The 140,724-nt window shown below is 52.5% G+C and overlaps 2 protein-coding genes, 2 long non-coding RNA genes and 1 pseudogene across 10 annotated transcripts; 1 reads left to right on the top strand and 4 right to left on the bottom strand.

The window, feature by feature from the left end:
• Positions 1-22,375: 22,375 nt before the first annotated feature.
• On the bottom strand, positions 22,376-66,519 carry LOC309860116. Of its 5 annotated transcripts, none has more exons than XR_014309163.1 (6): positions 65,913-66,519; positions 28,770-28,903; positions 28,093-28,310; positions 26,821-26,943; positions 23,506-23,639; positions 22,376-22,736 (listed from the first exon to the last, which is right to left on the bottom strand). It is a non-coding gene; the product is annotated as an uncharacterized lncRNA (long non-coding RNA). The 5 variants fall into 5 exon arrangements; XR_014309164.1 differs by having other exon boundaries at positions 28,175-28,310; XR_014309165.1 differs by lacking the exon at positions 26,821-26,943 and adding an exon at positions 26,697-26,773 and having other exon boundaries at positions 28,175-28,310.
• Positions 66,520-66,862: 343 nt separating this feature from the next.
• On the top strand, positions 66,863-69,586 carry LBX1 (ladybird homeobox 1). Its single transcript, XM_082721648.1, has 2 exons — positions 66,863-67,240; positions 67,948-69,586. Exons 1-2 carry the CDS (start codon positions 66,916-66,918, stop codon positions 68,466-68,468), a joined length of 846 nt encoding a protein of 281 aa, XP_082577774.1. The 5' UTR covers positions 66,863-66,915; the 3' UTR covers positions 68,469-69,586.
• Positions 69,587-94,006: 24,420 nt separating this feature from the next.
• LOC309859124 (DNA primase small subunit pseudogene) lies at positions 94,007-95,596 on the bottom strand (annotated as a pseudogene). Its single transcript has one exon. The product of its transcript is annotated as a DNA primase small subunit pseudogene (transcript).
• A 31,225-nt stretch (positions 95,597-126,821) lies between these two features.
• Positions 126,822-129,146, bottom strand: LOC309860357. The gene is made up of 3 exons (XR_014309325.1): positions 128,734-129,146; positions 127,080-127,170; positions 126,822-126,902 (listed from the first exon to the last, which is right to left on the bottom strand). It is a non-coding gene; the product is annotated as an uncharacterized lncRNA (long non-coding RNA).
• Positions 129,147-133,225: 4,079 nt separating this feature from the next.
• On the bottom strand, positions 133,226-139,575 carry TLX1 (T cell leukemia homeobox 1). Of its 2 annotated transcripts, none has more exons than XM_082719038.1 (3): positions 138,755-139,575; positions 136,499-136,736; positions 133,226-134,303 (listed from the first exon to the last, which is right to left on the bottom strand). In XM_082719038.1, exons 1-3 carry the CDS (start codon positions 139,332-139,334, stop codon positions 134,081-134,083), a joined length of 1,041 nt encoding a protein of 346 aa, XP_082575164.1. In that variant the 5' UTR covers positions 139,335-139,575; the 3' UTR covers positions 133,226-134,080. The 2 variants fall into 2 exon arrangements, with proteins under 2 accessions (XP_082575164.1, XP_082575165.1); XM_082719039.1 differs by having other exon boundaries at positions 136,499-136,700.
• Positions 139,576-140,724: the final 1,149 nt, after the last annotated feature.

Raw genomic sequence — 140,724 nt, 5'->3', positions numbered from 1 at the left:
ATAAACATTCATTAAATGATGGCTATAACCTATCAATACTCACATTCCCTCCAAGGCACCCTTTATTCACTTTGCATCTCTGTTCTAGGCTTCTTTGGAAATCAAAAGACTGTTATCAGGATCCCTACTCAGGAAGTTGCTGCCTGAATGCGGGAATGCCAGCAACAGACCTAATCATAGGATGGGTGCTCTCAGCAGCCTGACCCTACTAGGTCCACGGAGAGTTCTGGAAAGCTATTTACAAGGATGAAGCAGGGACTAAGGACAAGCTCTATCCCCAGCCCCACATCAAGCCCTACACATTCCCAGCTAACTCTCCTAAAAGCTTCAAGAACACATTAGAGTCAGGGCACCTGGGTGGCTCCGTTGGTTAAGCGACTGCCTTCGGCTCAGGTCGTGATCCTGGAGTCCCGGAATCGAGTCCTACACATTGGGCTCCCTGCTTGGTAGAAAGTCTGCTTCTCCCTCTGACGGGTCACGAAGAAGCAGGGTCACGAAGTACTGACAGAGTAGAACTACAACACGCACAGAGACACACTGACCTGTAAAGGTACACAGGGTCACCTGTATATACACCAACATCAGACACCAAAGAAGCAGAGTGTAAGAAAGTATAAGGACACTCACAGAGGAGCTGCCCATCCCCAACTTGCTCTCCTGTCTTCCTCTTGCCCGTCTCCCTCCTCTCCACCTCTTACTCCTCCTCTTCACTCACTCACTGGGACCAGGTCTGCTGCTTGCACTGTCTCATTCCTTCTCCCCTTTCCCTGGTATTGGTACTCTGTAGAGCCCAAAGGATGTGATTAGAAAGGGGGTGGGGAGTGCTCTGCACAGTTGACCCATATGGTAGAGCCAACACACATGCATCTGGGGCCTCTGGAATGCCCCTCCTACTTTTCTTTTTTTTTTAAGATTTTATTTATTTATTTGACAGATTACAAGTAGGCATAGAGGCAGGCAGAGAGAGAGAGAGAGAGGAGGAAGCAGGCTCCCTGCTGAGCAGAGAGCCCGATGCAGGACTCGATTCCAGGACCCTGAGATCATGACCTGAGCTGAAGGCAGTGGCCTAACCCACTGAGCCACCCAGGTGCCCTGCCCCTCCTACTTTTGATCCCCACTACAAGCCTGTACTGGGGCAGGAAACTGTCAAGGAGTTCCACACACTCCTTGGCTTTGATATCAGGAAGTTGAACTCCAATCCTAGTGGTTTAAGGCCACGTTTGTTATGGGCTCCATCAGATGTATGAGGACCCTCTCCCAAGGATCACTCAGGCAGTCCTTAGCCTTCCTGGGGACTGAGCCATGAAACAGAAGAGGCCTTAGGGGCACCTGGGTGGCTCAGTGGGTTAAGCCGCTGCTTTCGGCTCAGGTCATGATCTCAGGGTCCTGGGATCGAGTCCCGCGTGGGGCTCTCTGCTCAGCAGGGAGCCTGCTTCCTCCTCTCTCTCTCTCTGCCTGCCTCTCCAACTACTTGTGATTTCTCTCTGTCAAATAAATAAATAAAAATCTTAAAAAAAAAAAAAAAAAGAAAGAAAGAAGAGGCCTTAGCCACTCAGGCCACTGACACTAGATGGACAGAATGAAAGCAGGTTTGGAGCTTTTCCTTGCTCTTTCTGGTCCATTCTACCTTTGGTCATCAGTGCTAGAACCTAGGTAACCTCCTCTTGGGCTTGCTCCTTTCAGCAAGACAGAAGTAGATTCATCAGTTGCAATAAATAAAACAAATTAAAATCCAGGAGTCTTGTGAAGATTCCTGAGAACTGATTTTAAGAACTGATTTTCAGATAATCTGCTGTTTGGAACTGTGTTCCTGTCCCTTCCTTTTCAGAATTATAAATAACATTTATCACTACAAGAATCTGATCAAAGCTGGGGTGTCCACTCCACACCTTAGGGAACGATTACCCAGATCACACAGGCATCAGGACAGGGTCCCTCAAGTGAGGTTTTGTCATCTTAGAGATGGGGGGGTTAGTCCAAAGAGATGACCTTTGTCCTATCTAGGAGACATGAGTCTTTGAGGATGAAAGTGAGACATCTCCAAGGACAGGAAGCTTGGCAGGCAGCTTTTTATTTGGATTCCTCTGAGCTTCCTATCTTACATCCCTTTGGGCTTGTGTCTGTGCAGCTATGTTAGGGAATTGTGTGTGTGTTTGTGTGTGTGTCCCTGATCCCTAGAAAGACCCAGCAGGAGGAACTGAGGCTTGGGAGAGAACACTCTTCTTATGGTCAAGGGAAAAGAGACAAGGCACTTGCCCCAGAACACCATCCCCCTCCCCTTATCAGGGAAGAGAGAGCAGAAAACTGCCCAGTGCCCCTGGGACAGAGGAAGGGCTCACCTGCTCAAAAGCTGGAAGCTGGACAAAATGACCCCTGCCTGGGATGGATATCGGAAGAATGTCTCAGGAAATATCACTCCCCTCCCCTGGAGGGCCCTGTAGGTAGTTGGTAATCCACTGGTCTCCCCCTGCTCCTGTCCCCTACCAACACACACACACACACACACACACACACACACACACACACACACACACATAAATCTTAATTGTGTCCAGGGCTTTTTACAATGTTAATTAATCTTATTTAGGGCTGTTTCCAGCTGTTGCTGAGGGAAAGAAGGTCCCACACGCCTGTGACTTAGGGTAAATCCAATCAGACAGAGGAATTCTTTGATTCTGGAGAAGCTGAGCATGGGAACGACACCTCTAATCCCAAAGCCTCTCAGATCCCGGCCTGCTGCCTCCCCCATCACTGCCCCTGCAAACTGATCTGGGCTAGTGGTGGGGAGGGGCCAGGCTCCAGAGAGCAGAGGGGAGGGGGAAGGGAGGCAGAGAGGGGCGCGCAGGAGGAGCCCTGCTTGAGATGGTTGTGGGATGAGTGGAACCAGGGCCTAGGCCTGCCATGCTGACTTGGAGCTTCTGCCCTGCACTTGGGTCATTTAGTGGACTCTGAGGAGCCCATGACGCCTGAATAGCCACTGGGCCCCAGAGTTATTATAGGAAGCTGGGCCTGGACGAGTCAGACCAGCGGGTGTGCAGCACTGACCTAATTACAGTTCTATACAACTAGTTTGGTCTGAGAAAGGGCCTCACCCAAGCCTTTCTCTTCCCTGTGACTTTTCCCGCACCCCAAGGACATCTCACCAGCTCCCTGAGGCTCTCCTGTGCCTTTGTTTCCGGGTCTGGGTTTCCCTCTCTTCCTAGGGCTCCGTAACATGATTCTAATTGCTTTCCCTGATGTCTGTGTCTGTCTTTCTCTGCCACTACCTCAGCAAGCCCAGCCTACTACCTTGACTCTTCACAGAGGTGCGCTTCAAGACAGAGAGACGTCTTAAAGGGAGTGGGGCCAGCCGGGCTGGTGCCAATGACCTCTTCTTTGGTCTCTGCTGGTCCTACTCATATGGAGAGAAAAGATGGGGGCAGTGGATGGGGGGAAGGCGAGAGGAGCCTGCTGCGGAGGGTGGGTGGGGGCAGCAAGGGACTGTCCCACCCCTTAGAGACTCCAAGGATGGGAGAAGGAAGCCTCCCCAGGGTGGAAAGTGAGGGTGGGGCATGGGGCTATGTAGAAGCCAAATAGACCAAATGGTGGAGACCCTAGGCTCCCCTCTGTGATGACCCCACCTCAGCCTACCCCCTTGTTGAGGCCTTCGGTGTCCTGGCCTAACTGGGTCTAAATAATTGAGGAGCCTATTACAGCCTGGCTGTTCCCTCACTGTCAAGTGTAAACGCTGCACTGGTCGGGTGGGGAAATGGGGCTAATTTGAATTGATAATAGGAAACTCGGGGAAAAGTCATCTATAGTGAGTGAGGAGCGAGCAATCCCTGAGCAGATGCTAAATCTTGTATAATGAAAGAATCTGCCGATGTCAATTATGTAGGAGCGTCTTTGCAGTGGTTGGAGGCGGTGGGCGGGTGAGGGGAAGGAGGGCCCGGCGCATCCCATAAACCCAAACACCCATCAAAGGCTCATACATATGGAGTGGCGGAGATTACGGCATAAATTTGAATGTTATGAATGTGCATGAGGGACAGGCAGGAAGCCTACCTCATAAGGGGGTAGGAAAGGAACTGTTTTTCTGTGCCTGGGTACAAGGCAGCTTTTGTCCTCTCGGTCCCTCAGCTGTGTCCCCTCTGTCTCAGCTGCGCCCCTTCGGCATCCAGTTGTGTGGCAGGGTGAGAGTGAACAGGGTCTGGAGGTGCTGGGCAAGGTATGATCAGCTGTTTTCCTGGGTCCTGGAGGCGGGGGGCTTTGGGCCTAAGTTGCCCTTGATCCATTCGGAGTGTTTCCAGGATGAGACCTCGAGATGAATATGGTCAGAGATACAGAGGCGTATCTTGAAATATCTGTGATATCCCAGCTTTCCCTCTAGTCTAGTGGAAGAAAGAGGTGAGGCCGATGTGGGTAGTGATGTCTCTGTGGAATGGGCAGAGTGAGCCTGGAAGACAGCCTGGAGGAAGAAATCCCAAACTGGGCTCTCAAGAGGGCTAACAGCTCAGAAGAGCAACAGCAAGGGCGCATCTCCGGTTCCCTGGTACCAGTCCGCACGATGGACGGTCGCGTGTGCAGGGCTCGGACCCCTCCATTGGTTCCCAACCTGCAGCCGCTGCCTGAGCGCACACTGTGATTTGTGGTGCAGGCCACCCAGGGACTTTAATCTTCACCGTGACAAATGCAATAAAAGGAACAATTTGGAGATCAGAGCTAAGGAAGACACATTTACAAACCCTTCCCCAAAGGTTGGATGGGGCTGTCACCATGTGATTTGTGCTGGAGATGAAGCAGGGAGGGGGAGGCTGGGGAGACAGAGAGTTGGAGAAGGCAGGCTGAGAAGAGGAAGCATCACCACCTCTCCTCCCCTCCTCACCCTCTCTGCTGGATCTCAGTGGGGTGGGCTAAGCCAGGGGGAGGAGGACCAGACCCCAAGCCGCCACTGGCTCCCTCCCCCATCACTACTTGGAAGCACAGCTCAATTACCAGGAACAGGTCAGAACCTAGAAGCTTGAGAGATTCATCTCAGCAATTCAGGGGCTCTATCTAGAGGAGGGGTTGGTGGGAGGGCGGGGCCGTTGGAGAAGAGAGAAAGAGGGAGGGGCAGAGTGGGAGAGACCTAAACAGAAAGACAGTGACATCTCAAGTTGCAAAGGGAGCCCCAAAGAAGCCCCAGTCTGGAATAGGAAAGGAAGGGGAGGTTTTCCAACCAGGGCTCTTCAGGCAGGCAGATCTGGAGGGATCTAAACATAGGGCTGCAACAGGGCAGATGGAGGAGGGGGAACTTAATTAGGGAGAGTTCCCTATGATGAGGCTAATGTGGGGTCTGACAACTAGGCTGGTGGATGGCCAAGCGGTAGCACAGCCTGGGACACAGTGCCACCCTCTCCAGCAAGCCTCTCTTTTCCTATCTATGAAATGGGTTCTGGGCTAGATGACCTGGTAAGGAGACTGCTGTCTTACATTGTAGCTGCTCTGAGCCCCAGGCTTCTTGACACCAATAGCAGGAGACAGGGTAGGAGAGACAAGCACCATCCTGCCACTCCCCAACTCTGCCTCTCTCTAGCTGTCCTGGTCATTAACCCGAAGGCTCCTTTGGGTCAAGATCCCAGCTCTGCTTCCCAGGGTTCAGGTCTTCAGTTCTCTGAGCCACCACATCCCAGCAAGGGTTCACAATAACTCCTTGGCCCTCGTCTTCTCGAAGAACCCGTTCACCCTCACTTTCTCTTTGGATAAGATCATCCTTAAATTAAGGCCATTCTGTCCCTAGCTCCCTCTGTCCTGTGCCCAGGTGTTCCCTCAGGCAATGTTCTCTCTGCCCAGGGTTTAACTTTGAAACTTCTGGTTTCCTTCTAGTTTCCTAACTTTGAGCTGCCAGCAACTGAAAGGTTAGTTCTTTGACCAGTACCCTCCCCTCCCCTCTACCATTCACTTTCCCCACCTGCCTATGCTCCCTGCAGTCCCCCCCCCAATTTCCAGCCAGGCTGAAGGACCATGGAGGTGCCACGCTAGCAGGGATGGGGTGTTTCTAGGCTTGGAGGCATTGGTTTTTCATCTCATTCAAGGCCACATCTCAGATCTCCTCCACCTAGTTGCTGCCAGTCTGACCTACAGCATGAGGACTGTCTTCCTGGGCATCCCTGGGTCCAGATCTGGTCCTCATACCCAGGTAAGTGGGTAGGAGAAAAGAGACATCAGGGGTATGGGGGCCTGACCCTGGTTCAAAACTCCCTAGCTGAAAATTGGGAATCAGATGTGAACGTCTGCTTGTCATGGTCATGGCCCAGGAGGTACAGAGCAGCTCTCCCAGACAGAATGGACCTCTTCAGGGTGGTGACTCAGGGCTGGGTCATGGCCCCCATGGGGATGTGGGAGATAGGGAATTGGGGAGGTAGCAGGTGAGGTATGTAAAGAGATGGAGGAATGAACGAAAGTATGTTTTCTAAGCTCCAGACAGGAAGGAGAGGAGCCTCTGCTTAGGAATGAAGGGAAGGGCTTGTGGGGGCCAAGCCAAGAGCAGGTTGACTTGCGCCTTCTCTTTCCAGCAGAGGTAGGGACTGGATGCCGGGGAACCCAAACCAGGTGTGTTCCCTGATATGGGCTCCACGGTGGCCAGCGGGCACAAAGAGAACTGAGCTGCCAAGTGCCAGGTGGGGCAATTCTCATGGTCCTCTGCTGCCTCCCTCTGGGGGAGGGCAAGAGGGCAAGCTCTGTCCTCCCAGCCCTGCGCTGGTCCTCCTAGCTCCTCTCCACTGCACCCCGCCCGCCCCGATCCAGGTCCTCAGACTCCATCCTCTTACCTGACCTGTGACTGCCAGACCGCTCACCCTCATCCTGTAGAAGACACTAGGTTAAAAGTGGAGTAGTAAGTGACTGAAAGGGATTCTCTGGATTCTGGAATCTTCTGCATTTCCTGTCTCCCCTCCTCAGAGAAGGAAAAGACTTTGATTTGGCTCCCTCAGTTGCCTCTCCAACCCTGTGGGCTGGGCTAGGAAAGGGGGAGAGAGGAGTGAACCTGAGAATGGGCCCCTCCCCCTAGGACCTCCTCTTTTCCCTGGAGTAGGACTTTATCCTAATCCCTCTCTGGGGCCAAAACCAAGCCCATGCAGGAGTCTATGTGGATTGATAAGTTAGTGTCCTCTAGTGCTCCTCTCCCCACTACAGAGGACTGGCTCCATCTGGCCAACCCAGATCCCGGCTCTGCCTGTTCCTTACCATGTTTACTCCACTCCCGAGGGGGCTAAGGCCCATGATAGTGATGGGGAGGGGAGGGCCAAGGAGAGCCAGAAGTGGCCACTGGGTCACCCTGGCTCTAAGAGAAACCCTTCCCCTCTGCTAGCCTTTAAGTTTCGTTCAGCAGACTAGAGACTGATGAGAAATAACAAAACAGTCAAGGAGAAGGTCATTCTGGGTTTCTCCTCTCCTTCATGTTCACACCCATTTGGTCTGTGACTTGTGACCCTGTTCAGCTACCCAGCACATTCCTATACATACACACACACACACACACACACACACACACACACACAATTGAGCTATGTCCAGCCTTAGCGCTCATGTGATAAATAATGGGGTGGGGACCAGAGCAGAGGGTTTTGGGGGCAAGTTCACAGCAGGAGACTGGGAGAGTCAGCAGGCACAGTGTGGGGCAGTTTTAGAGGGAGAAATGGGGTGAGAACACATGGGGGCCTGGAAGGCAAGAGGCAATGGAGAGAACCATGAAGCAGAGGGCCAGCCAGAGGCTGAGGATGGGGCCTCAAAAGGGAAGGGTCTGGGCAATGAGCTGCTCTAGCAGAACCCCATGGCGGTTCATGGCCCAGACACTGGGCCACCAGCAAACTCTGTCCTGAGTGAGAAGTGGGCCAGCTCGGGCTTCCAAAAGCATCCCAGAAGACAAGCAGAGGCCAGGAGTGCCCAGGTATGATTCTTTGTTTCCCTTCTGCTAAGTGATCGCAGGTGGGAGCTGGGCTACAGATCCCCTTTCTGGATTTATCCATTATCTTCAAATTCAAACCCTCCCTGAAGAGATCTGCCCTCTCACACTGAGCTTTCCTACCCCAGCCCAAAGGAAATCAAAACAAAACAAATCAGTTCTAATTTGTTCCAAATCCTAAACTGGGCAAGCTCAGGGTAAGAAGAGAGAGTCAGAGATAATCATGGCTTCCCATTCATCTCTTCTTTGCCTGAGCCTGGCCTTATGATCTCTTTCCCTTTAGTGGGACATAAGGTCATTGGGGGAGGGAGGATGGCCATTTTGACCTTGGGAGGCTTGCCCCGGTCTTCATCTGTGCCTTGCCAGTTCTCCGTGCCCTTTGGAGGTTTATAGTCATATAAATCGCAGAGTCCCATGCCAGGATTGGAGCCTGCAACTATAAATAGACACGAGGTAAACAAGGTGGCAGACACAGGGGCTTGGGACAAGACAGAAAATCTGCCCCTCTTTGCCTGGGCAGGGGCCAAGGCACATCCGTGGAAAGGGATATCTTCCCTCCCTTCTCCTCCCCTCTCCTCCCTTGCCCGTTGGCTTCTAGCTGACTGTGCTCTGGGCTTCTAGTCTTTTCCCTCTGAGGTTGATCCTCCAAGGCAGTTTTCTGCTACAAGGCTTCCCTGGTCACCTGCCTTGTTTCTTCAGAGTCAGGATGGGAGGTGGGTGGTGTCTCCATTACCAAGGGTACCCCCCACACAAAGGGCCTCCCCCAGCAGCTTTACACTGTGTCCCCCACTCCTGTATTAAGTCTTGAAGGGGATCTGAGGCAGCCAATCATCCTACCCTGCCGCCAGGGGTGCCCTGATCCCTTCTCCGTCCTCATAGCCAAGGGGATGGCAACATGTATGAACTAGAAAACTTTACTAAAAAAACTCTGGAGACAACAAGCAAAGGCCCTCCCCAAACACCCCTTTGACCAACAGCTTCCTGGTCACTTGGATTTCCTCCTTAGGATCCCTGGGCCATGCGGGCTAGATTCTAAGCGTGAGACAATTCCCAGGGCATCGCCTTCTGGATCTACCCCAGCCTTCTCTCTGTCCCAAGGCTTGCCTGCTTCCCTGCTCTGTACATGTCCTGGGCCCAGCAGGTTCCCCGCCTCCAAGAGTCCTCAGAGGACATGGCAGGCCCCTGCTGGCCCCATAATTACCTTTCTTCATCCTTCTTGGAAGACTCCAGACTTTCAACCCTGAAGCTTCTTCTTTCATCCCAACTTGGGCTCTCTGAGCATTTTCATTCATCACTTTAGAACCACAGAAATTGCCCGTAGAAACGAATGAAATCATGCTATTTGCGACAACATGGATGGAGCCGGAGAGTACAATGCTGAGTGAGCTAAGTCAGTCAGAGAAAGACAAATGTCAGACGATTTCACTGCTACGTGGGGTTTAAGAAAACGAAACAAATGAGCAAAGGGACACACAAAAGAGAGAGAGAGAGAGACAAATCAAGAAAGATTTAGCTCTAGAGAACACACTGGCAGTTACCAGAGGGGAGGGGGGTGGGGGTGGGTGAAACAGCTGAGGGGGATGAAGGAAGGCGCTTGTGGGGCTGAGCACCGGGTGTTGGATGGAGTTGTTGAATCACTATATTGTACACCTGAAACTAATATAACACTGTATATTAACTACACTGCAATTGAAGTAAAACTTAATTAAAACAAGAATCCCAGAAATTAGAGCTGAAAAATAACTGAATCTTTTCATTTTTCAAATGAGGGATCTGAATCTCAGAGAGGTTAGGTGACTTACCACAGTCACACAGCGAATATTGGCTTTGTTGCTAGGGCTGGAAATGCTCTTCTGTGAGGCCTGGCTTCCGCAGCCATGCTTCCAAACCCCGGCTCCTATGGCCTCCTTTGCCTCCCAGAAATAGGCTTTCTATCTTCCTTTTCTTTCTTCTCAAGGTGAGCCCTATGCCAGTGTGGGGCTTGAACTCACGACCGACGGTGAGATCAAGAGTCACACACTCTACTGACGGAGTCAGCCAGGAGCCCCAGGCTTTCTATCTTCTTCTTCTTTTTTTTTTTTTTTTTTTTTTCAGGCTTTCTGTCTTTAAAAGGTCTGTTCTCTTTGGAGCACTACCTCCAGCTGGCTTCTCCTCTAGGGAGAGAAAGAGAGAACAGGCTCGGAATCATAACAATGACTGAGCCTTACTTACATGGCTCTGTTTCTACTACCTTCAACCTCTCCATCCCCCTGGGTCCTCTCTGATGGCTTAGTGGGCACCTGATCTTGGAAGAACCACCTTCTAGAATCCCACCTTGAAGGGAGGGCTGGAAGAGTGAGAGGCATCCTTCCTACTGTGGGAAGTCACTTCTCTGGCTGCTCTATTTTTTTTTTTTTCTGATGTCAGTTTCCTAATTTAAAGGACAGGATGGGACCACGTCCAGCTTCATGAATGGTTTCGCCTGTGCCCCACTCATACAATGCCCCATGAACACAGGTGCACAGACATGCACATAGGTGTGCACACACACTCTCATGTTCTCATTGACAACCTATTCAAGGAGTCCTAGACTGAGAGTGAGACCAGAATCTCAGTGTTCACATGTAAAATGAGTCACAAATAAGGGAAGATAACTCCAGAACAGATTTGGGTGGGTGGGGAGCAGAGAATGAAGACTTAAGTTCCTGTGGGTCTCTTGAGAGCAGAAGTGTGGAGGAAGCAAAGGTAATTAGGGCAAGTAAGAGTGGCCTGGCTTCCTGATGGCTGGGAAGGGTCTCCCTCCCTACTGGGTTGTCTAGAAGAGAAAGGAAAGACGCTGACGGAAGTCAGGCAGGGAGTACTGCTGCTCCTGAACACTCCCATTCTCCAGCTGGAGCGGAGCACCTAGATGCCATCTAGGAGTGCCTGAGATGTGTATGGGGCAGCTGGAGGGACGGCCATGATCTACCCTGCACAGCACCTGTCCTGCTCCTGCAGGCTGATGATGTAACAGTATAACAATGTAGCAGAGGATAAGGGGGCTTTGGAATCTGGGGGAGTACTGGTCTGGCTTTCAGTCATGTGGCTAGAATAAGGCAGTTGTTTTGCTCTGAGCTCAGAAGGAGCCCCTGTCCCTTCAGTGAGCACTCTGAGTGTGGTTACCCACAGTAATACCAGTCCTGCCGTCATGGGATGGCTCATGAGCTCTCTTTCCAAGAAAAAAAAGCTGTCAGCTACATAGACTCTAACCAGATATCAGACCGTGCCCTTGACTAAAATGGAGTCCTTTCTACGAGGATAGGGGCATTCTGACACGGGGGATTCTTTATCCTAGGCTCCCAAGCACCTACTCCCTCCTCCTGACCCCCAAATCTCACCTCCTTGGTCTTCCTGTACTCTCTACTTGCCCATGTGCCTTTCCTTTAGGCCTCCCCCTCATTCAGTCCCTCTACACACCTTGTACCTGGCCTCTCTGGAAGGCCCTACCTTGATCTTGATGATCCATCAACCTAGTCCTCAAAGAGTTTCACCAGGATTCACCGCAACACCTTGGATGTGAACTTGCTTATAGATTCGGAGGGTCTCTGCTAACCAGGCCCAGGAGGGAGAGACTGAAGGTTTGGTGGGACTCTCGTCCCCTCAACCTGACCCACTTCCCTCTGCTGCTTCTTTCAACCTCCCTGGATGATCAGGTCCTAGAGAAATGATCTCAGCCCCCGCTCTCTCACCTTTCCCTCTCCTTGCCCCTAACCTGAAAGCCCAGGTTGTCATTCTCCCAACAGTCCTTGAAAGCAGCAGTCATGTCTAACTTATTCCTTATTTGTGCCCCAGACACAAACCCTCACAAGGTAAGGTTCAATGAATATCTACTGAATCATCCTCGAACTTCTTCTGTATATTTCTTTCTTTTCTCAGTGTGCAGTCCTGCCAACAACCCCCAACAACCACACACATTTTTTTATTCCCAAGGCAGCTTTGGAGGAGCTGTTCACAGGCATTAACCTCTTTTAGTCCCAGATGATGAGGGGGAAATGCGCTGATGTCCGGGTCTGGGACCCAGAGCTGAGCACATGGCCTGGCTGCCTCCCCTGAGCCTCCAGGCCCCAGGCGGGATTGTCTCGCCTCACTCATCCTTGCTGCCAAGGCCTCCTCGCCTGTATTTATATACACTAAAGCCTCTGCCCGAATAAAACATCCATGTAAAATCCAATTTCCTCAGAATCTCTTTTGGAGCCTGGGCCTGAGATGGAGTAGGTAACCCGGGCAGTAACTGCCTGAACCGCTCCTGCTGGCTGCAAAGGTGAGGCCCATTTTTCAATTATCTATCTGCTGTGACAGCAGCGGTCCAGCCACCCAGCCAAGGAAAGGGGAGGGGGGAGGCAGAGCTAGGGAGGAGGGAGCAAGAGGGCAAGGGCACGGTGGGGGAGAAGGAGAGGGAGAAACCTACACAGAGGCACGCAGGAAGGACCCTTGTATGCGGCACCCAGTAGGTGCTCAGGAATTATGTGGAAAATGAGCGACTGGAACAGTAAATAGGGAGGGTGGGGTGAGGCGAGCAGAGGGGGAGAGCTGGAGAGACACAGAGTGGGTGGAGAGAGGGAGAGAGGGCGGGAGGAGGAGAGGGGGAGGGGAGGCGAGCGTGGATGGAGCCAACAAGAGGCTCCTGTGTCAATCCGTGGAAACGGGAGGCAGAGTGATGCGGTCACAGCTCCTGCCATCAATATCCTCTAATATAAATGTCAGTGATGCTATTTTCCGCGCAGTCATTTCGCACACTGCTGATTACATTAACGTATAATGGAGGGGCGCCGGCTCCACTGCTTTCTCCCCTAACCCTCCCCCCGGTGATGTGTCAATAGCCGCCTCCATGAACAAGTCAATTTTCTGCAGGCTTGGCAGCGGAATAAATCTGCCCGGCTATGGGGAGAGCTGGAGATATTTATATACCCGGCTCCTGCCTTGCGTGTGCGCGCGCGCGTGTGCGCGGAGGGCGCGGGCGCGGGCCGGGCGGCGGGGGAGGGAGGGTGGCGCGCCGCCGAGCTGAATGATTTCCAGCCCCGACTCAATAAGAGGAGAATTTAGAGCGGTCCCTGAGCTGGGCTCCCAGAAACAGCCTTACACGTTTATTTTCCTTAGCTGAACAGGAAAGGCGAGAATTATATGTGGATTTATAGGACAGGCGCAGCTCAACCCAAATGCTCCCGCTCCGGCGGAGTGGGGGGGTGCAGGGGTGGGGAGGGAGGTGGCGGCCGAGGGCGGACCGCTGGGACCCCGGCTAGCGCGGGTGCTGGTAGGGGCGCACCCCCCCTCGCCGGGCGCTTTAATTACATTTGTTCTTGTCCTTCGTGAGGGTGAGACTTCCGCGCAGCCCGCGTTGCGGGAGGGGGGGGGGGCGCAGGCCGGGACTGCCTGGAGATGGGGAGAGGGGGGCCCGCCGGGAATGGGGACATGGGGAGACCGGGAAGGGGGGCTGTCAGCTTCGGCTCAGAAGCGGATCAATAGTAAGAGATCTAATGGGCTAACTGCCAAGCGGGCGCACCGAGGCGCTGCCCCGCGGGGGCCGGAGGGGGTGGGCTAAGGACGAGAGGAGGGAAGGGGGGGGTAGGAGAGGGAGTGAGGACAGGAGAGAGGGGAGGGCAGAAAGAGTGGGAGAGCTGCGGGGAGGGGGAAGAGAGAAAAAACGGAGAAAGGGACCGGGGTTAGCGGAAGGGAAAGGACAGGACAGGACAGTCTTCGAGGGGGCCTCTCTTCAACACCCTTCCCTTCCCCCCACTCCCCAGCGCTGGGACGGAGGCACCTGTCCCGGGGCAACTGGACCCCACAGCCGCCCGTCCCTGTGGCCTCAACTCTGCTACTGAGCCGCCAGGGGGCGGCGCGGCCCTGTGCTGTCCCCGCGGATCTACGCTCCTCCAAGCTGGGGCTCAAATGACCTGCCGTCTCCCACACCTGGTCCCCGCGCGGTGTCCTGTGCCCTCTCTCGAGACCTCCCCACGTGACAGGGGTGGGGATGCGGCATCTCGCCCCTGCTCCCGCCCCCAGTAGAGGCAGCTTTCTGGCTTTCATAGTGTGGAGCATGGCACCCTGGGACCCTGGACAGGGAAGTGCCCGAGGGGCGGGATCATCCGGCCTGAGGCTGGCCAATGTCCCCCAAAGGTACCCCAGGCTGCGGCAGACGCAGCTTCGGAGGCATTGTGAGTTTTGGGCCTTTGCATCCTGACCGCGGGGCACAGGCGAGTCCCCGGGGCAGTCCTAGCGTGAGGGGTCCTTCTCCGAGTGCTGTGCTAGCTCTAAGGAGACCAGCCAAGGTCGGGCGGGGTGGAGGGGTGAGGTGGGAATCAATGCCCAGTTTTAACTCTTTCGGTTCCTGGCCCATTGTCTGACCCCTAATCTCTTGCACACAGATCCTCTTCTCAGCTCCTTCCTGTCCTTTCCCAAACTGAATGAGAAAATAAAACACAGTCCATCACCCCTGCCAGCAAATTCTGCCACCAACTAAAGGGGAGATTGGTGGTGTCAGTTCAATGGTTCTCAACCCAGAGCATATCAGAATTACTTGGAGATTTTCAGCATAAACTGTCCTTCCACATGCACTCATATTGCAAGAAGTGTGTAGGCGCTGGCAGGGGTTCCTGGAAATATGCATTTTGTCAAAGCTCCCCAGGGAATTCTGATAGATTCCTACTTGGGCACAGCCTGGAGAAAGGTATTACTCCCGCACAATTTTTTTTATGTTGGGTGTGGTAGCTCTGCCTGGGCTGTTCGCCCTCATGGATGTGTTTGTGCATATATCACTAAGTGTATGTCACTGGGGACCTGTGTTTTTGGGTAAGCGTTGTTTTGTGCATCTCTTTGTGTGTCCTCAGAATACAGATGTCACACGCATTGTCCTGTGTGTCTCTGGTGTTATAAGTGTTTACCAAGAGCACCTATTGTGTGCATGTTGTCATACACGCCTGTCCTGGTGAGAGCGACTGTGGGTCCCCATGGTGTGTCTGTGCCGTGTTGCGCACATCTCTGTGGGCTCCATTGTTGGGAGAGCCATTGTCTCCATGTCACTGAGAGTGTGTGCTGGCGAGAGCTCATGACACAAATGGAACGAAGCTGATCTGCCCCAGAAGCAAAGGCAGCAATGACCTTCTTTTTCCAATTATATCCTGGTCAGAGGTGAGCGACCTCTCCCCACTGAGGCCGCTTCTTGTCATGCAAACTGAGCAGAAGGATGGAGATTAGAGGAATGCCACGGAGTCACGTGTGAAAACAATCAGCTATCAATGGGCTCCGATCAATGCCCCAGATTCCAGATGAGCCCAGGGCAAGCAGTCACTTTGGAGTTTTTCCCAAGGAAGGGAAAACACACAGTCTACACCAGTTCGCAGCCAACTGCCACACACGTGTCCAACACCAGGAGAGACCCACACGTACTTATGCAGCCTAGGGACAAGTAGAAAGTGAGTGGGAAAGCGCTGAGTGAGTGAATGGCCAGCCACCCACTTTGAATTGGTGGGCAACTATTATTAGTTAGTAGGCGACTATTTTGTTTTTGCTAAGGACGCAACCTTATTCAGCTGGGAGCTGGGAGCGGGAAGTGTAAAAGCTTGTGTTGACTGTTTTCTATTTTAAGTCTGAAGAGTTAGGATTCTAAGTGGGTCACAGGAGGCAGTTTGGGGATTTGGAGGAAACTCTCATGTCCTGAACAGAGCAATAGAGGGCTTGTGTTGAAAGGGTGGCCAAGGAAAGTCTTTGGTCAGCTGTGGGCAGGGGGCAGGTGTACAGCCAAGGGGCTCCTGGGTCCAGAGCATCTGTCCTCAACACAACTCCAAACCAGACTGTGAGGTGAGGGAGCCGAGCTTCTGAGAGGCAGGGCCAGCCCTAACCACAGATAAGCTCCAGGTTAACCCACAGAGCGGACAACTGAGCTGGGGAAGCCAGGACCTCTGAAGGGCAGGGTTATGAGGGACCCACTTGAAGGCTGACTGGTCTTTGGAGGGAGGTAGAGGCAGGAATTTGGAGGCCTATTTGGGCGAGCTGAGAAGCCAAAGCTGGGTCGAAAACAACAGGGTCAAGGAAGACCAATGAGAAGATGGCAAAGGTTCTCAAAAGGCCTGAGGACCTTATCAAGTCTGGCTCTCATGTCCGCTGAACTTACCTTGGTCCGGGAGTCAGTAAGGCTGGGTCTAGCACTCTAGGCAGCCAAGGTTGAGGCAAGGACAAGGGTCATGTTGTCTCGTCCTGTCGGTTGTGACAAGCAGTCCTCTGTGGCCTTTAGGTATCTTAGAATTCCTTTGGTGCACATTTATGGATGTCCCACTCTGCCTTATCCTATAGGAATGAAATGACCGGTGAGAATACCCTTATGGAGCCTGTAGTCTGATGCAGAGTAAAGAATTTGAAAGAGTTTGAAGACTTTAATTTCCTTCCTTCCTCCCTCCCTTCCTCCTTTCTTTCCTTCCTTCCTTCGCTCCTTCCTTTCCTTCTGGAAAGTGCAGTGTTGCGTAAGGGCACACTGCCTGGATTCAGATCCCAGCTGTGCCATTTACCAGCTTCAGCTTCTGAGTTCCCAGGTTCTCTCCTCGTGTCTGACTGTAGAACAGCGGTATTTGCCTCTTAGGATTGTTGTGCATATTGTAGGCGAAGACTTTAGAACAATGCTTGGACCCCGGAATGTAAGTGTTGGCTTTTCTAGTCTTTCCTTCCATTTTCTAGTACAGTGCCTTGGAAAAGTCCCACTCTTGTGTCAGCAGAATTAGAGTTAAAAGGACAAGCTAATGCGGAGATTAGAAGACCCTGAGAGGCTGGAGAGTGGGGTAGGAGTGAGTTGGGGTAGGAGCAGAGACAGGGCCTGCTCAGGATATGGGAATCCTGCTGTGGGGCTGATGGGGTAGCAGAGATGTCTTTTGAGGTGGGGCTGAGGAAGCCTAGGGTAGAAGGGGAGGATGGGAGAGAGGTCCTGTGTGCAGAGTCCCTTATGCTTATGTCAGTTCCGTGCTGGTAACTCTGCCCTTTTCTCCAGAAGGGCACCCCCTTCTAGAGCTGCTAGACCAGAGCTGTCTGGAGGGGCTGTGCATGGAGAGACCTGCCCCCGCCACAGGATAATCAACAAACAGCACTGCTTTTCTGGGCTGGGCCCATCACCGGGCTTCCTTCCCTCTCCCACCGCTTGACCTCAGCGACATCAGCCCCCCCTGCTGGCTTCAGAGGGCCTAGAACTAGGCGCTGCCTCTGCCCCATCTCTCTTCTGAGTTCTGAGGGGAGAGGAGAGGTCACAGCAAGCCCATTCTATAGCTTGGGAGACTGAGGGCCAGAAGCTCCTCCAACTGGGCCTGCTTGTTTAATGAGATGCCAGTGACACCAGGAGAGATGGGTGCCGACAGCTCAGCAAGATGGTTAACTGTAGGCTGTGAAAACAGTCGTGGGTGCGTCGAAGCACAATTCTGCAGCCTCCTAGCTGACATGAGTTTAGTCAAGTTCTTTAGCTTGTGTGGCCTCAGTTTCCTCCTCTGAAAAATGCAAACACCAAGAACACCTACTTTGTGGGCTTGTTGTGAGAATCAAATAAGGGAGGGCACTTCAGAATGCGCTTAGCACAGACCATTAAGTGATCAATCAGTTCTCGGGGAATTTGCCCAAGAAGGAACTTCCTGCTGTGATAGCACCGGGTGTCCCCTGTGCGTCTTCACCCTTGACTATGGGCTTTGGGGGACTTTACCATCCCAGGTTTGTTTGTTCAAATCCCAAAGCACCAAATGGTTGAGCATCCACCAAAAGCTGCTGCTTCATTATAGGAGGGGGTGCGAGGGACCGGAACGGGGGAGTCCTGGTGCTGTGCAGGGGATAAAGGGTTAAGGGGGGGGTTGGCGTGAGAGTGGGTCCCCCCTCCCCTTCCATTGATTATTCTCCTCTCCAGGTGTTTTTGTGGCTTTTCCCCCTCCCTTGGGGTGGGAGTTGGGGGCTGCTGGGTCCACTTCGGGCTTAGTTATTGTTTTAATTTTGGTGTTGGCTCCCTGGTGCCCGGAGCAGATAATGAAAGAGGAAGAGAGAGGTCAGGGTGGTGCCCAGGCAGCAGATTTCTGCCCGTCAGACTGGGCCAGGGGGGGTGAGGAAGGGGGGGCTGTTAAGTTAATATCAATAAAGCAACTGGAGTCTCAGAAGTGAGGAGCTGCAGAGCCAAGCACAATGTCTTTGTGCTCTGGGAGCCTAAAGGGGCGTTTTGCGTGTCCACGATGAAACCTCAGAATGGGGCTGGGCATGGGGGTTGGGGGACGGTGAGCACACTGGCCCAGCAACAGCAAGGAGTGACAGAGGGAAAAGCAAAGCGCTGGGCAGAGAACAGGAGTCCGAAATCTATCTCATCCAGCTCTAACCACTCTTCTCTGGCTGTCCTTTCCCCATTGCCCTACTATCTGTCCAATCACATGGGGCTAGATTTTTGGGGGGAGGGGTGTGCCTTGGGGCTTCCGTAGAAGGAGGAAAACAAAGACAGGAGTCAGGAAAGCATAGAGATTAAAGTCAAAAGCTTTGCTGTTAGACCTGAATTCTTGGCCAAGTTCTACTTACTGGCTGTGTGACTTTGAGCAAGTTACTGACCCTCTCTGAGCCTCCGTTTCCTCTTCTGTAAAATGGCACTAATAGTGGTGCTAAACTTATAGGGTCATTGACGTTGTACGTAGAGAACTCAGCAGAGGGCCCGGCAGGCAGTGAGCCCTCAATGCATGCCCACTATTCTTATTAAGCCTGTTTTCCTCAGCTGTAAAATGGGGATATCCGTTGTAACTTCCCCACAGGGGTCTTATGGCGAACAAATTAGATAAAGCCTGTAAAGTGCTTAGCACAATGCCTGGTACATAAATAAGCCTTCAATACATGTTAGCTGTTGTTATTATATTATTTTTATCTTTATTATTCCCTGCTGTCTTGGAACTGGTGATTTAGCTGAGCAGACTGAGGCCAGGCCACTCCCTTAGCCATCCGAGGTATCTGGCTCCTTTCGGAAGGTCTTTCTAAAGCCCAGCCCCACTTGGAGAAGCCTCTGGTTGAAGTCCAGGTGGTTGAACAGAAAGTCCCCAGGAGCTGAGATGATTGCTGGCCTTGCAAGGGACACCTTACGACCAACTCTAACCCTGGGGTTGTGGGGGGATATGTCAGCCACAAGGCTGTCTGGGGGGCGGAGGTCCTAACAGGGCTTCACTTGGATCCCCTCCGGACCTGAGGAGGTGTGCGGGGTAGACGATGGTGCTCACCTGTTATCCCTGGGAAGGCTCAGTGGGAAGGGCAGAGAACATGGGTCTCCCCGCACCCTCACCCTAATCCCATCCACGCCCTTCCAATTCCTTTCCCTCTCTCAAGGCTGGAGGTGGGCATGGGGGCTGAGCAGATTAAAAAAAAAAAAAAAAAAGAGGGTAGTAAATGTTTCCCACTTGACCTTTCTGTAGCCCCCTAGCCCATCCCAGCGGGCTGGCAGGCTGAAGGGGTGAATGGAGTAGAGGGCAGGATTTTCACAGTAATGGCAGCATATGTTGTGTTTATTGACACCGCAGGGCCGGTGCTTGTGGGGTGTGGGGGAGCACTTAGGAGGCTACAGGCAGGAGGGGGCTAGGGGAAGAGGAGGCAGAGGGGAAGGCTGCCGGCGGATGGGGAGGGGGGAGGAGAGAGAGGGGAGCCTGGGGCCTGGGGGGAGGGAGGCAGGAACAATATTGTAGCACGAGCACACCAGGTGCTCGCTGTCAGCCCGAACAAAAAGGAAGAGTCAGCAACTCTGGGGGGGGGGGGGGAGGAGGAGGCGGGAGCCACCGCCTGCTCCAGCCTCACAGCCTCTCCCCGTTAACCCCTGCTCTGCCACTGCGGCTAAAGAGGGGAGGAGCATCTGGGATCCCCCCCACCCCCTGCCCCAGCCCACGCTGCTCCCAGACTCATGTCTTGGGTCATGGGGGGAATGTGGTTACCTCTGGGGTCAGCACTGGCAGGACATCCTTCACCTTCCTCAAAGCCTGAAGGAAAAGAAGCCGCTCACTCTGTTCCACGCTTTGCATAATGGAGGGGCTTCTGTGGTTCTTGGGAAGTTGGCAAAACCGGAGCGTCAGGAGTCAATGACCTTGGGCTTCTGAAAGCAGCTGCAGGTGGTGGGGGTGGGGGATGGGCTGTGCATAGACGCCGCCGTTCAAAGGGGATGATGGGCCCTCTGCTTCGGGTTGCAAAGGTCCCCACAATTCCCCTCTCCCTGCCCGGCCGGCAGATTTCCTGCTTCCTGGAAGTCTTCCCAGGGTTGTCCGGCCTGGGGCAGGGGGAGCAGGAGGAGAAAGGGACTTGATATGTCCTATAGAGATGGCTCTCAGTCAGCTGGGTTTGATGGCTCTTTGGTCCGTAAAGCACTGGGGGCTCATCCGGAATATGGGGGGGTGAGGAAGTGAGGAGGGTAAATAGCAAAGTAGGCTCTCCACCCTGGACCCCCACTCTGGAGACGGCTTCTGGCGTCCTGCCTGAGGAGCAAAACGGCAGGTGTCTTTGGCCAGCACTGTCCTCTCTGCCTCCTTCCCCCTTCCTGCAGAGCACTGAAGAGAAGCCAGGTGCTCCCAGTGAAGTGGACTCAGCTTCCAGCACCTTCGTGGCTTTGGGACCCTTCCCTGGGGTTCAGGATGGGGGTGCAGGGGAGGCAGGGAAGGACAGCCTGTGAGGGGAGGAGGGGGCACTGGGGCTTTTCCTTCCGTGAATGTTGTTTTACTTCCATTTCCTGAATGTTGGTCTCCTCCAGAGTCTGTGACCTGACATTCTGGAGCCTTCTATCTGGACATTAACTTTCCTCCTAGCTCTTCTATTCTAGAGTCCATGTCTTGGTCACTCTGGATGAGAGTCCTAGATTCCCAGGGGCAGGCGAGACGGGACACTAGAGGAGAACGGTGTTCTTCCCATATCCCCACCCTCCCGCCCCACCTCTGTCCAGCCACCGGGCTCTCTGAATTGAGGCGCAGAGGCCTCTGTGGATGTCCCCTCCCAGGGCTGCTTGGAGGGGCACGCCGGCTGGAAACGTCCTCGACACCGTCCTCTGGCAGACAGTCAAAGGCGGCCCTCGCACCTCGTCCTTCCCGCGCGAATGTACGCAGACCCAGCGGCTGCGCACCCCTCGCCGCTCTCAGCCGGGCTCCTCCGTGGGCTGCAGGCCGGGTCCGCACCCCCCTTCCCCGGCCCTCTCGCCGGGCTCCAGCTGCGCGCGGAGCGGTCCCGGCTCGGCTCCAGCTCCTCAATGGCCCTGCTCCCCCATTACCCTGATGTCGGCCCCTCTCCCCCTCGGCTTTATCGGCTCTCAGCCGGCTCCGCCAGGGTAATGAGGGCCCTCCTAATTACCATTGCAGAAACTCCACTTACATTAACAGCTCCATCCGCGGAGCGGCAACATCTGCTGTGCGCAGGCAGGCGCCCCTCCCCCGCCCCTCGCTCCCCTTTCCTCGCAGCCCCCTCTTTCCGGGTCCTCTCCCCCGGCCCTCGTCTCCATCCTCTCTGCCCCCCCCCACCCCGCTTTATCTCTCCTCTCTTTTCGCTCGCTCCCCACCACCCTACCTGCCAAGCCTTTTCAACTTCAGCATCCCAGGACGACAGAGATGCACGTAGATTCCAGGATGACAGAGATACTGAGAGATGGAGACACTCAGAGAGCCCAAGCCAGAGTTCCAAGACACCCAAAACTCTGGATCACAGACAGAGAGCCAGAGAACCTGGGAACAAATCGAAAGTGCAACCAGCAGAGATCATAAAAGAGACCAGGTGTCCGGTGGGCCAGCCCGCCTACATGTGTGGTGGGGCGGGTGTTCTCATGTCCCCCACCCCCATTGGCAAATGTATGTGCATGGTATGTATACGTGTGTATGGAGGTGCAATGTACCACGCATGCTCATTTACTTAAGCATCATACATATGATTATGCTCGTGCTTGTCTTTGCATGTAGGTATGTACCTGTGCGTTCATGAGGACACCAATTCTGCATTTGCCTCCTGGGTGTAATTACATTTGTCTACATGTATATTTGGTGCTTGCGTTTTGCAAGTGTAATTCTGTGTATGTGAGGACACTTGTCCATCATCTATGTAGTGCTGCACGTGTAGCATCTAGTGTCACTTGTGAACATATATGATCTTTGTTCAAAGTCATGTGTATGCCATATGTGGATGTGGGTGAGGATGCATATTGCCTCCGAGTGTATTTGCCTCTCTGCGTGCATGCCTATGCATGTGTGTATCATCTGTGTAATTATTTGATGACAGGGGGAGCATGTGTGTGTTGCTGCTCCGTGGGGGATGACAGGCAGTTGGGAAGACGCTGAGCCCATTTTATCTGAGGTTAACAGGGGTCACACTTCACTCCTGGAAGTCCCCCACCCTCCCCCCCACCCCATACAATTAAGCCTCAGTGTGGTGGAAAGACAGCCAGCAGACATTAAGAAAGGTCAACAATATTATCAGCTTCTAATCCAATTAGTTACTGTTTATTTGGAAATCCAGCTCCAGGTCAGCTTCTGGGAAGGAGGCCTGGGAGAAAGGAGGGCAAGGGATGAGGAGGAGAGGCTGAAAGAAATGGTCGAAGATGGCCAGAGTGGGGGGAATCCCCAAAACACCATCCAGTGATGCACCACTACCCACTGGCTGCTTCAAAGCTGGGTAGCTCTGGGGAAGGTTCTGCTCTTCACAGGAGGGGCTGAGATCTGGGGTTTTATCTCCAGAGGTTTGGATGTAAGAGAAGAGGGGTTTTCTCTCCATCCTGAGAGACTTTCTGCCTCTTTCCAGCCCTGGGATCCCAAAGAGGTGGACTGGGAGCTGGCCACTCTGCCTCCCTGCTGTGGCCAGCTTCCCCCTGGATGGGAGTCAGAGGAGGAGATGTTGGTAAATGGTGCTATTAGCTCCTGAAGCCACTCCATTAATCCCGCCCTCTACTTTATGTCCTCTTTTCTCTCCCACATCCTCTCCTGAGCTATAGCAGGACCTCTTCTTTCTCCCACCCCAGGACATGCAGGGGCACCAGCTTAATCCATAGGGTCCCAAGGCTGCCTTCTTGAGTATAGACAGTGGAAGAGACCCAGAACTTGGCCTGGTCTTGGGCAAAGAGCAAGCCAGTGGGACCAGAGGGAAATGAGGTGGTCTTTACCCTGCTCTTCCCCCTCTAGGACCACTCAGGGATGGATAATTTCCTGGGGTGCCCTGGATATGAGGGGGGGCTAACAGAAAGAAGAGGGTTGGCTGCTGGATTCGCAGGCTAGATCACAGGATCTCCCCAGCTCAGCAGTCAAGGGCAGGCAGGACAGATGCTATGGACTCAGACTCTAGCTGTGGCCAAATCAGGGTAACAGAAACAGCTCTGCTCTTTCAGAAGCCAAGTCTGGGGTCCCTTTTGCTTGTTTCTTGAGGGTCAATGTCCATAGGCCTAAGCTCAGGTATTAGACTGCTTGCTCTTCTGGCCCCAGTCCCTTCCTCTCAATATGCATGATTTGTTTTCTTCTCACTGCCCTTTCCAGGCACTATTCTCTCTCTCTCTCTCTCTTTCTCTCTCTCTCTCTCTCTCTCTCTCACACACACACACACACACACACACACACACACACACACACACACACACGCCTACTCACCAACCTGCCTCTGAGACTCCAAAGATGGCCAGGGCATAGAGATATTGGTGGTGGTCCTTATCTAAGCATTTGCAATGGATCTCCATGCTTTGCAGAAGACTTCTCTGGAAGGTGTTTCCCCATTCCACCCCGTCCTGGAAGATAACAACAATGACGATAAAGCTTCAGTGGTAACGATATTCATACATATTTTTATCCTAGCAGTTCTCACCCTTAACTCCACCTTGGAGTCACCTTAAAAAACTCTTTAAAAAATATACATGCCCAAGGGCGCCTGGCTGGCCCAGCTGGTGGAGCATGTGACTCTTGACGTCCAGCTTGAGTTCAAGCCCTGTAGAGATTACTTAAAAATAAGATCTTGGGGTCCCTGGGTGGTTGGGTTGGTTAAGCGACTGCCTTCAGCTTGGGTCAGGATCCCAGAGTCCTGGGATCAAGCCCCGGATCGGGTTCCCTGCTTTGCAGGCAGCTCTCTTCTCCCTCTCCCTCTGCCTGCTGCTCCCCCTGCTTGTGCTCTCTCTCTCCATCAAAAAATAAACAAAGTCTTTAAAAATAAAGAAATAAACATGAAATCTTAAAAAGAAAAATGTACACGGCCAGGCCTCACCCTGAATCCAGCCAATCTGTATCTTCAGGGCTGAGCTTCTGGAATCCATATATTTTATAAAGCTCCAGAGATGACGGCTATGGTTAAAAAATTCTATCAGTTGAGGGGCACCTGGGGGGCTCAGTCAGTTGGATGGTTGGATGTCTGCCTTCAGCTCAGGGTCATGATCCTGGTGTCCCAGGGTCTGGGTGTCCCAGGGTCCTGGAATCCCACATCTCGGGCTCCTTGCTCAGCAGGGAGCCTGCTTCCTCCTCTGCCTGCTGCTCTGCTTGCTTGTACTCACACTCTCACTCTCTCTCTCTCTGACAAATTAATCAATCTTAAAAAAAAAAATTCTATCAGTTTAAAAAACTGACAATTTACAAATGACAAAGCACTGCCCCTCATCTCTCATTAGCCAAGGCAGTATTACTATCTCCATTCTACAGATGAGGAAACTGAGGTCCAAGTTGATTACAAGTAGTAAGTTAACCTACCTTTGTTCTTTTCCTTTCTTTTCTCCCTCCCTCCCTCCCCAACCTTTCTTCCTTCCCTTCTTCCATCCTTTCTCAAGGAACCAGGTACCCTCAATCTAAGGGCAGCCTGCCAGATTCCAACTAAATCTACTCAGTTATTATCATTTAGAACATCAAGATGGGTCTTCCGGGAGGCAGAAGCCCCTCCTTCATGATGTCTGCGGACTTCAAGCTAAGCTCTTCCTTCGGTACCACATCATGTCTCAAGAGGAGTACGATGAGGGTCTTGCTCTATACCGCGTTTCAAGAGAGAGGCAACATGATGCATTTGGACAAACAGGGCCTTTGGTGTCACCGCTGTGCGTTCACATTCTGGTTCTACTACTTCTCGTCCCTGTCACTTACTCAACTTACAAGCTGCTCAGAGCCTCACTTGTAAAATGGAGATATAATACCTACTTTCTAGAATTGTTCCTAGTGTGGCATCTGATTGACAGATGATAAACATTATTATTTTGAATTTAAAAGAAACAACTGTAATACCTGTGGGAATGGTTAGAATTAAAGGACTGGCGGAACTGGAGTGACTGGAACTCAAGTGTATTTCAGGGAGTGTACGCTGGTAGGAGAACCGCTTAGACTAATGCTTGGAAGTACCCACTAAAGTGAGGGTTCTCCTACAACTCAGCAGATCTACTCCTGGGTATATGCCCGTGAAAAATGAATGATTATGCTTAGCAAAAGTCATGTGTGAGAGTGCTCAGCAGCTGACTTTGTCATAGTCCCAAACAGGGACAACCCACATGTTCATTCACCAACAAACAGGTAAACCTATCCTGGTATAGCCACACAACAGAGTACTACAGAGCAAGGAAAAAGACCAGAATGCTGAACTATGCAAGAATGTATGTAAACCTCACAGATATAATATTGCACGAAATAAGTTGGACAGGAAAGAATAAAGACTATATACTATGTGATTTACTTATTAAGGTTCAAAACCAGCAAAAAGCAATCTGGGATGAAGAGGCTGGAAGTCAGAATAAGAGGTACAGGGGAAAGGGGCACAAAAGATCACTCGGGGGTGCTAGAAATGTGCTCTCTCGATAGAGGTGTGTGTGTGTGTGTGAGAGAGAGAGAGAGAGAGAGAGAGAGAGAGAGAGAGAAATTCATCCAAGTTCACTTAAGATGACCATGCTTGGCTGGGTACATTATACTTCCGTTGAATAATGATGCCCACGGGCAGCCTGAGACCATGCCTTAAGAGCAGAAAGAACTTGGAATGTAAAGGAAGTGATACATTGTTGGTCATTGCGCCTGGGGAGGGTGATCAGGAAGAGGCGTTTTTTGTAAGAAGAGACATTTATCCCAGGATTTGAGAAAAAGCTGGGGTCCTGATAGGTAAAGACGAGAGCTGTTGAAAAGGAGGCCTTTTTCAGTTGGGGTGTTCCTGTGACGGGGACACAGGTGAAAGAGCCCCACAAAGGCAGCTGGAGATTAGATCAGCGAGACCATCCCTGAATAGCAGTTGAGGGGTTTGTACTTAACTGAGTACCATGGGTTCTGAGCAGACCGGGGACATAATGGAATGTGCTGGAATGATTCATCTGGGGGCAAGTGGGCTGGGTGGATGGAGCGGAGAGATGCTGTTTCTGCAGCACCCAGGGCTGTGGGATCCTGGGCCTCAGGTAGGGCCATGTCCCAGAGGAAGCCAGAGCGCTGTGATGGAAAGTGGGCCTTTGGAAGTAGCTCAGCAGGGTTGGGGGGAGGGGGGAGAGTCCTCGAGGAGAGAGGTTCCTCGCCAGCCCCCGCTGGAGGCTTCTGTTGGGGCTTCCCCTGGATCACTGGGCCCAGAACACTGGACTCTGGTTCTAGTCCTGAGGGGCTGCTGGAAGCTGGGCCTGGAAATGCTTGTCTTGATGTGCCTCCTGCCTTCCAGCAGAGCCCAGCAATTTGCTAGGGAGGGGGAAGATGAGTAACAAACATTTGTAAAGTGAAAGCTTGAGGTCTAGCTCAACTAAGACAGTAGTGGCTACAGGGAGCCCGTGGAAAGTCCTCAGAAAGCAGAACAGTGAAAAGACTGGAAGGCAAGTGTAGTTGGCCTGGGAGTGCCTCTTTCCTCTACCGCTTACCAGCTGTGGGTCCTTTCACTGCCTTGGCTCCTTCCAGGTAAGTGGGGACAGTGGTAGGGACTATTTCCTAGAGTTATCTGGAGGATGAAATAAAATAAAGCATCCAAAGCGATAGAAATAATACCTGATATATAGCAGCCTTCGAGAAACATTACCAGTTTGTATAATTGCTTCTCATGGCGGGATCAGAGGTTTCTTTTTCCTGCTTCTTTATGCTTACTTTCTGCAATGAGCATGGCTTACTTGGCTGAGCAGGGAAAAATTAAGTCAAAGAGGGAAGGAAAAAGAAACAGGTTTTAGAAACCTGCCTGAAGGGGGCAGCCAGAGAAATGGACACTGTTATTCAGAAACATTTCTCTAGCCTCAAGCAGGGAAAAGGGGCTGCCCACCCAAGTTTGGCTCAGCTCAGAGGCCTGGGAAGGAAGGGGGCTGGGTTTGAACCTAAAGAGTGGGAGAGGCATAGACTGACTGGCATGTAGATGATGCCACTATATGGACAAATCCAACAACTTTAATACAAAGCCATCCTTCGTCGAGCACTTACAAGGTGTCAAAGTCGTTATGTATTACTGTGATCATTGTCACAGCCTTACAAGGTAATATGATTACCCCAATTATTATACCACTCTGAGAAGTAACTTGCCCTACTGCAAAACCGAGATCGGAACTCAGTGTCAAGATGACTCCAGGTCAGTTTCCACCCAGAAGATGCAGGGAATACCGCTAAACAAGGGGAGGTTGTGCAGCCAGGCTCTCATGCCTGAACCCCTCCTTCCAGCAAGACTGGGATGGTTCAGGCATACCCCTGCCCCTGTCTTCTCTTGCCTCAGGTTATTTCAGGGACTGCCAGTGCCTGGATTTGTCCCCAGACTCCATCTCTGAGGGTGGACACCAGGCATTGGTCCCTGTCCCCAGCCCAGTCAATATTGTCTCCCTCCCCACCCCCATCTCCCACCCTCTCAGATGGCTGACACCCTCCTCCCCTTCCCCATCACCCCCTCCACTCCCTCCTCCATTCTCCTTCATTGCCAGTGGACCCCCCTCCCCTCCCTAGCCTGCCAGCCCTTGAAGCTCTGCTGCAGCCCCTCAAAGTTGCTACAATAAATCCCCTATTTGGTTTAGTTCCACTCCAGCTCCCCCTGCACAGAGGGACCCAATGGGATGCAGGGAAATTATACATGTAATAAAGAGCTGGTTTGCTCTGATAATTCTGACAATGATACACACCTCACACCTACCCACGCACACACGTTGGCATATCCACGTGCACATATCACACCCAGCACCCTCCCAACCCACGCGGCCATCCAAACACAGCCCGATCTGCTGACACGCAGCTCCCATCCTAGAGAGGCTCCCCAGACCAGGGTCTACACTCAGGCATTAAGGTACAGACCCCATTTACTGCAAATTCTCTGGGCACCTCCCTTCTTGCTGGCTCCCACAGCACACTGCACTCCCCAGCAGCTGGAATTTACCAGCTGTGTCCTGAAGGCCCGTCTTCTGTGGAGCCCATTAGATCCTGAGCCGGAATAGTGTCCATGCGGTTCACTGTTAATCACATACAGTGCTGGGGGGACACGGTGGCCCCCCATAACCTTGTTGAGTGAATGCCTAAAGGAATAAAGAAATGAATGAATGCACACACCACATTTGTCCCCTCAGAAATACAGATCACATGTTGAGATATCCCCCATCCCTGCCCCCCTGCGAGTCACGTCTCTGACTTGCCTCTTTTACTTACATCGACACACACTATAGAGCCCCTCACTTCTGCTAGCAGGTGCCCATCACACACACACACCCCCACAGTGATCAGAGGCCGTTGTGAACTGCTGCTTGGGGTTCTCCTGAGTGTGTGTGTTTTGGGGGGGTTGGGGTAGAAGGGGACTGTGCTTGAGTGTGTGTTGGGTACGTATGAGTATGAATGTATGTGAGAGTGTGTGTGAGTGAGTGTGGGTGGGTGTCTGAGTGTGTGTGAGAGTGTGTGTGAGTGAATGTGGGTGGGTGTCTGAGTGTGTGTGTGTGTGTGCGTGTGCATGTGCACACAAATCTTGAGGTCTCTAAACTTACCTTGTTCCCCATCTTCTTAGAAATAATGACAAGAAGCATAGGGTTCTCGTTCAAATTTTCTCTTCTCTTCCTCTCCCCCTGTCTGGCTCCTTTTAGAGAGAATTTTCTCCTCAGTTTCCCTATTTTTCTTCAGCCTAGAAAGGTTTAGAAAGAAAAGGGGGTAAGAGGAGGGTAAGCTGAAGAGGCCTGTTCCCATCATCCTGGTCGATATTCTCCCTGCTTTCACCTCCCCTCTACTACCACTTCCAACCCCCTTTCACAGCTAGGAGAAAGCAAAACCAAAATACTGTGTCGGCCCCGCTGAGGGCCAGAGCCAGAGCTTCCAGAGCCTCCCAGGCTTGCTGGTCACCCAGACTGCCTAGAGCCTCCTCTCTGACCCCACTCATAAATCCTAGTCACTGGGGCTCTGTGTTCTTGCTGGTCCCCTTCTTGCCTCTCACCTGATTTCTCTGCTCAACCATCATCATCTGGCCAGTCCCCAAACACTGTCCCTGGCCCTCTTGCCTCCAGCCATGACATGGCTCCCTGAAACACCCCCCCCAAACCCCCCCCCCTTGGTTTTCTTTTCCCTAGGGACCATCAGAGAGCATCAGAGTCCTCCAGACTTAGCCATTTTCCCAGAGTGGAGCCCTCTCCTGGGCAAACATGGTCACTGCTGCAGTGGGTGACTTCAACCCAGCCTTCTCCAAAGTCCAGCCTTTCTCCTCCTCTGCCTGCAGGATCCACTCACAGGTCCTCTCCATGTCCCCCTCTCCCAATCATGACAGACCCCTTCGGCCCTCCTCCTGGACTTCTCTTCTGTCTGACCCTTAGTCATCCCCCTCCCCTTGCTACTTGACCACCACCCCAGGCCTGCCTCGGGCTCTGGCATAGTCTGGCCTCGGCTGACCTCCGAACCTCATTCCTCGCCCACTGCCCTGCACTCCCCGAGACTCAGCCACGATGACCTTCTTCCCGGTCCTCCTGCGGCTGGAGCTCTCCACGCCTCCTTCTGCAGGCCATGGGGCTTTGGGCGTGTTCTTGCTCTGAATGCTTGTCTCTTTACCTGTTTAACTCCTCATCCTCCTCATAACGGCTCAGACATCGCTTCCTGAGAACAGCCTTGCCTCGACTCCTAAACCAGCTAAGCCTTCCCTGCTGCTAGATGCGCTCAGAGCATCGGGAACACCTGCTTGATTAGACTTATTACACTTATAATTCTACACTCATTTATGTGATTATTTCATTAATGTTTGGCTCACCCATTAGAGCTCTGGACAATGAGGAATAAATAATGTTTCTGTGCATCCCTGAATCTACAGGGCAGTGTCTAGTACATGGCAGGGAGGGGGGGCTTTGAGAAATATTTGAGGAATGAGTGGATGAAGCAGCAGTCTCACCAGGTTGAACAAAAAAGAAAACTTTCACCCAAACCCAGGTGGTGCCTGCTCAAGCTCTGGCTCTCTTCATCAGATCACCCACCTGCTCAAGAATTTTCTATTTTCTATGGCTCCCTATTCCCTCACAAATTAAATCTAAAGTCCTCTCCCTGGGGCGCCTGGGTGGCTCAGTGGGTTAAGCTACTGCCTTCGGCTCGGGTCATGATCTCGGGGTCCTGGGATCGAGTCCCGCATTGGGCTCTCTGCTCAGCAGGGAGCCTGCTTCCTCCTCTCTCTCTGCCTGCCTCTCTGCCTACTTGTGATCTCTCGCTGTCAAATAAATAAATAAAATCTTAAAATAAATAAATAAATAAAGTCCTCTCTCTGGATTCTTCCGGCTTTAACAATTAGCCTCCACTGTCCATCCAGATCTGTTTTCTTTATTTTTTATCACTATATTTTGCTTCCACCAAGCAAACACAGTAGCCCATACACATCCCTCGATTCGTCTCACCTTCATGTCTTTGTTCATGCCATTCTCTCTGCCTGGGACAACTCAATTCCTCTTTTTCACTTAAATCTTACTCATCCTTGAAGGCCAAGATCATGTCCCAGTTCTTACACAAAGCCTTCTCTGACCATTCTAGCACTAATTGAACTCCCATGCCCTGTCCCTTCTATACATCCAGAATAACGGAGACCATTAACCTTGGAAGGGCCTCTGAGGTCACGGGTTCAACCAGAGTCCGTTCGAACTCTGAAGTCATGTTTTCCAAGCTTCAGCACTCAAGCACGGTTTCCCCTTCTATCCCAAAAGAGAGCGATCCTGTGAAACCTTCTATAAGCCAAAATGGCGTAAAACAAAGAAGCAATTGCCATTAATTTATACAGGAAAAATTTTGAGTGTACCCTGACCCTAAGAAAACCTCTCTTAGGCTATTCTGATACCTTAGGACACATCATGCTAATGGAGAAACAAGATAAATCAGGATAAAGCACAGATGTTCCCAGACACAATCTGGAACTAGGCAGGCTTGAGGCCGAGAGATGCTGAGTGTGGTTCCCAGAGAGGGAGCCCGGTGGGGCTCAAAACAAATTCTGAGCGCTATTTTTGCTTTTCCCCTTTCTTCGTGATAGTGAAAATCCTCTCTGGACTTCCTTCAGTTAGTGAAAATAGGTACTGATGTAGGTCTCTTGTAAACAAAGGGGCAGAAGGTGAACTTTCTGAAAAGTGACAGATCCCGATACCAGCTTCACAACCCACGCCATGTCCCAACATCGCCTATAATGTTGTTTACTTCATATTTTTCTTTAAAAGAACTTATTTTTACTTACTATTAAAAAAAACTTTATAACACTATAGTAACCATAAAACCAACGCTCACCTGCCCAAAAAGGGAAGTAATTATATAAATAAGTAAAATTTAGGGGTGCCTGGGTGACTCAGGGGGTTAAAGCCTCCGCCTTCGGCTCAGGTCATGATCCCAGGGTCCTGGGATCAAGCCCCGCATCGGGCTCTCTGCTCAGCGGGGAGCCTGCTTCCCCCTCTCTCTCTGCCTATCTCTCTGCCTACTTGTGATCTCTGTCTGTCAAATAAATAAAATCTTTCTAAAAAATAAGTAAAATTTAAAATTATGATCTTCAGTCCTGGCTGGATACCCCCCACCCTGGCCACCTGCTGACAGAGCTCTTGGGTTTGTGGTCTCCTCTCTCTTCGTCAAGAAGGCAAGGACGAGAAATACTCATTAGAGAGGTGTTAAAGATACGCTAGCACCAACCTGAGACTTCCTCTTTGATAAAGCTAGAAAAATCAAACAACTCAAAAATGTGGGTGCCTGGGTGGCTCAGTTGGTTAAGCGACTGCCTCTGGCTCAGGTCATGATCCCGGAGTCCTAAGATCCAGTCCTGTGTCAGGCTCCCAGCTCCACAGGGAGTCTGCTTCTCCCTCTGACCTTCTCCTCTCTCATGCTCTCTCTCACTCTCTCTCTCTCTCAAATGGATAAATAAAATCTTAAACACACACACACACACACCTCAAAATGCCTGTCAATGGAAAATGCGTGTATCTTTTAATTGCGGAAATATCCGTAACATAAAACGTCACCATTTTAACCATTTTTAAGTGTACGGTTCAGTGGCATGAATTCTATTCACATTGTTTTGCAACCATCACAGTCTTCCATCTCCAGAATGCTTGTCGTCTCCCTGAACTGAAACTCTGTCCCTATTAAACGCTACCTCCCCATTCCCCTCCTGCCCCCGCCATTCAAGTGTCATTCTACTTTCTGTCTCTATGAAGTTACCTGCTCTAGGGACCTCACGTAAATGGAATCACACAGTATTTGTCTTTTTGTGCCTGGCTTATTTTACTCAGCATAATTCCTTCAAGGTTCATCCATGTCATAGCATATGTCAGAACTTCCACTGATTGATTGATTGATTGATTTCAGAGAGAGTGAGGAAGAGTGCCTATGTGAGCAGGGGGAGGAGGTGGTGGGCAGAAGGTGAGAATTTTCAAGCAGACTCCCCTCTGAGACCTGACCAGAAACCAGGAGTCAGATGCCTAACTGACGAGCTACCCAGGTGCCCCTTATTTTTTTTTAAGATTTTTATTTACTTAATTAATTTATTTGACAGAGAGATAGCATGCACAAGAAGGCAGACCAACAGACAGAAAGAGAAGTGGGCTCTCCACTGAGCAAGGAGCCCGATACGGCGCTTGATCCTAGGACCCTGGGATCATGACCCGAGCCAAAGGCAGATGCTTAACCAACTGAGCCACCCAGGTACCCCAAAGCTTTTTATATTTTTAAGTAATCTCCACACCAAACATGGGGCTCAAATCTATAGCCCCAAGATCAAAAGTCATCTGTTTTTCCAACTGAACCAGCAAGCTTCTCCCAGAATGTCCTTCCTTTTAAAGGCTGAATAATATCCCCCATATGTATATCCTACATCGTGTTTATCTGTCAGTGGACACCTGGGTTGCTTCCACCTTTTACACTGTAGTCAAAACAAAGGAATTTAAGTGGCTCAGAACAGTATAGATGACTCAGCAATATAATCTTATGTGAAATAGTGAATCAAAAAAATTTACATACAGCCTGATACCATTTTTTAAAATAAAATTAAAAACAGTTAAAGTTAAAAAAACCTTTTTAGGGGTACCAAAAGGTACAACTATATTAAACTATATTAACTATATTAAAAGGGAAGCAAAGAGATGATGAATATGGGATTCAGGACGTCAGCTGCCTTAGATCAGAGGCTGGGAAGGGGATGGGGGGGACCATTTGCTTCATTGTTAGTTACTGTCAAGGTCTTAGATTTTGTTTTGGATGATAAATTCATGGGGTGCTTATAATACTATTTTAAAACAACCAATAAAAATAAAAACTACATAATAAAGTGGTCATGCAAGGACCAAGATGACATTCTGTCATTTACTGAGAAATACGATTAATCCAGTTCTGTGAACCTAACATTCAGTGGTGGGGGGGAGGGGGTGGGAAGAAACGGACAAGAAAATAACTTTCTCACTATGGGATTCAGGGTGATTTAATGTCTTGTCAATGCACCATCGAAAATCATCTGGCATCCTGCCAGAGGTATGGGTTCTGCACTTGGGTAAACAGCTCTGAAATATCTCTACCACGAGTCTGCCTGTTTCCTCTGCCGTCTTGCTCACCTCCAACGAGAGGGAACTTGGGACTTCTGCAGACACTTACCTGGACAGATCCTTTTGCTGGGAAATTTTCCGTTGCATGGAGACAGTTCAGCCTCCCTGCAACTTTGGCCCACTGTCTTGCTCTCACCTTGGTGACTGGCACAGGCTTGGGCACACAGGAACCTAGAATTTCCATATCAACTGTTTCATGCTTGAGCCTCAAGCCCCAAAGCAGAAGCCAAGCCAGTGTTTCCAACCATCAGACAAAAGGATTCTAAACATGTCTGGGACAGAGACTTTTCTTCTCAGAAATCAGTTTCGCATCTACCTCGCCAGTTGTCAGTGAGGGTGTGATTCATTTTGCCCAGGCTTTATTTCTGTATATCCATCCTAACCACAATTCTAACCACTGCTTTCCTCTAAATGCATCTACCAAAAGCTAATCCTTTCGTTGGTCTCTTATAGATCTCTTCACTTCTAGTGAGGTTGAAATCAAACTTAGACACATGCTCATAAATAAATGTTCTAAAAAGCTCTGTGTGTGTGTTTAACACACCTGAATACTTGAAGGTGGGCTAGAATTTCTTAGCCATATTTTTACTAATCCTTGGGCTGGAATTAACTGAGACTCCTTTGTCCAAAACTCCTAACCAGACCCTATGGGGCCCCCTCCCAGCTCTAACCAGCAACTCTCTTTTCCTGGCAGAGTCCCTGGCCTTGGGAGCTTTAGAACAGGAATGGACAGAAGGAGGGAAAGGGATGAAGATAGGCCTGAATGTATCTCCATAAATCCAGGTCCTCAGTGAATCTCAGAGAACTAGGGTTGAGGCTACCTTCACCCCCTCTCCTCTATCTGAAAGCCAGAAGCAGTTACTGGGGTATGGGCTAGAGACCCTCGGACAGAGGCTAACTCTGAGGCCTCTAACCCTCTTTTTGCAGGACTGGGGTTGAGGAGGAGCTGTGAACATTGGTGACTCAGGTAGCTGCTCAGCAGTCTAGGTTCTTAAAACCTGGCCGCTGTCCAGCTCAGAAATGAGCCCCCTGCCTCCCATTGGACACGGGATTGTCTTCGGGCACAGCTGACTCCCAGCTGCTGAACCTCCGCCCCTCCCCCATGGGCTGCCATAAAGGGGGCCCACCCAGGATCACCACAACAGACCTGGGAAGGAGACAGTGGGCTTGGGGTCTGCAAAAGTTCTTGGTCTGCCTTTGGAATGTCAGCTTGACCCTGGCATGATCTTCTTAATCTTTTTCATCATTTCTGAATTCTGTATGTTGATGGGAGAAATTTGGAAACTATAGGCAAGTATAAAGAAAATTAAATCATACATATTCTTACACTCATAATACATCTCTACATCGCTCTATATCACTGGCTTTATTCTAGTCTTTTTGTTTAATCTATAGATTTATTTTTGTTTCATAAATGGGATCATTTTACACCTAATGCTTTGTCTCCTACTTCTTTTTTTTTTTTTTTTTTAAGATTGTATTTATTTATTTGACAGAGAGAGATCACAAGTAGGCAGAGAGGCAGGCAGAGAGAGAGGAGGAAGCAGGCTCCCCGCCAAGCAGAGAGCCCCATGTGGGGCTCAATCCCAGGACCCCGGGACCATGAGCTGAGCCAAAGGCAGAGGCTTTAACCCACTGAGCCACCCAGGCGCCCCTCCTACTTTTTTCTTGCCATTATATCTCAAAAATGGGTTTTGTGTGATTAAAATTCTTTGAAAATTCGATTTTTAGAGGGCGTAAGTTAGCATAAAGTCCACGAGCTTCCCTCTCTCCCTTCTACCCCCTGGTTTTCCAGAGTTCCTAGTACACAGTCCTATGAAGCTGTAACTGTGGTGACTTTTCCAGCCAGAGGTTGGGGCCTTTCTAGGGGCAAGAGGAGGGCTGGGCCAGGCCCAAGGAACTCTCAAACTCATGCTGGGGGCAGAACCCTTTCCTTCTGGAAGCTGCTCCTCCCCCACCCCCACCCCTCAGGTGCAGAGAGACTGAAGGGGAGTCTTTGCTCTGTGTTTATCCCGCACCCTAGTCACACAGGAAGTCCATGCTCTGTCCTCCCTCACCCCGTATCTTCCTTGGGAAGGGGGTTTCCAGGGTTTCTGTGGTTGCTCAGGCAGCTCCTGGCCACTTCGGCCAGCCTCAACCATCCCGCACCACCTCCTGCTTCTTGGTTCAGGCAGTCCTGGGCCTGAGCTGCTTCTCCCTCTCCAGCCTCCCCATGCTTGTGTTCCCTCGTGCACATGCGCCCTCTCTCTCTGTCATAAATAAATAAAAATCTTAAAAAAAAAAACAAACTGGGGCACCTGGGTGGCTCAGTGGGTTAAAGCCTCTGCTTTAGCTCAGGTCATGGTCCTAAGGTCCTGGGATGGAGCCCCACATCAGGCTCTCTGCTCAGCAGAGAGTTTTCCTCTCTGCCTGCCTCTTTGCCTACTTGTGATCTCTGGCTGTCAAATAAATAAAATCTTTTATTTATTTATTTGACAGCCAGAGATCACAAGTAGGCAGAGAGGAAGGCAGAGAGAGGGAGGAAACAGGCTCCCCGCTGAGCAGAGAACCTGATGCGGGGCTCCATCCCAGGACCCTGAGATCATGACCTGAGCCGAAGGCAGAGGCTCAACCCTCTGAGCCACCCAGGCGCCCCAAATAAATAAAATCTTAAAAACAAAACAAAACAAACAAACTACCCCTCCCTCACCTGGAAAGCTACTGGGAGTCTTTGTCCCCAGGTGAGGGCCTGGGGACAAAGGGGAATGCCTTCAACCTCGGTGCCTGAACCTGATTCAACAGAGATACAAGGGGCTACTGCCCTCCCCTCTGCCCCAGCAACTCCTTTTGTCCCAGGCCTTCTTCCCAGCGCCCCAGGTCCCTGTTCTAACTGTGCCCACCCCCAGCCTATTACCTCGCCCAGGACCACCTCCCCACCGGTAGTCCTTGGCCCACGCAGGCAGCTGATGGCAGCATGAAAACTCCTCTTCTGTGCCATGAGGAAATCTCGAAGCCCAGACTCTAGAGGCAGGCTGGTGAAAGGGGCCAAGCATCCGAACCCCGTTTAACCTGACGCAGCGAACAACGAGGCTTTAACAGTTGTTCCCAGTGCTTCTCTCTGAGCCCCATGCAGTAACAGTCCTATCAACAGCTCATTTTTGAGGCACCTGGCTGGCTCAGTCAGAAGAACATGTGAATTTTGGTCTTGGGGTTGTGAGTTCGAGCCCCACGCTGGGTATAGAGAATGACTTAAAAAAAAAGAACTTTAAAAAATCGCTCATTTTGTACAGTACTTTAAACAGAGCTTCACATGTTTCTTCTCATTTGCTCTGCTAACATTGCTATTTGGCAAGTAGCACGGGTCTTATTTCCCTCATTTACAGGTGACAAAACCGAGGCCTCAAGTGGCCACTGGCGACGTCAGAACTTCAGTCCTCTGATCGGCAAACCCCAACCCAGCCGTCCCCTCTCTCTCCGGGCCCCTCTGGACCCTGAGAAGCCAAGTTCCCTCTGTCTCGGCTTCCCATGCCTGTAAGACCTCAGACGGAGGGGACTCCTGGCTTTTCCAAACCTCAATGGTGCCAGGTGCCGCCTAGAAAAACCCTTCTCCATCCCAGCAGCCTCTTCGTCTGCGTGCACTCCCCTTAGCCGACTGTGCTGCGAGGGGTGGGGAGGAGCTCCTCATTTTGAAATCTGTCCTAATTGATTTCTCTCTGATGAGGTGCCATAATCCTTTCTAGCTGCCCTTACAGCTTCTCCAGTTTCTTCAGACGGCCCCTCCGTACCCTTTCTCCCAGCCTCCCACATATTCCCTGGGCTCGAAATATCTTTCTTGATTTTTTTTCCCCTGGAAGCCATCATCCATGACAGGCTTATGACCCACATGTCCGTCAGGAGACAACTGCCTCCCAGAGCCCTCCACACAGGGGAATGCAGGTACACACACACACACACACACACACGCGCGCGCGCGCGCACGCGCGCACATCCTTGGGCAGGGGTGGGGGTTGTCCACCACATTCTGCTTTGTACACTTTGTCCACTCAGTACAAGTCAGACTGAGGGAAGCAGCAGCTTCGAGGATGAATCGAAAGAATTCTGCCTGAGGTGAGGCCTTTCTTGCCAAATCCATCAGAGGCTTGCTGGGGGTTAAGGGAAGGCACAAGGCCTGCTGCTCATTCTTTGCTCAGCCGTGGGACAGCTGGGGGAGACAGGCTTGCCTGGGTAACCCCGATCCTCTGGCTTGGGAAGACATATTCTCCTAGGCCACTGGCTGCCTTTCCCTTCAGGACCCCTATCTCCTCCACCGACCCCCTTACTGGGAGGAGAGCCACAGAGGCCAGGTGGACTGAAACAGACGCCTCCAGTCCCAGAGCTCCGATTCCGGGCGGGACCAGAACTCAAGCCTCCCAACCTGTCCCTCTTGTGCCCCCTCTCATCCCGCCAGCTCTGGGGGAGGGAGGGAGGGAGACTGGCTGGGTGCAATGCAGTGTTTCTGGGGACTGGGGGGGCAGGGGAGTCCATTCAAATTGACAAAAATAGAACATCAGCCTCATATCATTTTTCTCAAAACAAGATTTATTGAAGTTCTGTCGGTGAAAATCGCTGCTGTGTGGAACGCTTAACTTATAGATTAGATTACTCAGTCGTGCCTTACTACATTTTTCATTAGAAAAATATTGGCTGGGAGAGTTTGACCTCATAATCTCTGCATTTTAAACAATAACCAGAGGAAAACCAAATAGAAGGCACAAGTTAACGGGTTTTTCCCCCCCAGCATTTCCCCCTGGGAGAGATCCGAGCGAGGCCGGGAAGGGAACAGGAGCGGAATCTGCTGCGTGAGCAATTCCCCATCTCCCGACCCGCTCCCCAGAGGCTGCAGGAGGCAGCTTGGGGGGGGTTTGGGGGGGAAGGAAGTGGTGGGGCGGAGGGGGGAGCAGAAGTAAGCCAGGGCTGAGCTGAGTCCTTTGGGCCTAAGCCCTGGCAGGTTGCTGCTCGGGTGGCCCAAGTTCAGGGTGGAGACAGAGGTTCATATACATTCACCCCATGGAGGAGGGGCAGGAGTACCAGGAAAGAAAGGCTTTTTCTCTGCCCCAGGCAGTGCCCAGTCTAGCTGGTGGACACAGAACAATAGACAAGACCCTGAAAAGCTCAGAATCCCAGGGCAACGGTAGGGCTCCATCCAGGCTGTGAAAGTGAAGGGGAGAGGGCACAACTGACCCCTTCATTCTCCCACCCCAGAGGAGCAGTCCCTTTGGGAGGACTTAATGGTGGAGGGAGCTTCTCCAAGGCATGGCCAGCAGGGACAGTCTAGGATGGCCTCAGGCTTTCTCACTGTTCTTCTTGACCCAGGAACAAAGTCTCCTGGGGGGACCTAGGCCTGAAGGTCCTAGGCCGGGAGTGGCGGCTGGCTCCAGGGAAGGGCAGGGGACAGCCCAGGTACAACTAGACCCCTGGCCACTTCAGACTGCTGATCCTGTTCCTCAGAGAGCAGCACCCCCAACCCGTCCGTCTGTGTCTCGATTTCTACTTTCTGAGGCTTTGGTGATTTCCAAGTTCTGACACAGTCATTAGTTACAAAGAGCAATTATTTTTTTTTGTCATTAAGTCATTTTTTAAATGGCTCCAGGCGACATCACAGAACAAAGAAACAAAATATCCATGAAAAGACTTAATCACAAATTACTAATTATTTCACCCCCTCCTCCCTCCCAAATCGTGAAATCTGAGCCCCATGAAAAGGGAGAAGGTCTCCCCAGCCATGAGCTCTCCATGGCTCTTAGGCACCTAATCCATCATGGGGGTGCATTTCCTGCCCTTCTCTGAGCCCCAGGGTGGGGGGTGGGGGGGCAGGGAGTCCCCCATTTCTGACCTTTTAAGTCACCTTCTGCCCACAGACACAACCCCTTAGCCAACGAGGGGGTGGATTTGAAAGTGAGTAGGGGGACCCCATCCAGAGCCCCACACCTTGGGCCCCTCCTCCCAGGCCGGCATTCTCCCCAGCTGGCATTCCACTCTGGGCCCTTTGAAGCCTCAAGGGCCAGAGCAGAGGAGCCGCCCCCCTGCCGTGGGGCTCTTGCAGTCTCCAGCTGGAAAACAAGCCGGAGGAGGAAGTAATCCTGGAGGGGAAGCCCCCGAGCCCCCAAACGTGAGGAAATAAAATGTGTTTGACACCAAGATGTATGGGAGGAGGGGGAAGTCCAGGGTGTGGGCCCCTCCATCCGGCCAGGCTTTCTCATAGAGCTGATTGTGGTTTCCTTATCTGACCCTTGTTGAGTGAGAAAGGGGCTGCGCGGAGGAGGAGGCAGTCAGGGAAGCCCTGTCTCAGTTTGAGAACAAAGGTGGGTCTGCCAGGAGGGTGGGTTCTGAGACAGGGCACCTTGTAGGAACTGCCCCCACTTGCTCTGTCTCTCTGCTCAACACGTCCAGGCCCCCATAAGGGTCAGCTTAGCAGTCATGGAAGGAAGATCTTGCGAAGGATGGCATTGCAGGTCCAGAGATGGGGCCCCTGAGAAGGAGGGGTATGTGTCCAGGGTGGGAGACCTGCTGTGGGGCCCCCAGCGTCGAAACCCAAGAAACCTCTGCAGGCTCTCCTCATACATCAACTCCGAACCGACTCCAGAGTGGACCCGATCCCAGCACTCATGCAATCAGCAAATGTTTATCAGAGGCCTACTATGGACCAGGCTGCAGGAATGCGTAAGGACAATGAGAGACCTAGACCCTACTTTCATGGACACCTAGTGTACTTTTCTTGAGTTTCTTTTTTTTGAGATGACCTCGATCAAAGAGAAGTCAAAGCCATGCCCAGTGTCCCGTCCAGACTGTGCTTACTCCTTGGCTGTTTGGATAGTCGTCCCTGGTCATTTTCTGACTCCCCACTCAGACCGTTCCCTTAAGTACGGGTCTCCTGGATCTCTGAGGCCCACCTCCTTGCCAGCCCTGGGTACCTGATTGAGATGGCAGTGGTCACACGTGGCAAGAAAGAAGGCAGGCAAGCAGGCTTTTAATAAACAGAGCCTGCTTAGGGGTTTGAAGCCATTGTTCCCACCTCACATGACCAGGGATGACCTTAAGTATAAATGTCTAAAATATTAGACTCATAGTCACTGTCCCAAGCAAAAGATCCCAACCTTTCTGACCGAGGAACACCTGGGAATATGCTGAGATTTGGGCTGCCTTTATTAAAGGCCTTTCTTTCAAAGGAACGGGCTTTTCTTGGAGGTTATCTGCTCTAGTCTCCTGCTGCACAAGGCTCTATGCTCAGATCTGTAGGATGTGTGTGCCTGGATGACTTCACTCTGAGTGTAGCAGAGACGGCTGATTCTCCCCCAATATCCATTCTGCCCTGCTTTTAAAAATAACAAACCTCCAAAGTGTTAGGTGGAATCTGGCACCGAGTTTAAGACTACATTCCCCAAACTCCCTTGCAGCTAGGTGAGTCCAGGTATCTAGATTCTAGCCAATGAGATGCAAGCAGAAGTCACGTTATACCTTTTGGCCTCAGCCCTTAAAACGAAGGAGTTGACCCTCCACCTCCTCTACTCCCCCTTTCACTGGGTGTAAAATGGACATGGGAACTAGAGGATGCATCTTAGAGCTCAAGATAAAACCATGTATTGAAGAAAATACAGCAGGAACAAAGGAGGAGATAGTGACCTTGACACTGTGGAGTACAGCTGCCATCTTTGCTCTGGATTGCTTCTGCTTGGACTTAATGGGAGAGAGAAACATACTGGTTATGTGTTTAACACACTGTCACTTTGTAATTTGCCTGGCTTCTTTCCTTTTGCTTCCCCAAACAAAGGAAAAGAAAATGACCTAAGGCAGCACTGTACAGTACAATCTGAACCACAGGTGTTTTCAAAGTGTTCTAATAGACATATTTTAAAAAATTAAACAGGTGGCGTGAATTTTAATAACCTATTTTATCTCATCCAATATGTCCAAAATATTCTTTCAGCATGTGATCAATATAAACAATTATTAAAAAGATAGTTTCCATTCTTTTCATCATGCTAAGCTTCCAAATCCTGGTGTGTGTCTTACACTCCTGTCTCAACTGGACTAGCTGCATTTCAAGTGCTCAGTAGCCACATTTGGCTCATGGGGACAGGACTGGCCAGCACAGGTCTAAGGGACCTGCCAGAGGTTGAGCCAGTGGGGGACGGAGGACTAGCCCTGAGCTGAACAGGGCAGCTATGGTGACCAGTGCTCCTACTGCTAAAAGAGGGCCTTTTGGCAGTTAGCCCAATTGTGGCCAGATGTCTGCTATACTCATATGCTCTGGCTCCAACCCACAAGGAAAAAATACTCTCTACCTCAGTTTCTTGTATTGGACCCTGGAGAAGGGCTATTTTAGGAAACAAGCAGACCCCTAGGGAGACGGAGAAAGGGAAAGGTAAGTGGAGTGTGGGTTCCCTCCAATCATCACTTGGCCTGTAATCAGGTATGATCACAAAGGCAGTAGAAGAAGGGGTCCTCCCTCCTAGCTCAGAGAAGCCCGGGGCCATGACACGTTCCTCTAGAGCTCACCTGAAGGATTAGGTTCATCCCACATACTTGTTGGGATTAAGAAAAGAACAATAATACTAAAACAAAGGGAGTCCATATTAACCAATGCAAACCTTGTCACCCAGTCCTGCATCTGGACAATTGGACATCTCTGCCATAGTCACAGCCACCTCACGTGTGACCATAATTATTATTACCACCACCCAGTAATACTCCCATCACCCCTAAAATTATTGCTTCTGCACAGCTAGTTTCAATATTACCATGTTTCACTGTGACGGCAACCATCTCCACTTACTCCCTTTATCCCCAGAGCAGCAATCACCATCACCACCATCAGGACTGCCCAGCTCCCCGTCCCTGCTGTCACCAGGATTGTCCCATCCCTATCATGATCAGCCTCACAGCCACAACCACTTCTACCATCACCATTATAAGTATTAAGACCTCCAATATCTCCTTCTCCTCATTTTCTAAGGTCACCCTTAGCTTGCCCCTGTCCTGGAAGACCTTGGAGTGTCCCCCCAATTTCTGCCTGTTCAAAATAACCTCGTGTTATTTTAAGACCAGACCCCTTCTCAGTGCTGTGGGGGATACTGTGCCTCGGTATCCCCCTCACTCAATTATCGTAGCCCCAGAATCAAGTTTTCATTGCCCTATTTGAACTTTTGGATTCCGGACTCTTGCCTACCCTGACTTGTCCCTTGAAATCTACAATCTCTTTCTACCTGCTTGGATGCTCTGGATTTTGGACCCTTGGTTGGTCTTGAACTCAGAGCCTTGGGCATTCTGCCATTAGTTACAGAGGTCTGCCTGGCTAGACCTGGCGAGCTTAGCATTGCTGTGCACTCTCAGGGGACGAACACCCTGCCAACACCTTTTCTTGGATTTTTGCCAAGTAAAAACAGGCTGCTTTTGTATAGCTGGTTCCTAGAGGGTGATTTGGTGACTCCCAAGAGAAAGGCTGATCTGATGACTCCCAGAGAAAGCTGGGAAAGGGTATGCTTTGGCAGGACTTACCACAGACAAACCTAGGGCATAGAAGCGTGAGAGGAAGGAGAAAATGTTGAGGGGAGGGGACAAGCTCTTCACTCTTCCTGGTTTGTGCAGTGGAGATTACAATGAGAGAATGGCCCTCACATATTTCCCTGTTGACCCCAGAAAGAATGGGAATGCTACTCTTTTATGGAAATCTTGCAGTAGAGAGAGACCCTGGACATCTCCTCTCTCTTCCATGGACAGTGAGATTTGGGGGAGCAGAAGATCCTCTGGTGTTAGTGATGGCTGCGGCCATGTCAGGGGCAGCAAGAGCTCTCATCTCTTCCCATCCCGGTGCTCCAGCTGGGGTCACTAGTCACTGTCTTGCCCTCCCAGGGATCTACAGGTAGCCAGGTTTTCTGTGTAAGTACTCAGCCTATCCAGTTCCACAGGTTCACAGGGAAGGAAAGGATGTGCATCTGGATTGAGTTTAGATCTCAGGGTGCATCTCTTGATCTGATCATGTTACCCTCCAGGAATGGGTCTCTAATAGCTAGATCTGAATCCCATTTATCACCCGGTTGGTGGTGAGGTAGGAAAGAGGGGACTGGATCCTTGTTTTCCATATATTTTAAGACCAGACCCCTTCTCAATGCCCAGTGGGAGGTTCTGCCCAATCCAAAAGGGATTGATCTCCTGCCTATCTGCACAGAGAAAGGGGTTGGGGGCTCCATGACATGTGAGCGAATCTGCCTACACATTGGGGACAGCCAAATGCTCCTTCATAGCAACCCTCCTCCCAAATCCTGGGCCAAAGGACTGCCAAGTGACTCAGCGAAATGGTCAGGTAGAAAGGAAAAAGGCAGCCACCTCCTGTCACTACAAGAGGATCCTCTGGTCATGGACATATCAGTTAATAAAAGCAACCTCTGGGGCACCCGGGTGGCTCAGTTGGATGGTGACTTGGTTTCAGGTCAGGTCATGATCTTAGGGTCGTGAGATGGAGCTCCAATTCCGGCTTCGTGCTCATCAGAGGGGATTTTCCCCCTCTGCCCCTCTCCCCAATGCATGCCCTAAATAAATAAATGAAATCTAAAATAACACACCTAAGATCAGAGATAAAGTCCTTCCTGCTCCCCTCTCTCATGCTTTCATTTGTTCTGTGTGTTCACTGAGCAACTACTACATGCTGAGCACCGACTGAACTGGACTTTGGAGACAGAATGTAGAAGACTCGGCTTTTGCCCCAGAGGAGTCCCCAGCTGTCACTGAGAAGAGAAGAAGGAAAAGGCACCGTTGGCCTCCCCAGCTTGTCAAGGGTCAACCAAATGCCGGAGTCTGTCTCCCGGAGGGCTGCGGGCAGCATTTCAGCAGGTAATGGATGAGTGCTGCTGTGCCCTGACGGGGACATCGCCTGCGATTGGTTCCAGTCATCTGTGGAGCCGAGCAGCTTTGAAAATTGTGGGAAGATGGTGACAGAGGAGAGCTGGCCCCACACCTCCATCCCTAATCTATCGAGATCCCTCTCTTGAAAGAAGCAGGGGATGGTCTCCCATGGCCAGAAGCAGAAAAAAATCCCTTCTGCCTCTTCTCCCTGCTAGGCCGATCTCTGCACAGGCTAGAAACCACCGCCAGGGAGGGAGCATCGAGGGCCCTGGGGGAGAGGGCAGAGGCCAGAGGCAGGGGAAAGCCAACTCATGAGGTCAGATTCCAGAGCAAACAGCAAGCTGTCTGCCTTCCCTGGCTCTGGGAGGATGAGAGCGAGGGTAGGAAAGGAGGGGATATGTCAGGGTCCCCATGGGCTGGGGGACCCACCAGGGCCTGCTTAAGCACCCTCAGGACATTGCGTCTGGGCCTCAGACGGGTAAAGGGAGGCCGGAGGCAGCCACTGAGTGAGCGCTGCCCTCCGATTTTGCTATGTAGTCAGAGTCCCATCAGCTCAGTCTGAGCTGGAGGAAACCTGGCAGAGCGTCTGGACCTCCCCCATGATCTGGAAGGGAAACTGAGGCCTAGGTCAGGCAAGAACAACCATAGCTCCTGTCTCTTCTGTTGGACCGGCCTGTGGTCTCCCTACTCTGATACGTGACATGTCTCCCTCAGGGACTCTCTGAGCACATTCCCCCAGATGGGCAAGTTCCCACCTTGGTCCCCAAGTCCCAATGTGAGCAGATCTCAGGGGACAGTTTCAGATATTAGGGGCAGCGGTGACACTAGCTGTGCTAGTGGCCGCCTGGGACTCTGGTGAACTCGAGATTCCTCCCACCCTCTAACTCTCACCCCTGTCAGAGCGTAGCCAGGGCCCTGTCCTGAGCCATTTGCCTCCTGCTCCCGCCCAACATGTTCAGCCCCGCAGCAGGTTCACTATTCTGTCACCTCGTGCCTTCGGAGCTTACTTTCTCTCCGCTCTCCTGCCAAATCCACCGCCCCCTTGACCCTCCTTGTCTCTCTAACCCTCTGCATGCCCCCCTCCAAATACCAGGCCACTCCCCATTTCAGGAACTCTGTGGTCTTCTGGGAGGCAAAGGAATCCCAAGTCTGCATCCCAAGAAGCCCAATCCGCCGTTCCCTCCACCCCTGCCCAAGCACAGCACAGAGGTGGAGCTGGCCTTCTCCTCAAAGGTCTTCCCGTCTCCAGGTCTCTCCTGTCTTTGGCCTAGTTGGGCACGAGGGCTTAGGAAGTAGGAGAGAAGAACCTTCCGGGGAATGCCAGCGACACTCACTTACAGGCACACAACTCGCAGACACACACAAACTCCTAGCTCAGGTCCACACGTCCACGTGCGCGCATGTTCACAGACGAACACCTGCTTCTGTCCTATTCATTCATTTGTTCATCCTGGAAGTGTGTGCAGAGCTAGTCCTGTGCCCTACACACCAGGCTGGGAGCTAGTGTTACAGCCGTGATGAAGACAGATGTAGACAAGTTGTCCTAGCCTCCACAGGGCTCACAGCCTAGCAGGGGACAGAGACAGTCCACAAATACTTCCACAAAATGGTTAAAGACATCAAAATTGTAGTAAGTGCCATGATGGAGAAAATTCCTCTGGACTTCAAGGCAGTAAGGAACTCACCCAGTGCCTTCATCCAGTTAGGGGATGGCACTCTGCACAAGTGGGGCTGCGTCTTTGTGGAGGAAGGGGTACCTTTTTCTAATCCTCACAAAGGCACCTGATGGGCTGGCAGAGGCCTGAGAGCTAGCCTAGTCATGGTGGGTGGGGGGGGGGGTCACTGTCACATCTAATACCCCTTACCTAATCTCCTGATGTCTCAAGGCCAATTTCAGGGTGATTCTCACTGTCACATGTACAATATTATGCAATGCCCTAGCATGCCCTTACTCAATCCCACACACTTCTTCAGCATCACCCCCAGGCTCCCATAGGCTCCAAGCCCCTCTTACAGACATGTCCCTAAAGGGTCCTCACAATCACATGCAGATTCTCACCCGTGAACTTGTCCCATGTGCAGACCCCACTCCACCACAATCCCACATAATCCTTCACATCCTGTTACACACACGACTGCTCTCACACCATGTCACCCCTATGCCCACTGCTTCACTAGAGGTACCCACAGTCCCTCACACCCCATCACACACACACACACACACACACACACACACACACACACACACAGTCTCTCTCACACACAGGCGGCCACGCTCCTGTTAGGCTTCTGGAGACAGGCGTGTGCAGCCCCTGATCACAGCTAAATGTCAGCGAGTCCCTCTCCTCCCAGTTAGAGATGAATTGTTGCTCGGGAGATATTTCATCCTTAATGCCTCCTGCTTGAACTGGAGCATGCGTCTCGAGGAGGTTACGTTTTTCCCAATCCGTCTGCTGCCCCCCGACTGGCCCAGGGAGCTGTCCTCCTGCCTCTCAGCTTTCATGGGGGGAGAGGAGGGCTCCCTCTCCCCTTACAGCCTTTCCTCGTCCTTTCCCTCCCCGACAGCTCAGCTCCTGGCAAAAGAACAAAGCCTAGGCAGTCTCTCAGGCCCCCTCCCCAGCTCCCAGCACAGGAGGTCTCCCCAGAGCCCAGGGGCCATAGCCTGGCCACACCCCACCCCTGCCCCAGCTGCTAGCTGCATTCAGGGCCCAATGGACAAGACCCACTGCCTAGAAGAGTTGAGTGTAGAGAGAGGGATCTGGAAATGAAAGACAGCTCCTCCTAAGGTCTTCTGCACCCACAACCCTCCCCTTTGTAGACTTAAAAAAAAAAAAAAAAGTAAAGCCCAAATGCTGCTGCTGTGAGAGTAGGCTGGTACAACCTTGCAGGAGACAGAAGTATCCACAGCTTCTACAAGGGGGATCCCTTTTGCCCTGGCATTGCCATATTCAGGAATGTACGGTAGAAAATAAGCAAGGATAGTCCAGATGATTTACCTTCAAGGGGCTCATGCCAGTTTATAAGACTGAAAAATTGGAAACGACATCAACACCCCATGGTAGGGACTGGGAGTGGCACAGGCACCAGCGGAAAAGCACGCAGATATTAAAATGAAGGCATGGAAGAATGTTTAGCATCATCGGAAGGTGTTTACACAAAATATTAAGTAAAACAAACAGGTGGCAAAAAAGTATGTGCACCAAATGCGATGTGGGGACTGGTGAGTCCTGAAGTCAGAAAAAGACATTCGGGGGAAAACCAGTGAAAGCCAAATCAAGTCTGGTGCTCAGTGACTCCTAATGTACCAGCACTGGCTTCCTAGCTTGGACAAATGTCCCCGATAATGTAGGATGTTACCACTGGGGGAAGCTGGCTAAGGGGAGTACAGAAATACACTGTGCTACCTTCATTAAGTCTTTTTTTTTTTAAGATTCTATTTATTGGGCACGTGGGTGGCTCAGTGAGTTAAGCCGCTGCCTTCAGCTCAGGTCATGATCTCGGGGTCCTGGGATCGAGTCCCGCATCGGCCTCTCTGCTCAGCAGGGAGCCTGCTTCTCTCTCTCTGCCTGCCTCTCCGTCTACTTGTGATCTCTGTCTGTTAAATAAATAAAATCTTTAAAAAAAAAAAAAAAGAAACCATTATGTGATTCCCCCACTTTGTTTTTTAAAAAAGTACGTATTAATCAAGTTCTGAAAGACTGCTCACCAATATGTTAACTTTTGTAGTAGTGGAAGGGTGGGATTAGAGGCAATTTTAATTTAGTTTAATTTTGATCAGTTGATCATTTTGATCAATACATTTGGTCATTTTGATCATGTTCTTTTTTCAGATTTATTGATATATACATGAAATATTACATTGTGTAAGCTTACAGTGTACAATGTGTTGGGTACACATATTGCAACATGATTACCACTAGAGCATACTGTATCTTTTTTGTGGTGAGAACATTAAAGATCTACTCTCTTTGCAATTTTCAGGTATATGATATGCTGCCAGTAACTATAACCACAATGTGTGTGCCTCAGATCCCCAGATTTTTTTTTTTAATAAAGGAACATGAACTATTGTGTAATTAAAACAAAAATCAAACTGGAGGAAATCCGGTGGGGATGCTGAAAGCAGCTTAATTCTAAGCCACCCCACCCAGCCTCGTCAGTCCCTCAATGGTATTAAGCCCAGCCATTCTGGACAGTTTCTTTTACTTCTCTCCAGCCACTAATTGGCATGACCACCCTTCACCCCTGAAAACTCCAGAATTTCAGAATCTGCAGCTCTCTTCTTTGATCCCAATCTCCTATCCTTCGCCTCACTCTTGTCCTCCTTTCTACGAACTCATTCTCTAGTCTCTTAAATCCTCCATGTTCCCCCAGTCTTTACTTCCTCTCTCTCTTTACCCTGGCTTCTTACCAGCCATTTCAACAATGTGCTTCCTGCCATCCTGCCTACAATTTCCAGCCTTAAGCAACACTGCCATCCACTTTCTGGCTCCTACACCTGGGGTGCTGGAACGGGTGAAAAAACTGGCCCATTTATGCTGCCTCAACTCAAGCTTCACCAGTAGGCATTAAAAAAACAAAAAACAAAAATAAAAACTCATTTCCTCATCTATAATGGAGTCATGATTATGATTTCACAACCACTTCACAATTTCTCTAGAAGTCTTCAAGTCTAAATTGACCAAGAATATGGAGTCCAATCTTCAAATAATGTTTCCCTTTCTGCCTGGCCCCAAACTCATCAGTTCATCCCAGACTTTCCCTATTACTCATCCATTTTCTTCCCTCCTGTCCCCAAGAAGAATTCTTCCTCCTTATGAAGGGCCCAATCTCTCCAGCATTTTCCAGAACTTCCTCCATTGAGCATCTTCTCCTACATCTTGTCCATCTTACCTTCCCTCCCTTTTTCTCCTGAAAAATTTTTTTTTATGATTTTATTTATTTGCCAGAGAGAGAGAGAGAGAGACACGCACAAGCAAAGGGAGCCACAGACAAAGCAAGAAGCAGGGTCCCTGCTGAGCAAGGAGCCTGATGCAGAACTCGATAGCAGGACCCTGAGATCATGACCTGTGCCAAAGGTGGACACTTAACCAACTGAGCCACCCAGATTTCCCTTTCCCCAACTTTTTGAATGAGAAATCACCCTAATTGCCTCTAGTTCTTTGCCATTCACTCTTTATGCAACATCCCTACCACCCTGTGGCCTCTTAAAATTGCCTGTAACCTTGGCATTGCCAAACCTGCTGGCCATTGACTCTGTCTTCCTCACTGATCACTCTGCAGGATTTAATACCAATTTCCTCTCTAAAAACCTCCATCATCTCTAGGTCACTAGCTTCCCTTGTTTTCCTCCTAACCTTCCAACTATTCCTTTTTAGGCTCCTCTGACTCCACTCTTCCCTCCAACCTCCCAAATACAGAGATCTTCCAGGATTCAGCTTTCAGTCTTGTCTTCCTCTGCCCTTTTTCTGTCTCTGCCAAGCTCACCACTCTCCTGGTTTCCATGAGCCATCTCTTTGGAAGAATCGTTAACCGACAGCTTCCGAGTTCCTGTCTGTAATGTCCAACTTCCTGCTGAGCATCTCTGAGCGGATGTCCCTGGACACCTCAGACTCATCATAACCACCATCATCTCACGGCCTTGCCCCAACAAGCCATGCCTTTAGACGTCCACCATTCTTCCCAACAATCAAGATAAATACCTAGGAGTCACTTGGACTACCTCCCTCTCCCTCACCCCACCAAATCCACTCACCTGCCAGGGCCGACCACTTCTGCATTAGCCCTGTCTCTTGCCATACTCCTTTGTGTTCTACCTTCTGTACCCCCATCTGGTTCTGGCCTTCCTTACCCGGACTAAGGCAATATCCTTATCTATGATCAGTCTACGATCACACTGCCTCTCAGCCTGCCCCACCCTCATCCATCCTAGCTGAGTAACAGCCCACAGACTCTAAAGCTGGAGTGACCAGGTACTTTACAATTCAAATCTGGATGTTTCTGAGAGTAAAAAGGGGTTCTGTAAAGTAATAATAAACTTTAAGAATAAAAATAATAGGAGTACCTGGGTGGCTAAGTCAGTTAGGCGTCTGACTCTCGACTTTGGCTCAGGTCATGATCTCGGGATCCTGAGATTGAAACTGGCATCAGGGTCCACTGCTTCTCTATCTCTTTCTAAAATAAATGAATAAAATCTTTACAATTAAAAAAAAATTTTTTTAAAGATTTAACTTATTTATTTAACAGACAGAGATCACAAGTAGGCAGAGAGGCAGATGGGGGTGGGGGGCGGGGGGGAGGGAAGCAGGCTCCCTGCTGAGCAGAGAGCCCAATGCAGGGCTGGATCCCAGGACCCTGAAATCAAGACCTGAGCCAAAGATAGAGGCTTAACCCACTGAGCCACCCAGGCATCCCGAATAAAATCTTAAAGGAAAAAAAAAAAGAATAAAAAATAATTACAATAATGGGGTAAAAGGCATAAATTGGAACTGCCCTGGTCATAGGGTCATCCTACCAAAAGTTCACATCCCTTTACTGCTCAGAGACCTTCCATGACTCCTACTGAATTAAGCTGACATTCCCATTGGCATTCAAGACCTGCCTTTTGGCTTCTACCCCAGGCAGCCCACTCTCTTAATAAGCAGAACTCCTCAGTGGTCCTTGAATGTGACTTGTGCCCCAGTCCAACACCTGTGTTCACACTCTTCCTTTCTTCAGGAAATCCTTATTACTAAGTCTGTTCCCCAAATCCTGTCTTATTTCAAGACCCAAACCATACATTGCCCTCCATGAAGTCTCCCCTCATCCTTATACCTCTGTTGTAGCACTCTGCACTTTACCCTTTGTATGATCCTCTCTCTACCCCTGAATGTATCAACAACACTGATCTGTGATTGCACGCGGCCCGCTCCCCACCAGCTCTCTGGCTGGGCAGCTGCTTGCAATGTGGCCTGGCATTAAAAGATGAGCCGGGCCAATCCGATTTCTTCTCCTGGGAATTCGAACTATGAAATATGGAGAGACTAGAGCAGTTAGCCGAGGTGATGCAGAGAGAGACACAGAGAGGCCGGCTGGTCAAGTGCAAGTCATGGTTATGAGAAATTATGAGGGAATCCAAGAAGCTCTCGATGTTGCACAGAGGTCAGAAGCAGTTATGAGCTGGGGCGCCAGAGGCCGTCCTGAGTGAGGGTCCTGACTCCTCCACTTCCTGAATTGACCCTGGGGCAGGATACCAACCTCCTGGAGCCTCAGTGTTCTCATATGTAAAATGGGGTAACGATTTTCACCAACTCCTGGAATTCTTAAGAGGTTTACTGAGGGGGCGCCTGGGTGGCTCAGTGGGTTAAAGCCTCTGCCTTCGGCTTGGGTCATGATCCCAGGGTCCTGGGATCGAGCCCCGCATCGGGCTGTCTGCTCTGCGGAGAGCCTGCTTCCTCCTCTCTCTCTCTCTCTCTCTGCCTACTTGTGATCTCTGTCAAATAAATAAATAAAATCTTAAAAAAAAAAAAGAGGTTTACTGAGATAAGCATGGAAACCAATGTGATGGGCATTTGGTATGTGTTCAGAACTTGTGAGCTATCATTCTTCCTCCTATAATAATAATAATTGTTTTGCTGTTAATGAGAAGAGACACACACAAAGGAAAGAGAGACATTATGGAGTGCCTTTCGACCTTATCATGAAAGGAAAGTTAGTCCCCAGAGCTGCCCTGGTCCCAGAGTGCTTTCTGAGCCCAGTTGCAATTCCAAGCCCCGTGCTTCAATACTAAGGTCCTCCTTTTTCTTGGAATTACTCAAGTATACCTCTGTTTCTTGCAAACAGAAGGACCCCTGTCCAGACTCCTGTCTTCCTCTTGTGTCTGGACTTGAGCTCCTCACAGCTCAGTATAATGAATGCTCTGCCTACCTCAATACCCTGCCTGGGCCTCGAACACAGCTGATACTTATTTCTTGATGAATGCATGAATGAATGAATGAATGAATGAATGTGTAAGATTTTAAGTTTTCTCTAGGGAACCTACAGAAAGGCTATTTTTAGAAGACCAAAATCAATGGGGTAGGACGTGAGGGAGAGTCAGCCTTGATCATGGCTTCAGCCCTCAGAACAAGAAAGGAGGGAAGCCAGGATGAGGGTAGCTTCCTTGAGTTCTGGCCTTACCCACATGCTGCCAGGCCTTGCCTCCTCCTTTCCTCACTCCCTCCCATCCTGAGCATGAGGGGTAGCAGGGTCACAGGAGGGAAAACTGAGGAGAGAGATCTGGCAGGCCAGGTTGCCAGCCTGCTGAGACAGAGTGGGGTATCACTTACCAGGCCTGGCCCCTCCCCTGTCCAGTCTCATCCACTCCACCTCTCCACCCATATCGCAACCCCCAGCCACACTCATATGTTCCCACACCCTTACCTTCACCACGCACTTTCCTATTAGTCTGTATGTGCTATTCCTCCCCGCTCAAATGCGCTTCCCTGCCCTCACCTCCAGTGAAAACTCTTGCTGGTCTTTTAACACCCAGCTCAGAACCAGCCCCTGTTGGAATCGTCCCTGGATCTCCCAGGCATGGTTAAATGGCCCTGCTCTGTGCTTCCTGTCCTTGTGGAGATGCTTGTGAGCCTTTTACCAATTACCTATGTATTTGTCTGTCTTTCCCTGAGAGGGTCTCGACGACAGGAATTGTGTCCTATTCATCATCGTGCCCCCCCACCCGTGCACAAATGCAGCAAAGGACGTGGCACATAGTTCGCTTTCACTAAGTGTTCGTTGACTGATTATGAATATACAAATCGATGAATCCAGTTTCTCCCAGCTCTGGGAGCCCTGGATCCTGCTGTCTCCTCTTCTCTAGCTGTCTGGGGGCACTTCTTGACGACTTCTACAGTCTCCTGATGATGCCTCCCAAAGGCACCACTACTCATCCTCAGTCCTAAGTAGCATCCAGGGTCCCCCAGGCAGGATACTCCAGGGTTATGGTTCTGGGGCATTGCAAGGCCAGAAATTTGGGGTTTAGGTACTGAGCAGGGACCAGGGGAGAACAAGGACAAAGTGGGGCAGGTTGGGGACTTGAAGGTCTTCATGCCATTTGGGTCCCGGCGGGCAGGTCCAGGCTCTCCCTCCCAGGCAGGCCTCTGACTGGGCTGCTGGGCATGGCTGCCACTTGCCTGCCCTCCTATCTCCCCGGGCCCGTGGCTGAGCGGCTGGCAGAGGCAGCACTGGGCCAGCCCGAGCAGACAGCCTTGCGCGATTGCTGGCTCCAGGCCTCCCAGCCCAGCTTGTAGCTCCCCCCAGAGTGGCGGGATTGATTGGCTGCAGCCGGAATGGGCACCAGTCTCCCTGGCTTGGACAGAAACGGGGCCATCTGTTACACCTCTAGTTAAAAGTACATAAAGTTGAGCATTTGTGCGCCGACAATACCACCCCTGACACCCTCCACGCGGCACAGCGCTCCGGCTCCTTGGCAGGCTCGCGCTCCGCGACAGGCCGGCAGAGCAACGCCTACACGCTGGCTGGGTTGGCACCACCGCAGGCACCGCGGCTCCACCCTCTGGCGGCCCGGCCCAGCTGGGTTCAGCGGAGGAGCCGAGATCCCCACCTGTACTGGGAGGGAAAGGCAAGGCGTGGGGGCAGGGTGCAGAGCAGTGGGTGACTTCTGCCCCAGTTCAGGGTGCCCAGGCTGCAGGTGATGCCAGACCTCACATTCTGATTTGGAAAGACCCAGTCTGGAGAGCACAGGCTTCAGGTGGGACCGGGCTAGCTCTGGGCTTAGGCCGGATCTTGGGTTTCCTGGCCCAACCGGATCAGAAGAGTCAACCTTGTTACCCAGTGAGCTCACGTGACCAGACTTTGGGGCCCCATGGTGACGTCTTACACCTACCGTGAGGACAACCTTGGACGAGGCTAGGTTCTGGACTTTGGTCTTCAGCGGTGAGTTCTACATCCTGATTTCTGAATCCCAGTTTCTGGTTTCTGGCTTTGGGCCTGGATATTCAAGGCATTCCACAAATGTCTTTTCCCTCTTATCTTCCTCGGGCACTCTATCTGGCTAGGCCAACTTCCCTACTCTGAGACGGTTGCCCTGCTCTGCCCTTTCGCTCGGGTTGTGTGCTCACTCCAACCTGGAACGCTCTATTTCTTCCTGCCAAACTCTCCATTCTTCCTACCCTTCAAAGCCCAACTCTAGTCCCAGCTCTGCCAGACAGACTTCTCCCAGCTTTGATTCACCCTGAGACCTCCTCCCCAACCTGAACGGTTTCTCCTGAGGCTTGCCCAGGGTGAGCCTTGAGCTATTCCTGCACAGGCAGAGTTGGGCTGGCCCTTGCTTCACCCACAGACTAGAATAGGGCTGGGCACACGACATGCAGGAAGGTCAATCAGGGCTTGCCTGAACTCGGCTCAGCTGTCGGGAGAAGGGGGTCAAGGACTGTGGAGTCCCACAGGCTCTCCCAATAGCCACCCTCATGGTCTTGCTCGTTAGAGTCCAGTGAGCATCTGGTCATGTACACAGACAGCTCCAATGCTCCTTTACTCCTGTGTCTATTCATTAAACACGTGCTATGTGCCTCATTCTGTGCGGGACATGGAAGAGGAGAGGGAATGGTTAAAAAAAAAAAAAAAGATTAGACACTGTCCTTACCCTTCAAGAGTTTACCTATTAGTACAGGTCACGAGAAAAGTCCAAGTAATCACTATAATGTAATGAACCAATCTGTATCAACAGAAGGGCCCTTCGTCTTCTGCATCAGGAGACTCTCGAAGCTGGCAAGGACCCAGAAGGTCAGAGGCTCTGCTACCCCATCCCTGGCCCAAACACATGTATATGCGTTACATGACATGACATGGTAAAGCTCTTACTGGTACAGAGAGATAGTAAGATGATGAAGATGAGGATGACGACGACAATAAAAAGGAGACCATTAGCCTTCTTGGCTGGCGCTAAGCCATACTTGTATACTCCACTTGTTGGGGAAGCTCACTCCCACATAGGGCAGCTCATTCCATTATTTCCACTTCTACCCTTCAGGAAGCCATTCACAAGGATAAGCTGAAGTCATCCTATCTCTGCTCAGCAATTCGTGTTGGCAATTCCACCCCTGGGACCACACAGCAGAGCAGGGACTAGGGTGAGGCAAATGAGCCGCCTGAGCACAGAACTGAGGTCCACAACACCAAGAGCCAGTCCGTCTTCCATCCGGTGCCCCAGCCACCTCCCTTGTCTCCCCCAAGTCCCATCCTGGCCACCCTCCTTCCCCAGCCAGCCCCGGGTGGAAATGGTCAGACTCTTCAAGTATCCTTAGCCTCCATTCAAGCTTCATGAGCAGCCTACAGTATCATGTGGTGACCTGGTACAGCCCCAAAGATGAGGTGATGGGGACAGAGGAGGACTGAGAGTCATAGGAGGAGATTAGCCCTAACAGGGGGACTTACCTGCCCACTCCAATCCTTTCCTGCACAACACCTCCTTCTGGCCTGGTCTCATTGTACAACCCTTCCCCCACAGCACTGGTACAAGGGCCTAAGTAAGGCTGGTGTTCCCAAATCTGGGCCCTAAAAGAACCCAGGCAGTGGGTTCTAAGGGTCACTGGCAGTAAGCCTGGATATGGAAGTTCATGTGACTATTTCTCCTTCTCGTGTGCATCCCCAGGGAGGTTTGTGCATAGTTAGAAAGCAGGAATATAAAGCTTATAGGCCATGGAAAGCTCTGGAGGATGGGGAAGGGAAAGAAGGGGAAGGTAGGGAGTGGGAGGGCAGGGTTGGAGAGGAAGGGAAGGAAGCAGAGTCTGAGGACAGTGGGATCCACAGTCCTACATTCCAGCTGGGGCACCTTCAACAAACCACTTGCCCTTTCAGAGTCTCATCGCACCAGCTGTAAACTGGACTACTGAGATTGCTTGCCCACCTGCAGGGAGGCCCATGGAGAGGGTCCGAGAGCTCTGCCTCATCCACCTGCCTTCACCAGTGCTGCAGGTGGAGCCCAGAAACACGGAAACCTTCTGGGCTCTGCTCAAGCTGGAGTTGCACTCTACTCCCCAGCCTGGGCTGGGGTTCAGCTTGAGGGTCTATGTTGCCTAGACCCACTTTTGTTGTGGCCCCCCTGTTTCTCTATGGTCCTCTTGGGCTGCATCTGGACAAATCCTTGCTTTTTTCCCTTTCTGTTTAAAAAGCCCTGTCCCAGGGCGCCTGGGTGGCTCAGTAGGTTAAAGCCTCTGCATTCGGCTCAGGTCATGATCCCAGGGTCCTGGGATCGAGCCCCGCATCGGTCTCTCTGCTCAGCGGGGAGCCTGCTTTCCTTCCTCTCTCTCTGCCTGCCTCTCTGCCTACTAGTGATTGTCAAATAAATTAAATAAATAAATAAATAAATAAAAAGCCCTGTCCCTCCCTCCCCCAGAGCCTCTTCAGCCTCCCAAAAAAGAGCCCTGAGAGGAAAGCCATTACAGAATTTTCCTCCTCCCCACCCCTAACCAACCCCCCAGGCACAAAACAAGGCCCACAGTCAGTTAGAAAGGCGGAGGGGGGCTGGGGTGGACTCAGACTCAGCTCTTTCGAGGCCCTCCTCCCAGGCTGGGGCCCAAGGATTCCCAGAGCCATCATTAGGAGGAGCGCTCAATCGAGAAGGGCTGGGGGTGCTCAGGGTGGGTGCGGGGTGCACGTGGCCGGGGTCCTTGCTTCCCCCAGGCCACCAGCAGCAGGCGCTGTGGTGGAGGCGCCCTCAGTACCCAAGCATTAACTTAAGAATAGCTCACACTAATATCCCTGGCTGTGTGGAAACAGCGTTTTATTAAATGCTTCACACAGATTTGGTATAATAAAGATGAATATATTATATCCTTTGCCTCCCCCAGAGTGAGACAATAATAAGAGAGGAAAAAACCAATAAAGTGAAACATAAATACAATATAATGGGACTTGTGCCGAGGGACACATGGCCTGTCGGGGCTGCCACAGGGCGACCTTGCAGCAGGAGCCCCGGGGACGGACCGCAGGGGAGCCGGATTCCAGCCCCTCCCTGCCCAGCCAGGGTCCCCAGGCGCCAGCATCCAGCCTGCCCACTTTTGATCCCTCACAGCCAGTCCCACTTCTGCAGCTGGGAGGACCCTACCTCCAGGCAGGTGCCCCGGGAGAGGGTGAAAGAGCGGGGTGGAGGGTGGGATCATCTGGCCATACTTCTGCCATGAGCCCTGTGCCTTCTCCCTGGTGCTCCTTCTGTCCTTGGGCCCAGGACTTCTGGGGACGTAGCCCCCTCCCCCACCCACAGGACAGACAGATTCATGAGCGGATGGAAGACTCGAGGGAGGAAAACTCAGGGAGCAATAGCTTCTACCTTGCCCTTGCCATCGCTACCTCCCCGGGGTCGGCTTGGGAGAAACGCAGTCCTCCCTGTCCTGTCCCAGAGGCTGTCCCATAACCTGCCTGAAGTCCCTCACTGGGTCCTATTTCCATTCTTCTCTGGCAGCCACGGAACTCGTTACCTAAAAACAATAATTTCAAAGCTTTCCCAGCACGGAAAAAAGAATGTAGATGCAGCCCAACCCCTCCACGCTTAGGTCCCAGCCAGCCCTGGAAGGGCTCCTTTCACCTGTCCAAGGTAGACTGTGACGCTTAAACTCAAGAGTGACTAGAACTGGATGTGGGTTGGAATCCCACCTGTGGCACTGACCAGCAAGGAGATGATTTTAACCTCAGGTTCCTCCTTGGTAAAACCAAGCCCTGGAGAGGATTGGAGAGAAGGTTTCTAATGCCTAGCAGCACCCTATCAGCTGTGAAAGATAAAAATAAAAAGCAGCTATCAGCTGCTCCTAAAATGTCGTTAAAATAAAGGGCAATTGCAGACCTAGAATTCTCCCAAACCTCACTTCCTCCTTAGGCGCCAAAGCAGGCAACCCCTTTCCCCAAATGAATTAAAAGGTTTATTCTCCCATTTCTCTCTCTAAATCTCCTGACTTTTGCCTCATAAAGTTCAGAGAGGTTAAGAGACTTACCCAAGATCACACAGCGGGCCTGGAGTGGAATTGTCTGAAGCACGGGGCCATCAGCCCCTCTCACCCGCCTCTGCAGGTGAGACGCTCAGGGGGGCCCTGCTGCAGAAGGCGTCGGGAATTTGGCCGTGAACACAGCGTTTCAGCTGAAGGCTGGAGAGAGGCAGAGTAAGCCCAGGCCTCCCCAGGGGCCAGAGGTTGGGGCTGAACGCACCTCACCTAACGAAAAAAACGAATGAGAAAGAAATACCCAGCGACCCAGGGAAGAGAAGGAGGCAGCCTCTGCGGCCGGCGGCGGAAGAAGATCGGTGGGTGGGCCAGGGGGAACCGGGATTCCTTCTTCCGCCCCCACCACGGCTTCTAGTCTGGCTGCCTCTGCACCAGCGAAGACCAGGCTGGGGGCCTTGCCCGCGCTACCCCGGGATTCCAGGCGGGCCGGCGGGGCCAGTGTGCGGCTCTAGGTCCGAGGTTCAGCGTGGAGGGGTAGGGTGGCTCCTGCAGAGAGCTTGTGGGGGACCTAATGGAAGTGAAGGGGCGTGGGAAAGAGCTGGAGGAATTAAGCGTCGGTGCACGTTTGATGCGCCGTGATCCCGCAAGAGCAGGAGCCCAGAGACAAGTGGAAGTCAAGGGGAACTGGTTTCGCTCAAACGAAATAAGGCTGCGGGCGCTGCGCACTTAGCGTCTCTCTCAGGCCCGGTAGCCTGGGGCTCTCTCCCCTCCGCCCCCCCCCCACTTGTCCCGAGAGCGCTGCCCCCCCCCCGCCCCCCGGCCACAGCGCGGCTGACGCAGCAGGAACTGGATCCCGGGATCCAAGAAAGGCGGGGACAGAGGCCTGGGAACCCGGGCTCCACAGCGAATGGGTCCTGTGGCTTCCCTCGGATCGAAAGGCAAACCCTGGCCCGTTGAAGCAGCCTCGGGCCACCCAGGCTGGGAGCACAGGACCGAGCCAGCCTTCTTCGCCAGCTCCGGGCCAGGCTGCCCACGTGCTTCCGTGCCGCTGGGCACAGCAGCAGCTCGGCTCTCCGCAGGCTGCCCCCCGCCCCCGCGCCCCCTGTTCTGGCCTTGGTTCTGCCGCGGGGGTTCTCTTGCCCAGAGTCTTGAGAGCGGCTTAGCTGAAATGGCGCTGCCCCGCAGGCAGCCTTCTGACCTTCGGAGGAAGGAGGAGATCGGGGACCCGAGAGTCTTCTGGGACTTGGCCCCGGCAGAATCCAGGATGCGAGCAGGCAGGGGATCTTTACCTGGCTCCCTGCGTCCAGCGCGTTAGTGACCCCCCCCCATCCCTCCCACCCCCGCGGGAAGGCGAAGGACTGAGCTGGCGGCGGCACTAATGCAATGAGCCCCCGCACAGCTGCTGAATTATTCACGTGCAGTTTATTACGAGAAGCCTGACTCAGGCCTTTCGTGGGCCGCCTAGCAGCCGCGGCCCACTCCTGGGCCTCCCTGCCTTTCGTGGCTTCCGTTTCTTCCCCTAGTCCTCTTGCCCTCGCCCAGGCCCCGCTGCCGGCCCGCAGCCCGGTGGGCCGCAGGCAGTGAGACTTCCGTGCAAAGATCGCCACTGACCAGCATTAGCCGCTTTGCTCAGACCCAGGAGTTGCTGGGCCACCTAGGTTAGTAAGAGAGAGGGTCAACTGTAGGAGCTTCTGTGGCTAGCAAGGAGAATGGAAGCCCCAGGGTAGGTCCGGTAGCAGCAAGGGTAGGGGTTTCAGCCTCTCTCCAACTGCCCCCAACCCCCTGCAGCCTCCAACAGCCATCCCAGGAGCCCCTGCCCCAGGCTGCAGACCTAATGGGGGTGCACAAGGGAGCAAGGACTTCACTCCTACCCTAGCAGCTTGCTGCTCAGGCCACAGAGGGAGGAAATAATAGGGGGCACTCTGGCTCCCCTGCTGGACTGCCACTTCTGGCCTCCAGCTTGGCTGTTACTCTTGCCTGGAAAGTGGTCCTGGCTTCCGCACCTACCCAAAGCCTCCTGGTTTTTTAAGGCTAGATTGAAATGCCACCTCCACTGGGACGGAAACAGACTCCTCCCAGTTATCCTTTCCCCTCTTCCCAGTCCCCTGGGCTGCTAGGGGGAAGGTGTCTGTGTCCTACCACTCCTGCCTGCCCGACACCCTCCTTCTTCTGTCTGTTCTTCCTCTCTGCTTCTGGGCCCAAAACATGATGGGGGCTCAATCCTGTAGAAAGAGACAGAGAGAGAGAGAACGAACAAACTCCATTCCTGAATCAGTCCACACCACAGCTGGGCCCAGAACCCAGGACCTCCCTCCTCCCTCTATAACCAGAAAGCATTAAAGAATGAGGTCTCTGTGCCTCTCTGTGCATGTTGGAGGTATGAACAGCAGGGGTGCCTCACACATCTGCAAACAGCTGGCAAAGCAATGCACCTACGTTTCCCTCACAACCCTAGTCCTCTCTCTGGGGCCCTGGCTGAATGAAGTCCCTTCCTGGCTCTCTTTTGTCTCCTATTATTCGTTTAGTCTGTTTATTCAACAAATGCACGAAGAGCCCTTGGTATACGCAGGGCTGGCATAGAGCATGGAGAGGAGATCCACAGCCAGTAGGGAGAGGGCCAGAAGAACAGATAGACAAACCAGCAAGTCCCTGAGGACCTGACAGATTGCAAGGGGGTGTGCTGAGGAGCACAGAGGAACTGGAAAGGCCAGGGAAGTTTCCCCAAGACAGCTGAGCACTAAAAACAGAGAAAAGGTACAAGAAAGAGAAGTGATAGAGACCCTTCTGACACCGGTTGAGGGAGCAAAGGCTTGAGACCAAAAAAGAGGGACATTTTGGAGGCTGCAGAGTATGGGGCCATGGGTCAAGAGGACCTCCCAGAAGTGCCTCTTTCAGTCTCTACCTGTCTTTATCACTAAGCGGTCTGTCTATGCCCCGCCCATTCCCAAAGGGCACCCCTCCTCCCCGCATCCCCCCACCCTTGCAGGGCTGAAGGGCCTGGAAGAAGGTGGCAGGCAAGGTGGGGCCACCCTCTCAGCAGGCTCTGGAGTTCAGTTCAAAAGAAGTGAGGGGGGGGGGAGAAGCAGAAGGGGGTGCTCTCCGAAGGGCTCTAGCCACAGTCCCTGCCCCCACCTCTCTTTGCCTGAGGAGATCCTGAGAGCCAGTGGCCCCAGACGGCAGGGCAGGTCCAGAAGCAGGCTTGGAGCCTGGCCCGACTTTTGGAGCAGCTGGCTCCCTGTTCCCCAGGCCTTAGGCAGCTTCCCTCCCCCTTCCCCTATTGGCCTGCTTCTGCTCTTAACCTTTTCTGGATCTCCAACCCCTTTAGAGAATTCAAGGTGTTATGCAATATGGCCCCTGGAAAAATGTGCCTGCTTGGGCTCACTCACATAATTTTACACACAATTTCTGGGATCCCCAGAGCCCCGGAAGCCCATTCAGAGAGCCCTGGAGGGGACCTCTGGTTAAAATCCCCATGGTTCTGGGAGTATACTTAGAGTCAGAAAAACCAGTTTTCAAATCCTAATTATTCCAAAACAGGCTGTGTGACTTTGGCTGAGTTACTTAACTTCTCTGGGACTCATTTTCCTTATACATAAAACTGGGGTAATAGCAGTAGCCACTATTACTCACAGGGTTGTGAGTAATAAATGAAATGAATAAAACTCTTAGCCTGAAGCCAGGTACACAGTAAGGGCTTACGGTGTTATTGTCATGGTTATTGTTGTTGTTACTGCTGACAGTGGCCCAGGGCAGAATATAAAAACCAAGTGGGCAGTCCTGGTTCAGCCAGGGAGGCAGGAGGCCATCTATCCTATCAGAGTCTACTTCTAAAGCAGAAGAAACACACTGAATCCCACATGGAGTGTCAGAGTAGCAGGTCGGGGTGGGGGGCAAAAGTGATCCCAATTGGTGGTCAAGTTAATTCCTTTCAAGCAGTGTCAGAACCTTTCTTTCTAAGGGGAGCTCTGGCCTGAGGGCCATTGCTGGTGCTTACACAAATAATCTGGAAACAAATGGGGCTACCCAAACAATCTGGATTAAAGCTGATGGAACATTTGGGGGTTTACTTGAATTAGCTCTTGTGCTAAGGAATAACACATTTTGTTTGGGTCTATAGGGTCCACTTATCTTGGCAGTTCATGCAATGCTGTTTCCCTCTTTGTCTGAAATATTCACTAAATGGGGGGGGCAGATTTTTGCCAGACTAATCCCTTCCCCTTTCACTGAAGACAAAATAAGGCTGGACCCTGGGGGTAGAGACAGCAAGCAGGAATTCAAGAGTAAGGAGAGAGTACAGACTAGGCTCTGAAGACAGGCATTCCCATGCGGCAGACTCCAGGGACCAACTGCTTCCAGCTTCATGGGCGATCACACTGGCTCAGCTGACTGGGGGTGGGAGACCCCAGAGTGTCTTCCCAACCCAGCACTGGATCCCAGGAAGGGGCTTGGGCAGGATTAGAACCCTGAGAGCAATGGCAAACTTCCTTGGCCCCCACTTTCCCCCCTACACTGTCCCTGAATTACTCCCCTAATTTTCCTCATCTCCAGAACTCCTCTGAGGGGGAACAGTCAGGGCCCAAGCCTCCCCCCCTCCATAATACACAATCATTTATACTCCATTTGATCAAAAAAACCTATTCAACCTATCCAGGGAGGGCCCAGGTACCTGCCTGTCCGCATGGGTCTGGGGTAGATGGAACCCCCAGATCAAGATCCCTGCCCTCCTCTAGGAGGAGAGGGAGTGAGTCTGACTGCAAACCCAAGATACAACCCCTGCTCTGCCAGAGGGGAAGCCAGAAGATTTGGGTTTCTAGGAGTTCAGAAGACCATAGCGGCCCACACACTGGAGTCTGGGGGGGAGGAAACTGCAGGGTTGGGAAAAGCTCAGTGGACAGTCTGGTTTTTGACCTAGGTTGGATGAGGCAATAGAGAAGTAAGGGACCCTAAACAACAAAATGGGTGGGTGGTACCTTATGTGCCCTGAGCCCCCATCAGTGCCTACTGGAGCTGTTTGGCAGGGAGTCCAACCAATTAGGCTAAAAACAAAGCCTTCCGATTGGGCTGCAGGAAAAAGAGGTTTGGCCACGGTGCGTATAAGAGGTAATATAGCAAATGATTGTGGAATGTCCTGTCTACTTTGACTCATTGTGGCCGAAGACTAAAGATCCCTGGAAACAGGGCCCCATTGAAGGAATTTTACCCTCCTGCCCCTCTGCTCCCGGATTCACATTCCTCACCTTCCTGGCAGCTTCACTGTAACACTGAACTCCACTGTTCCGGAGGGACTGGGGAAGGGACAACAGCAAGGTTGTCCTTAAGATCCTGTCCTGCAGACCAATATTAGGAGCAGGCAGGAAGAACAGCGGTGTGGGGGTGGGGGGTTATGGGATAGAGCTCTTGCAGGACAGGGACTCAAGAGTTGTTGTTCCCTGATGTGGAGAGACCTTCTCTCTAGTGGGGGGGGGGTCGGGGTCAGGGGAATGGGGGGGAAGTGTACTTGCTTGAGGCTCTGGATCAGGGTTTTTGGGATTATGGTGGGAAAGGGCTGGGAGGCAGAGGCTGAAGCACATCATGAGAGCAGGAAGTGAGATGAGAGGGAAGACCCTTCCCAGTCCCCAAGCTTCCAAAACAGCAGAGTGTGCACCAGGCTCCCGGGCTCCTTCTCCCTCAGGTCCCTCTCCACCTCTCTCAACTCTGACTCTGCCATTGCCAGGCCCAGCATCGTCTCATGGCTTCAGAGCAATGCTGATGCACTAGAGACAGGCCTGCTTTGAGGACAATTTTGCCGCTCCGGGGGAATTAAGAATCCCATTCTCACCATTCCTGCCTCTGAGCACCTGTCCTCACAAATGCAGGAAAAAGACAGGAAAGAAGGTAAATAACTCTTCCTGATACTGCCAACCAGGGTGAGGGCAGGCACTGGGTTCCCAAACAGGCATCTTTTCTCCCTACGCTGCCCCTTTTCCTCTGGGGAACTGTAAGCCCTGCTTCAAACAAACAAGGAAACAGGAGATAAAGAAACCGGTCTCTGCTGCTCAGAGGCCCCTGAGCAGGAGGGAAGGCAAGGGGGGGGGGGTCGGGGGTGGGGGGGGGACACCTGCCCCCTGCCCCGCAGCCCAGCTTGGCTTCCTAACTCTCTGGGGCAGTATGAGGGGGTCCAAGAAGCCCAGAATGTCCTATTCTCCCCATCCTAACCTCTAGGCTGGGCCCCAGTGCTCTCCACTGGCCTCTCTGGGCCCTTCTCTTGACTTAGCAGGGCTGCGAGACCACACTGGCTGGCCAGGAGTTTACAAACAAAGCCAGGAAAAGGACTGAGACTGTATGTGGGGAGGGAAACAGCACCCTTGGCTCCAGCCCCCTCTTGTTCCCCTCCTTTCTTCAGGGGCAGACCTGGAAAATCAGGTGGTGGGGCCAATGCCCCTTCAAACCAAGGGAGGGAACCGAATAAAAAGAGCCTGGGGGTACAGCCTCTTTGGGTGCCTCTGGGGGAATGAAAGACATAGGTAGGATCCAAACACGCCCAAATACCCACAGGTTACATATGTTTACACAAATATACGCATTGAGAACCCCACACAAATGTACATATTTAAAAATGTAAACACATTCAAATACCGATGCGCACAAACGCTTGCCTGATGTACAGGAGTCAGGCCCATAGGGTTCCCAGCCCCCAGTCTGACTCGAACCCGGCTTCCCTGCGGGTTCCTGGGAGCGCAGCCCCAGCCGTGGCCCGGCCCCCTCCGGGCCCCCGCCCCGCATCCGGAACAGCTGGAGTCGGGCGGTGTACTGGAGCCCGGCGCTGGGCTGGGCGGGGCCGGCAGCGGGGGGCCCCGGCCGGGGCCTGGGCAGAGCTCAGCGGGGAGGCCCCGAGCCGACCCCGTTAGCCCAGGCAACGGGCCCGGTTGCCCGGTCGGGCGCCGGTCGGTCACCAGGCTGGCCCGTGGCCCCAGCCGGCCGGGAGAACCGTGGCCCGAGGAGTGTGCAAGACTGCCGGAAGAGGTAAGGTTGTCGCATCGGGCTCAGGCCGGGGAAGAGGTGCCTGGAGCCACCAATAACTCCTCCGTCTCTCGGCTAGGGAAGACTGAGTCCTCTGGCTGACCCCCTCCCCCAACCCCTGGGGTCCTCCACCCCGGTCCGGTGTCGCCTCACCCAGGGCTGCAGCACCCGCGCGGACCTCCCGCGGGCCAGCCTGGAAGCTGCAGATTCCCTCTTCCCAGGCGCATGGACCAAGGCCGGGGGTGACCGACAGTGGTAGGGACGCTGGGTCCTTGATCTCAGCTCAGCAAAGTCTGCACTGGTCAGCGACGCGGCCCACCCAGACTCCTGGTCTTACCTGGCCCGCGCGGCGGCCGCGTCCCTCTCCGGCTGGGCTCACACCGCCCTTCTCGGGCGCCAAATCCCGGGTCGGAGAGCCTGAGACCTCCGGGCCAGCGCTACCAGCGCAGCCAGGCCGGCGGGAGGCGGGTGCGCCGGGAGCGAGGCTCGCAGTTTGGGGTGGGGGCGGCGGCTTTTGAGTCGCCCGAGGTTCGGGTACAATAAAGGCGCCGCTAATGTAATTTACAAACAGCTCGGGCCGAGCGCGGCGCAGCGCCCGGACTGACAGGCGCATTAGGCAGGCTAATTCCAGCCGGCTCCTCCTACCCCCGGCCCGCTAATTAATGAGCTTCCCAACTTAGAGCCGCCTGCATTGGACAGACAGAGAGTGAAAGAGAGGGCGAGAGAGAGGGAGAGAAGGAGAGAGACGGGGGGAGCAGAGAAGAGAAGAGAGAGGGAGGGAAAGAGAGAACAGGAGGAGAGAGAACAGAGAGAAAGAAGAGAGGAGAAAGGGAGAAAAGAGAAATAGAGAAGTGCCGTTGCAGATAATTGATTACTCCTCGATCAGGGCTAACTTGTTAGCAATAGTCAATTGCCCCATCTCTCCGCCTCCCCTCGCAGTACGGGATCGGCGCCCTCGCCTCGGCTTTTCCAACTGTCGCCGCCAGGACCCGGGGCCAGGAGCCGCCGCGGAGCCACCTGACACCTTTAAATAGCACCGGGGCTGGCGAAACTGGAGCCCCGCGCGGCGCGCCCCGGCTCCGGCTCCGGCCCCGGATTGCTGGAAGCCCCGGCGGCGGCCGCGGCGCCCGCGTCAGCGCCCTCCTCCCGGGGCCCCGTGCGGCTCTGCTCGCCTCTGCCGCTGCGCTAACCGGCCCCACGCCCGGCCCCGCGCCTGGCCCGGCGCGGCCTCCTTCCCACCCGCCGCTGCCGCCCACCCGCGCCGCCCGGCGCCCGAGCTGCCCGCGGGCTGGGTCCCCGCGGCCCGAGCCGCCCCGGCCGGGCCCCCAAACGAGGCCGAGATGACTTCCAAGGAGGATGGCAAGGCGGCGCCGGGGGAAGAGCGGCGGCGCAGCCCGCTGGATCACCTGCCGCCTCCTGCCAACTCCAACAAGCCGCTGACTCCGTTCAGCATTGAGGACATCCTCAACAAGCCGTCTGTGCGGAGAAGTTACTCGCTGTGCGGGGCGGCGCACCTGCTGGCTGCCGCGGACAAGCACGCGCCGGGCGGCTTGCCCCTGGCGGGCCGCGCGCTGCTCTCGCAGACCTCGCCGCTGTGCGCACTGGAGGAGCTCGCCAGCAAGACCTTTAAGGGGCTGGAGGTCAGCGTCCTGCAGGCAGCCGAAGGTAGGCGCCGCCGCTGGGTTCCCCTGCGCCCAGCACCCCACGCCCAGCTCCCTGTGCCCCACTCTTTGTGCCCTGTGCCTCTTGCCGCCTCCTCCCGCGCCTGCCGTCAGGGCCCTCCAGCCCAAGCCGCTGCCGCTGGGAGTGGAAATGAGTGGGACAGGACCCAAAACCTATTTTCTAGGGACCTCTGGATAGGCCAGAGTCCAGTGACCCAGGAGGGGTGGTGGGAACCCAAGACCTTTCCGCAATTTGCCTGCTCTGCTTGGCTCCCTCCGGTTCCCAGTAGCCTGGGCGCTCCTCGCCCTGTTGCTGGGTTGGAGAACGGAGAGCCTTTCAGCTAGGAGGACTTTTTGGGTACGGGGAGAGTGGGGGTGATTGGGAAGAAGCGTAGAACCAACATTTACCCGGCAGTCAGGGCGTCCCTGTCTGGCTCCGTTGTGCTCTAGCGACCTCCGGTCTTTCAAATCAACTCTTAGGTGGGGAGCAGAGACTAAAACAATTTCTCCTAGAGACTTCCCGTAGACAGTGTCTGGGGAAAGGAGGTTTGCCTTAAGCGAGTCTTGCCCTAGTCCGGGAGGGAGGCCGAATCAGATCCGAGAAGGGAACTGCAGCAGACCTCAGGCAGGACGGGCCTGGGTGGGGTGAACTAGAGCCGGGGTGTGGTCTTCTCTCCCCTGGCGCAAGCCTATCCTATGGTTTCCTCGCAGGCCGAGACGGGATGACCATCTTCGGGCAGCGGCAGACCCCCAAGAAGCGGCGAAAGTCGCGAACAGCCTTCACCAACCACCAGATCTATGAGTTGGAGAAGCGCTTCCTCTACCAGAAGTACCTGTCACCAGCCGATCGCGATCAAATCGCGCAGCAGCTGGGCCTCACCAACGCTCAGGTCATCACCTGGTTTCAGAATCGACGCGCCAAGCTCAAGCGGGACCTAGAGGAGATGAAGGCCGACGTGGAGTCCGCCAAGAAACTGGGCCCCAGCGGGCAGATGGACATCGTGACGCTGGCGGAACTCGAGCAGAACTCGGAGGCCGCGGGCGGCGGTGGCGGTGGCTGCGGCAGGGCCAAGTCGAGGCCTGGCTCTCCGGCGCTCCCTCCAGGCGCCCCGCAGGCCCCGGGCGCCGGGCCCCTGCAGCTCTCTCCTGCCTCCCCGCTCACGGACCAGCCGGCCAGCAGCCAGGACTGCTCAGAGGACGAGGAAGACGAAGAGATCGACGTGGACGATTGAGCGGCGCCCGGGATCTTCCGCCGGGCCGGGCCCCTAAGCGCCAGTACGCCCGCCGCCTCCCGGACAGCCGGACAGCCGAGGGGAGCTGGGACCTCCTCTGCAACTCCCGCCTTCTCCCCCCAGTCCCCGGCCCGGACTCAGCTCCCGGCAGCCGCCTCCTCCCTCTCGAAGCAATAAACCCGGGCTGGCCGGCGGGGCCGGCCGCCGCGTGCGGCCTCCGCCGCCCCGGGAGCCCTCGCCGTGCAATTCTGTATGGCTCCTGTATAAATATTTAAACTTATATAGCGGATTCTTCCGACCTCGGCCTGACTTTTTTCTTTCTTTTATTTTTTTAAATCTCGGAGATTTCCATGTTTTCCAAGCTCTCGGGCTGCTGGGTTTGCTGAGGGCGAGGCACTATCGAGGGTAACGAACCCTGAATCCCACGGTCTGGAGGAGGGGCCCACCCCGACTGTTTTGATTTTTCTCTGCATGTGGCGAATGCACTGGCCCTCTTCCTCCTCGCCTCCCTAGGCCTACTGCAGTTGACTTCTTTTATTTCCTTCGGCCCTTTTCCCCCCCGGCGTGGGAAGGGGCTGAGGAGGACAGCCGGGGCCTGACTTGCAAGTTTCAAATCGATCTTTTCTCCCCCTTACCCTCCAGTCCGCAGAAGTCTGTTTTCGATGCCATTTCTGCCTCCCGATCCCCACTAACGCTATTTTTAAGATTCCTCCTGACCCTCTCTCGGTTTCCTTGGATTGACTGCTGGGGTCCGGGTCTTCAGGACAAAGCAGGGAGAAATCCAACCAATCAACCAACTAAAACGGAACCCAAAGCCCTAGAATTATTTTTTACTCTTTTTAGAATTTTTTTGCATGTGACAGAGACTGAGAGGAGGCCACCCGAAGCCCTCGCCCCACCTCCTCCACAGCTCTGGGTCTGACTGCAGTCTCCAACGCCCTGCTCCTGGCTCCACTTGCCCAGACAAGGGGTGACTCGATGAGGGTGGGTCCCACGTGCCCCTTCCCTGCTCCTGCCCTGCCCTCTCCGCCCAGGACTGTACCCAAGGCCTCTTTCTCCGATAAATAAAGTCTTTGCCATTTTACTAGAACGGGCGGTGACCGTGTCTGAATGAGTGGGCTCTATTCAGGGAAGCCGTGGCAGGCTGGGTGTCTCGCTGCTGCTCGCTTCCGGCTGCCCTGGCCTTGGGAGATTTGGAGGAGTTTCGGGGCAGGGGCGAGGATAAGGGGTACGGGGGAAAGCGGGAGGAGAGAGCGCTTCCGGCTCGGAAACTCGGCAGCTACCAAATTGGGGATGGGGGCGAGAGCAGCGGTCTTCGCCAGGTCGGGGTAAAAAGTGCGGCGTGTGCATTGCTGGGAGAAAGAGTGCATACATTGGGGGCGTCGTGGATGGGAAGTTAATTTGGGGGAAAACGGTGGGTAGGTGGGAGGACTAGCCCTGCTTTCCGTGCATCCCACGCCCACTCCAGGGCATTCTTCCCGCGTTCTGCGGGCCGCGGGCTAAGCGTCCTGTGTATCTCAGGTATAGCTCAGTGGGCAACAGGGTGCAGCCCGAGGGCTCCCAAGTTTTGGTTCCGCCGGAGGGCCTTGCCCTTGGCGGGGGTGTGGGGGAAATGAGGCCGGCGGCACCAAGTGCAAGCTGAATAGCGCACACTCGCACAGGGAGGTGGTGAGCCCGAAGCTCTGACAGTTGGGGTGAATTTCTGGCAACCTTCAAAAATTCTGGGCCCTGCAAACTCAGCTGGGGGCACAGACGTCAATCCCCCAGGACTCTCTGGGATCCCAGCGCCCCCAGGGCGGCTGGGGCAAGGACGCAGGCAGCTTTCACTTTTCCGGACAGAGCGGGTTTCTCTCTGGGCTTTTGTTGTCGCTGGGCTGGCGAGTGGCCGCTGTCACCAAAGAAGGGTCCCGCCTCCGGGCCGCTAGGCTCTCTTTCTCCGCAAAATTGATGTGAGAAATGCGCATCTGGTCTCGGGCAGGCGATGGGGCCCCGGGGCCTGAGTCGGGAGCGTGCGTGTCCAGGAGGAAACTAAGAGACAGAAACAGAAAAAGGAGCACAGAAAGACACTCCAAAAGCAGAGCAAGAAAGCAGGAGCCTCGGAGGCAGGGGCAGCGGCGGGGGGCCGGGTCGGGAGGAGAAAGAGAAAAAGCTTCGCAAGGGCAGAGACTGAGAGATTGAGACGGAGAAGAAGGGAATGGGAAGGGAATGGGAAAGGGGGAGAAGAGAGAGGAGAGAACGAAAGGAGGAGAGGCGGCGGGGCAGCCAGGCGGGCGTGCGGCCGGTTCCTCCCGGGCGACATAAATCGCCCTCTCTCAGGATGGATGGGTCTGTAATTCGGAGCGCGGACCATGAAGGCCGGGACGAATGGACCCGGGCGGCCGCTGACAGGCGACAATAGCCGGGCCCAGCCCCCCGCGGCTCCGGGTGCGGGCGCGGCCGCGGCCCTCCGCAGCCCAGAGCGCGCCGGCGCTGGCGACCATATGGTTTTTGAATTTTCTTCACAATTTGTAGACAATTTGATGGATTAGGTCCCCGCGCGCGCCTCCCCGGCACAAAGGCGGCGCGGGGACCGCGGCGCGGCGGTCACCCGGGCATCTGCGCCCGCCGTGCGCACCCCCGCCCCCGCCCGGCCCCCGCCCGGCCCCCGCCCTGCGCCCGGAGCCCGGGGCCGCCCGCCCAACACGCCCATGAATCCCAATGAAGCGGCCCTGGCACCTTCGGCCGCTCGCTGCTTCGCGGCCCCGGGCCGGGCCCTGCTGGGTCCCTCCGGGCTGGGGGCGGCGGCCCCGGGGCTGAGCCCACCCGAGCTGCGGCGCCCGCGGGGCGCGCAGCTAAGCAGGCGCATCGGGGCTGAGGAGAAACGGGGCCATTTATCCGCCCGTCTAGTTAAAGCGGGTTATTTGTTTGCTTCTCCGGCCTCCCCTCCCCTCCCCTCCCCCTTTCCTCCTCCCCCTCCTTCCCCTTCTGCCTTTTATTCTTTTGTCTCTAAATGGATTTAATGAGCCTGAAAAACATGACAATTGAATATAACCAAGAAATAAAAAATAACGAGGGAGGAAGGAAGGAGGAAAAGAAAGAAGGAAAGAAGGAAGGGGAAGGATTAATAAAATAAAGGGAAAAATCCATTCGGTTCAGCAAATGTTTATTGTGCGTCTTTTCTGCGCCAGGCCGCGCTGGGGGCTGGGGAAATGGAAACGAATCCGACCCAGTTCCTGCCCACAAGGAGCTCCCAGTCTAGCTGAGGAGCCCCATCGCACCCCCCTGGCGCTATCAGGAGGCCTGGGCGGTGGGGCAGGGAGATGCCCTTTGCAGAACTCCGAGAGCCGGCTCTGGGCTGGGGCCGGTGGGGGCTTCGCGGAGGAGGTGGCACTAGACCCAGGCCTTTAAAGATGAGAAGGAATTCGTTGTTTCTAGAGGTCAGAAAGAAGGGCGGGCAAAGGAAGGACCAGACGGTCGTCGGTGGGAAGCGGAGAGAGGCGCACGCCCAAGCCCTGGGCTGAGCCGAGCGGAGGACGCCTGGGGAAAGCGCGGCGCCCGTTGGGTCCCGCACAGTTTGGGGAGCGAATTCCGATCCCCCATTAGTCTCCTGGGCTCTGCTGGTTGGAAAGCCTCCGCCAGGCTGCCTGTGGGCTTCCGGAGCCCGGCTGCCAGCACGCCAGCACGCGTGGCCGTTTGGGCCAGTTCTCCGTCCGACCGAGCACCGCCGCGTGGGGTAGTGTCCCGGCCCCTTAGCGCCTGGAGGCGGCAGCGCAGTGGGCAGGGCTACTGTAGGCGGCAGCGAGGGGCTAGGAGTCAGGAGGCCTGGATTCCGACCCTCTCTCCTCAGCTCTCCTGGCTCTGACAGGAGCGCTCGGATGGCCTTGGCCGCGCTTCGGGCGCTACCACCGGGACCTGCGGTGTGAGAGGGCCTGGAATCCCAGCGCTGCCCTGGGCCTCTTAGCGGCCGCCAACCCGCCTGCGTTGGGGGCGGCCGCCGAGCCTTGTGCACCGCCTGCGTGCGCTCCGAGGGCGCGGGCCGCGCGCCTTCCGTGGTGTTCCCCGCTTATGAGTGTACGTGTGAGTGTGGCGTGGATGGCGCGAGGGACTGGGGGCCCTGCGCCCATTCTCGGGGCGAGACTCGTTAAAGCTCGGGACCCTCTGGGCCACCCGCCCTTTGGCCGGAGTTCCTTCCGCGCCCGGGGCGGTGGCAGGGAGGTTCCCTGCGGACTCTGGCCTCTCTGACGACCCACTTTCGATTCCTGGCCGCGCGGGGGAAACGGCCTGGCTTTGCCTCTTCCTTCCCTGTTTGGTGCGGGGCATCCGCCCGGCTTGCCCAGCTCCAGGACGCGGGCGGTCTCTGCTCTCCCTGCCTAGGACCCCGCGGCGCGCGGCCTGGCTGGGCCGGGCCCCACGGCGCAGGCCGGCGTCTCGGCTTTCCCTGCTCTGCCTTTCCCGGCCCGGCCCGGTCCGGCCCGGCCCGGTCCGGCCCGGCGCGGCCGGGTGGTCGGCGCCGGGTGAGGCCGGGAGGCGCAGTTCCTTATTTTACGAGGTGTCGGGCCGGTGTCAGACGCAGCTCCGATAAGTAATACTCCAGTCTGAGGGACCAGAACGTGGTAATTAATCCCAAAGACTTAAGTGTATTTTAGTTCAGGAGAAAAAAAATCACTAATTCAATCGTCCGGAAAATTGAAGTTTGATGCATGAGTCCCCCCTGAAAGGGACGGGCTGGGGCCGCGCGCCTCCCCTCCGCCCCTGCCGGTTGTCGCGGGGACCCCCTCCTCCCCACCCTTCTGAGCCTCGGGGTCCAGGGAAGTCCACTCACCCCGTCCTGCATGTCCTCAGCCACGTGAACCCAGAGGCGCCTTGGCTTTGCTCCCTACCCCCACAACCAAGCCCTCTTTCTTGGGGCCCAGAAAGTGGTTTGTGCTGAGACTGCAGATACTCCTCCAAACAGTCACACCAGGGACGGGGTATAAGGGAGCCCAGGAGGAGTGTCTGGGTAAGGGGCCCAGAATGGAGAAGGTGAAGAGATGGGGGTGGGGGAGGAGTGGGGTCAGGAGGGCCAGCAGATAGGAGGCTGCTGATGTCAGGTGGAGAGTGGGGCTGGCATCGAGATGATGCGAGCAGCCGCTAGAATTGCTGGGTGCTGGGTGCTGGGTGCAGGGCTGGAATGTAGAACTGTGCTTGCTCATGTGCAGGACTCCTTGGCCAGAAGTCAGCAGGCCTCAGGGAGCTGCAGCCTGACCCTTAGTGGGTCCACCGGCCACTTCTCCCAAAGGAGTGGCTCCTGGGACTGGAAGTGAAGAAAGGTGGGGGCTCCCAGGACGGATGCAGACTCACGAGTGGGGAGCAATATGCTGGAGGGAGCATTACCGCCCTGAGTTTCCCCGGGGTGGGGGGCACCTCTGCACTCACAATCCATGGCCGCTATCAGCAAGTCACCTTTCCACCTCCTAACAGTGTTCGGTCCCAGGAGAGACCCCAGGCTGAGAGGGAGGTGTGCCCTGCGAGCTTCACAGGCATCCATGGGGTGTGCCAACGAGTGTGTCAGAGAATGTGTGCAACCAAGAGACTGGGCATGTGCGGCTGATTGATGGAAACAGAGCATGTGCAGCTGGGGGTGACGGGTGTGTGTGTGTGTGTGTGTGTGTGTGCTGCTGTGATTCTGTAACCAATTGTTGCCAACTAGTGTGTGCAACTAGGTGTGACTAAGTTTGTGCAATGGGGGGGGGGGTGCGGAGTAGTTCTGTCCCGGGGTGGGTGTGACCAGCAGGTGAGTGACTCCCTGGGGTACGTGATGTGTGCAGGGAGCTGGTGGGAGCAGATAACCGGGAGAACCAACATTGATGTGAAACTGAAGCTACAGACAGACAACCAGAGTCCTAGCTCCGAACAGCTTTGATTTGGCAGGCTACTCAATTTTTCACTTACAACCAGGGGTGGAGAGAGGAGCACATGGCCTGAAGGGAGGAGGAGAGCTCATGAAAGGAGTGAGCAGAAGGTGGGATGAAGGGCCTTAGCCTGGGCATGAGTCTACTCTGAAGGCAGCTGAGGTCAGTGAATAACACTACGCAGGCAGGGACTCTGCTTGTTTGATAACAGCTTGGGTTGGGGGCTGTCCTTTGCTGTGCCGTTGGGGAAAGGCCAGTCCATCCTGCCTACTTCTTCCTTCTCAAGTTGGGCCCCAGGCTGAACTCCTGTCTCTAGAGTAATCTGCAGACCCACCTTTGGCCCTACCAGTTCTAGAACTGCCTTGAATGGCCAGGTTCCCCCAGCTCGTTCAAAGGAAGCTCCTCCTCCCCCGTGGAGGCTCCCGTAAACAGGCAGGGTACACATGGTACCCGCACAAGTGGACTTGGTGGGTTGGCAATGCCACCAGCAGGGCTGCAGGATGACTGAGTCCTGCCGGCTTTGGAATTCGGTTGTGTTATGTTTGAGTGTGTGTGCCGGGACTGCTGTGCGTCATGTGTGCATGTGGGCAAGGGTGGCCTTCCCCAAGAAGAGCTGGATGCAGCTCGCTGTGTGTAAGGAGGGGTGGACCCGGTGGGGAAGGAGGATTAGTTACCTGTGAATATTAGGAGACCTGCCTAGATTGGGTTATCAGCGTGTGTATATAGAGGTTTGAGAGAAGTTGTCATCACATGTGGAAGTGGCATCTGACGATATGGGACAGAGGAGTTCCTAACTGGATGTCCGTACCCCTACCTCTACCATATTCTGGGGCCTAAGTCAGAAGCAGTGGGTTGGGGGCTCTGTGGAAAGGGATCTGCAGAGGGTCTGGGAGTCCTCGCCACCAAGAACCCGAGACCTCCATTTGCCCTTCCTTAACCCCACCTCATCTCCACCCCGCAGGGAGGCTGGGATGGGGGCTAGGGTGGGGAAGAGGTGACCCCTCCTACCTCTCAGAGACCACTCAAAGTCAAGTGCAAGGTCTCCAGAGGGGCTGTCTCCCCTCCCCTGCCTTCTGTGATGGGGCCTACTGACCTGGATGCCTGAAGCCCCCCTCTGGGACCACATGCCCACGTGCAGATAAAGGACAAGCTCGGGTAGGCTCATGGTACACCAGGCATGGCCAGTCCACAGCACACACAACAAGCACACTGTCACACAGACGTCTCAGACACAATGCAAGCAAGCCTGCGTAAGTCAGGCACCGAATCACGCAGAAACCCTGTGCACACACACAACGACACAGAAATACAGGACCCCCAGAAGCAGTGTTGTCACACACAACACAGCACACGCACCAAAAGAGAGGTGGCCGGCAGCACCCACGCCCACCACAGTGAAACACCATCCCCACCGTTGTACACACAATGCCGACACTGTGACAGAGGCACAGGCCACAGTTACCACCGGCACACAGTGCACGCGCTTCCAGACAGTCTAGGCAACCACAGGCTTGGGTGGGGAGTTAGCCGGTGGAGGCGACTTTGGGGGAAATGTGGCGAATGTTCTCATGTTCTGAGAGGAGTCCAACAGCAGCAGAGGGCAACAAACAGCAGACAAGGGTGGTGGGGCAGGGCGGCGCCGGCTGTCTGGGGGAGCTCCCAGCCCTTGGCCTGGGAAAAAACCAAGTCCCCAACCACCTCAGAAATGCAATCAGAGCTGCCTGCCACCTACCCGCCCTGCACAATGGCTCTGGCTGGAGTCGTTATCATTTTTGTTAACTTTTTATCGACTGTTTGCTAGATGGCGTGTCAGTAAAGTGTATGATTTGAGATGAAAAATTAGGCAGATTAACCTGAGGGGAGAGCCTGATTGATTACTAAATAGGATCAATTTGAAAGTTTTAGTCCTGGCGTTTCTGCAGAGCCTCTTAATACTTCAAACTTCAATTTTACGGGCGATTGAACTAAGCATGTTTCTGACAAAATTGATATATGTATTAATTTGCTTTAACTGGTGATTAATTACTCTCCACTGAAAGAATTATATGGAGCTGTTTGCCTGCGATTTGCATATTAATCAAATTCTAGTTGATAATTCCACTGGTGGGGGGCCCGGGGGCGGGGCGTGGGGCGTAAGGGTGTGAAGGGGTGTTTGCTTGTGGGCCGGTGTGTGCGCCTGTGTATGTGGGGGGGCTTCCCCCCCCTTTGCTCGCTCCCTGCTTAGCTGCCAGTTTAGTGCATTAAAACCAAAGATGCAGAACGAGTTTGCCCGGCTATTTGGCGGGAGCAGAAATTGCCTGTCCGGTTTTATGATCTGCTCAGCCTGAGCAGCCGGGTCCTTAATGTCCCCTGTCAAAGTGTCCGCGATTTAAAGGGAAAACGGCCCCCGCTTTAGCGACGCGCCGGCCTGACAAGGGGCGAGGCAGGGACGAACACCCCCTTAAATAACTCCCCTTCCAGAAGGACCATGGTTCCCGGATGCACCCCAGCTCGGCCAACCCTCAGAAACTGAGCCATGTCCTTGCAGAGGTCCCAGTTCTTGTGATGTTCTAGCCACGCAGCGCCCCCCACCAACACTGATAGACACGTGGGGGGGGGGCACATGCAGGCACAGCAGAGACCTAGAGATGTGGTCACACACTTCAGACACTGCCACTTGAGCTGACAGGCAGGAAGCCACCCTCTTAGACACGTGCAAACACAGCTACCCAGTCACACTCCTGTTCACTTAGAACCCTGCTCTTGGGTCTGTCTGTAGACACACTCAGCTACCCACATGTACACCCAGACACACAGAACCGCACACAGCCGGGGAGCACACATAGGCACCCAAGTCACGTCCGCAAGGCCTTTCAGCCACATGTGGTCATGCACACTCAGACACACGCACATTTTCGGATCCACACGCAGACCTCGTCCACACACACCCAGGGCAGGGAGGCCCTCTCGCTTGGGGAATGGCACCTGGACACACGTCAATGCTGGCTCACACCCTGCCTGGCACACACAGTCCCCAGAGCCCCCTCCAGGTCCCCTTGCCTGGCCCCACTCTTTAAGCTAAAGGGGGCGGTGCCACTGAATCAACTTTTCCCATCTCTGGATTCAAAGGGTAGGAGTGTAATTAAAACCAGATAATTAATGAGACAATATTCCTCCAGCTACATCTTTAATGAACAAACCCCTTCAGGGCAGCCTCTTCTTCTAGGCTCATTAAAGAGAAGAAAGTTGGGCGGCTCACGGACTTCCCAGCACGTTAATAACGAATCGGGAGTGGGTGCCTGGGCCGGGAGCGCGGGAGCCACAGCCGGGCGCCCTGGCTCTGGTCCTCCCACCACCACTTTGTCCCTCTGCCTGCCCCCGCTCCCACCCCTGATTCCCCACCGCGCCTGGTCCCACCCTCTCTGGCTACCCTCCAGCAGTCCCAAAAGCCGCTGTTCAGTGAACTCCCTGCTCTGTCTGGCTTCTCCCTAGCGGGCTCTCCAGCACTAGGCAACCTGCGCTCAGACGCCGCAGAGGGTCGGGCCACCCAGCTTCCCTCCCGCGGGGCTCTGCGCGCTCCAGGCTCTCTGGCTGGGTAGGGACGGCTCTGTTCAAGGGAAACCGAGGCAAGGTAGGGGCCAGAGTCTCCCTCTGAACTTCAGGGCCCTGGCGGATTGGCCTAGGACTGGCATTGGAGCTGCGGTCCCAGGAAGGAGGGGGTTGGGAGGGGGGCGGCGGAACTGGCGGTGAGGAGTGGGGGGTTGGGATAGAGATCACTTCATTTTCCACGTTCGCCCTCGCTCACTCTCAGGAACGCGCACTAGCAATCACATGCATGTGCACAGAGCGTGCATACACAGACACGCCCTCTTGCTCGTGCCTCCAGGTATGGGATCGCGAGGACTCGGGTCCAGACGGCGCGGCCCGGGCAGCCGGGAGAACCTGGCTTGGGCCTTCCCCCCGCCGCGTGAGGTCGCCCTTGCTCCACTCGTGTCCAGGGTGGGAATCTTCGCTCCGCACGCATCCTCCGGGGCCTGGAGCCGACAGCTCAGCCGGAAAAACTAGGAGCGAGCAGCGTAATGGGGGCCCAGGGCCCCGGGAGCCCTAGTCAGACCCAGGCGGGGGCGGTAGTTCTGGCAGCGGCTTTGGCGGAGGCGCTAGTGTTCGCCTGAGCTGGCTTTTAGGGATGAGTTATGTGGCAATGAGCGAAGTAAATCTGCATGCGCAAAAGATGCTAATTACTCTTAATAGCCTACCCAGACGCCCCGAGACTGGAAACCCAGAAACGTAAATCTGCTCCCGATAAATATTTTTAATTGTGAGATTTCCTGGAAAGAAGGCTTTGGGTGTGCGGGCCGAGGCATTTGGCTTTGGAGGGAGGGAAATAGCCCCCACTCGGCAAGCGGGGTCCGGAGTCAGGGCCCGGCGCAGGGGCGCCAGGCGCGCGGGCCGAGCGACCTGAGCCCGGCTGGCCGGCGCTGGGTAAAGTTAGTGATGTATCGCATTAATTACCAGTGTGAGCTGCAAATGGTTCGAGGCCCAGGGAAAATTAATGGGAATCCAAATTCTAATTATGTAGCTGTTGTTAAAGAGTTTAACTAGATAGTCACGGAGAAAATTGGATTATGCATAGAAATATGCAGCCAGCGCCCGTGGTCCGGGGGATGGGTCCGGGGGATGGGTCCGGGGACTTTCAGCCAGGCCACCCCCTGCCCTGGAGGACACTCCTCCACTCAGAGGAAGGAAAAGACCCACCCCCGCCCCAGCGTATAAATAAAAATCCCCCGTGTTCCAATGACAGTGGCAGGGCGGGTCTCAGGATGGGAGGAGAGGCCGAAGCTTGCTGATGCGCGTGCTTGGATTGCGGGGTCGGTGTGGAGGTCCGGGGTTCCTTGGTCTCTCGGTCTGGGTAAGCGTTTGTGCCCATTTCTCAGGTCGTCTCCGGGTCTCAGCGAAATCTTCCTGCACCTCTTTCTGATAATCATATAATTACATCTGGGCGCTTTGGACTTGTATTTTTCCCACTGTCCGTGTAAGGAAATAGCCACCAGCCGGAAGCCCAATTACACCCGATGTCTCGTCATTCACTTTATTAAGGACCCAGGATATGTTTCCATTTTCGCAGGAAATGAGGTCCGATCAAGCAGCACTAATACCTCGGCCTCGGGGAGGGGGGCGGGGACTCTCAGGGGCGGGTTCCAATCCCCCAGAGGCCCCACTGAGGGCGGGGGCGCCTAAGCTTCGAAAAGGGTGGGGCACTTTGGGGCGGCAGACACCCAGTTCTCCACTTCTCCCAATTTCCCCCAGAATCCTAGATTCATTCTGTCCCGGGACACTCACTCCAACAGGCCCACACTCTCAGGCATCCCAGCGTGGGGGGCCTGGAGCTTCCGCCACGCTGGCCCTTTTGGGGGCGGGATCCGAGGGTCTGGGGAGTTGAGGGGACATTGCAGCCCCCAAAGGTTAAGTTAGCGTCCTTTCAAGCCCTCCTACCCCCCTCCCACGAGCTTGGCAACCTCTGAAGACGCTACTAAAGCCTATGGAGCTGGGCGGGTAGATCCGGATGGGGGGGAGGGGGGAGCAACACCTCTCTGTCCCAGTCGTCTCCCCTTTCAGTCTCTGATTCCGGATTTCTATCTCCCTTTCAACAAGAACGCAACGTCTCCCCGCCATCCCCCTACTTTGGAAAGGAAGCGGGCGGGTCCAGATCTTGCCCCGAGCTTCAGTCCGCCAAGCCAGACGGTGCTCCGTGCGTCCCGGCCGCGGGCGGATTCTAGCGCCCCTCCTTGGACCTCGATTTCCTAGAGCACCGGATGGGATTAACGCTTGCGCTGCCGGCAGGGCGACCCTCGGTCTCTCCAAGCCTTCCCTTCCCTCCACACAGGCTCCCATTTGAACTCGGAAAGGGAGGAGATGGGGAGGGGTAGGAAGGACCTCCGGGATGGTCTGGAGGGAAGACCTCAAGATCGGGGCATCAGAGTCTCAATACTTTGCAGGTGGTGGCTAGAAGCCAAACTGGGACAGGAGGGATCAGTTCAGGGAAGGCCAAGCAGAGAAGGACGCATGGCCCCCGGCCGTCCCTGAGAGACTTACTCTGATCTGGGAACTGGGTCTGGGTCAGATGCGTTTAGAGAGCGTCCCCCTTTCCTCCTGGGCTCTGAGGGGGTAGGGGGCCGTTTCTCAAAGCTTGGGGCCAACTCCCCAGTGTCAGCAGACGGTGTCCGAAGGAAAAGCAAAGGAAGGGAAGCCAAAGATTCAGAGATTACAGCCCATTCCATCTGGGTCGCCCGGGGTCTGGAAAGACCCACAGATCTGGTGGAAACAATCACGTGCACGAGCTTGGATTGTTTATTCCGGGGTTGAATTCAGATTCTGAATTCTCCCAGTGACCTCAAAACAGAACTCAGATCCAGACAGACAGGTGGGCCAACAACAGACTAAAAGACCGAGGATCCTCCATTCTTTTCCAGCTCCTGGAGAGGGTCTGGGCGATCCTTCCTCCGTTTTCGCCTACGTGAGCAGTGCCTTTTGCTCCTTCTCCTCTCCCCCTTCCAGCCCTCCTAGGAACCAAGGCTGCTTCTTAGCCCCTCAAGTACAGAGCTGTCCCCTGTTTCAGTGAGGACGGTCCTTGGACCGCAGCCGGCTCCTTCCTGCAGCCCTCGAGGGGTCTCCCAGCTAGCCCCCTCCACCTGATCCACGCTTCAAAAAGCCAGCGCCTCTCTATGAAGCGGACTTCGAGCGCCACCTAGCGGCATTTGTGGAGACGCGCAGCAGCAGCGTGCGCCGTCCTGCCACCGCTCCTTCTCCTACCCCTTCTGGAACCCCAAGTGCGACGCAATCCCCCCCACACAGCACAAGCTCTTACGTGAGCACGCATCACCTCCACTTCCTGGCCCCAAGCCATTAGGAGAAGGCCGCGGCAAGGCAAGGAAGAGCAGGCGTATGGCTGAGGGGGCGGGGAGTGAGGGCTTCCCTGGAAACTCGCAGATGCTGGGGAGGACGCCCTTTCAAGAAATTGGGTATGGGATGGAGCTAAGAAATGGGCCACCTCACGTCTGCTGCTGGGGAGGAAAAAGGGTCCTCCTGGGGGCATCGCAAGAGGACACTCCTCCTTTTAGGTGAGCTCCTAAAGGGAAGATTATGAGCCCGTAGTCATCCCTATTCCTACCCAAGCCCAGCCCTCCTCTGCAGGCACCTGGACAAGGATCAGAACCCTCCCGGGCTCTCACAAGTTGAGGTTCTTGCAACCGCCTCTGTGCTGGAAAGGTTAGGCAAGAGCTCCCTCTGCTGTCCATAATTGGGTCCTGCTGCAGGCTGCCGTGCGGAGCGGCTTCAAAATTCAGACCAGTACAGCAGGATGTGCTTCTCTGATCTAGATTTGATGTACTAGCAGTCATCTTAGCCATCCCTCTGCCTTCTGGAGGGGAGCCTGGATCCTAACTTTTCCAAGTTCGGATGTTTCCAAAACATTATTTTCCAAGATGGGCAGAAGAGGTTTCTCTGGTCTTCATGGGTTTGCACAGGGAAGAAAGGACTCAGTCCTGCTGAGTTCCACTCCCCCCCCCCCCCATTAGTTCTATGCCAATCTTAGTTCTTCCCATTCTGCCTCTGGGCCAGCTGTCCGCCTGCTGATATGGTGCCTGGAAAGTTAGAAATTTCTTTCTCTACAGTAAGACTGTTAAGCTTGACAGCAGGGGCTGTATCTGCTCATTAACACTCTACAGATGGAAAGGTCAGGTGAGGAGAGTGCCAACCGTTTCTGGGTGGTAACCATCCACTCCCTGGCAGAAAACCCACATGAGGGCACTCACAATGCCTGAAACACCCTGATTCCCTGATACACCAAATAGTCCCTCCCGCTGACCCAGGTTGCTGCCATCCATTGACACTGACCCCCCTGACCACAGCCATTCTGGCCCAGAGACCCTCTCTTGAGATCTCCCATGGCACATTTCCCTTCCCTGCATTACTAGGAGAAGCAAGGATCAGCGTGGGCAGGAATGCTAGGCCGACGTGAGAGAAGGCCGTCTGTGAAGGTCACTCTTGAGTCTTTAACCCTGATTTTGTGACTGTCCATAGAGAAGACGGCAAGAGGGCAACGTGTGCCTGTGTATGTAACAGAAGGACAGATACGCTTTGAAGGTTCTCCTGTGACACGAGATCTGGTGACAACCTTTCATTTGAGGCGATGCTCTATGATTGTGGATAGGTATCCCAGAGTTCGGATCCAGCGCACCCCCCCCCCCCCGCCCACCTGCCATGTCCAAAACACAGGGCTCCCATCTAGACGCTGATCAGAGTGAGCCACGGTGCTGGGAATTTCCATGTACTTTAATCAGCCCAAGAAAATGAGAGTCCTTAAACCCAAGCAGTAGAAGGGGGGAGAGGTGAAAGAGAGTCTTCTGACCTTTCCCATTCTTTCCTGTCCTCTCTCCAGATCTTCAGTAGTCTCCCATAAGGGGATAGTGCCTCCAACCTCTTTGGAGTGTGGACATTTTGAGGTCCTTGGAGTCATTGCACTTACATGGGGGGGGGGGGGAGACTCTGAGTCCCCTTCTCCTCCACGCAGGTCAAGGAGGAGGAGGAGGCAGCTGGGGAGGGGCTGCTGGGGGGCCTGGTCCTAGGCTAAGCTGAGCTTGAGAAAATGCCCATTTCAGGGCCCTACCCCAGAGCCATGGGAATTCCTGGGAGTGGGACCTGCAAGTCTTCCCTGGGATGTAGCAGCCCACTCTCTCTTCACCTCTATTCCAGATTCTTGGGGAGGTTTTAAGTTTTTTTTATTTGAGAGAGAGAGCAAGCTTGTGCACCCCGGGGGTGGGGATGAGCAGTGGGAGAGGGAGAGGGAGTCTCAAACTGACTTCCTGCTGAGCGACCCTGAGCTCATGACCTGAGCCCAGATCAAGAGTGGGATGATTATCCAACTGAGTCCCCCAGGTGCCCCTCTTTCCCAGATTCTTAAGGTCACCAGTCTGTAAGCAGTGCAAAAGCTCTCCTCTTCCTATCCATTCCTCCTGGAACCAGTCAGCCCAGGTTGGAGCCTGTAACCTTCTAGCTGTGGGACCTGGGCAAGTCACTCCATCCCACTAAGCTTCCTCATCTGTGAGCTGGGGACAGTGATGTCTACCTCAGCATTTGCACTGAGGACCAGATGAGTCTGTCTCCAAAAGGAGCTTTGTAAAAGGCACATTTCTTTTTTCTTTTCTTTTCTTTCTTTCTTTTTTTTTTTTAAGATTTTATCCATGTATTGGACAGAGAGAGAACAGGAGAGCACAGGCAGGGGGAGCAGCGGAGGAAGAGGGAGAAGCAGGCTTCCCGCGGAGCAAGGAGCCCAACGCAGGACCCTGGGATCATGACCTGAGCAGAAGGCAGTCGTTTAACCAACTGAGCCACCCAGGTGCCCCTAAAAGACACGTTTCAGTACAAATGCTGATTATTATTCAGGAATTTCAGTGCCAGGGATAAGGTGTTAATTAGTCCAGGAAAGTCTCCTAGGTGGGGGAGACAAGCCCCTCCTTTGGGATTTCTCTGAAACTCCTTCCACTGTTTCCTCCCAGCTCCCCTTTCCCACCAAAGAAATGTAACTGATCTCTTTGGACAGCCACACCCTTACCCTTCCCATAAAGGAATTGGGTTTATCTAGTGGCTTTAATATTAATAAAGGGCTGTGCACCTGTCTGGGTGTAGGGGGATCTTGATAAAACAACCACAATCATCACCACCACCACCACCACATTGCACAGGTTGAGCCCAGATTTAGGAGTTCTAAGGGGAAGGGCCCTGAGCCGTACCTTTCCATCACGGCCTCCAGGCAATTGGAATTCCCTTGTCCCCGAGACCCACTGCCCTAGACTATCTGGTGTTATTAATGAGAAGCAGGCAGTGAAGCCCTACCAGAAAATCTTCCCCAGAGACTTTCTTTCTCGGGTTTCTTCTAAGGCAGAGGCTGAGGTTGGAGTAGGGAGTAGTGAGCTGGGCAGACCAGGGGGACAACAACCATTGGCTTTAGTATGACAGGAGGCAGGTCTCGTGGAAAGAGCTGGGCTTTGAGGTGTGGGGATGGAGAGCTTTGTAAGGGTCTCACTCATGCTAGCCTGAAAGTCTGGGCCAACTTCCTGGACCTCCTGGCACCCCAGTTCCTTCATCTGCAAAAGGGGAGAGACCCCTAGCCTGGCTCGGCTCCAGAGTGGCCCCAAGTGGCCTCTGTGTCCAGAGAGGGGCGCACATCTTCACAGAGACGTGCACATGTGCGTGGGAATAAACGCAGAACGTGCATCTCGTTCTGAAATTTATTCTTTTCACTGAACGACAGATCTTGAATCTATTTCCATGCCGATATTCTGTGGTAGTACCTTGTAAATTTTAAACTGCAAAACTGTTAAAATGTTACTTGATTTTTTTTTTTTTAAGTGTTATCATTTCGGAAACAGAGAGAACATGTGCCAGAGGCGGGCTTGATCCCAGGACCCCAACATCCTGACCTGAGCCAAAACCAAGAGCTGGATACTCAATGGATGGAGCCACCCAGGTGCCCCAAAATGTTATTTGATTTAAATAGCAGACACAGGGGCCCCTGGGTGGCTCAGTCATTAAGTATCTGCTTTCGGCTCAGGTCATGATCCCAGGATGCTGGGATCAAGCCCTGTGTTGGGCTCCCTGTTCAGCAGGTAGTCTGTTTCTCCTTCTCCTCCCTGCTTATGCTCTCTCCTGCTATCTGTCCCTGTTCCTCTCAAATAAATAAATAAAATCTAAAAAAAAAATAACAAAAATAAACAATACAGACAACACTACCCTTTGGAGAAGGCTGAGGGGCTATGTCCTTCTTGGGGTATAGTGTGTGTGGGCATGATGGAGGCTGGTGAGCATGCATGGATGCCTCAGGAGCTGGTGATGGGGGCTTTTAATTACACACAGCCTAGCGTGAAAAGGAGGCACTCAATTAGGAGCCTTTGGCCTTTAGGGAGCCACTCCCAGGAGTCTGCCTCCTTGGCTACTGGCCTTCGAGGGACTCATATTTGGGACTTAGGCAAGGGGAGACCCATGGTCACCTCTTAATGACACATTAAAGGATAGCTGAGCTGCTGTAACAACGGGGCCCGCAAATACAGAGGCTAAATGGGATGGATGTCTATTGTTCACCTCATGACAATGTAGTGTATAGATCTCTCTTCTGTATACTGTTGTAACTAAGAGCAGACTCTGGAACCAGGTTGCCTGGGCTCAAACCCAGCCCTTTGTGACCTTACAGAAGTTACTCAACCTCTCTGTGTCTCTGGTTCCTCATCTGTAAAGCTAGAATGGTAATAGACATGACATAGTAACCCTACCTCAGAGGATTGTCGTGAAGGTTAAATGAGTTAAGTCCAAAAACTTATTTATCGAGTGCCTGCTCTTTGAGCCCATGGTGGCTCCCATCAGTGGGGTCAAACTGGCTGCTCTGGCTCCTTCCATCACATCTGCCTCCCAGTCAGGGGGAAGCAAGAAAGGGCAGTGAGGCTCCTGGGTGGCTCAGTTGGTTAAGTGTCTGCTTTTGGCTCAGGTTATGATCTTGGGGTCCTGAGATCAAGTCCTACCTGCCCTGGGCTCCAGGATCAGCAGGCAGTCTGCTTCTCCTTCTCCCTCTGCCCTCCAGCCACCTCTGCCTCCGCTTGTGCTCTCACTCTCTCTCAAATAAATAAATAAAATCTTTTTAAAAATTAAAAAAGGCAGAAGGAAAGGGCAAAAGGAGCAATTACCCATATTATCCATTCCTTCTAAGGTCATGACCTAGAAGTGGCATACCTCTGACCCCTTTGTGAGGCTGGGAAGTAGTCTTCGGCTGTGTGATCCTGTGCCAGCTAAAAACTCACGCACACTAAAGAAAAGAAGGAGACAGCAGATCTTGGTAGACAACAAACAGTTCCTTCTCTCCTTCTAGGGACAGTCGCATCTTACCCACATACAGCCCTGAGGAAGACAGGAACGGAAGGGAGAGAGGGGGAGCCTGAGGGGAAAAAAGCTAAGAGGGATCACTCAAGAAGGGAAGTTGCTGAAACAGGGACGAGTTGATGGGAAAGGAGACACCAAGACTGGGGCTGCTAGCTTGTGGCCAGCATCTGGGGCCAAGGAGATGTCATGGGTATGTGGATACCCATGCGCATAAAAATGTTTATGCGTCTGGGTCTTGTCTATATTCTGCCACTCCCTCTGGGTTCGGAGTAAAGGTCAGTGGCCATTCTCTACTGGGAGAAAGGGCAGGTTATTTTGTGTGCTAGCCTAAGCCCAAGAGGAGGAAGACTAAGAGTATGCTGGGGAGTGCTGGGAGAGTCCTGGCCAGTGAGAGGCCAGAAAGAAGTGGGCCCAGGTTTTATGTCACCGAGGGCAATGCGCTGAGATTCCTGAGGATTCCAGGGGAAGCAGCTGACGGGGCTGCTCCAGCTGGGCGAGTCTGCCCTCTGACCTGGGGGACGGGGCCAAGGGCAGCTACAGGTGGCCACCGATGAGTGGAGAACTTGAAGGCAGAGGGACAGTGTGATGACACTGAAAATTACGAACCTTCGTCCTCTCCATCATCTCAACCTGTTGTCCGGCTCTGTGTGGCCAGTGTCCGTAAGGTGACAGGAACCTCCAGTCCCAGGATTCCTACCCAGTGCCCAGTATCCCCGGCAAGTGGGGACACAATTGTGTGGGTGTGTGCTTACGTGTTTTCCTGAGTGATGATGATATAGAGTGCTTTTATCTGATTCCTAAAGGGTGTGTGACCCAACAGAAGTTAATAGCAACAATTTCCTTTGCTTGGGGTGCCTGGGTGGCTCAGTCGGTTAAGCATCTACCTTCGGCTCAGGTCATGGTCCCAGGGTCCTGGGATGGAGTTCCGCGTCAGGCTCCCTGCTCAGCGAGGAGCCTGCTTCCCCCTCTTCCTCTGCCACTTGCCCTGCTCACTGTCTGTCTCTCTAATAAGTAAACAACACCTTTTAAAATTTCCTTCTCGGGACACCTGGGTGGCTCAGTTGGTTGGATGACTGCCTGCGGCTCAGGTCATGATCCTGGAGTCCTGGGATCGAGTCCCGCATCGGGCTCCCAGCTCCAAGGGGAGTCTGCTTCTCTCTCTGACCTTCTCCTCGCTCATGCTCTCTCTCACTGTCTCTCTCTCAAATAAATAAAAATTAAAAATCTTAAAAAAAATTATAAAAAAAAAAAAAGGGGGGGCGCCTGGGTGGCTCAGTGGGTTGGGCCGCTGCCTTCGGCTCGGGTCATGATCTCAGGGTCCTGGGATCGAGTCCCACATTGGGCTCTCTGCTCAGCGGGAAGCCTGCTTCCCCCCCCTCCCTCTCTGCCTGCCTCTCCATCTACTTGTGATCTCTCTCTGTCAAATGAATAAATAAAATCTTTAAAAAAAATAAAATAAAATAAAATAAAATTTCCTTCTCTTTTCCTCGAATCTGCTGGGAGGAAACCACCTTGATTGGATTCCGAAGCTCCTGACTGCATATAAATGTTTGTGCAAGTTAAGTTTGAAGAGGAGCAGGAATTCTGGAGCCCTTGCACCTTGGAGGACAGCCGGTCAGCAAAAGGCTGAGGCCTGGGCCAGAGAAAGGGGAGAACAGGGATCGGGTGGGGGAAGCCATGCCTTTCCCAGCAGGAGGCTCTCTGGAGGAAGGGGTTGCTCACTGTTTTGTGGACCCCAGCCAGAGAGGGAGGTCAGAGTGAGGGAAGCCCAGAGGACCCAGAGGACCGAGAAAGACACAGCAGGACTTGGGCCTTAGCAGTGGCCGTAAGATCTTGCTGGCTTCTTCGTTCTCTTCAGCTCCAGCCGTTTGCAAGTCTGGATTCCAGGAGGCAAGAGACTTCAGACAACCCATTCTTTGGAAGCCCGTGATGGGTTGACTGAATGTATATCTGTTGACTGAATGATTGAATAAATAAAGCAAAATGGCTTCACGAGGGTTCGGCCGTATTAATAAAAAACAGAGAGATGCCAGGCGCCGTAAGTCGTTCGAAGCTCGTTTGGCAGGGTCCTGTGTCACTTCCACGAGTGGCTGTGCTGTGCTTGTCCAGAGCCTCACACGTGACTACCTCATTCAGTCCCTGGGGTGACCTCAGGCCATAGGCATCAGAGCCAGGATGCTCCTGGTATGGATGGTGGATGGTGACATGAGGCTGGGGGGCTGGGACACTTGCCTGGTGTGACGACGGTGCGCAGGTGATCAGACTCAAACCTGCTTCCTGAGGCTGCAGAGCTCACACTTGGCTCTTCCTACAGGGTCACGGTGGCCAGCTCGCCCTTCTCCTCGGGCTGACCAGGTTGCAGACTATGTGGACAGGGTCACAGCTTCCCTTTCACCATCTCTTCCCCTCCTCCCAGGTGAGGTGGCATTGACTGCAGCTTCTTGCAACTCCGAGTGTGGTCCTGGGAGCCGCAGCCTCCACATCACCCTCGAGCCAGTTAGAAAGGCAGAAACTCGGGCTCCAGCCTGCCCAAACTGATGAATCAGAATCTGCATTTTGACAAGATTCATGTGCACATCCGGATCCCGGGAAGTTCAGCTTTGGATCTGCCTGCTGGCTGCAGGTAAGGGAAAACCCTGGCTAACCTGATTTGTAGGAAGCCACTTCCCTAGGGATGCTGGGGCAGAGAGGCAGCTTCTCTGGTTCTCTGTTCCATTTGCCAGGACTTCTCCTTTCCAAACCCTCCCTCCTCTTTCCACTGGAAAGCCAGTCCTCCTGTCCTCCCCTACGTCCCTGTGTTAACTTTTTTTTTTTTAAGTAAACTTTTAATTTCAGAACAATTGCAAAGGTAGCACAGAGAGTTCGCATAGACTCCTCCCAGTGGTGCTCCCTCTTGTTACTCTCTCCCAGTGCGTGTGTCCCAGCTCAGGAAGCACACTGCTGTATTGCTACCCACCAAACTCCACTCAATTTCACTTGAGTTTCCACGAACCAGGATTTTCTCCCGGGTCCCACACTGCATTTAGTCACCATGTCTCAGTGTCGTCTGTGCTGTGACAGTTGCTCAGACTTTGCTGTGTTTTGTTTGTTCGTTTTATGCCCTTTCCCCTTTGGAGAAATACTGGGCCAGGTATTTTGTAGAAGGTCTCTCCATTTGGCTTGTCTGGTGGTTTTCTCACCGTTAGGCTGGGGGTGTGGGTTTGGGGAAGAAGACCGCAGAGGCAAAGTGCCCTTCTCATCACATCACACAGGGGGACATGTCACCAAGAGGACTCCTCACTGATGATGTCATGCTTGATCACGGGGCTAAGGGCCTGCCCCACCTAACTTTCCCTTTCTTCTTTCCCTGAGTCTCTATAGCTCCCCCTCCTGGTGATTCGCCACTGTTTCAGTAATTAATAATAGGTTTGGGCACAACATCTCCGAGAGCCACTCTGGGCGGGGAAGGGGGGGGGCTTCATTCTTATTCCATTTAGGTTGCTGCTCGATGCTTTCGCTACTGGAGAGGTGTCTTGTTGAGACATATCTTCTGGGGCGCCTGGGAGGTTCAGTCGTTAAGCATCTGCCTTTGGCTCAGATCACGATCCCAGGATCTTGGGATCGAGCCCCGTGTCAGACTCCCTACTCAGCGGGGCACCTGCTTCTCCCTCTCCCACTCCCCCTGCGTGTGTTCCCTCTCTCACTGTCTCTCTCTGTCTGTCAAATAAATAAAATCTTAAAAAAACAAAACAAAAACAAAAACACAACACATTTTCTGCCAACAAGTGCCCTGACTAAATGCAGTTGGTGATATTTTCCATGTAGAAGAGTAAGAGCAAATAGAAACATTTTGCTGTCCTCCCTGCTGTGAGCTTGTAGTCCACCTGTGCTCTGCCAGCAGCCTCCATCCCCACCTGAGGGAGACGTTGCCGAGTGATCAAGTGATCGTGGAAGAAAGAGAAGTTAAAGTCATACAACAGGGGCTCCTCTGGGAGACTGGGAATGCAGGAAAGGAGACTCTGCCCTCTGGGTGGAACGGATGTCGTCAGAGTCCTAAGTACAGGGTGGGAAGAGGTGCCCAAGACTCACCCTGACCTGCCTCAGGCCCTGAAACCCTACTCTCTGCCTCCCCTAGTGTCAAGAATCATCTTCAACTTCCAGAATTTTCCATTTCAGAGCTAAGTCTATATGGTTGGTTCCCGGTTTATTCAGAGATACTGAAATATTGGCATTTGTCCTTACTGAAAGGGCAAATTATGATGTACATGCCAGGCTGGAGTCTGCCCATGGAATACTCTGTATGTTTCTTTGCCACCCTGCACAGGATGCATGATGGTTCAGGGTACTATAGCACCAGTTCTCCCTCAGGAGTGGTAGAGGGCGGTGGGGGGAAGGAAGGGGCAGTCGGCTGCCACCACCACAAAATCTGGTTGTTCACAGGAGAACCACTGTGGAAGAATGTTCTGTGCTCTCATTTGGGAAAAACCTGCCCATTGATCCAGCTGGACACACCCTGGAGCCACACACCTTCCAACAAGGAGAGGTGAGGAGCAAACAGATGTCCCAAGGCTATCGGCAGTGGTTTTCATCAGTTCTATTTAATGGCGGTGGCTGGAAACCCACCCAAAGCAGCCTCTGACCCTTCCCCTGAGGTGGGCGGCAGAAGCCGGAGTATGATCAGGCCTGGCTGGCTGGAACAGGGGTGAGCACTGACCCTGACTGGGCCCTGAGCTATGATTTGGAAAGGGCTAGAGAGTGAGTAGAACATGTCTGTGGCCACACAGCAACCACGTTCAGCCTCGTGTGTGGAGAACTGAAGGAAGCTGGTCTTAAGTAAGATGCTTGAGACTGTGGGGCCCAGAGAGAAAAGGGCTGCCTGGCTTCTCGGTCTTCCTGGGGCCTGGGTGTGTCACTTGTCCCAGCATTCCAGCGGACACCTGTCCTTATAATAACTACCCTTTTTGTCTCAGCCTGAGTGGGTTTCTGTCACTTATACCCCCCAAAAGCCTAAGATGGGGGGTATGGGAGGGATTCAGGGAATATCACAGAAAGCAAGGGTGGGAAAACACTGGGGCTTAGGAACTAGAAAAATCACATCTCTCTTTCTCTCTCAGTCTGCCCATCTGGTGCTTTTCTTGCCCCCATTTATCTGAACAGACCAGTTTTCTTTTTTGTTGCCATGAATAAATTCCCAACCAGGGCGCCTGGGTGGCTCAGTCAGTTAAGGTTAAGGGTCTGCCTTTGGCTCATATCATGATCCCAGGGTCCTGGGACCAGGTACCACATCGGGCTCCTTGCTCAGCAGGGACCTGCTTCTCTCTCTGCCTGCCACTCCCCCTGCTTGTGCTCTCTCTCCTTCTGACAAATAAATAAAATCTTAAAAAAAAAAAAAAAAAAAGTAGCCCCAAAGGAAAAGCAGGATGGATTAGCTCACATCACTAATTTGATCAGAATGAAAAGGGCTTCAGGAACAACTGGATCCAGAAACAGCAACAATGTCACTGGAGATTTACTCCTATTTGTGTTTGCCTCATTCCCCCATACTGGGCCTTTATGTGGGCTATAGGGAAGGCTGACAATGCTAGGCTTGTATCACCTCAACTGGTGACCCCAGAGTAAAGAAGAGGCTCTGTCTCCTGTTACCTGTACATAAGTTAAGGACCCAATCTGAGTCAAGTTCCCCTTCCTTGGGCTGGTCACGGTAGCCAAAGATAGTGTGATGGCAGCCCCATTGTCCACATGGAAGGGAAAGGGGTTCCTTAAAGAATAGGGCTGGTTGGGAGGATCCACTGTGCATGGTCTGCAGTATGATCCCTTTCAGTGGCTAAGAGGGGGGCAGATGGAATAGCAAAGCTGAGTGAGAAAGATGGAAACAGTGGCTCCAGATCCTCTCTTCTGTCTTCCAGATCAGCTCCCCCTCAGAGCTCTGTCTCTGCAGATCCGAATCCTTCTGCCAACAGCTCTTTTGCTTCTTTGTGTTCTTGTGCTCCCTCCAACTTCAGTCTCCTGCTGTGACTCATTCTGCGGGGTGCAGCCCACAGCTCCAGGGCCCTCCCTTACCTCTGGAGGAAGATTCTGAGCGAGAGCCTGTAAGTCTCCCTGTGGGTTGGTATTGTCCACTGGGGCCAGAGGAGGTCAGTTTAGGGCGGACATGGTCTGTGCCTGGTATAGCATCACTGGCCCAGTGATCCTGGCCTGAAGGATCCCAAGCCGAGATGATTTCTGTACCGGGGAGAATCTTCAGAGTAGCCCTTCCAGCAGCAGTTATAAGTTCCTCTCTATGTTGACTTCTGTCATCCCCAAGTCTTAAGTAAAGTTCTGTCAAATGCTAACAATAACAGAAAGACATTAGAGGTCAGGGGCCTGCAGGCAAACTCTGCCTTCAAAACCGAGACACGGGGAGACATCCGGATTACTTCACAACTCCAGTTGTCTCTCAAACAAGTCTGTTCAGACATCTTCAAATATGCATTTTAGCACTTCTCTCCGCCAGAGTGTTGACACTCGGGCTGGCTTCCCCAGGGCTGAGTGATGCCTCGGCGGGTCTGTGTAGCACTTTCCTGGTGCTCGGAGGCGCAGGCATCGCCAAGAGGCAGGAGAATGAGCCAGAAGAGCATTCCTGCTTCTCAATCAGTACCTTTTCTGTTTGCAAATCCCTCAGCACAAACCACTTAACACACGTGGACTAATCTGTCCAGACTTTCCAAAGATACAATGCTTGGGGGTGAGGGATAAAGGACAGTCCTCCCCACACCTTGGCTGTGACTTCCTATTCCCCTCCCTCTCAGCTCTGTCTGGGAAGATTCTGGGAGTAGACAAGAAAGCAGAAGCTCGGGGACCTCAGGGAAGCCAGAGGATGGGTCTCATGGACAGCCCGGGACTGTGGCGGCCTGTGGGATCCACTGTCCTACAAAGGTGTGGAACAGCAACACTCGGAATCTAATTTAGTCCCAGGCTGTGTTAATTCAGTAATTTTAGCAGGCTTCTTATTTTGAAAATATTAAACCTACAGAAAAGTTAAAAGAATAGTATAATAAACTCCCAAATGCCCTTTACCAAGATTCACGAATATTTTACTACATGGGCTATGTATATATATTTTTAAAGATTTTATTTATTTATTTATTTATTTGACAGACAGAGATCACAAGTAGGCAGAGAGGTAGACAGAGAGAGAGGAGGAGGAAGCAGGGTCCCTGAGGAGCAGAGAGCCCGATGCGGGGCTCGATCCCAGCACCCTGGGATCACAACCTGAGCTGAAGGCAGAGGCTTTAACCCACTGAGCCACCCAGGCATCCCTACATGGGCTATATTATGTCTCTCTTAGACACACACAGACACACACATGTAAATCATTTTGGTATCGAACTATTTGAAGATAAGTTTCAGACACTCTAACACTACATCCCTAAACACTCAAGCACATATCTCTTAAGAAGAAGGACATTTCCTTACCTGTCCTTAGGACAACTCCCAAGTTAAGGACCTGTCACTGATACACTATAATCTTTTTTTTTTTTTTTTGGTTTTTAAAAGATTTTATTTTTATTTATTTATTAGAGAGAGAGAGAGCATGAGTTGGGGGGAGGGGCAGAGGGAGAGGGAGATGCAGACTCCCCACTGAGCAGGGAGCCTGACCTGGGACTTGATCTCAGGACCCTGGGATCATGACCCTAGCCGAACGCAGACACTCAGCCGACTAAGCGACCCAGGCGCCTGAAGTATTTGATTCTTTTTTTTTTTTTTTTTTAAAGATTTTATTTATTCATTTGACAGAGAGAGAACACAAGTAGGCAGAGAGGCAGGCAGAGAGAGAGGAGGAAGCAGGCTCCCCACTGAGCAGGGAGCCTGACCTGGGACTTGATCTCAGGACCCTGGGATCATGACCCTAGCCGAACGCAGACACTCAGCCGACTAAGCGACCCAGGCGCCTGAAGTATTTGATTCTTGAAGCTAGAAGATATCTACATTGGTTTGAGGAGAGCTGTTATCTTCGGAAGTCTTTCTGTAAATCACTCTTCTTGAGAAGTTCTCCTTTTCGGGATTTATCCAGGTTTGTAAGAAATTGTTCAAAAACTTTTATATAAGGAGCTAGACTGGTCTTCTTATAATCTCTGGTTCTACGTTTTATATCAGAATCGGCTTCATTTCCTTCTTTTCCCTCATCATTAATGGAAATGGCATCCAATTCATGGCAGAGAGAGCTTATGGTTGGAACAGTAAATGGATCAAACTGTTTCACTTTCTGTAAATCAATAGGCACAGAAATACGACCTGTTTTAAGATGAAACACCAAAGGGGCTCTTCAGTAAATGATTGATTCCTTTGCTAATATTGATGTCCAGCCGTGGGAAACAGTACTGGAGCATGATCTCCCATTCCAGCCAGGGTCCACATTTGTCATTTTTGGTACTATCCTCCAAGCTGATGGCTTTCATCAAATATTCCCAACGCTGAAGTAAATTGTGATACTTCGGGAAGTTTTGCTGAAGTGGCTCATGAATTGTTTCAGGAACAAGGGCTAAAATCTTATCCCACCTTTCTTTATTTTCAAGAATATCTTGATCAACTAAGGCATATTCTTGGAAGTATTTTTTTTTATTATGTTTATAGATTTGCTGACAAAAGGGTGAATTTTTTCACTTAGATGGACTTTCTGTTTAACATCTTGACCACCCTCTACAAGACTCAAATACTCAACTATCCCAGAACGTATTGCAGAGGACAGTTTTCTAACTGATTCATCACAAACCCAACAATGAACACCTCTCCTTCCAGAATATACCCAGAGACGATGCTTAAATCCAAAGTCCTCCTTCAGTGCTTGGTCGATTATGCATATGGCCATCGTCACGAGGGTCCAGCACTGAGAACATATGTCTGCAGAACTACAACATCTTCTCACATCGTCATAGTCTGTCATATCAATGTCAAACACCAGTTCTTTTTCTTGAGCCTGGAAAGCTCACAGCTTCACTGTATTGTGCTGATTGGGTCTGTGGGAATATAGCACACCTATATCAATCTTGTATGGATTCATTTTCTGCATCTCCTTTTCCAGCTCACTCTGGTTGTTGAAGGATTGGTAGCGAATGTACATATCTTTCAATGTGAATGAAAATTCACAGTGTTGAAAGTAATTCTTTATTACTCCGCCATAGTTGAGCCAACAGTAGTACTGGGCGTAGGGAAAAAGCCTCCGGTAATAAAGCTTAAGCAGTTCGGGCAGCTCGGCAGGGTCAAACGTCTTCATGGAAAGCTCGACTCACTGTCGTAGTACCGCAAAAATTGGTGGGGGCTGTCACTGATACACTATAATCTAATATACGGTCCTTATTCTAACTTTGCCCCTCCTCCCCTACTGTCTTCTGTAGCAGTTCCCCCCCACCCCAGGTTCAGTACTGATCCAGAATTATCTGTTGTGGTTTTTCTCTTTTTTTGTTTTTTGTTTTTTAAAGATTTTATTTATTTATTTATTTGAGAGAGAGAGAACACAGGCACGGTCTGTGCAGAGGGAGAGGGAGAAGCAGGCTCTTGGTGGAGCAGGGACTCCATTCCAGGATCTTAGGATCATGACCCAAGCCGGAGGCAGATGCTTAACTGACTGAGCCACCCAGGCGCCCCTCTGTTGTGGTTTTTCATCTGGAAAAGTTATTCTCAGTTTCTTTTGCCTTTCATAATATTGACTTTTTGGAAGAGTTGGAATGTCTGACAGGTTTCCTAGGATCCGATTCCCTTTCTGCCATTGGGAAGCAGAGGCCACAAAAATGATGCTGAGTCCTCCTCAGCCTGTCAGGGGTTAAGCACGGCTGTGGAGTCGGACTGCTGGTGTTGGGACATTGGTCCGGCAGGCTACCAACCTGTGTAACCTTAGGTAAATCCCTGAAGCTCTCTGGGTGGGCTTTGCTTTTGTCACTTGGGAAATGGACAGGATAATACCCGTCCCATGAGACTGTTGTGAGGATGAGACAGGCTAATGCACGGAAAGTGCTTATTGTTCAACGGAGGGACACTGTAGGCCACGGTGAGCCCCAGAGCTTCACTTACAGGCCCCCAGCCCCAGGGTCGAGTCTACCTGAAGCCAGAACCAGTGACTGCTTACTTGAGAGGCTGGTGGGTGAGAGGAACAGGAAGGATCTTCCCACCCTGTGGGGCTGGGAGGGCCAGGATGACTCACTCACTTGTTTACACTGTATTCTCTCACCTGCTTTCAGAAAGACTTTGAAGTGGCTCATAATTAAGGCCTCAGGTGCCTCAGCCTGCTGGGACGGGAAAGACCGTGTTCTGGCTGGAGCAGGCCTGGGCGAGTCTGGCACAGCTAGGCGGGTCCTGGGAGGAGGGCCTGACTTCCACTCCACTCCAGGGGTGGGGAGTGGGTTGGGGGCAGGGGATGGCAGGGGTGAGAGGCAGGGGGAAGGAAGCTGGGTGAGCCCTGACTGACCACCAGGTGCAGAAGGACAGAGGTGACTGGAGGCTTGAAGTGTCCAGATGGAACAAAGGAATGGGGAGGAGGAGCCCTGAAAAGGGCTCCACAAAGACTCTGCAGTCTGGCTGGGCCCACTTTTGATATTTGCTGAGTTGCCGTCTTTGGGCTTAGACCATCCTGTAGGATATTCATGTTGGCCAGCCCTGGGCAATCCTGCTGCCCCAAGGCTAATGCCCTTGGGGCCCACTGAGAAGCACCAGCTTCTCCTGGGGGGGGGGGGGGCTCTCCCCTGGGTTCCAGGGGCCTCTGGCCTCGGGCTGAAACGTGTATTAAAGGAAATCCTGTCTTCCTCCTACCCCCTCACCATTCCCCCCCCCAGCCTCCCTCCCTCGGGGCCCTTCTCCAGCAAGAGCTGGGCCCTACCCACCCCCATCTTAATGCTGTCAGGAAGTCCCTGCCCCCATCCTCCATTCTCTGCCACTCAGGGCCCGAGATTTGTCTGCCCCTCCCCCACACCATTTCCTGCCTCTCACCTTGAACGTCCTGACTTGCCCCGCCTCAGCTCTGCTCAGGTTTCCTGAGAAGGCACGGGGATGGCTTCCCGCGCTACACCAAGTTTTGGCAAGTCCTGCCCAACTGACAGACTTTCTGTCACACTTCCCTACAGCTACTTAAACCATACTTTACCTTGTAATGGAATAGCTTCCATTTCCGGAAGTGGAGGGGGCTCACCCAGGCGGGATTAAACATGATGACAGTTCCCAAAGTAGGAGCTGGAATTCAGGCTAAAAAGATGGCAAGATTTTGGGGGAGAGAGAATCAGAGTTATAGAACCAGCAGCTGCTGGGTTGTGGTGCTTCCCGAGGGGCAGAGGTGGTCATTGGGCTCAGAGGATCTCCTCCTCCACCCCTGCCCTGCAGAAGGAAACCCTATCCCTGAGATCAAACTTGGGGCAGAAGGAAAACAAAGTGAGAGGGAGCTCAGAGAGTAGAGGAGAGAGTATAAGAGCTAGAGCTGCACCGGTCTAATACCTTGAAGACCAGAGGACAGGCTGGTAGCTAGATTTATTGTGGGGATCATTCTTCATTATTGTATACCTGAAACAGGTACGATATTGTGGGTCAACCACACATTGATAATAAAAACTTTAAAAAAAGACTGTTATACAGTATGCAGGATTTTATATGGAACATAGATTTTTCAACACATTTGGGTAAATACCAAGGACCACACTTGCTGGATCATATGGTAAGAGCATGTTAGTTTTGGAAGAAACTGCCAAATTGTCTTCTGAAGTGGCTGTACCATTTTGCATTCTCACCAGGAATGGATGAGAATTCCTGTTGCTCCACATCCTTGCCAGCATTTGGTGTTGTCAGTGTCCTGGATTTTGGTCATTCTGGTAGGTGTGCAGGGGAATCTCATGGTTTTAATTTCCAATTCCCTAATGACAGTGGGTGTAGAGCATCTTTTCATGTGTTCATTTTCCATCTGCATATCTTCTTTGGTGAAATCTTTTCAGGTCTTTTGTCCATTTTTAAAATTGGATTGTTGGTTTTCTTATTTCTTTTTTTTTTTTTTAAAGATTTTATTTATTTATTTGACAGAGAGAAATCACAAGTAGACTGAGAGGCAGGCAGAGAGAGAGAGAGGGAAGCAGACTTCCTGCTGAGCAGAGAGCCCGATGCGGGACTCGATCCCAGGACCCTGAGATCATGACCTGAGCCGAAGGCAGCGGCTTAACCCACTGAGCCACCCAGGCGCCCCGGTTTTCTTATTTCTGATTGAAGAGGTCTTTGTATATTTTAGCTAGCAAGACTTGATCAAATGTATTTTTTGCAAATATTTTCTCCTAATCTGTGGTTTGTCTTTGCTCATTCACTTGGCAGTGTCTTTTGCACAGCAGAAGTTTTTCTTTGTTTGTTTGTTTTATTTTAAGATTTATTTATCCATTAGAGAGAGAGAGAGCACATGGGGGGGGCAGTGTGCAGAGGGAGAGGGAGAATCCCAAGTAGACTCTGAGCTGAGTGAGCCCAACTCTGGGCTCCATTCACTGATGCAAGAGATCATGACCTGCGCTGAAACAAAGAATCAGACACTTAACCTACTCAGCCACCCAGGTGAAACAGTGCACCAGGAGTTTTTAGTTATGATGAAGTCTAGCTTATCAATTATTTCTTTCATGGATAGTACCTTTGGCATTATATCTAAAGCCATACCCTAGGTCACCTTGGGTTTCTCCTAACCTATCTTTTCATGATGGCTCTTCGGGGAAGCATACAGCTGTGTCTTTACAGAGAAACCACCACCTCATCACAGGGATACCTAGTGAGTACGGCACCCAGATGTTTGGTCAGTTGTCACAACAGCTAGAACACACAATCTCAAACAACAAGCTCGGTTCTTAACCATTCATCAGTGAAAACTAGAAGCTGAACTTCTTCACATAGAGGAGCAACACTGGGAAAAGAAGTTGTTCCTGGAAAGCACAGATTCATTTAACAATGAACTTGAAAGGTTGTGTGGTTCACAGGTAAAAGTGGATATAGAGAAAATTGCAGTTGAAATTGCCCAGGCAGAGGAACCCACATGCAGAAGGCAGAAAGTGGCTGCAGAGCAAGTCAAATGGGGTCAGAGCAGTGCTGTTCCTGAGGAAGAGGCAGCAGCTAACCAAACCGAACCGAAGAAAGGAGGTAAGAGAAAGCATTCCCCTGGAGACAGAGGAGACACTCTGAAGACATTACAGAAAGCCAAGAGAATGGTGAAGAAGGCACGTCTGCTCCCGGGGACAAGGGGAGGGGGCAGGAGGGGGGGGGGGACCCATGCTAGTGACGCCAGCTAGAGGAGCCACAGCCCCATCCAGTATCAGAAGGTGGGAAAAAAAGAAATGTTGCCTTGTTTGATGCATTCTAAATAATTTTATAAATGAAAAAGTATTCTTTGAGTTAAGAAGAGAACAACAACAGAGGGATGGAGCCTCTAGAGGCTGCTTTTAGGCCACAGGCTTGAGCAATGGAAACTCGATCAAGGAAAAGAGCCCAAAGCAACCCTGGGGCTGAATGCAGATTAGCTCATTAAAGGACCCATTTCGAAAGAACCATAGGCCCTAACTGACCAATTATAACCAGGCACAGTTCCCCAGACTGCCCAAAAAGGGAAAATTGCATGCATTCCCATATTCCCCACTCCGCCCTAGACCTGTGGTCTCACCACCGCCTGGTGGCAGAAGGTCTCTGCTCTGCGGTCCTGCCCTCTGCTCCCTTGCGATGCATTCAATAAACTTCTGTCTCCTTTGTTCTGCCTTGGGTGAATTCTTTCACCTCCTGCAATGCTGGCCCCCACCCAATTGGGATGCCCCCCAGTTGGTGATCCCCATCCGATCAGAGCACCCCACAGAGCCCTCCTCTCACCATCACTGCGCGGCTGATCGGATGCTCCCACCCAAGACTCTGAGTCCTAATGGAGAGACAGGAAGGAGGAAATGGACAGTCGTCCCTTGTCCATGTCCGTGTCTCCCATCGTCCCCGTCCTACCTTTCCCGTCCCTTCCTCCTCCGGGCAGGGGGCACTGGCCAGATTGCTCTGGTGTGAAGCTATTCCTGTTGTTCCTCCTGCCTGGCTTTTGGGTTTTCTGGCTTTCCCAGACTCCTTCCAAAACGTCGCATCTTGTTGAGCTCAGTTAGCTTTTTAAGTTGGTTTCTGTTGCTTGCCATCAGGGACTCTAACTGACACGTGTCAGGGCATGGCTTTCCCAGCCATGGCTCTGCATTTCCTCCTAGTCCCATACTGGCAAACTAGAGCTCTGGACCCCAGCTTTAAGTGGCCAATCAGATTGGCCACCTGAAGTTAGGTTGGCCCAATCAGCCTGGCTCCAGAAGAGGAGAGAGCAACATGACACTGGCAAGGCGAACAGAGAGGCGGACAGGACACAGACCCACAAGTGATTAGGCTGACAGTGCAAGCCTAATTCCCAGGGTCCCAGGGTCCCAGGGGTCCCCATCACTACAGACATTGTAAATATGCATACTCATCAGGAAACTACTTTGGCAGCTGGCAATAAAGCATATTGAGAAAGGGGCACTTTTTTCCCAGTTCTTAGTAAAGTGCCATGGGCTACTGGCAACCCAGTGTGGCCCACTCCCCAGCACAAAGGGGCTTGGTAGGCAGCTCTTAGAGAAGATAACAAGGGCCAGGTCCACCCCATCAGCGGTTCCACATATCACACATAGCTGGGAGCGGGGAAAATCCAGTGGCCTTGATATCTGACATACACATACCATTCCCTCTTCATGGGCAAAAACTGGTTGTGAAGCCCCTCATATTTCGAGACTAGTTCAAGACTTGGGAATGGATGGCTTTGGAGAGGACGATGGTGAGAAGGTCTGGGCAGCAAAGTCTGACGAGCCAGGTTCCACCCACAGGGTTCAGAGCTGCTGCCCACACCTAGCAAAAGACACCAAGAGGGGTGCCTGTGTGGCTCAGTGGGTTAAAGCCTCTGCCTTCAATTCAGGTCATGATCCCAGGGTCCTGGGATCAAGCTCCCTGCTGAGCAGGGGGCCTGCTCCCTGTGCCCCTGCCACTCTGCCTACTTGTGATCTCTGTCTGTCAAATAAATAAATAAAATCTTTAAAAAAAGAAAAAAGGCACCAAGAGATTTCTCCTCTCTGTAGCTCCCCTGGAGAGCCTTCATTCATTTGGTCACTGGCTGTGTGTCAGCTCTGCATTATGGGCTGGGTGGGGGACACAGCAGGAACAAGAGAGACGAAGTCCAGTCTAATGTGGTAGACAGACAGGCCACGAATATTTCCTAGGTTATGCATGTGCTAGGAAAGGGGTATGAAGACAGTGCCCTTACAATGAGGGGATCCAACTTAAGGGTCAGGAAAATGTAGGATGAGTAGGATTCAACCAGGTGAAAAGTGGGGTAGCACAGAGAGGGCGGGTTTATTTAAGCTACAGGCTAAGCTCCTGTTAGAAACAAGCTGAAAACATGCAGTGGGTCAAATAAAATACAAGCGCTTTCTCTCTTGTAAAGTTCTAGCAGCAGGCAGGGTCCAAAATGAGTGGGTGTCTCAGTTCCATGAAGTCAGACCAAAGTGACAATGGTTTAAAGGCACCTGGCAGGCTCAGTGGGTAGAGCGTGTGCCTGGTGATGCCAGGGTTGTGATTTCTAGCCCCAAGCCCCATAATGGGGGTAGAGATTACTTAAAATCTTTAAAAAGCAACAACAGGGGCACCAGTGAGTCTCAGTGGGTTAAGCCTCTGCCTTTGGTTCCGGTCATGATCTCAGGGCCCTGGGATTGAGCCCCGCATGGGGCTCTCTGCTCAGCAGGGAGCCTGCTTCCCTTCCTCTCTCTCTCTCTGCCTGCCTCTCTGCCTACTTGTGATCTCTGTCAAATAAATAAATAAATAAAATCTTTTTATAAATAAATAAATAAACAGCAACAGCAATGACAAAATAACTGTGGTTTAAACACGAGAGAAATGTACTTCTCCCTCTCAGGGCAAGCTCCAGAGCTAGAGAGACCAGGATTGGTGGGAAAATTCTGCTCCGTTAAGTCTGCAGGGAAGTTATTTTCTAGGTCAGCTGGGGAAGCAGAAGCACTGTATCACAGAAGCAGTGACTTATCAGAGGAACCAGACTTCGCACAGTTGTCAAGGGAGCTAGAGAACTAAAGGTCATGAAGAGGAGTTGGAGGGTCCCAGAAAGCCACAACTTAGCTTTCCAGAAGCTCTGCGCCCATAAGAAATGTGCAAAATGCCAAACTTTGAACAAGAAGAAACAAAATAAGCCAACAACCAGGAAAATAATTGAAATGGTAATTGAAGTCATCTCCTTTAAAATTTTTTTCTCAGCTCTGTTGGCTTTAGAGCAAAGTTCTACCAAACCCACTATGTAACACGTGTCTTTTTATTCTGATTCTTTATATCTGGGACCCTGCTAATCCTGGGGAGACAGACCTCTAAGGCCCAGTCGATTCCTAGAGACAGCAAAGGATTCACCTGCGAGCGCGACTTTCACATATAAGCTAATGGGGCCAGGGCCCACACCTCTCTACCTCTTCTAACCAGTCCTTCCCGCCCCAGGCTGCCAGCATTTCTTTGCCCCCATCACCCCTGGGGCCAGGGACCGGGCTACTAGGCACAGCCCCTACACCCAAGAGTCCGTTGAAATTATTTAAACCAGCCAAGCTGGGGCACCTGGGTGGCTCAGTGGGTTAAAGCCTCTGCTTTCGGCTCAGGTCATGATCCCAGGATCCTGGGATTGAGCCCCACATCGGGCTCTCTGCTCATCGGGGAGCCTGCTTCCTCCTCTCTCTCTGCCTACTTGTGATCTCTGTCTGTCAAATAAATAAATAAAATCTTAAAAAAAAAAAAAAACAGCCAAGCCTAAGCTTGCTTACCTTGCCTTATATCATTGCCGCCTGGCCACATGCCTCTGAGCAATTCAGTCTGGACTCCACGAGGGGACAGATGAGTGTTGTTGGCTGTGAGACAGGAATCCGCAGCATCCTAAGTATCCATCATTAGGACAAGTAAAGGGGGCAGACAGATGCATTCTGTGGAGAGAAGAGGCAGCAGTTAGAAGCAGAGGGTTTGAGAAATACAGAGGAACACGACAAAAGTAAGGACCAGAAAGAGATCTAAAATGGATATGTATACAAAACACAATATATTTTCCAAAGACAAGTATATACCCAAAGACAGAAGCCAAATACAATATATTAAGTGTCTTTGAGGGAAAGAGGAAACCGGAGCAACACTAGAGATTAAGAGAAGAAAAACAAGCACATCAGAGAGAGCTGAGAGACGGCCCTCTCTGAGCCCATGACCCTGATGCATGGTCTGGGGCGTGTGGTGAATTGCTCTCTGCATCAGAGGCCCACCCCAGCCAAACGCTCCCCTCGCCCTGCCGCACACACCTGCGTAAAAGCTACATCCTGGGCCAGATTGTTGGCTCCCTTAAATCAAGTCTGGGGCCTCTAAGGTGGGGAGCAGAAGGACATTCGGGTGGCTCCTGGGCTTCTGGCAACGTTCTATTTGTTAACCTGCATGATGGGGTATTTGTTAAACTCACAAATAAGGTATGTGGATTTTTTATTGTTCTTTACATCTCATTTAAAAAAATATGACCTCGGGAGCCTGAGTGGCTCGGTCAGTTAGGCATCTGCCTTCTGCTCAGGTCATGACCCCAGGGCCTGGGGATCGAGCCCTGCATCGGGCTCCCCGCTCGTCCAGGAGTGTGCTTCTCTCTCTACCACTGTCCGCCTGGCTTGTGTTCTCCCTCTCTCTCAATCTCACAAAAATAAATAAATAAAAATTTTCATAAATAAATAAATAAATAAATAGAAACATGATCTCTTGGGGTACCTGGGTGGCTCAGTCCGTCCATCAAGTGTCTGACTCTTGATTTCAGCTCAGGTTATGATCTCAGGGTCGTGAGATCTAGTCCTGTGTCAGACTCTGAGCTGAGCTTGGAGCCTACTTGGTAGTCTCTCTTCTTCTCCTTCTGCCCCTCCCCTTCCTGCCCCTGCACATGCGCTTGCGCTCTCTCTCTCTCTTTCTCCCTCTCAAAAAAGCAAACACACACACACACACAACATGACCTTTTTTGGAGCTTCTCTAGTGAAATGGGGATGGGGGCTTTGAACCTTCCTTGCTCACCTTGCCACATACCTCTCCCTGCCTCCTTGACTCTGAGGGCTACTGAAAGCCACAGTTTCAAAAGCTTCAGTATAGTCCAACCCTGTTTCACTGAGAAGCAAACTGCAGTTTGTGTGGGGCGCCTCTGGGATGGCCTCTTGTCGGCTTTCAAAGAGGGCTTAATCATCAGTGGTTGTAACGAGTCGTGATAAAACTAAGGCCGAGGGATGGAGGCTCTGCTCCCTCTTGACCCCAGAGTCAGGCTGCCCTCTAAGTGCCAGGCACTGAGCTGGGCACAGATGGTGGAGGTCTTAGTCCTGCCTGCTGGACAAGCCAGACCGTAGCCCTGTAACTGACCCATGAAGTTCATCCATGAGCTTCCTCTGCCTGGAAATCCTTCTGCTGTCCTTTTTCTGACCTTGTCAGGTCCTGTGCTTGTCAGTCCTCAACCCCAGCCAGAGTCCTCTTGGGAGAGAGTTAAAAAGGGAGCATACTAATCAGTACGCCAGCCCCCACCCGAACCCAGGTTCACCTCTTTGGCTTGAAGCCGTCTGTCAAGATGCAGCCTTTTCCTCCTTTTTAGAAGTTACCTGCGTGTCAGTTTCAGTGTGTGTTTAAAGATGTTCCATGGGTGAGGGAAAAGAGGATTAAAGTGGCTTGTGAATATTCCCTTTTCCTGGGACAACTTAACATCCCATAAAGTAAAGTGAAGTAAAGTGAAGTGAAGTGAAGTAAAGTGTTAGATCTCTTCTTTTCATCTCTATTTCACAGAAGATGACTGTGGAGGTGATGGAGCTTGCCCAAGGTCACCAGCTGAGTCAAGACTGGACAACAGATCTGTCTCACTCCAGAGCACCTAGCCACCTAACCCTCTCCAGAAGCCATCTGGGTGGGTGTGGGGGTGGGAGGAGAGGGTTCAAAACCAAGTACATTTCTAACTCTGGAGGGGGACTTGTGGGAAAATACCTTCTCATCCCCTCTGGAGCGAGACTGGGGTCTGTGCAGAGAAATGAAGCTCTGCTGCTTAGATGGTCCGGGGGTGCCGGGGCTCAGTGTCTCCTCTCATCCCCGCTGCCCTAGGGGTGGGCCCTGTGGATTCTTTGCGTGGGTGGGAAGGACCAGGAAGGGAGAGCTGCCTGGGTGGCTCAGTTGGTAAAGCATCTGCCTTTCCCTCAAATCATGGTCCTGGGGGGCCTGGCATTCAGCCCCACAAGGGGCTCCTTGCACAGCGGGTGCCTGCTTCTCCCTCTGCCTGACGTTCCCCCCTGCTCATGCTCTAACAAATAAATAAAATCTTAAACAAAACAAAACAAAAAACCGGGGAGGGTGAAAAGGACATAAACTGGTGGCTATTTGGGAGGAATCAGAGCTACTGTGAAGTGACAGAATCCGAAGCAACCAATCCTGGGCTTTAAAGGGAAACACAAGGACAGGGCCACACAGAACACTTCGCAGGGGCTGCCAGTGTCCGGGGAGGGGGCGCTTTGTAACAGCTTTGTAAGGTAGGAAAAAAACAGCCCCCCCCCGGGGAGGGGGGGCAGACGGGCCACACTGCCAGCGAAGGGACAGGAGCGGGAACCCACCAGAACAGCTGATGAGCTCCACCTTGTGGCATGTAGGGGGATGGCAGCCCCGAGCTCAAGGCAGCAGCGTCTGGGGAAATTCCTTCCTGTCCACAACCCCCCACTCCTTGCTGGAAAAGCTGGAGCGCCCACGTTGTGTTGGGTCTTGCACGAGCCATTTACATCCACCGGCTCACCTTCACAACAGCGGACCCCAAACCTCTTCTCTTCATACCACCTGTCCTTCCCTCCATCTTCAGGCATGAGCTGAAGCCTTGCTTCCTCCCAGAGGGGTCTTCTGTCCCCCACCCCGGCTCCTGTACCTCTGCTTGCTACTTCTGGAAGGTCTGCCTGGCTGGTTCTCTGATGCTTGGTGCACTTTACTACTAATAGTTTCCCTAATGGTGTACCTTCACCAATGGGCCATAACTTCCTCAGGCAGCTTACTCTCCTTTACCATTCGTGGCGGAGAACTGAATTAATTTTTTTCAGATGAATAAATGATGAATGAGAGAGTATGCCTGGCATGTATAGGGTGGACGCCAGCATGACACTGCAGCCTGCAGTGATGCAGTGCCCCAAGTTGGCACTCACTTTAGGGAGAGTGTCTCTAAAGGGCATTGATCTTGGGACACCTGGGTGGCTCAGTCAGTTAAGCATCTGCCTTCAGCTCTGGTCATGATCCCAGAGTCCTGGGATCAATTCCCACATCAGGCTCTTTGCTCAGTGGGGAGCCTGCTTCTCCCTCTGCCTTCTGCTCTCCCTGATTGTGCGTGCTCTCTTTCCCTGACAAATGAAAATTTTTTAAAAAGACCATTAATCTTGAAATTCAAGCACGTCCCCTTGCACAACCCCAGATGACTACATATTATATTCCTTTGTATTTGCTCCATTCTTTCACTGATGAGATCCAGGGAGAGAGGAAGCAAGGGAAGGATTTTATGACATAATTGTCTGGTGTTGAAACAGGGTCCTAGAGGAGGTTGGTCCTGGCCATGGTTGCTGAAATGGGTGTAGAGAATCCATTAGGTAATGACCCCTGGCAGGTGAGCCCTAAGAGGACATTTACTTTTTTATTTTAAAGATTTGTTGATTTATTTTAGGGGGAGGGAGGGGCAGAGGGAGAGAAAATTCCAAGCAGACTCCACACTGAGCATGAAGCCCAATGCGAGGCTCGATCTCATGATCCTGACATCATGACCTGAGTGGAAACAGAGTTGGATGCCTAATGGACTGCAACATGCATGCACCCCCTAAAGAGGACACTTAAATTGGTCTCTGATCCCAGGGCTCAGATCAGTGGGGTCATAGATCACACCACCGATCTCTCACTGTATTGCCTTTTGTGAGCTTTTCATACATGACTGTGGCCTCTTCTGGTTAGAGGTTTGTCCTCATTCATCATCAGTGTGTAGCAGCAGAAATGGTAGCAGCATCAGCATAATCTTGGGCTCCCCAAGTGTGCTACAGAAACACCTTTAGCAATTCTCAGAGCATTGGGCAGACGTCTAACAGTCTATTTTTACAGACGAAGAAACTGATACTGAAAGACTAATATAACTTGCTCACAATCACACAGCTGATAATTGGCAGAACTAGGATGGCGATCCAAGTCCGTGGCTCCAAATGTGTGCTATTGAAATTTGTTTTGAATCAACAGTACACTCACACAACACAAAATCCAAACAGTTCCCGACAGGAACGAGTCAGCCTTCCATCCACCCACTAGCCTAGGTGTTCTGTTCCCCTCCCCAGAGAGCCAGAACTGGAATTTTCTTGGGTATCTTTCCCGAGCTTTTCTATGCCTATTCAGACATATATGTTCTCTCCCCACACGTTGGGGGCAGCCTAGCACATGCCCTATTCCGCTTCCTGTCCTTCACACCCCACCCTAGACCTAGAATTTGCTCTACATCCTTGGATTTAGAGCTGTCTTACTCCTCTCGTGGCCATATACTATTACACTGATAGAAAATTTATTGTCCTGGTCCTCTACCGATGGACACTGAATTTTCCAGTCTTTGAGATTGCAAATAATGCTCCAGGGACTATGTTTGTACACATGCCATTTGATACGTGTGTGCATATGATGGAATCAAAGCCTCTTAAGGCTTTGACTGTTTGCTCATTTGTTCGTTTGGCCATTCATTCATCTAGGCCCTGAGGACACCGAGATGAGTAGTACCTGGGTTCCCTCCCGGAGGAATGTGCACCTTGGCAGAGATGGTGAGCAGGGCATGGAAGAAGTAAGTACTGGCCATTCTGCTTCTGGAAACCTGCTGACAACTGGTCTGAGGACTGACCTTCTCCAAGCTCCTCCAAGGATGCTGGGACTAAACTGTAGACCACACTCTTCTTCATGCTGCCCTGTGCCCTTCCCAGGCTGTCCTGTGTATGGCAGTTTTCTGCCCCATTTGTCAGTCTTCATTTGAGTAGTTCTGGGAGGCTGGTTGGAGACGGTAAGCAACAGGTGGAGAATGGAGAGCGCCCTCTTGTGGATCTCTGTAGAGGCAGTGTGGAAAGACCCCGAATAGCCTGCCTCTCCTGGTCTTCTGATGCTCAGTTGGGTACCCTCAAGACCCCTCCTTTGCCTCAGGTGGTAAAGGCATAGGGGAAAAGTCCCCCCAAATCCTGGTACCTCCTACTGGAGAGTAGAGGCTCAATTTTAGGGGTATCCTGTGTCCTGAGCTTTAGGATGTGAAATCGAGAGAAGAAAAGGAGTCAGAGAAAAGGAAATTGGGAAAACAAAAACAAAAATGAAGGAAGGATCAGAGATGGAAAAAATAGGTGCACCAAACAGGGGATCACACCAAGGGGAAATTACAAAGACGTAGTTCCTTCAGTCTCCAGGTTCATAGACCTCTGTTAGTCCCCAGACACCCCTCTCATTGCTCAAACCAGCACCTAATAAGTGGGGCCCAAATCTAGCCAACTTGAGCAGGGCTGGCCCTTAAGAAGAGCTATCCCTGCAGCCCTCCCCATTTGGGAAAGACTCTGTGTTGGATTTATGGCCTGGTGTAGCCCTTTTTTTTTTCTTTTTTAAGATATTATTTATTTATCTATCAGAGAAAGAGGGGAAGAGCACACAAGCAGGGGGAGCAGGAGAGGGATAAGCAGGGTCCCCACTGAGCAGGGAGCCCGACATGAGACTCCATCCCGGGACCCTGGGACCATGACCTGAGCCGAACGCAGACGCTTAACCAACTGAGCCACCCAGGCGTCCTGGCCTGGTGTAGCCTTATGCATTTGACCAGCCCCAGGAAAGACAGTGCCTCCAGGCCCCAGACCGGCCCCTGGTTCTACTCCACACCCAGCCTGTCTGCTAACCACTGGCGATGGGGCAGCTGAGTTCTGAGTCCCCGTTTTCTGAGACCAAAATCCCTCTGAGGCTGGCCTGGATCCTCACTTGGGACAGGCAGCCAGGGCTGTGGGGATGCTTGTCTTGTATGGCCATGGTCACAGGGAGAGAGAGTGGGATACAGATGGGAGGAGAAAGGAGAGAGTCCTGATACTGGAAGATTTTACAAGTGTGGTAGTCTCTCTGATTGTCCTCAGTGATCCCTGCTTCCTTTGTAATCTCTCTCCCCTTGTAGAATCACCTTCTCTTGAGTGTGGGCTATACCTTGAGACTTACTTCTCATGAAAAGAATACGGCAAAAAGTGAGGGAATATCACTGCTGAGATTAGGTTATGAAAAGACTGTGCATTCCATCTTTCTTGCTTTCTCAGGCTCTCTTGCTCACTTGCTCTGATGAAGCCAGCTGCCATCTTGTGAGCCACCCTATGGAGAAACTCACATGGCAAGGAACTGAGGGAAGCTACTAGCAAACAGCCAGTGAGAAACTGAGGTCTTCTGTCCTCAGTCCAATAACCCCTAAGGAACTGAATTCTGCCAACAACCTTGCAAATGAACTTGGAAGTAGATCCTTCCCCAGTCAAGCCTTCAAATGAGATTGCAGACCCAGATGATACCTTGATTGCGACCTTGTGAAAGGAATGCACACTAGAAGGTTGGATGAATGTATAGTGGTCGAATTCGTAGTATCTACCACACCTTCCACTGAAAGTGGAACTCCATCGCCCCCTCCCAGAAATTCATGGACTGAATCCAGCTATCCCATATCCATAATCCCCTTCCACCTTTGTCCCAGCCTAATTAGCTCAGGGAAGAAGGACCCTCCCTATCCCACCAACTGTAAGGATGTCTTGTTTGTTTTAGTGATACGTGGCCTTATTCTCTGGGTACAACCAATGTTCAGTAATTCTCACTCTGCCTGTCCTTGAAATGCCAAGGTCAGCCTGGTGGGCTTGGGGTCATTGTTACCCAAGTCCCCAACTATTCTTTTTTTTTTTTTTAAAGATTTTATTTATTTATTTGACACAGAGAGAGAGATCACAAGTAGGCAGAGAGGCAGGCAGACAGAGAGGGAGGAGGAAGTGGGCTCCCTGCTGAGCAGAGAGCCCAATGTGGGCTTGATCCCAGGACCCTGAGAGCATGACCTGAGCCAAAGGCAGAGGCTTAACCCACTGAGCCACCCAGGCGCCTGTCCCCAACTATTCTTACCAAAATTTCTGCCTTCACACAGGAGGCCCTAATTAGGAGAGCCCCCCAAAAGAGGAATCTTGGCTTATTGTCACTCAAAGGATTCCCCTCTATGTCAGCCAGCTTTGGAGAATCTCAATCCTCGGTCCTCACCAGGTCCTATCTCCTAGTATCCTGCTGATGGAACGATGTGGGAGGGGTAGTGGCCCTGCATTTCTATTCCCCTAAGATGTTCTTGATCTCCATGGATGGGAGAAGCAGCCCGGAAACAACTATTATTAAGCACCATTTCTGACTCAGCCCTGAGACTGGCACCGGGACAGAGTCAGTTATAACTCAGAGGATGGCCTCTGGAGCTTATGGTCTCCTGGAAGCAAAAGACAAGTAAATAAGCACTCACAAAACCTCATGATGAGTGTGATGAGTGAAGAACCCCAAGGGCATCTTGGGAACTGGGAAGAAAGCCTATTTCTTTCCCAGGGGCAGGGGAGGCTTTGCAGAGGGTAAGAGTTTACTGGGCCCCAAGAAAGAGAAGACATTCCAGAAGAGGAAATGGCATGTACATGGCCACAATGGTTAGGAGAGGGTGTGGGGCACTGAGCGAACTGCACGCTATTTGAAAAGCTGGCACTCCAGTGAGACAGGGAGACAGAAACCACTGAAACACCTTTTAAAAAAAAATTTTTGCTGACGTGGAAAGATGTCCAAGATAGGTTATCAAATGAATAAAGCAAGTCACATGAGAGTGTGTGTGGTGTGATCCCTTTGCATTCTGTGTTAAGGATATACGTGTATATGCATCTGCTTCCTTGTGAACGTCTGGAAACTTACTGACAGGACACACAAGAAATCAACCCTTGAGGAGCTAGATTGGACCAAAAAGGAGAGGAGAGAAGAGAAAGGAGAGGAGGAGGAGGGGCACTCTTTCTTTTTACCCCATCCACTCTGTACTGTTCGCATTTGCATTATTTTACAATACTGGTGTGTTCAAAGAATTTAATGGAGGAAGTGATGTAACCATATTTTCCTTACAGAAAGATCACCTTCCCAAGATTTGGGGAACAGTTTGAATGTGGGATGGATATTAGATGCTATTAAAGAATTATTGTTAATCTGAGCTACATATGAAAAGAATCTTATTTTTCAGAGGTAAACAGTATGATATCTAACATGAGAGGATTTCTAAGCCCTGGGGAGATTCAGCAAAAGCTGGACCCCATGAATTTACCTGTGTGAGTTTCTGCAGCAGGGCTCTGTGGCCTGGTGAAAGAGAAAACATGTGGTCGGGATGTGGCTCTGGGCCTGGGGTTTGTCAGTGACATGGGTTAAATGCAAGGACAGGATACATTTGGGGGAGGGGGTGGTTCTTGGCCATATGGAGGAGAAGGAGAGCCAGGAAGTCTGCAGCTACAGTGAACAGCTGTGCGTATATGTGTGCTTGGCTAGTCCACATCTGGACACATTCCAATTCGGGAGGAATCCCCCTTTGTGTGTGACTTGGAAGAAGGCAGAAGCTCTTCTGCCACTAGAGAAGCAAGGGACCAGAGATTTCTCTCTCCATCCCACTATCTGCTGCCTTTGGGCACACGACCTGAGTCAAGCTGATTAATGCTCCTCCCTGGGATGACTCAAAGATATAGGGACAGGTGAAAAGTTATTCAAAGTAGGAGCATGGGGCTGGGAACACAACGCCAGCCGCATTGGAGACATCAGTGTTCAGGGAGGACTCCAGCCAGAATATTCTGGTGGTTTGACCTTGGCTGTATTTCTTGCCTTCCTAGTTCTTGAACACTGGTTGCTCGGCATTTATATGGATTCTTTGAGTTACCCAACTCTTTTTTTTTTTTTTTAAGATTTCATTGATTTATTTGTCAGAGAGAGAGACATCGAGAGACACACGCAGGCTGGGGAGAGCGGCAGGCAGAGCAGGCAAAGGGAGAAGCAGGCTCCCTGCTGAGCCAGAAGCCCTACCCAGGACTTGATCCCAGACCCTGGGATCATGACCTGAGCCAAAGGTCCCCCAGGCATCCCTGAACTACCCAATTCTTTTTTTTTTTTTTAAGATTTTATTTATTTATTTATTTATTTGACAGAGAGATCACAAGTAAGCAAAGAGGCAGGCAGAGAGAGAGGGGGAAACAGGCTCTCTGCTGAGCAGAGAGTCCATCTCGGGGCTTGGTCCCAGGGCCGCAAGACCACAACATGAGCCGAAGGCAGGTGAGCACTGAGCCACCCAGGTGCCCTGAGCAACCCAATTCTTTCCAAAAAGCTCTCTTTACTCTTTCATATTTAAGGTAGCCAAAGTTAATTTTTGTGCTTGCTGCCAAGAACCATAAATAGTATACAAACTGGTACCAGACAAATGATGGCAGGTGAAAGATTATAAGGAGAATGGGAGAAATGGGGATCAGTTATTTGGCTTAGTTAGTGCTATAGGTCTACTGGAATTCAGGAATGGGAATTTGGTGGCCTATGCCATACAGTACACAGCATCTAATTAAATTACTGCTGTGATCACCTAGAATGAAGTATCCACAGAGGACAGGCTTTAGGAGACCATAGGGAAAGGAGTACCTGCTTTTAAAACCTCAAAACAGCTTCTAGAAGTTGGATAACAGCTCAAAATATTAACTTAAACCCACGGACTTTCTATCATTCCTGGAAAATATACCTTATTTTTTTTTATCAACAGGATTGACATAAATGAAAACCAATCTGAGAATTTGATCCTATTGATTCTTGAACTATAATGTTAGATAAATCATAGTCTTATAAAATTAGGACATTTGATTAAGAAAAAACAGGAACCCTAAGAATCAGAATAGGGCTATGTAAGGGACATTTGGAGGAAATCCTCAACGATCACTGAGCGTCCCTCACCAGCTGAAGCAGCTCCTCCCCACTGTCTGGCAATGCCTTTCCCTTGGCTGATGATGTGACCTCTTCTGGAGTTACCTTGCAAGAGGACATCATTTATTCTCAAGCTCTACCAGTCCTACCCAACATTTTCTTTCTTTTTTTTTTTTAAGATTTTATTTATTTATGTGACAGACAGAGATCACAAGTAGGCAAAGAGGCAGGCAGAGAGAGAGGAAAGGAAGCAGGCTCCCTGCTGAGCAGAGAGCCCCATGTGGGGCTCGATCTCAGGACCCCAAGATCACGACCTGAGCCAAAGGCAGAGGCTCTAACCCACTGAGCCATCCAGGCACCCCCATCATTTTCTTTAGATATGTCAGCTTACCAATTTTGGGGGATGGTTCTGTTTGAAGGAGCATATCATTGACAAACCTGGACTCCCAGCTGCCCAAACTAGAACACCAAATTCAGGATCTTGGATAAGTATGCATACATCAACAAATTCTTATTGAATTTACATTACAGTGTCTCAAGCAGTGGAGCCTCATAGGAATCTGAAGATATATAAAGATAGGCACATTGGAGAAGATTAATCCTGTGCAACTTGACCACCCAAACATTATGTCCTTGGAAAGGGTCCCTGATATTTCATTCTCAGAAAACTTGGAAAATGCTTTGGTGAAGGAAATAACAGAAACACTGTAGTAAGCTGTTCTCTGTAGGTTAGAGATGCTACTGAGAGATGGTAAGTGGCTCTCTGTTTCAAAGAAAATGAATTGTGTACTTTATTTATTTTTACTTTTCAGAGGGGGAGAAGGGGAGAGGGAAAGAGAGGATCTCAAGCAGGCTCCATGCCCAGCACAGAGCTCAACATGGGGCTCAATCTCATGACCTTGAGATTTTGACCTGAGCCAGCATCAAGTGTCAGAGTCTTAACCAGCGGAGTCACCCAGGCAACCAAAACTCTATATGCTTTATAGCAAGTAGCAGCACTTAAGTAGCAGAGACAAATGTAAAGAGCACATTAGGCAGCAGAGGTCCTTGAACATTGTAATTATTTTTGTTTCTTCTAATTAAGTTCCTGAAATTAAAATAGCCCATTAAGGTGCCACTTGATCAGGATTTTTTCAATGGTAAAAAATGGTGAGTAGAAGTTTGGTTGAGTAACTATGTCAAAAATACAAATTGTTTCCCCAAATCTATTTTCCCCTTCTCTCTTTTAGAAATAAGACCTCTGGAGGGCACCTGGGTGGCTCAGTGGGTTAAAGCCTCTGCCTTTGGCTCAGGGTCCTGGGATAGAGCCTCACCTTGGGCTCTCTGCTCAACAGGGAGCCTGCTCCTCCCCCCTCTCTCTCTGCCTGCCTCTCTGCCTACTTGTAATCTCTGTCTGTCAAATAAATAAATAAAACTCTTTAAAATAAATAGGACCTCTGGGACGCCGGGGTGGCTCAGTTGGTTAAGCGGCTACCTTCAGCTCAGGTTATGATCCCAGCATCCTGGAATCGAGTCCCACATCCGGCTCCTTGCTCAGCAGGGAGCCTGCTTCTCCCTCTGCCTCTGCATGCCACTCCTTCTGCCTGTGCTCACTCTCTCTGACAAAAAAAGAAAAAGAAAGAAAGAAAGAAAGAAAGAAAGAAAGAAAGAAAGAAAGAAAGAAAGAAAGAAAGAAAGAAAGGAAGAGAGAAAGAAAGAGAGAAAGAAAGAAAGAAAGAGGACCTCTGATTTTCAGCGGAAGGAAGGACTACCAAGAACAAAGACTGCATTTCCCAGCATCCCTTGCAGCTAGGTATGGCCATGTGACTAAGCTCCAACCAATAGGATGTGAGTGACAGCAACAAGTATAATTTCCAGGTTGTATCTTCAAAGGTAGGGGTTGTATCCTTCTTCCTCCTCTTTGTCCAGCTTGCTGCTCAGAATACAGAAGGGGTTATGAGGCATTTTGGTATGTGGGCCAGGGCAATATTCTAGTGATGGTGAGAAAACAAACTAAAAAGGAGCCTAGATCCCTGGATGACCTTGTGAAATAGAGACATCCTATCAGCCCCTGGACAGCCTACATTTTGGTTGTCACATAAGGGAGAAATAAACTCCTATCTTGTTTAAGTCTCTGTTACTTAAAGAGTAAGTGAGTAAGGAATGACAATAGAGAGTAAGCCCCCAGTGATACAGAATGTGTGCATCTCTTTCAATTCCCAGACCAGATTCATTTTACAGACCCAAAGTTCCTTCAGTAAAAAGGAAATTAAGCATTTGTAATGAGGAATTCTATAATAACAGCACAATAACGTTCTTTAATAATTACAGCTACCAAGACACCTGCATGGCTCAGTTGTTAAGCGTCTACCTTTGGCTCAGGCATGATCCCAGCATCCCAGGACGGAGCCCCACATCAGGCTCCCTGCTCAGTGAGGAGCCTACTTCTCCCTCTCAAGCTCCCCTGTGCTTGTGTTCCCTCTCTCGCTATCTCTCTGTGTCACAAATAAATAAAATCTTTAAAAAATATATAGCTACTACTAATTATGAACCAAGCACCATTGCAAGTGCTTTACATGTATTAGTTCATTTAATCCTTGAAACTTACCTGTAATTCATATACCAAGAAAAGGTAATGAATACCTTGCAACAGATACAAAAATTAACTCAAAATGGATTATCGATCTAAATGTAGAATTTAAAACTATAAATACTTAGAAAAAGCAGAAGAAAATCTTTATAAATTTGGGTTAGCCAAAGTTTTCTTAGTTATGACTACAAAAGCACTATCCATAAAAGAAAAAACTGGTAGACGTCATAAAAAATTTTTAAATTTCTGCTCTTCAATAAACACTGCTCAGAAAATTAAAAAATAAACCACAGACTCGAGGTAAATATTTGCAAAACATATATCTGATCAAGGATTTGTATCCAGAATATATAAAGACCTTTCAAAACTCAATAAAAAGAAAGTAAGCAATCCAATTTTTTAAATCAGCAAATGATTTGAAGAGACACTTTACCAAACAAACATTAGGAAAGATGATTAACATAATTAATCATTAGAGTAATAAAAGTTAAAACTACAATAAGATATCATTACTCTAAAATGGTTAAGGGGTGGGCACCTGGGTGGCTCAGTGGGTTAGGTCTCTGCCTTCAGCTCAGGTCATGATCTCAGGATCCTGGAATCAAGCCCTGCATCGGGCTCTCTGCTCAGCAGTGAGCCTGCTTCCCCCCTCTCTCTCTGCCTGCCTCTTTGACTACTTGTGATCTCTCTCTCTGTTAAATAAATAAAATAAAATCTTTTTTAAAAAATGGTTAAGGGGCACCTGGGTGGCTCAGTTGGTTAAGTGTCTGCCTTTGGCTCAGGTCATGATCTCTGGGTCCTGGGATCAAGCCCCATAGTCTGCTTCTCCCTTTCCCTCTGTCCCTCCTTCCTGTCCGTGCTCAATCTCTCTCTCTTAAATTAAATACAAAAATCTTTACAAATAAATAAAGGTTAAAAATTTTAAAACTAGGGTGGCTGGGTGACTCAGTGGGTTAAGCCGCTGCCTTCTGCTCAGGTCATGATCTCAGGTCCTAGGATCGAGTCCCACATCGGGCTCTCTGCTTGGCAGGGAGCGTGCTTCCCTCTCTCTCTCTGCCTGCCTCTCTGTCTACTTGTGATCTCTCTCTGTCAAATAAATAAATAAAATCTTTCAAAAAAAATTTTTAAACTGAACATATCAAGTGTAGACCAGAATATTGAGTAACCAGAACTCTCATTCACTGCTCACAGAATTGCAAAATGGCACAGGCATTTTGGAAAACAGCGTGGCAGTTTCTTATAAAGCTATACAAACATACATACGTACATACATGCATAATTACTCTACGACCCAGCAATCCCCCCTTCTGAGTTCTGAGTACTTACCCAAGAAAAAGAAAACTGATATTCATATGAACCCTAAATATGAATGTTTATATTGACTTTATTCATAACTGCCAAAAGCTGGAAATAACTCTAATGTCCTTCGACTGGCGAATAGATACACAAACCGTGGTACATCCACACAACATAATACTACATAGCAACGAAAGGTAATGAACTACTGATACATGCAACAATATGGATGAACCTTCACTGCATCATGTTAAGTGAAAAAAGCTAGACTCAAAAGGCTACATACAGTATGATTCCATTTACATGACATTCTGGAAAAGGCAAACAATAGGAACAGAAGGCAGATGGTACAGGATAACCAGGAGCTAGGGATGAGGGAGGGACTGCCTACAAAAGGGTATGAGGGAATTTGGTTGGGGGGGGGAGGGTGATGAAAATGTTCTGTATCTTGGTTGTACGAACTCCTCCTCAGCCATGAGCACCCAGCTGAAAGATCACCTCCTATAGGAAGTCTTCCCTGGTTGCCCCTCCCAGGCTAGTTTGGGAACACCGCCTACTGGTTTCGCCAACAGGGGCATTCACCACACTATACTATTATAATTTGTGAGCCTCTGCAGTGGTTACACAAATGGGTACATTTGTCAAAACTCATAGAGCTCATAAAAAGGGCAAACTTTATTATGTATAAATTATATCTCAAACCTGACGATAGGGGGGGAAAACTACCAATAAAGTAGGGCACCCATTCCACAGTTTAAGAAACTAAGACAGAGAAATTTCAAAACGAGGCCCCTCCAGATCTGTGCTCTTGACCACAGAACTCTACTGAATTCTCCTATCAACCTTCCTTCAAGGAAGCCTCAACTATTCTCAGGGAAATTAAGACCTAGAGAAAGAAACATTTACCCTTTGAGAGGTTATTAGTCACTGGCTTTCAGCTAACACAAGTGTCCCTGTGATCCATCAGCCAGAGTGGAGGTTTATGGGGGTCATGAGATAATTTTTTGACTCAACCTGCCTTGCCGTGGGCTGGTGGGATTGCAAACCCATTCCTCTTTTTTTACGCTCAGGAACTAGCAAAAAATACACTTTGGGAATCCAGTAGCTGGGAAGGCAAAACAGAAGCCCCTGGAACTCTTACTTGCTGCCAAAATAGTAGGGTCACTGGGGTGGCTCAGTCTGAGCACCAGATTCTTGATTTCGGCTCAGGTTATGACCTCAGGGTCGTGAGATTGAACCCCATGCCAGGCTCCATGCTCAGTGGGGAGCCTGTTTGAGATTCTCTCTCTCCCTTTGGCCCCCCACAAATAAGTAAAGAAATCATTAGGGATGTCTGGGTGCCTCAGTCAGTTGAGTGTCTGCCTTCAGCTCAGGTCATGATATCAGGGTCCTGGGATTGAGTCTCGAGTTGGGCTCCCTGCTCATTGGGGAGCCTGCTTCTCCCTCTGTCTGCTGTTCCCTCTCTGCTTATGCTCTCTCTCTCTCTCTCTGACAAATAAATAAATAAAATCTTTTAAAAAAATCTTTTTAAAAAAAAAAAAAACTACACCTGGGGCACCTGGGTGGCTCAGTGGGTTAAGCCTCTGCCTTTGGCTCAGGTCATGATCTCCGTGTCCTGGAATCAAGCCCCGCATCAGACTCTCTGCTCAGCAGGGAGCCTGCTTCCCTTCCTATCTCTCTGTCTGCCTCTCTGCCTACTTGTGACCTCTCTCTGTCAAATAAATAAATAAAATCTTTAAAAAAAAAACTTTAAAAAATAAATAAAAAATAAAAAAGCTACATCCTGAGGGAATTCTAAAAATTACACCACAAAAGACATTAAAAGTGAAGGCTGATGATTCCTATCACATCTCCATTTAATTATCAAGAGATGGTAGAACATAGGTGAGGCTTGGGGAAAGTTCCTATTTTCTACAGCACATCAGGGCGCTATATGGAGCCTGTGCCATGTCACAGTGGAGGCACTTCTCATGGCCCAATAAAGAACCAAGAGCCTTTTTATTCCCCTCAAGAGAAAATAGTTAGAGTACCTGGCTGGCCCAATCAGTAGCACAAGCAACTCCTGATCTCCAGGTCATGAGCTTAAGCCCCACATTGGGCATGGAGCCTATGTTTTAAAAAAAAGGTAAAAAAAAAAAAAAAGAATATAGCTATTCATAGAAGGAGGCCTGGGTTTGCTATAAATCACTTTGTGTACATGAAACACCAAGATGGACTGAGTTGGCAGCTATCTGGTCTACCTAGCCATGTGCTAGCTGGCGGCTATCTGGTCTACCTAGCCATGTGCTAGCTGTATCCTTTAGAGTCAATCAAATAGAAAGGGAATCCATGGGAACAAGGCCAAGTAGGTCCTGAAGGCATAAGCAAGCATCCTGTGCAGGCCACTCAACAGGGCCTGGACTAGGGAGAGGTGGACAACAGGCCTAGGGTATAAATTTATGGAGGCACTCACTCAGGCGCTGACCCAGTGTTTGCATGACTCTGACAGTGGGGGCCTCCCTACATTTTTTACCACAGGCAGCTAACTTGCCGCTGCCCCCACACCATGATGTGCCATCCCCCACTCTACATCTCTGAGCCCATGGGGAATCCCTAACACTGGATGACAGAGAAAGAAAAATTTCAAGTTTAGTTTGTAGTGAAGTAGGTCACCCATGGCCAGAAATGGCCCGTTGCTATACAGAAGAGAAGAGAACCTTCCTCGCGGGCAGAATGCTGAACAGTCTCTTTTGTGACCCACTCTGTCTGTAGGGAGAGGTGGCCTGAAGTAAGGATTTGTACTGTGTGTATGGGCAGTGGCGAATGCTTGAGGCAGATGGCAACGACTTGAATGAGATTAAAGATTTGGGGCAAGGTAAAGGAAGGAAAAAGCATAAAAAAGAATCTTAGGGGATGAATCTTTAAAAAAAAATGGGGTGCCTGGGTGGCTCAGTGGGTTAAGCCGCTGCCTTCGGCTCAGGTCATGATCTCAGGGTCCTGGGATCGAGTCCCGCATTGGGCTCTCTGCTCAGCAGGGAGCCTGCTTCCTCCTCTCTCTCTCTCTCTGCCTGCCTCTCTGCCTACTTGTGATCTCTGTCTGTCAAATAAATAAATAAAATCTTAAAAAAAAAAAGAATCTTTGGGGATGGATATAGAGTGTGAAAATATTTGTGTTTTATGGACTTGGTCACTGCAGAAAGGGTTCTTTTATTTTTTTTAAAAAGATTTTGTTTATTTATTTGACAGAAAGAGATCACAAGTAGATGAAGAGGCAGGCAGAGAGAGAGAGAGAGGGAAGCAGGCTCCCTGCTGAGCAGAGAGCCCGACGCGGGACTCGATCCCAGGACCCTGAGATCATGATCTGACCCCAAGGCAGTGGCTTAACCCACTGAGCCACCCAGGTGCCCCACTACAGAAAGGGTTCTTAATCGTCAGCTGGGGAGTACCTGGGTGGCTCAGTGGGTTAAGCCTCCGCCTTCCACTCAGGTCATGATCTCAGGGTCCTGGGATTGAGCCCTGCACAGGGCTCTCTGCTCAACAGGGAGTCTGCTTCCCTTCCTGTCTCTCTGTCTGCCTCTCTGCCCACTTGTGATCTCTGTCTGTCAAATAAATAAATACAATCTTTAAAAAAAAAAATCATCAAGTGGAGATAACCCCCACCCTCCCCGGATCTCAGTCTCCTTTCCCAGGGAACCCCGGGGACTGCTTTGGAACAGATGGCCCCAAGGTTGAGATGAAAGCTCTGTATGAGCTCAACATCTCACCAAAGCAAACCTGGCTACCCTCACTGCAAAATGCCCGATTCGCCAGCAGCAGCCATCAACCCCAAGTCCCCCACACTCTTCTAAAAACCCCAGGGAGACCAGGGTGTATCTAGTGGAGGGTTTTGATATACAGTCACTGAGCATCAAGCTTCTGCCAATACTTTCATCCACAGATTTACTCTATGCCTTATAACTATCTGGTTTCCCACACATCATTGCTTCTTAACAAGAATTTGTTTTGCACTTAAGAACAACAACAAAACAACAAGCTAATGTCCGTGAGATTCCCTGACCTTACTTCTGTATCCCATCAGCCACAAGCAGCTGATTTTGTAGATCCATGGAATGGTGTAGTAAAGCCTACAGCTTGTCCCCTTGAACCTTCTCCCTTTCTCCTGAGCATATGGGTGTCCACCCAAGGACTACATGTCCCAGCCTCCCCCATCATTGATTCTCCTCCATGGAATGTGGATGGAATTGAGAGGTACAGCTTTCAAGTCATCTTCTTAAAGAGCTTGTCTTGGAGTTGCCGTATCCTTTCCTTCCTGCTGGCCAGGATGGACAACTTTGGAAGGCACTTGTTGAGGCTGGCAGAGTTTTCTCATTAGCCTGAGTCTCTAGATGTGCTTACAGAACAGAGCTCTCTTTCTTCCCTCGTTGTAAGACAAAAATAAACTTTTATCTTGTTTGAGCCAGTGTGTTTTTGGAGTCTTTTTAGAACTTAGAATTTTGTGGTGGGGGGTGGTAGTACTTCAAGGAGGGATTTATGCTTTGAACTAGTGATTGATACCAAGATGTTATTTCTCCCAGAGCCCAATCATATGGGTCCAGAAAGAGGGGTGGCACTATCTACAAGTATCCAATACCCTCTCATTTCCTGTGACTCTTGTTTCTGCTGGATTAAGGTTAGAGAGTCCTGGAAGGAAGAAAGTTCCCACCAGGAGAAACAACATTTTTACTGCCTAAGGAGAAATTGCTGCCTGGTCACTTCTGGTTGCTCTTGTCAACGGATGGACGGGTTAAAGGGGGATAGTGAGATTAGCCAAGGTGACTAATTCTGAATATCAAGATCTAGTAGGATTTTTACTGTACAAAATAGGCAACAAGAAACATTGATGGAATCAAGGGGGCTCCCTTGGGGTGCCTCCCAGTGCTATTATGTCCAGTGGTAAAAGTTAATGGAAGGCTACCAGAGCCTTCATAAGTAGAATCATCAAGGACTCAGATCCTCAGGAACAAAGGATTGCTTCTTCCCTGAGTAGAGAACACAAACCTGCTCACATGCTAGCTGAAGGCAAAAGAAACATGGTATAGAAAAGGGAGCAGGGATGTCATAAATATAGAACAGAATCTCATATTGCAGAAAGAAAGATAGGGGCTTTCACCTCATAACCTTTATCATGGTAGATGCTTGTATATTTCCACTTATTTGAATTTTTCCAGTTTTTATTCCCTTGCTGTTGTATTATTATGTACAGTGGTGATTAACCTTATAATTTGGTCTGGTCCACAGGTTGCAGAAGACTGAGACAGGATTCCAACAAAACTAGAAAGAAAATAAACAAAGATCCTGGCCTGAGCCTAGAGCTAATAAGGTCTGGATTTTCTCCTTGGGGCTCAAGTTGAATACCGTCTGTGTGAGTGATAACAGCATATGCTGGATGGGGGCATTTTTGGGGGGTGAGGAAGGACTGTAAATTCAGAAAGAAAAGCACGTGTGGATGTTAAGCCACAGAGGGTGGACTGTAGTGACATCATTTTCTTTTTTTAAAGATTATTTATTTATTTGAGAGAGAGAGCACAGAGTGAGCAGGAGAGAACATGAGTGCAGGGAGGGGCAGAGGGAGAAGAAGATTCTTTACTGAGCAGGGAGACCCACTCCGGGTTTGGACTCCATCCCAGGACCCCGAGATCATGACCTGAGCTGAAGGTAGATGCTTAGCTGACTGAGCCACCCAGGTGCCCTGTGACATTATAATTTTCTTCTTTTTAAACCTAGTATCTGAACACTCTCCCTGATTTTGGGAGATAGTTCAGAAATGAGGTAAATATTTGCTTTTCTTTTCTTTTTTTTTAAGATTTTCTTTATTTGCTTGACAGAGGGAGAGAGCGAGAACGAACATGTGCACAAGCAGGGGGAGCAGCAGGCAGAGGGAGAAGCAGACACTCCCCCCTGAGCAAGGAGCCCGATGAGGGACTCGATCCCAGGACCCTGGGATCATCACCTGAGCTGAAGGCAGATGCTTAACCAACTGAGCCACCCAGGTGTCCCTCAGTTTTTTGCTTTTCATATAGAAACCTAAGGGACTACATTCTCTCCCCATCTCTGTCAGCTGGTGCCGGGACATGTGTCCTAGATTTAGCCAATCAAATGATCCCACACAACGCTTTGAGTCTTGAGGGAGTAAAGGTCGCAATGATGGAAGGAGACAAGAAATGACACACAGGGATGCCCATGCTGAGAGTCTAGTGACTGGGTGCCCGCAGCAGTGCTCTAACCAGGGTTTCCTGCCCTTTGACCCTGTGGTGTTTCCTAAAATGGATTTTCCTTAATATTTCAGCCTTCTTGCCTATCCTAGCATCCCTGCAATAAGGGAATTTTTCTCTTGAGTTAGCTGAACCCAGACTTCAACTGATGGGCATGGAGAAAATCAAGGGTTCAAGGAAGGGGAGTAATCTCTGCAGGCTAGGGTTGACAAGTCTTCTCTGAACCTTATGTGGGTGAGACAGGCTTCTGTCCTGTACTGGCTGGAGAGATGGTGTTTCCTACAGGTCTCTTTTGTGGACTCTGGTCGCTAAGAAGGACGATTTATCAGGGCAACTGGTGTGGCTACTGATAGCTGCCAAGCCTGCAGCCCAGAGATCCGGGGACTGAGCACTCCTACCCCGCTACTCCTACATCCAAGGGCCATAAAGGCAGAGATGCAGGCAGAGTTCAGCTCTCTGGAGAGAAGCAGTCGGGGCTGGGGTTGGCTCTTCCTTTCCCCCCAGGATTCCTGCCCTTCCCAGGACTGTGACAGCAGCACTCACGGTTCACGGTGAGGACCCTCCCAGCACAGCTGCGGGCCAGCTTCCCAGCCCCACGCGCGCAGCTGTGCTTTCTCCCCAACTAATACGTAACAGCAGCACCTGGCCTTCTCTCCCCACCTTGCCCTGAGAGGCGCAGGACACACGTGGGACTGGAGACAAGGAGGCTCTGGGTGGCGCTTATTTGCATCCGAGAGCCACGGGGAGAGTGCGCCTTTCTCCTTCCAGGTTGGACCGTAGAGCCCTGGCCCTTGTCCTACTGGCCACTGGAAGAATCCTGACCCGAGGGACCGCACTCTTCCCAAGGTTTCCAAGCGCTTACCTTTCTTTCTGCGTCCGGGCGGGTCCGGTTCCCGGGAGCGGAGGCGCGGTGCCGGGGCAGGGCCGGTGGAGCGCTGCTTTGAAGTCTCAGCCCCAAACTCACAGGAGGGAAATCTTACGCCCGGGGTCCCTGAGAGGGGCGGGGCCGGGCACGGCTCGGCGCCCCTTTCCCATCAATACTGGAGGAGAGTGGGGGGGGGGGGGGGCGGTCCGGAGCCGGCAGAAAAAGCGAGGGAGCCGCGCCCTCTCGGTCTCGAGAGACCGGTGCCGCCTGGAACTTGGGTCGCTGGAGCGCAGGAGTAGAACGCGAGCCCTTCTCGGCCGCGGCCCCAGGGCGCCGCCTCCCGGGACACCCGCCGCAGCCCAGGACCGCCCGCGCCGGGCGGCGGGATTCTCTCCCAGGGCTCCCGCGGCGGAGCGCAGGGACTCGCCGCGGAGAGAACGGCCGGGTTGGCTGAATTCTTCCGGTAGTCGGGCCCGCAGCTCCCGCGGCCCGCGGTGTCCCGGCCCGAGCCGGCGGGGGGCGCGAGGCTGCGGGCGGGTCGGAAGCAGAAGGCGGGCGCACGCTGCGGCTTCCTCCCGACGGCCCGCCGGGCTTCAGAATGAGCGTCCGTCTCTCGTCCGTTTCGCATTTCTCGTTTGCAACCCAACTCGGCGACCCCTGCCCGAGTGTCCTTTGCTGTCCGGGCCCACAGTCTGGACGCTTCTGGATCGTTCACTGAGCTTCCCGGCAGAGCTCCGGGCCTGGACTCGCGGGAGGCGGCGGCGCGAGCAGAGCTTCCCCACGCCGGGGGCCGCTCCTGGCAGGGGGCCGCTCGCTGGGCTCCCGTGAACTGGGGGTGACGCCTCGTGACAAGCGAGGAAGTGACACTGCTGCGTGGAAGGGGCCGTGGAGCCCACCCCAGGGCAGAAGGCGCAGGGATTGCGGGGGCCTCCTTTGAATTGGGAGTTCTGCTCGGTTTGTGGAACCAGAGGCTCCCATGCCTTTGAAGACCGGCTGCTTCAGCCGATGGCCTATGCGAACGCGTCGCCATCTCTCCCACACCGCCGCCCCTCCAATTTCCTCGGCCCTAAGAAGCCTCTCCCACCGGGTCTAGGCCGCCCGTGCCACCAGCCCTGAACACCGGCCGGAGGAGCCTTCGCGGGCCGGTGCCGGCGTGCCCGGCGTGCCCGCCGTGGAAGGCCAGCTCCTCACTCTCCCCTGGGACGGTAATTAACGCAGAGTTGATCTGGGACTTCTGTGGGCTTAATAAACTGTCTTCTCCCTCTCTTCCTGCCCACCCCAGAGCGGAATCCACCCCATTTCGGTCCTCTGCTGACCCGAAAGAGCCCAGTTTCTGGCCTGAGGTATGAAAGGGAAGGAAGTTCAAGCCTGTGGATACGAAATAGGTCCAAGGTGATCTGCTCCCAGGCCTAGGCCCCCGAACAAGCTTGCCAAGAGAGCTGGAGCTGGCTTCCCCTAGACGGCGGCAGGGTCCCTTGAGCGTTTTCCTGCGAACCTACCACATCCGACCCGAAGCTTGTGTGCCCTGGGGAGGAGGGGTGGCCACATGGCCACCTAGGAACAGAGGGGTGAATGCACGCCATCATGCGTTTGCCTGGACGGGAGGCAAATGAGATCTGGAATAGCAGCTGGTGTGTAACCAAGACCTCTCGGGGGAATGAGGCAGTAAATGTCTAGACACAAAACACGACTGTTGACCTGTGTGGACACGGGGTCTCAGCATGAGACCCAGGCTGAGTGACACTGTGTGCTTGTGCACTCCCGTGGAGGGGTGTATGAGGGGGGGTGGTTGGGAAGTGGTGAGCCCTGCTCTGCAACGACCCCACCCCTGCCAGGCGCCTGGGGGAAGGGGAGGGCTCTAGGGCTGCGTGGGTCTCCACTGAGGGTTCCTTCCCTCGGGTCTCCAGCCAGCCAGGCAGGGTCGGTACCAGCTCCTTCTCCACCCCCACCGAAAGTGGGGACTGGATAATCAGCTCCTTGCTCAGAGGAGAGACGGGAAGAAGACTTAATACACAATAGCGCCTCCTTCAGATGCTGAGGAGGGAAAGCCCCTGGCCAGGGCTGCCTCCACTCCCACTTTCCCAGGGAAATCAAGAGTCTGGGAATGAGGTGGGGAGGGCGGCGCCCCTGCAGTTGGTAGGACCTGCCTCCTACCGCCCCACCCTGACTGGTGCCGAGAAAAATCAGGTCAAGCCATCCAGGGGCTCCCTGCACCTTTCCTGGAATACCAACCAAGAGCCAAGAATTTTTACCTGAGTTATCTCCTTAATCCCTTCAGTAATCCGGGAAAGGTTGGCTCTGTAATTTGGGGAACAGACGGTAGGCTCCTAAAATTTAATTAATTTGCCCGAGGTTAGGAAACAGAGAAGCTGAGCTCAAAACCTAGATGGATATCCAAAACCATCCCAGCACCCGCCTAGGAGTAAATAGGATTCTAGAAAGAGGGACTGGTGCAGAAGGAGAGGAAATAGGAGATCAGAGAGAGCTACTGTAGGTTACAGGAAAGGGGCAGGACGCTCCCTAACTGGGAGCAGGTGAGGAGTGTGGCCTAGGGGACAGGGATTATTTATTTTTATCTATCTATCTATTTATTTATTTTAAGTAGGCTCCACACCCAGCGACCAGGCCATCCTGGGGCTTGAACTCAGGACTCTTGAGATCAAGTCGATGCTTAACTGACTGAGCCGCCAGACGACTCTGGGGAGAGTGCATTTAAAAACCTATCAGAAGGGGTATCAATCATGTCTATATTTTTCATTTCTTTAAATAAAATGGGAAAAATACTCCTAGGCAATAAAATAAGGCTGTAGGCCATATGGGACAGGCAAATTTGAGAACCCAGGATTAGATCTCAGACAAAGGGTGATAATTTACCTCCTTGATCCTCCAAAAGCAGCATCAACAGCACCTGAAGCTTGTTCTCCATTCAGGCTGCCAGCCCAGGCCAGATGTGATCGATGAGAATCTGCATTTTAACAAGATCCCCAGTGAGTCCAACACATTCAAGTTTAAGAGACTTGCAGAATATATATATATATGAATACACCTTCCCATGTCTGGCATAAAGCTTACATACATGCATACATGCACACAAATAAAAGGGCCCCCGGGGGCTCAGTCAGTAAGGAATGCAACTCTTGATCTCAGGGTTGTGGGTTCAAACCCATGTTGGGCACACAGCTTGCTTTAAAGAATAAATGAATACACCTTACAATGTATATAAAAGAACTTCCTCAGGGACACTGCCCTACTCCCACCCCCCACAACTCTGGAGGAGGCAAGGAAGAAGGGAAGGCCATGTTCTCTTTTCTTTTCATATTCTGACTGAGCCTTACTGTCCAAACGGTCAAAATAAATCCCATGCCAGCTCTCTGAACTTCAGGCTGCACACTCCCACCCACCCCAAGCTGCTCCCCCATTCTCCAGCCCAGAGCTATAGGCTTTGCACGGAACTGATGGAAAAGGAGAGGGAGGATTTTTCTTCCTGGTTCTCCACTCCTTTGTCTAATAAAGGGTGATTCATTTGGTTCTATTTTTAACTTTCTGCTTGTTTGAGTTCTTCCACCCTGCTGACCCAGAAAAGGGAGGATGAGGAAGTGGAAGTGCAGAGAACCTCCTTCTAATCCTAGAGGGCTCCTGGGAGGAAACAAGCCCTGGCTAGGAAGGCCCAGACGATGGGTGCTGGACAAGTATGGGGAAGAAGGAGGAGGAGGTCTCACAGGCCTGGCAGTGCTCCAGGATGGGTCCTTAAGGGGTGGAGGAGCCAGTCAGAGCCGAAGGAGGCCCAGTGGATTGGCGTGGGTTGGAGGTGGTTTTTCCAGAGACTTAGGAGGTAATTTCCCAGCGGATCTCCAGGCTAAGAGCCTCCACATTACGAGAAATCCTGTGAGGAGGCTGGTTTGTTTCACCTCCAGTCCTTCCCAAATCCACCACACCCCTGGGCTCAGCCATCCCCCTCGCAGAGACCCTGGCTCTAGTGTTAGACCCGGAGTTGGGATACTGCCCCTATTAACAACTGCAAGCTCTTAGGCTTGTAGTTGCTTAGCCTCTCTGGTCTTCCATTTTCCTTGTCTATGAAGTGGGATGAAAATACCACTAACCTCATAGGATGGTTGTTGGAAATGTATTAGTACTTTTAAAACCTAGTGTAGTGCCTTGAACACAGCAAGCACTCAATACTGTTTTTTATTAATATTACTATTGTTATTGGGGCACCTGGGTGACTCAGTCCGCTAAGTGTCCAGCTTGGGCTCAGGTCATGATCTGGGGGTACTGAGATGGACCGTGTGGGGCTCGCCGCTCAGCGTGGGGTCTGCTTGTCCCTCTCCCTCTGACCCTCCGCCCGCTCTCTCTTTCTCAAATAAATAAGTAAATAATAAAATCTTTAATATTATCATCGTTATTATTTTCTACCACGGCTGATAGCACCGCCCCAGCGCGCCCAAGGGCCTCCCAGACCCAGGCTCCCACGGCCCTAGCTCCAAGGCGCCTCTCCCAATGCGGCCCCTAGAGGGCGCCCGGAACTCACTCGTCCTGCGTTTTTGCGTTGGTGCCTTAACGCTGGCTCCCACTTCTGGGTAGCTGCCGAGTCGCCGCCGCCTCTTCCAGCTTCTGGGTCTTGAGACTCTTCCCGAAGGAAGGGAAAATCTGTAGGCTGTGGGACTACAGGGCGGAAATGAGGGGGCGGGAGGAGCTCCCACCAAAGCGCCCCTTAGGGCGACACGCAGCAGTGGGGACCTTGCACCCCTGTTGCTTCCCCGGAACCCTAACAACCTTCTCACACACAAAAGGAAGCCGGATTTCCATAGGCTTCAGGGAGGCAGCGACGACCGCTGGACCTTCTGAGCCTGGCCAGGGTCTTTGGCTGGAATCCCTGGCGGCCCGCTACCCCCAAGCCCAACCTCAGCGTCTTGGGGTGTCCTCACCCACAGGAGCTGCAGGGCTGGCAACAGAAGCACGGGGCTAGGAAATCCCCAGCAGGCAAGTTAAGCCTCCCCCCTCCCGGCAGGGGACGAGGGGCGGGGAAGGGGAAGGGCAGTGCCCTGCGGGGTAACTGTCCCAAGGAGCTTAGTGGGGCCCAGACTGGCGTGAGTTTGAGGGAACTGAGAATGCAGGCAGTGGAGACTATGTGTGTGCGTTTCTAGCACCCAAACACCTGTAGCTCCTTCCCCTGGTGCAACATCTCCCGGCCCAGGGGTTGCACAGTGGGAGGCCCTCTGTGAGGTTGTACACATAGATGCGGGCTGTGAGATGTGAGTACCCTCAACTCAACACGGGTACCCCACTGCCCCTTCCACTCACCACCCCACCCCCTCCATCGAACACACCATCTTACCACGCAGCTCTGAGCTCCTTGGAAAATCCAAATGGGCTCTAGCTCTTGCTCCATCCGTTCCTATGTGGCTCCCCAGGATGAGGAGTCCAGGACTGGGTGCAGGGGAGTAGTGCCAGGGGCCTCCCAGGACTGGCATTGGGCAGCAGATTCGAGCCACACGGGAAAAGCGAAAGTAACTCCTTGTTAGTTGCCTGAGCAGCGGCCTGTTAAACTCTGAGCTGATTAGGGAGCAAGAGTCTCAGGGCTGCGTGGGAGTGAGTAGTGGGTGAAGGTGGGTGTGGGGAGAGCAGGGGGAGCCAGCATGAGGGAGGGGGTTTCCTCCCACATCTGGCTGGGGGCCTTAAAGGCTGCCCCAGCGCCCCAGCCCACCCCCCCCTCCATATACTAACATCTCCAGTCCTGCACAGCCGGAGGGAGGTCCCTCTTAGTAGTCTCATACACCTGGCACATATCTTGCCCACCTGCAAGTCCCACCATAAACAGGATGCCTTCCTGAGTCCTGGGCCCAAGGCAAACCCAACACCTGAGACCATAGTAGGGGCGTCACAAGGCAGGGCTCAGGCCATGCCCACACAGCCCCCCGAACGCAGATCGGCACAAAGCCGCTATTATAGCTAACAGGTTGAGCCAGATTCTCTGTGTACCACCGGCGGCACAGCACGGGCCTCTCGGACCCCAGCCCGGCCTGGGTTCCTGGGCCCCGCAGGCCACCACCCACTCAGCCCCCACGCGGGGCTGTGCCTAGTCTAGGCCGGCGCTCGGGGCTCAGCCACGGCGGAATTTGGTCAGTGCAGTCGACTCACTCAAGCCAAGGAAGGAAGAGGGCCTTTCTGCTCCGACAGGTTCGTGAATTCCTCTTCTCGTTCCGCACCTCTCCACACAATTACTCAAATACTGAATTCCTTTTCTGTTTTTGAACAGAGACCGACCATTTCCGGCAGGCGCGGTGGCAGGCCCGGAGTTGCGAGCTTCCGACTGCGGGCAGTTGGCCCTGAGATCCTCGCAGCCCCCACCCCTCCAGCCTTCGCCCCACCCGGGACAGGGTATGCGAGTCCAGCTGTCCCCCCCCACCCCCGGCGGGCCCCGCCGCCGTCCCGGCCTTTCCCCGCTGCAGCGGCTCTCGGCCAACCCGGGTTTCCGCGAGATTCGGTCCCAACGAATTCCGGGCGGAGACAGAGAGGTCGTGCGCGGCCCCTGAGCGCCGGGAGCCCCGGTACCCCGGGGAGTCTGGCACCGCTGGGACGCCTCGCCCAAGGGCCTGGGAGCGCGGGAGGGGCCCCCGGGAGAGAGCACGACCCGGGCCTCCTGCAGCCCGCGAGCGCCCAGAGCCAGCGCGTACCTCGGGAGCCGGAGCGCCGAGCCGGGAGGACTCCAGCCGTGGGCGAGCGGCCCCAGGGCTGGGGATCCCCGCCTGCCGAATGCCCACTTCCACGCGAGGCCCGGACAAGCTGGACGGGGTTCTACAGCAGTGGGGTGGAGGGGGCATTCGTCCGTGTGGGTGGGCCCTACCTGTTTGTGAAGATCCCGGAGCAGGAGGTATTTCTGGGAGGAGTGTATGATGCCTAATTTTGCTCACAATTTTTTGTTCACAATTTGTGTTGTAAGAGGGTATGAGGGGTTGGGCGTAAAGCCTGGACTTTGGGGCCGGTTTGGGGGTCTTGTTTGTTCTGGGTAGCGGGCCCTGCACTCCTGCCGGGACTCCTCATCTGGTCTATGGATAGAAAGTATCCAGCAGCCTCCAGGGCCAGCAACCTCTGGAGGGATCCTGGGGATTGGGAGGTGGGAGGAAGGCTCCAGTCTCTGGGGAGGTTCAGAGAGACTCTGGAATCTTACAGCTGGGAGGCACAAATGAGGAAGATACAGTGCCACACAGAGAAGGTGTAGGCCAGGTGGCTCCAGTCCCCGTGGGAGAGGAGGGATATGCCAGACCTGCTCAGGCAGAGGAAACTAAATTCTCCCGGTCCAGGAAGCCATGTCCAGATTTCTCCCTGGCTAGATCCTCCTGTTTGAACTGATATAGAAGGGAGGCCAGCTGCAGACCCATGCAGACCCAGTGTTGTGGCCAGAACCTTCTCCCCACGACCAACACAGCTTGTCAGGGCTCTCACCCACTGGGCCTGGGAGGTGGGAGCAGGAGGGCCAGACTTAGACTTTTGGACCTAGAATCCTCTTCTGAGAAGATCAGGCTCCATGGGGGCCAAGGATGAGAGATGGATGAGCCCTGCCCCTCCTAGTCACATTTCTCTTTGGGCCTCCGGGGGTGAGAGGCTGACGTGCTTTGTCCCCCTCTGGGAGATCAGGTCCAGGATGGCAGCCTGGGCAGGGATGAAGGACAGTGTGTCTGATGCTTTCTGTGACTTCCCCAGCCCCTCTGGGTACACACAGCTCTGTATACCCAAACAAGACCCAAACCCACTCACTTCTAGTTTCTAGCCAGAAAGTTCTCTCACTCTGCCATCCCAGAGAAAGAGCCTCCTACCCCCCCCAACTTTATTCCCCCAAGACAACATGTCCCTAGACCCTCCACCACCTAGCGTCTTCCAGAAAAGCGGGCCCAAGTTGGTTTTGTGCACCTGAGATTGGTCTAGTAGGTGGGGGACTAGATGTTAAAGGGAGTGTTGTGTACTGTGGCTGTTCTCCTGCCTAGCGTACTCTGCGACCTCCCTGGAGGTCCCTGGGAAGTTGCTTATACAGATCTCTCCAAGGCCAGGCTAGTGCTGGGAGTGGGAAGTCCTACTTAGAGCACCACAGAGAATCCTGGCCCAATTATTGAGTCTCTGTGCTCCAATCTGTGTGGCTTGCTGGGTGAGGGCCTAGAAATGTGGAACTCCTAGCAGATGTTGGTATACTACCCCCAGTGTATCTGTACAGCCAACTTCAGACCCCCCACTAGCACTGCACCGTTACACCCACTCAGTCAATCATACACACACTCACTGCAGAAGTCACCCACAATGATCCCCACTCCCCCCAGTTCACTCCCCCATTACATACTGCCACACACATATATAGGTAACATACACATCTCGTGTATGAGATTGCATGTCACACGATTACGTGTCACACACGATGACACATCACATACAATGATAGTTGTACAATTATAGATGATTCACAATTACAAACATTCACACATTTAACACAAAAACAGATTCACGAGGAGAAATGAATAGGTACACTCACACACATCAGCACAGAAATCATACACAGTCACACACGTACAGGTGGGTGATCACAATTACCCAAAAAGACACAATCACATTCACACACGGTTACAGACACACCACTGCAAGTTCATGCGTGCAGTGATAGTTTCGATTTGCAATTTAAGCAGAAACAAGAGCTTCCAATAATTGCAAACACAGTGACACGCTTAAACACTATTACCTTCATTATCTGTACCATCCCAATTGGCCACACCATCACAAACACAACACAAGCCTGTAACCCTCACACCCAAAGACAGTATATCCTCTTGGGCATTAGCTGGCCCAGGAGAGCCTAGCACTCCTTCCTTTCCTCAGGTCTGCCCTCTCTTTGTTTGTCCCTCCCCATTCCCCAGCCTGCCCCAGGTGTCCCTCTCGCAGCAGCAGCACAGAACACCAGCAGCTGCCCCAGCGCCATTTCACACCAGATCCAAATAGCTATAGGGTGCCGGGCTAGGCAAGGAGCAGGCAGCCCTGACTCCGGATCCGGAAGGTTTTATTTTTTTTTTTCACATAAATTACACAAGCACTTTATAAAATGGTTACACAGAAAACACCTTATAAGTGCATAACTTAAGCTCCCCTATGAACAGGATCTGGAGAAAGAGGCTGAGTTTGTGTGAAACCTGCCTGTGCGTACCTGGGTGCGGCTAGGACGTGTGATGAGGGCCTGGCAGGTCGTGGCGTTGTTGTGTGTGGGATAGTGTGTCACAGTGCGGCCGTAGCCTTGTGTTTGTGAGAAGTGCCATGCTGTTGACAATGAAGCTGGGTCGCCCCTAGCTTATGCCTGATAGTGAGGGTTAAGGGTGTGAAGGCTATGGCCCCACGGGTGCCTGACACTCTGCCACAGGTCCTCTGTGTTTGACTGTGGGTGACACCAGGAGGGACGGTGAAGTCACCTTTGGGCGGACCTTGGGGTGTCATGTGTGATGGGGAGTGGGATACAGAGGGGGACTCCCCAGAGCAAGTTCAAATGACAGCTCATGCTCTCCTCTGAGGACCTCAGGAGCTCTTCTTCCCCCACCTCCTCTGCCTCTCTCAATCCCACTTTTAAAATCAGAATAAAATAAAATAGACGCAAACTGAAAGGACTCTGAACAGTTCCAGAGGGCGTGGGACCACTTAGGCATCTGGAAAGAGGTCCCCGTCCCTGCGCTCTTTTCTTCCCCCATCAAAGAGGAAACAAGGTGGGCAGGAGCGCCCAGGCCAGTGCGGAGGGGCACTGCGTTCCCCTCCCGCGTGCAGTCTGAAGCGGGAGGGGGAGAGAGTCCTGGGTCTCAGCCTCAGCAACCCTTTGGCTGGACCCGGGTTCCTGTGGGGTGGGGCAGGCAGGCTCACTCGCAGGCTGAAGCCACCGACGTGACGCTGGTGATCTTGGTGGAGTCGTCGGACCACGGCTGCAGGTTTTGCAGGGCGAAGAGCGAAGAGTTGTGCACACACAGCGGGTCGGCGGGCAAGGGCTGCGCCAGACTCTTCTGGAAGGCCTCTTGCTGCAGCTGCAGGAGGATGCGGTTCGCCTGCTGCCTCTCTGCCTCCCGCTCCTCGGCGGTCTGCCGCCTGCACCGGGGACAAGCCGTTACCCAGGCTCCCGGTGTGCTCCCGGGGAAGTAGCCTGGAGGAGCACTGCTCCCTTCACAGCTCCCAGCTCCGGCTTGGGGCCCTTTAACACACACCCTTATCTTGAGGGTCCTGACTCCGAAAAAGACTGGAAACCCCAAAAGTAAATGAAGCGCAGGTATCCCGGGGGAGCTGTGGGAAAATCTGCTAGGCCAAAGCATTTGGGGTTCCCGGTCTCCCAATAGCCTAGGAAGGCACAACTAGGGGTAGGATGGCACCTCGCCTCTCCCCAGCTCCGCTGGCCCAAGCCTGAGGCGCCCCACCCTCCCCACCAGCCCAGGGCAGAGACAAGGGCCAGCGGATTGAGAGCTGCCTTGCCTGACTTTTCCTCTCCCCCTTTTCTCTACGATCCTGTTGCAGGCTTCCTGCCTCCTGCACTGAGCCCTGTGCCCTGCGGGGACTCCCACCACGGGACCAGCCGCCTTCCTCCGAGGTGGCCCGGGGAGGCAATGACTCACTTATTCCATTTAATGCCCCCCCCCACCCCGTCAACTGAGATCAAACGTCTGTCTCTAAGGTGGACAGACCTAATGGGAGTCCCGGGGGCCTCCAGAAGCAATTTGTAGGCGATCGATGAAGCCGCGCGAAGCCGGCAAGGGCCTCTCCCAGCGGTGGACGCCGGCCTCCTTCCCAGCGCCCCTTCTTGCCTTTTGCTCCGTGTGTCTTTCTGTCTCTCGCCTTACCCTTCGGTCCTGCATTTCAAATGGCCTGACTGGTTTTCTTCCTTTTAGGCATCGTGTCTTTATCTCCTATTTTCTCTCACCCACACTTCCTTCGTTCTCTCAGAATTAAGAGAATTTATTTGAAACGGAAGTGGAGGTTTAATCATATCCATTGCTTTTGTTTATTATCCTAAGACTTCTTAAGGTGCCTGGTTTTTCCTTTTCTCCCTGGGGTGGGCTATTTATCCTTGCCGGCTCCCCTCCCTTTGCCTGCTACTCTCTTCCCCTGTGCCCCTCTCTTCCAGGGACTTGTGTTGCTCCCTCCCCTTGCTTAGGCTGCAGCCTGCTGGGGCCTTGGGAATCCTAGTGCCCCACCCTTATTCAGCTAGCCCTCACTACCCCTTTAGCCTTCCAGAGATCTGAAGCCAACCCCCATTTCTTCCCCAGTGCCAGCAAGGAGGGGGGGGGGGCAGTGGCTTTCTTTGTGGCCAGGAACGTGGAATGGCGGGCAGATTCCTTGCTTTCATTCAGAAAAAGAGGAAACTCCAATTCCTTTCTCCAGCTCTAGGCTCACCCCGCGCGGAGCCATGGACTTTGCCTGGCCTCTCCCGCGCTCTCCCCCCTGAGGCCTGAGCTATCGAGAAACTTTTTCTCCTGTGTGGAACGGAGTATGCAGGCCAGATGTGCAGGAGGGTGTAGGGGTGCAAGTGAGGCACCTGGAGAAAGCACCGGTGGGTGCAGGGAGTTAGTTTGCCGAAGAGTGTGGGACGCTTTATGAGAGGGAGAGAGAGAAATGTATGTGTGTGTGTGGGGGGGGGGTTAGTGTGGTTGTGGGTGTGTGACGGGAGAAGGGTAAATGTGCCTCTTTCTCTCACACACAAACACCCATCTGCTCCTAATTGATCCCCCTTGCAGTGGGACTCCAAAACCCCGCCACAGCCGGTGCGGATTGATTTTCCTCTCCCAGGGTGGGGAGCCTGGCTGTGTGAGCGCCCTGCGGAGCGCCTGGGGAGAAGGGAGTCAGCAGGGCCCAGGCCCGCGGTTTGGAGCCTGACGGCTCAAGCAGGAACCCCGGCTGGAGCGCAGAAACAAGGCATGGGCCATCCCACCTCCAGTCTCCGGGATGGAGTAGGCATCTCTGTTAACGCGACTTTGCAGAAACAAAATGTCCCTTAGGACTCACTGATCCCCAAAGCCCGAACTGCACGGACTGTGCTCCGCCCCGCCATTTCCCCAAGCAGCAGCGGAGACCAGCCTCGTCTACACCAGCACTGAGTGTGTCGGCCAGAAGGTCAAGAAACCTCCGGTAAAACAGAGCCGGGGCTCTCCAGCCTCGCCCCCGGCAACGGCCTCAGTTGATTCCCGTTCCCCGCGAGCCTAGCAGGGAATTGATCAGAAGCCGGCGAGCGGAGGAGGGTGTGAGCGCCCCAAGAGAGACCCAGGGGCAGAGAGCTGCCCGTCCAGCGCGCTCACCTCCACTTCGTCCGCCGGTTCTGGAACCAGGTTTTGACCTGCGCGTCGGTCATTTTGAGCGCCTTGGCAAGGGCGGCGCGCTCGGCCGAGGCCAGGTACTTCTGGCGGTGGAAGCGCTTTTCCAGCTCGCAGATCTGCAGGCGCGTGAAGGACGTGCGCGGCTTCTTCTTCTTGGGGGGCGTCCGGTTCTGATAGGGGTGACCTATACGGCGTGTTACAGTGAAGGGTGAGAGGGCCACTGGAGCGGGAGACAGACAGACGGCAGAGGCAAGCAGCAGAGCGTCAGGAGGCGTCCCAGGCCCGACTCCCCGCGATCAGCGAGCGCAGCGGCTAGACCCCAGGAGCGGGGCGGCGATCCTCCCGTCAGCCCAGCTCCAAGCCCGCGGCGGGAAAGGGCCCCCTCCCGCCCGCCAGGCCGACGCCGCCGCCGCCGCCGCCGCCGCCGCCGCCGCGGAAGCCTCTGCAGCCCGGGGCTCCCACATGCTCAGCCAGAAAAGACGTGGTCGCCTCCCCAGTCTCCTTGAGGGCCCGTCTGATGCGAGCTAAAGTTCGCAGGCCCCCACTGCCCCAGGCAGCAAGAGGCAGTGCTTGGTCAAGGGTGGGGGGCTGGGTCTTGACCTGAGCCACCACAAGACACACACATACCACAGGGGCAAATTCTAGATCTATACACCCCGTCTGACACACAGACACAGGGGCAGGCACACAGGCAGACACATACAGGACACATAGCAACACAGGTGACATTCATTTCCTCAGAACCTTCTTCAGGCCTGAAGAAGATTAGGGTGTACTGTGGCTGTAGGTCCTCAGTGGAACGCCTTTCGCTAGAGACCCAAGACCAGCAGGTTCTGGGCTGAGGTTCCATTATAGCCCTTCAGGACTGGCCTGGCCTGGGTTGGGGGAGTGCAATGGGCAGCAGACCTGAGAGAACTAAGGTTGGGGACTGGGGTCCCTTGAGTACAGGATCCTTCCTGAAGGCCCAGAGCAGAATGGTTGTAGCCTCTGCTGCACACCTCCCTCCCTTCCCCTGACCTAGCTTGAGCCAAGGTTCCAAGGCCAGAACAGGAGCAAGGGGCCTGGGGTGACTTGGGGCCGCCTAGCTGAGTGTGTAGCTCTAAGCTGCCTATTTCCTTTCCACCATTGGGCCTGGATCCCGAGCCCCATGGGAGTCCCACGTCGCCATCGGCAGCGGCCCGTACCTCCCGCCTCCTTTCTCTAACGCCCGGCCAGGAACCCAGGTTCAACTCGTGGTTACTTCTAAGCGGGCAATGGAGCTGGCCTGGGCGGGAGGATCCAGGATCCTAGGAATGCTAAGGGGCGGCGGGAAGTGAGGCGGGAGAAAGGGGCCCGCTCGTGAATGAGAGCTGAGTGCCGAGTGCCGAGAGCGGAAGCGAGAGCGGAGGGAGCCCGGGCGGACGGGGGAAGGCGCGGAGCTGGCAGCGCAGAGGGCCGCAGCCGGCCGCGCCACCGCCGCGGAACGCGTAATCGTCCCAGCAGTTGTCCCTGGGCCGCGGCGGATCGATCGCCAGCCAGGCCTGTGCATTATTCACACTGGAGGGAACAGGGCTGGGCCCGGAGGAGAGGACGCCATGCCGGGACCGAACGAATATGAAGCAGGAAGCTCAGCTTCACGCTGCCACCGACCTGGACGATGCCCGCAGTCCGGGAAGAAGGGCCCGGTAGCTCTGCTGCTTTACTCAGGCTCGGGGCCTCTGCTGGGTTCGGCAAGCGCAAAGGGCGCTGGAGCTCCGAGCGCGAAGTGGTGTGCGTGTGCGTGTGTGTGTGCAGGGAACGAGAGAGGTGGGGAACCTGTTCTCTCCTTGCGTCGGATTCTGGGGCTCGCGGTCTCAGCCAGAGAACGCTGGCCGGGACGGAAGAAACAGTTCGTTCACATCGCGCCCCTTTCTCCAAGAATACCGAGCCCCAAATGCCGGTTGAAGGTAGTCCCGAAACTACATCCCCCTTTCCCTCCGCCTGACTGAGCCCAGGGACTCCGAGAGGGGATCAGAGAGAGCTTTTCAGAGTAGGGGTCCTGCGGGAGAGACGGAGAGGGGCTCAGCCTGGGAGAACTCTTGGAGCCTGGCGATTCCGCGAGCGTGGAAAGGTGGCGGCGGGCGGCTGCACTTGGGGGAACCGCCGAGAGGACCAGGGCAACCTGGTGCGCAGAGGGGGCTGCGGGGAGCCACCGGGCAGGGGAAAGGTAGCGCAGAGCCCGGGCCGCGGCCAGGCGGGGCGCGCGCGGGCCGGACTCACCTGTGAACCTGTCCTTTGTGTATCTGCGGTTACTCTCCATCCAGGGAAAGGTGAGGCCGGTGAGGTTGTTGACACCCGGCACCGCAGGCACGGAGGGCACGGTGGGCAAGCCAGTAGCCAGAGGCTGAGGGTGGGCCACCGCTCCGGCTAGCGGCCTATGCGCCGGCACCCGGATCACTCCCGCAGCGGTCAGGGCCCCCCCGCCGCCGCCGCCGCCGCCGCCCCCGCCGCCGCCGGGACCGGGGCCGCCCGCCAAGGCCATGTTCACGTTGTAGGAGCCAGCCAGCGGGCCCATGCTGCAGGCGCCGCCGCCGCCGCCGCTCGCCGGGCCACCAGGGCCGCTCGGACCGCCAGCACCATAGGCCCCCGCGCCCCCGGCCCCCGCCCCGGCCGCGGGGCCCCCGCCGCCGTAAGCGTAGGCGCCTCCAACCAAACAGCCAAGGCCGTATTCTCCGTCCTGGAGGCGCGAGGCGGGCCCCATGCAGCCGCCTTGGTCCGGACTGTTGAGAATCTGGTCGATGCCGAAGCTGATGGGCTCCGCATGGCCCGGGTGGAGATGGTGCGGGCCCAGGTGCTCCATGCTGGCCCCCGGCCCCGGCCCCGCGGGGGGGCCTGGGCGGCGGCGTTTGCTGTGTTTGGCTCGGGGGGGCAGCGCGCAGGGGCGCCGAGGCGGCAGGGGCTCCTGGCTGCGCGAAGACTTGGAGGCGAAGTGCGCGGAGGGCTAAAGTAGGGGGGAGGGGAAGGAAGAGGGGGCGCCGTATTCTTCCCCTCTCTGGCTGCTCCTTCCCCTCTCCGGCTGCTTGCTAGATGTTGACTCTGGGACATCAATCACCGGGCGAAAAAGCCCGGTGCGAGAGAGCCTAGCCGTTTCGGCCGGGTCTCTCCATTGGCTGTGCGCGGAGAGGAGCGGGGTGAATGACAGCGCGGGGGGAGGGGCGGAGAGGGGGAGAGGGAGGCCGGGAGCAGAGACTGATGCAGGAGCCAGACACAGAGGGACGGAGACCGAGGCTCGGAGAAGTAGTTTCAGGAAGAGAGAGAAGGGATTCAGAGACTTAAAAGGAGAAAAAGAACAGGAGGCGGCCATTCCCAGAGACCTATGAACAGACGCACCCAAGGAGGTGGAGGACAGAGACCTTTTCCCAGCCTGGCAGGAGTCTCCCCACTTTGAATTGGGCCAGAGAGGTCCGACTTGATAGGCCTCTGGGGAAGGGTGTCCGTGAGCTACCGGAGAACCTCCCCAATGTCTCGGCTGGGAAGCACCTGTCCGCCAACAAGAGGATTTACTCCAAACTTCAAGTCTGGCTTGTTAGAAAGTAGAAGACTGTCTACTCCCCAGGTATGGAGCCCAGACCCCTGAGGCAGGAAGGTGAGTTCAGGCTTGCCCTTTTTTAAAAAACACAGGGCTAGGAGCAACTGGCTAGATATTGTTGGAAAAATCAACAACTGTCCCAACTCAGCCTATTTAGAGAAACTGAGGAAAGGAAGACTTTCTGAGAGGCAAACACAAGTCAAGGGAGTTGGCTCCCGGCCTGCTGCCAGGGTGCCCATGCCTCAAGGTACCCTTTTCCTTTTAAATAAACAGAGTCCTCAAGAAGTAGTTCCCACAGCATGTGAGTGAATTCAGTTAGATTGCTTTCACCTAGTAACTAGCCCTCGCTGGCTATTCCAAACAAGGAACCCTTGGATAGCTATGAGGGGAGGGAGTTATTTTCTTACTTTTGGAATCCTGGGAGGGAGGTGTGGGGGATGTAAGACTGTGGGGGCTGGGTTTGGTGGGACCAAGATCAGGGCAATCCATCCCGGCAAACAGAGGCCTTTTAATTAAAGTTTTGCCTGTGGCTGACTGGCTTAGCGCCTGGGAGAGAACGAGGAAGCTCCCTTTTTCTGCTTCCTCTCTTTTTTCCCTCTTCAGTAGGGAAAGGTTTGCTCCCTCAAAGAAGCCAAGCTCTGGGATCTGTTTCTGGTCTTAT

The sequence above is a fragment of the Mustela nivalis genome, assembly GCF_964662115.1.
Source record: "Mustela nivalis genome assembly, chromosome: 2".
Taxonomy (NCBI): Eukaryota; Metazoa; Chordata; class Mammalia; order Carnivora; family Mustelidae; genus Mustela; species Mustela nivalis.
The sequence above is the reverse complement of the archived record's forward strand: the minus strand, read 5'-3'. Positions and strand labels throughout refer to the sequence as shown.

Coding starts and splice junctions, on each gene's coding strand:
- LBX1 (XM_082721648.1), top strand. CDS start 66,916: ATGACTTCCAAGGAGGATGGCAAGGCGGCGCCGGGGGAAGAGCGGCGG. Junction 67,241..67,947: donor CGTCCTGCAGGCAGCCGAAG/GTAGGCGCCGCC, acceptor GTTTCCTCGCAG/GCCGAGACGGGATGACCATC.
- TLX1 (XM_082719038.1), bottom strand. CDS start 139,334: ATGGAGCACCTGGGCCCGCACCATCTCCACCCGGGCCATGCGGAGCCC. Junction 136,737..138,754: donor CACAAAGGACAGGTTCACAG/GTGAGTCCGGCC, acceptor CTCCCGCTCCAG/TGGCCCTCTCACCCTTCACT. Junction 134,304..136,498: donor AACCGGCGGACGAAGTGGAG/GTGAGCGCGCTG, acceptor TCCCCGGTGCAG/GCGGCAGACCGCCGAGGAGC.